Raw genomic sequence first — 144,179 nt, forward strand, 5'->3', positions numbered from 1 at the left:
AACCATAAACTTAACAGGGTGTTATGTCAGATTTTGACTGTACTATTCTTGTAAAGACAATAATAAATGACCAGAAGACACATGCAGTTAATGCTTTAAGTTTAAAAGCATTAACTGCTGTTTAAAATATTTTTTTCAACAGAATTGTACCATGTGCCTGAGATATTCCCCATAAACACTTTCTCGCCAGTCCATCTATGTGTGTGTGCTTTAAAATAAAAAATTTTGGAAAGGAAAGATAAAGGTGCAGTGGTCTCTTAATTTTTTCAGGACCTGTATATACTGTATATATATATATATATATATACTTTTGAATGTTATCTCAGGATCTTTTTGCATTGATTCAAGTGTTTATTTTGGACTGATTCAGATTAAATCAACTTACTTCGAAAATACATATTTCATATTCTTCCTCTCCATACTGAGGAGCCTAATTCTGAAGAGCTGCATACCATCTAGAGTGAATATATTTTTTTTTTCTAATTGTATGTTGTCATTAGTATGTGTGAATTGAATAATTGTTATTTTATTAGTGACAACCACTAGATGAATTGTCTTTGATGTATTGCACTTTTTACCAAATTTACTAGGTCAAATTCATTAAGAGTTTTATGATTTGTGTTTCAGTGGGTGGATTACAGCTTTTACTGTGGTGAGCACTGATCTCACACATATACATTCTTATGCACTCAGCTTTTTTACACACACACACACACACACACACACAGACGGTAGCCAGACACTCTAGACAGCATCCAATCAGAAACATGTGGTTTGCTCAGGAAGTAACAATTGTGCAATTATAATATGCTCATTACTATTCTGAAACCACTGTCTACTCAACAAGGCAGAGACACAAGCTGAGACAATACGACCACAGTTATTCATGCCTCCAGTATTCAGAATACTAAATCCTAAGATATTGAATTCTAATGACAGTCCCTTGGTGCAGAGTGTCAATATCTCCGGCCAGCTTTCGATAACGGTCATTCTACTGGGAAGAAAATCTGTGTGATATGAAAGACGGGTGCTGTGGCATTGTTATCCTTGTAATGAGTTATTGAGTCATTTACTGATCGATGTCAGCTGGTACAAAACTATAATTTGACAGGTGATTACTGGCGAGAGCCGAACAATCAAATCCCCAGGGATCAAGTAGCACAACTAATTCAATTCTTGACCGAAGAAATCAATCATAATCACTCCATTTTGACTCTTTTGATGCTTTGACGAAGAGAAGATTGGCAGACTGGTAGACATTCTCTCCCAGTCATTCTCTTTCTATGTCTCCCTTTATTTCTCTCTCTCTTCTGGAGACTGTTAATAAAGACAAGGACTTTTAATGTCTCCAGCAAAAAAACAGTTTCATCAAACACATTTCTTTCTTTTACATCTGAGTCATTTAGTCTTTTAAGCAGACACTTAACCAAAGTAGCATACTGGCACACTTTGGGGTAAGAGCCTGGTTGAAGGGTCCAAAAACACTCCATAATATAGCCAGGTGGGACTGTCCCAACCGAGGAAAGTGGATACGGTACACATTACTTAATGAACTGTAGCTATTGGCAATGGGAGCGCAAAAAGGGAAAGAAAACAAACGCATTATTTCATGAAAGTAAATGGTGTGGGGTTAGCTGGAGCTAAGGCAAGGTTTCAAAATACGATAAAAACAATCACTCTGGGACGAGACATTTTCTTCTGTCAGACCTGTAATATCTGATGACGGAGCCCTCTCCTCTCTCCAATGTTGAGGTCGATTGTATTTTGTTCCAGGCCCAAAGAGCATTTTAGTAGAAAGATTGTTTCCTCATTTCAGGCCTTGGAAGTGTGAAGAAAACCATTGGCTGAAACTGTAACACTGTGATGTTGTTGAGTAACGGTATTCAGGGAGAAACCAGAGAACTGCCTTCTATGCAGAAATATACCATTATTTAGAAGGATGGTATAAAGGGGGGGCCTTATCAATTAGTATATTTACAGGGATGGTTGAGAGGTGACATTTTTGTGGTGAACCCAACCATTTGGGAATAAACCGTGAACTGCCGTAAGCTTTCGTGTAAAAAAAGATTTTTAAAAAGTAAGGTTTTAGGTAAAACTTAAGACCAGATAAGACCAGAATTGTGTTAGCTAGTGGTTTTGGGTGGGGAGGATTGAATGGAGACTGTTTAAAGCTAGTATGAGGACAATCACAGGCCAAAGCACACACACATAGATGGACTGGCGAGAAAAGGCATATGGGGAATATCTCAGGTACTTGGTACAATTCTGTTGAAAAAAATATTTTAAACAGCAGTCAATGCTTTTAAACTTAAAGCATTAACGACATACGTCTTCTGGTCATTTATTATTGTCTTTACACGAATAGTACAGTCAAAATCTGACATATTACCCCTTTAAGTCTATGGTTTGAATTAAGCAAAACATTAGAGATAAGTTTAAGGATAGAGAAATAAAAATAAATGTCTCTTGTCCCCATGTGTGTGTGAGTTTGTGTGTGTGTGAGTTTATGGGTGTGTGATGATATTTTAGAAGCGGCACATGACTCCACCATGCTACGCATTCGATCGCGGCCTAGCCACATACTTTATCATAACACTGTGATGAGGATGAGGACAATTCTGTCAGACACAAGTAGCCTCCAGCAGTAATCCGGCTAGCAGCCACGAAGGCCTACAAACACACAGAGTGTAATCAACCTTCCATCCAACAAAAGCACCTGTGCCCTGTCACAGTAATCAACCAGTCAGTGTGTCAGCAATCAGTACAATTCTGCTTCTCTCCCAGCGTGGAGCCCAACATAAGAGAGGGTGATATAGACAGAGCAATCTGGTTCATGTTTTAACTTAATGTGCACCTTTATTCAGTTCACGTTTTATTCAGCTCAAGTTTGTGGAGCTTTGAAGTTTGGATAGCCAAACAATGTGAAACAATGTTGTTTGTGCTCTCTAGCATGAACGGTATAAGATATACTCTTAGAGAATTAATTAAAGGCTGGTTAGGCTAATTAGCATTGTCATAGTCCTAACGTTCAGGAATTTTAAGTTGGGACAGACAGCACCTGGTCTAGAAGATAGACAGCCACCAGCCAAGCCGACAGACATCATCCACCTAACAGACAGCGCCTAGCCTTGCAACACCTAACCAAGCCGACAGACATCATCCACCTAACAGACAGCGCCTAGCCTTGCACCACCTAACCAAGCTGACAGACATCATCCACCTAACAGACAGCGCCTAGCCTAACACCACCTAACCAAGCCGACAGACATCATCCACCTAACAGACAGTGCCTAGCCTAACACCACCTAACCAAGCCGACAGACATCATCCACCTAACAGACAGCGCCTAGCCTAACACCACCTAACCAAGCCGACAGACAGCACCCATCTAAATGACAGCACTCAGCCTAGCACCACCCAGCCAAGCCAATAGACATCACCCACCTAACAGACAGCTGAGTCATTAACTCCTGGAGAACACTGTCCCTGACCCAGCCCTCCACTCCTCCCTCAGGATGTCTCTTTGCCCCTGGGTGCTTTGTTACAGTTTAAGGCTGAGTTAAAGATAAACACTATAAAATGTCTTTATATAGGCACAAATACACCCACACACACACACACACACACACACACACTGCAATACCACACCATGCTCTGGTGTTAATAAACTGATTCATGGTGTAATACACACCAGCCACTTTTTATGCATCCGATTTATGTTTGCTGGTATATCAGAGAGTCAGCTGAAAGGAGCCTGCTGAGCTGGGAGATAAATTACTTTTACTCCCTCTGTAATTTACAGCGAAGGTAAGGTGAACCTGTAGTGTTAAAGCAACACCCTGCCTTTAGCACAACGCTACCTTGAATAAGAGCATTGACATAAGAGGGAAAGCATAGGTAAAGACAGGAGAACACCTAGAAACATTCCTAGAAGATTAACTAGAAGATTCACTAGAAGATTAACTAGAAGGATACTAGATTGTAGAGGTAGTCTGGTAGCTTTCTGTGTAATAGAAACAACTTATTGGTAATATCCTGAAAGACGTTCCTCCAGCTCGTGGGGACGTATTGGAAATTGTTGAGAAAAATATGACATAGCAATATATTCCTGAGGATGTATGTCTGATCTCATACGGTAAAATATGAAAGGTCATATATGTGACAATAATACTTTATTATATGTGTTTGAACTGGACTCACAGTCAAGTTGTACCATAGCTGATGTTATTGGCCCAGACAGAATGTTATTATTGTTGTGTACAAGCACTCTAAAATACAATGGACAAGGTTGTTTTACCATGATACTTTATAAGAGAATAACCATCCACACTATCTACCCCATCAGACTATTTAACTCATCACACTATCTACCCCATCAGACTATTTAACTCATCACACTATCTACCCCATCAGACTATTTAAATAATCACACTATCTACCCCATCAGACTATTTAACTCATCACACTATCTACCCCATCAGACTATTTAACTTATCACACTATCTACCCCATCAGACTATTTAACTCATCACACTATCTAACTCATCAGACTAAGTTTCAAGGTTGTCTACTCTATCATAGTATCCACCCCATCTAACTCCATCTCACTAAGCCAGAATATCCACCCCATCTAACTCCATCTCTCTACCCCATCAGAGTATCCACCCCATCTACTCCATCTTTCTGACTATCCAATCAGACTATCTTCCCTATTAACCACATATTTAACTCATCAGACTATTTAACTCATCACACTATCTACCCCATCAGACTATTTAACTCATCACACTATCTACCCCATCAGACTATTTAACTCATCACACTATCTACCCCATCAGACTATTTAACTCATCACACTATCTACCCCATCAGACTATTTAATTCATCAGACCATTTAATTTATCAGATGATCTACCCCATCAACTGCATCTACCTACCCCTACAGACCTTTTACCCCATCAGACAATCTACCCCTTCAAACTATCTACCCCATCATACTATTTAACTCATCAGACTAAGTTTCAAGGTTGTCTACCCTATCATAGTATCCACCCCATCTAACTCCATCTCACTAAGCCAGAATATCCACCCCATCTACTCCATCTTTCTGACTATCTTCCCTTTGAACCACATATTTAACTCATCAGACTTTTTAACTTATCACACTATCTACCCCATCAGACTACTTAAATAATCACACTATCTACCCCATCAGACTATTTAACTCATCATACTATCTACCCCATCAGACTATTTAATTCATCAGACCATTTAATTTATCAGATGATCTACCCCATCAACTGCATCTACCTACCCCTACAGACCTTTTACCCCATCAGACAAACTCATCAGACTATCTACCTCTTCAGACTATCTACCCTATCAGACTATTTAACTCATCACACTATCTACCCCATCAGACTATTTAACTCATCACACTATCTAGCCCATCAGACTGTTAAACACTAGAACTGTCAGGCCTTTCTAACCCCTAGTATCCGCCCGAGCCGAGGGCCGTTTGGCGAAATTAGCATACAAATCGCCCCAATTAGCATGGACATTCTCGTCCGCAGCATCACCATCCAGCCAGAGCATCAGTTCACCTACTGGGTCGTCATCACACTATATAGAAGTCTAAAAAATAATGAATCACAGATTTTTGTTTTAAATGGTTAATGATTTTGAAAAATACAAGAATGTGTTTGTATTGAAGGTCTTATCATATGGTTCTAGTGTTCTACCCAATCATTCCATTTAACTTATCAGATAATCTACCCTATATACTCCATCTACCTTTAGACAATCTACTCCATCTAACTACCCCATCATATCATCAGACTGTCTAGACCATCTGCTCCATCTAACTACCCCATCATATCATCAGACTGTTTAGACCATCTGCTCCATCTAACTACCCCATCATATCATCAGACTGTCTAGACCATCTACTCCAACTACCTAATGCAAATATTGGTATAATTGCCGTTATCTAACTTCAAACAGTATATTTTTGTACTACATGCATTTAACGACACCTATTCCGGCAGCCCAGACCCCAAAAATCTACTTTTAGGGCCACTAACTCATTATGAACAGGAGAGCCTGGTATTGGCGTTGAGAAGTGCGGTGAAGTCAGGAGTCATTTCTGTTGAAGCAGTGTGCGGTATTATTGAAACAGTGTGCGATGCTGCTGCAAGATGTTCGCCAGTGAGGCTGGATCTGTGCTTGGACTTTTAGCATCGGGTGACAGGTTTTTTTGTATTTGGCCGCATGCTTGCTCTCGAAGTCCCTCCGCAATTTGTACTGTTTAAAAACTGCAACGTTAGCTTTACATATTAAGTAAGATGCTTTATCTGCGACATCGGTAAATAATTATTTTCTGTCCATTCTTATTAAATACCCTGCTTTCATTATCAACTTTTCTTATACAGGTTCATTTTCAGATATCGATAGCCATCAATTGCGTATATGAACAAATTATAACTTACGCACGTGGATTGTGGTGCTGGTCCATAGCAACTATCACAGCAACGCAAATAGCTTGTTTCAACTTAAAAGTATTTAAAACAGACAGTATGATACTACTGTTCTTATTACTGGGAGTGCCACGGGACTTTTAATTTGAAGTCAAATAAATACGCTGGAGTAAATAAAGTAACGCAATCTGCAGAGCTCGTCAAGTATTTTTATTTTGTATTATTTTTAAAGTTTTGGATGTATCGCGGGCCAGATAGAATTACTCAACGGGCCGGATCCGGTGGGGGCCTTATCTTGCCCAGCTCTGCTTTAGATGCTAGATTGTTTTGTTGTGTCAACTTACAAGCTCGAGCTATTAATATCTGTTCACACAACAAAACAATTTTCCATACGGAAATGTAATATTTGGCAATATATGTATGTAACTTACATGTCTTATATGAGGAAATATGTTGTAAACATATATTTGGTTTGATCAACACAAATTCACATATCAACATGTCAAAATATACAATAATAATTTTTATATACACTGAACAAAATTATAAATGCAACACCTTTTTTTTTGCCCCCATTTATCATGAGCTGAACTCAAAGATCTAAGACTTTCTCTATGTTCACAAAAGGCCTATTTCTCTCCAATATTGTTCACAAATCTGTCTAAATCTGTGTTAGTCAGCACTTCTCCTTTGCCGAGATAATACATCCACTTCACAGGTGTAGCATATCAAGATGCTGATTAGACAGCATGATTATTGTACAGGCATGCCTTAGGCTGGCCACAATAAAAGGCCACTCTAAAATGTGCAGTTCCATCACACAGCACAATGCCACAGATGTCACAAGTTTTGTGAGAGCGTGCAATTGGCATGCTGACTGCAGGAATGTCCACCAGAGCTGTTGCCCGTGAAATGAATGTTAATTTCTCTAACATTAAGGCGTTTCAGAGAATTTGGCAGTACACCCAACCGGCCTCACAGCCACAGACCACGTATAACCACATCAGCCCAGGACCTCCACATCCAGCATCTTCACCTCCAAGATCATCTGTGGATCGAGTGGCCCATGATGGCAGTGGGGTTATGGTATGGGCAGGTGTTTGTTATGGACAATGAACACAGGTGCATTTTTTTGATGGCATTTTGAATGCACAGAGATACCGTGATGAGATCCTGAGGCCCATTGTTGTGCCATTCATCCATGACCATCACCTCATGTTGCAGCATGATAATGCCCGGCCCCATGTTGCAAGGATCTGTCCACAATTCCTGGAAGCTGAAAACATCCCAGTTCTTACATGGCCAGCATACTCACTGGACATGTCACCCATTTAGCATTTTTGGGATGCTCTGGATCGGCGTATACGACAGCGTGTTCCTGGTCCTGCCAATATCCCGAAACTTCACACAGCCATTGAAGAGGAGTGGATCAACATTCCACAGGCCACAATCAACAACCTGATCAACTCTATGCGAAGGAGATGTGTTGCACTGCGTGAGGCAAATGGTGGTCACACCAGATACTGACTGGTTTTCGGAACCCCCCCAGACCCCCAATACAGTGAAACTGCACATTTTAGAGTGACCTTTTATTGTGGCCAGCCTAAGGCACGCCTGTACAATAATCATGGTGTCTAATCAGCATCTTGATATGCCACACCTGTGAAGTGGATGCATTATCTCGGCAAAGGAGAAGTGCTCACTAACACAGATTTAGACAGATTTGTGAATAATATTTGAAATAGGCCTTTTGTTTATATAGACAAAGTCTTTGAGTTCAGCTCATGATAAATGGGGGCAAAACCAAAAGTGTTGCGTTTATAATTTTGTTCAGTGTATGTCATATTTAAATATGTAATTAACATGTACAATCATGTATTTTAAAATATATATTAAGTCTTTTCATGTATATCGCCATACAGCTTTGGAAAATATTAAGAGACCACTGCACCTTTTTCTTGCCTTTCCAAAAAGGTTGAAAATGAAGTTTTTGAGTGAGGAACAGAAGGGTTAAAATTAAGAGACCACTGCAAATTGAACACTTCTGTTCCTCACTCAAAACTTTAATTTTAAACTTTTTTGGAAAGGAAACAAATAAGTGCAGTGGACTCTTAATTTTTTAAGAGCTGTATATGGCCATATATTAGATTTCTGTATGGGTCAAGACGCCACCTTTCAAGGTTGCGTTTGCAGGGACTACCAGATGGAACTGGGGTGACCAAGTGGACAAGAACAGGAGTGACCAGGTGGACAAGAACAGGGGTGACCAGGTGGACAAGATCTGGAATGACCAGGTGGACAAGAACTGAGATGTCCAGGTGGAAAGGAACTGAGATGACCAGGTGTACAAGAACTGGGACAACCAGGAGGACAAAAACTGGGGTGACCAAGTGGACAAGAACAGAGGTGACTGACAGGGCTGGGGTGTGGAACCAAACGTGGACACAGAGGTAGAGAGGAGATGTCGTGCAGAGATGTTTATTGTAGGAATAAGCAGTCTCGTAGTTGGCAGGCAGGCAGAGGTCAGACAATGAATCAGAATCCCAGAGGTACAGAGGAATTGGCTGGTTCGAGGTCAGGGGCAGGCTAAGGTCATAACTGGTGGTCCACCAGGCAGAAGCACAGGTGGCAGGCAGCCTCGGGGTCAGGAACAGAAGGTAACGGGAAGGCTGAGCAGAGAACGGGTTACGGGAAACAGGTAACTCGGGAGTAAACACTGGAAACGCATGAAAAGACAATAGGATCTGGCAGTGGGCGAACAGAAAACTGTCGCATTTGAATGAATGTGACTTCCTGTGTACTGATAAACAGATGGTCTTTTGTTATCTGAACATGACAAGTAAATACCAGGTGGACAGTAACAGGGACAACCAGGTGAACCAAACCAGGTGGTCTGTGGGCAGTGACAGCAGGAATCTTCAGGCCAAGATACAGCTAGAGATACAGTTTATTAAATGTGTTTATTACTATAGAACAGTTAGCTAGCTAAGTAGTAGCTGTACCTGCCGTATTATGGAGGTAGCTAGATACATTTCGTAATTAGCTATCTGGACCCAGTATTCAGCAAGCTAATTATCTAGCTAGCTCCATCTATCTTTGTAACTGTAGACTCATATTTAAAGTGTAGACGGTTCTTGCGCCCATCCATCCATGTTGCTTACCTTTAAGTGTTTATTTTTCTAAACATGAGATAAAAAAAAAAAAATCCCTCATTTCCCTTCCACTCTGCAGAAATAATGATTTCCTTGTTTGGTATTTATTTTTCCTCTCCCTTTCTCCTTCTGCCTCACTCCTTTCTCTCTGTCTTTCCATTACATTGTGGAATCCCAGTCTAATGGGTGGTGGGGTGGGGGCATAGAAACACTCTGGTGTGGTGGCTTATTAGCACACACAGACACACACACACACACACACAGACACACAGACACACACACACGCGTTGCTGCTGCCTTATCAAACACAGAGACAGGAATTAGAAAAACAAGCTGCTGTGTTGGATTGTCTACCAGAGTGGTAAAAAACAGCAGGTGAATATTTAGTTTCTCGTGTCCTGTCAGCGTTCCTTTCCTTTGTAATGGAAAGTGGCTGAGAACCTCTGAGAGGATGAAGATGAGGAAGATGAGGATGAGGCTGGTTGTAGAAACATATTTCCTTTTCAGCTCTCTCGTCCTCGAGATGATCCTTCAGTGTCGGTCTCCGTAACTTCAAGAAACAAATGAACCCTCCCCATTGGCCACGCCTACAATAACACCCAAACATACAAAACATGTTATATTGGCCACGCCCAAAATAAAAGGTTATATTGGCCAGGTCCACAATAACAACCAAACATACAAATAAACGTATATTGGCCAGGTCTACAACAACACCCAACCATACAAAACATGTTATATTGGCCAGGTTTACAACAACACCCAACCATTCAAAACATGTTATATTGGCCACGCCCAAAATAAAAGGTTATATTGGCCAGGTCCACAATAACAACCAAACATACAAATAAACGTATATTGGCCAGGTCTACAACAACACCCAACCATACAAAACATGTTATATTGGCCAGGTCTACAACAACACCCAACCATACAAAACATGTTATATTGGCCAGGTTTACAACAACACCCAACCATACAAAACATGTTATATTGGCCAGGTTTACAACAACACCCAACCATACAAAACATGTTATATTGGCCAGGTTTACAACAACACCCAACCATACAAAACATGTTATATTGGCCAGGTCTACAACAGCACCCAACCATACAAAACGTTATATTGGCCACGCCCACGATAACACCCAACCGTACTAAACATGTTATATTGGCCACGCCCACAATAAACCCCAACCATACAAAACATGTTATATTGGCCAGGTCTACAACAACACCCAACCATACAAAACATGTTATATCGGCCAGGTTTACAACAACACCCAACCATACAAAACATGTTATATTGGCCAGGTTTACAACAACACCCAACCATACAAAACATGTTATATTGGCCAGGTTTACAACAACACCCAACCATACAAAACATGTTATATTGGCCAGGTTTACAACAACACCCAACCATACAAAACATGTTATATTGGCCAGGTTTACAACAACACCCAACCATACAAAACATGTTATATTGGCCAGGTCTACAACAGCACCCAACCATACAAAACGTTATATTGGCCACGCCCACGATAACACCCAACCGTACTAAACATGTTATATTGGCCACGCCCACAATAAACCCCAATCATACAAAACATGTTATATTGGCCTTGATGATTCTCACAGCGGTATGAGCACAGGGTCGTATGCAGGATAAAATGTGATTTATTCTTAGATGGGTGCAGTTCTTCACTATAGCCTGAGCTCTAAAATATTGATAGTTTTCTGTGAAGGGAGACTGTTTAGTCCTGAGCACTGAAGACTCTGGCCTCTCTTTTGAATACTTGGGGCTCGGATCCCAGCCTCTGGCAGGCTTTTTTCAAACACGTAGATTTTCTACTTCATACCATCTGATTAATATTGAGACACTCATCAAAAGCCAACAAAAAACATCTAAAATGTAAATTTTTCAGAATGCATTTTCTACAACAAATTAATGTCTACATACAATCCAAAACATTTGCAACTCTCAATAGAAACCATCCAAAACCAGAGGCATCTACCACCCTGACAGCATCCAGGTATGCCGGCGTAGAGTTCTAGTCCAGAAATGCGAGGTCCATTCAAACTGGACACAGTTTTCCCAATATCCAAATAGTAGAACCTCAAGAGTTGACCATTTGTTCAGTGTGCAATTGTCCACTAAACCACATAACATACAACTTAGTTACTGTGACATATCCCATGATACATTCCACCAGGGACTTCTCAACTGTCTAAAACCAACAGCGTGTGCAGAGCCCACACACTTGGCTGGAGATATTGTTTGTGGCTGCTTTAATTCCCCAGTTTAGCATGTTCCTGCTCCCTATCGGGGGCTCTGTATCATTTCCTCCCCCTTCATCACAGCCGAGGCCCAGAGGGCTTCCTCTTCGTCCCAGCCATAGAGCCCTGGGGTCTTCCTCTTCGTCCCAGCCATAGAGCCCTGGGATCTTCCTCTTCATCATAGCCGAGGCCCCAGGGGCTTCCTCTTCGTCAGTACCGAGGGCCCAAGGGTTTCCTCTTCGTCAGAACCGAGGCCCCGGGGGCTTCCTCTTCGTCAGAACCGAGGCCCCAAGGGTTTCCTCTTTGTCACAGCTGAGGCCCGGGGGGCTTCCTCTTCGTCAGTACCGAGGGCCCAAGGGTTTCCTCTTCGTCAGAACCGAGGCCCCGGGGGCTTCCTCTTCGTCAGAACCGAGGCCCCAAGGGTTTCCTCTTTGTCACAGCTGAGGCCCGGGGGGCTTCCTCTTCGTCACAGCTGAGGCACGGGGGTCTTCCTCTTCATCACAGCTGAGGCCCGGGGTCTTCCTCTTCGTCACAGCTGAGGCCCGGGGGTCTTCATCCTCGTCACAGCTGAGGCCCGGGGTGCTTCCTCTTCGTCACAGCTGAGGCCCGGGGGTCTTCCTCTTCGTCACAGCTGAGGCCCGGGGGTCTTCCTCTTCGTCACAGCTGAGGCCCGGGGGTCTTCCTCTTCGTCACAGCTGAGGCCCGGGGGGCTTCCTCTTCGTCACAGCTGAGGCCCGGGGTCTTCCTCTTCGTCACAGCTGAGGCCCGGGGGTCTTCCTCTTCGTCACAGCTGAGGCCCGGGGTGCTTCCTCTTCGTCACAGCTGAGGCCCGGGGGGCTTCCTCTTCGTCACAGCTGAGGCCCGGGGGGCTTCCTCTGCGTCAGAGCCGAGGCCTCAAGGGTTTCCTCTACATCACAACCGAGGCCCTGGGGGCTTCCTGTTCGTTAAAGCCGTAGATCCCCAGGGGCTCCCTCATCATCACAGCCGTGGCCCCGTGTTATGGTTATCACCAATGAACCATGTCTTGCCGTTGCTGTGTGATACAAATGTTTTTTGATAGAATTTCCTCCTGTACACTGATGTAGGGGGGAGATAGCTGTCTTTATATAATCCCCGATCTCTGGCGTCAAGGCAGATCTAAAGCTCCCCTGTGGCCTTTACATCTTTTGTCTGTTTCTCTGTTTCTCTGTGAACGTTGGAGAGTCCCATGCTTTTCCCACGGGACTGTGGGGGGATGTTTTTATTGGTGCTGTTAACATGGTCCAAAATGCCATTGCTTAGGGGAAGAGGTGTTATGCTGAAACCTTTAGCCCAGTCAGTTAGGACCATGCTTCCTGGGAGCTCTACTTTTCATCTGAAGACAGCATAACTACTGTGGAATTGTCTTGTTCTCGTGTCTCGCTGGCTTCATTCAGTCGTTATTGAGCTGTAGTGTCCCTCTGTTGGATTCCATGTCATAAAATAAAACTCACTAAAAAGTGTGCTTTAATATCTATCACTCTGGCCCATGATCACCTCTAAGCGCACTCTGGTAGACTCCATCTTCTTTCCCATCTCTCCTCCCTATCTATCTCTCCCCATTCTTCTCTTTCTTTCTCTCTTCCTATTTTTTTTTAATAAAGTCCACTAATCACACTGATTTCCTCTCTCTGGGCTCTCATGTATCTTCTCCTTCCTTGTATTCTTTGAATAATGTATTGTATATACCTACGACTCACTGTAATTAATTTAACATCTAAATTACAACAGTATTAACATGGGCCTTGTGTTGGCAATCTGTTCCCCACAGCACAGCAACAACAGCTTCATCACTGCGTTTGGATGGGCTGTGGAAACCCGGTAAATTGCAAGGCGCCGGTCTTGTCATCTTGATAGGTGCTGTGCTTGTTGTGCGTCTCTCTGTTCTCTGCCCTCCTACAGTGGAGATGAATAACTGCTGCGTCTCTGGGGCTGACAACAGCATTTATGAGAGGACGGAAACCAGGATGGGGAAGTAGAACGCTCACATTTCATTTGGGACTTGTTCTCTTTCTCTCTCGCTCTCTCTCACCCTAACTTTCTTTCTCTCTCTTTAGTACTGTTTATCTGTCTCTCTCTCTCCACTCTTTCTCCCCTCATCCTTTCTGTTTTTCCTCGGAGATGACACTATTTAAGGAATTGGTTGCCAATAACACCAATAAAATGCCTTAATTCTCTGCTTTTCGATCTGTATTCCCTGCTTTCGGATGTATAACCCATCCATTGCCTTTCACTACTGTACTATTTTTAATGCTATTGAAGAAAAATGAATACCCACAGTCTCCTGGCTGACATGAACAAACTCTATTTCTGTAGGTAAAACGAAATGTCCATTCCCCATTTGATATTTCAACTTGTGTTATTTTTCATGTTTGTCTGTTTGTGTGTGTGTATGTGTTTGTTTGTGTTTGTGTGTGAACAGAAGTCCTAGTACCACATGACAATGGTGAAATGTGGAAAATCTATTTTAAGCTTGGGGTTAGACAGCCATGGATAACGCTGACTTCATCAACCGGTCCATACAACGCAACACCAGAGGTATAACTACTATCTCCATCACCAGGGGTATAACTAGTATCTCCAACACCAGGTATATAACAATTATCTCCAACACCAGGGGTATAACTAGTATCTCCATCACCAGGGGTATAACTAGTATCTCCAACACAAGGTATATAACAATTATCTCCAACACCAGGTGTATAACTATTATCTCCATCACCAGGGGTATAACTAGTATCTCCAACACCAGGGGTATAACTAGTATCTCCAACACCTGGGGTATAACTAGTATCTCCAACACCAGGTGTATAACTAGAATCTCCAACACCAGGTGTATAACTAGTATCTCCAACACCAGGTGTATAACTAGTATCTCCAACAACAGGTGTATAAATATTAACTCTAACACCAGGTGTATCTTTAACAACCTTCATTAATTCCCTCATTAATTCCCTTACAAAGGCAAATTAAACAGTGTATTCTTCATGTCAAGCGTTGTAAAAATGAAGGCTACATAACAGAAAAAAGCTAGATAGCATGATTACCCTGAGCTGAGTGTTTGACTCTGGTTTTGTATCTGTTACCTGATCACGTAGTCCATCTGATCACCCAGCCCACAGGTTGTACGGTGAAATCATGAAAAATGCATCCTATCCTCTATATTCAAGTTTCAGGCAGTAAAAAGGACAGCTCAGGTGAGCCACGAGGACCCCTGCTCCCTGCATGAATGGTCTTTATGTACAAAATGCCTGTGGTGGTGACATTTATCAGACACAAAAAGACAAATGAGTTTAAATTTGTCCATAGACCCGTGCTGCCCATCTCTGGGGGATGTAATATGAAGAAGATCAGTCTCCGGATTCTGGGACTGAAACGTTCCGGGGAGGGGGGGTGCTACCTGGAAAAACATCCTTGACAATGTATTCAACATCTAGGAGAGGAGAGAGTGGAGGCAGCCACAGACATCCATCATATCTCCCTGGGTGCTAACCCACACAGGGAGGATAGTCATTCATCTCTCTCTGTCCATGATGCTGGAGTCACTTGTGATCTCCAACAGAACACAACAGAATTTATAATGATTACCTTTTTCAAGAATATTCAATTATCTCTCTCTCTCTCCCTCTCTCCCTCTCTCTCTCTCTCTATATATATATAAATATATATATACAGCTCTAACTTTTCTTAAATCAGCATCTCTACATGTATGGCAGCCATTCCATTCCAGTGTCTGTTAAATTCCAACACAGGCACACCTCATTTTACTTAATTAGGTACTGATTAGGTGATTACCTGAACCAAATCTAATTTAACGAGGAAAATTATAAAAACTACTGCTGTGGTTATTACTATCCTCTTGCAATAGGACAAGCTGGATGGCAAAAACAGTGTAGGGAGTACCTCAAAGGTAATTTGAATAAAAAATAACTAGAGTTGAAAAGTGAGGCTTTAAATTCTGGCTTTACTGGCAGAGGGATACAGTGAGTGTCAGGTTGATTCCATCTATGAAAAAGATGGCGGTTCATAAGAACAAGGTCAAGCAACAGACATTGGGGACAACAAAACTACAGACTGGCAGAGGGCGAAAATGACTCTCCACAGACCAAGAAGACCGTCAACTCATTCTAATGTCACTCAACAACCGTAGGATGACATCAAGTGACCTACAAAAAGAATGGCAAACAGCAGCTGGGAGAAGTACACAGCAAGGACTGTTCAAAACAAGCTCCTAAGAGCAGGGCTGAAGTCATGCAAAACTAGCCCTTCATCAATGAGAAGCAAAGAAGGGCCAGGCTGAAGTTTGCAAATTACCATAAGGATTGGACCGTTGAGGAATGGAGTAAGGTCATCTTCTCTGACAAGTCAAATATCCCGCTTTTCCCAACACCTGGTTGTCTAATGGTTAGACGGAGACCTGGAGAGGCCTACAAGCCACATTATCTCACAACCACTGTGAAATTTGGTGGAGGATCGGTGATAATCTGGGGATGCTTCAGCAAGGCTGGAATCGGGCAGCCTTACTGCCTCACAGCCAGGTCAACCAAGGTGTGGATGGAGGACCACCAGATCAAGACCCAGTCATGGCCAGCCCAATCTCCAGACCTGAACCCCATTAAAAACCTCTGGAATTTGATTAAGAGGAAGATGGATCGTCACAAGCCATCAAACAAAGCCGAGCTACTTAAATGTTTGTGCCAGGAGTGGCATAAAGTCACCCAACAGCAATGTGACAGACTGGTGGAAAGCATGCCAAGACGCATGAAAGCTGTGATAAAAAAAAAAAACTCTTCCTAAAAACATTAGTATTTTTCTGTTGAAAAATGAATATGAATGTGTTTTCTTTGGATTTTTTGAGGTCAGAAAACAATGCATTTTCTTGGTAATTTTGACCATTTGTTATTTTCTACAAATAAATACTCTAAATGACAATATTTTTATTTGGAATTTTGGAGTAATGTCAGTAGTTTATAGAATAAAACAAAACTGTTAATTTTACTGAAACACATACCTATGAATAGTACAACCAGATACGAATAATTTTGCAGTGGTCTCTTAATTTTTTTCAGGGCTCTATATTTGAAAAAACAGACCAATCTGATTAGGACAAAACATTACACAAAGCTGTTCAAAATGTAATAAAGTATACATATACACTTTATATATATTTATCTATCTGTATAGATGTATATAGTTTTATGATATTCAAATCTGGAAAACAATTTGAGATCACTCCAAAATAGTTTTGAGTGATTAACAGAAGCGTTACATTTGCAGTGGTCTCTTAATTTTAACCCTTCTGTTCCTCACTCAAAACCTTGCTTTTCGACTTTTTTGGAAAAGAAAGACAAAGGTGCAGTGGTCTTTTAATTTTTTCTGGAACTGTATATACAGGTGCATCCCAAAAAAACTTACAAATTGTGGAAAAGTAATTTTTTATCCATAATTCAAATCAAAAAGTGACCTACATGTGTCACTTCAAAAAGAATGAATGAATGGATTTTTTATTTCCATGAGCTGAATGACGTAATCATCTAGATTGAAACATAAAAGTCTTGAAATGCTTCACTTTATGTGTAATGAATTTAGAATACATCAAGGTGTTACTTTTGTGAACTTTTCCACAATAAGTTCTGGTGAACTATATATATATATATATATTTAGATACAATGGTCTTTTTGATATACAAACAGTTTATCACAAAATATACAATGGGGAGAACAAGTATTTCATACACTGCCGATTTTGCAGGTTTTCCTACTTACAAAGCATGTAGAAGTCAAAGCAGGGATTTTTACCCACTCCTCCATACAATAAGTCCGTATTGCCTAGCGACAGCCCCAAAACCTGAAGGATCTGGAGAAGGTTTGTATGGAGGAGTGGGTCAAAATCCCTCCTGCAGTGTGTGCAAACCTGGTCAAGATCTACAGGAAACGTATGATCTCTGCAAACAAAGGTTTCTGTACCAAATATTAAGTTCTGCTTTTCTGATGTATCGAATACTTATGTCATGCAATAAAAATCAAATTAATTACTTAAAAATCATACAATGTGATTTTCTGGATTTTTGTTTTAGATTCCGTCACTCACAGTTGAAGAGTACCTATGATAAAAATTACAGACTTCTACATGCTTTATAAGTGGGAAAACCTACAAAATCGTCAGTGTATCAAATACTTGTTTTCCCCACTGTATATATATATATATATACAAATGCTATTAATACTTTACTCCAAATATGGGTCAGGGAAATAGTTTGAGAAGAAAAGCAGAGACATTACACATGCTAATTATTCTCTTTCTCTGGCTTTGAGGAGGAGTTGGAACACAATGGCAGTGTTTATGTTAAGTGTATTTTTTAGTTGTTGCTTTAATTTCTCATCCCATTAGGTCAGTCACTTCCACAATGATTGGCACTGTTGATTACTTCTGAATAAAAAAGTTGCAGTGTGAATTATACACACCTGAAAGCTTATACACACCCTTGAAGTTGTCTTTCTTCAAATGTCACTTCCTCAGTTTCATTATATTTTGTCTGTGCCTCAGTTTCATAAAATTTGGTCCGTGCCTCAGTGTCATTACATTTTTTCAGTGCCTCAATTTCATATGCATTTGGCTCTGACTCAGCCACTAAAGGATTTTTTAAATTCCTTTGCCACTGTAGCTTTAGCTAGTCTTCGGGTCATTGTCATGGCTGTGCTTCGAGTTGTCCTACATTCAGCTTTAATGTAATGCTGCAATCATTTTTCCTTCTATCCTGACAAATGTGACAATGACAAAATAACCCCATAACAGGATGCTGCCACCACCTTGCTCCTATTCCCTATATAGAAACACCTTATTGCCAACATGAAGACACCTTGTACACTATACGGAGACACTTCATACACTATATGAAGTCACCTTATTCCTAAATAGATGCACTATATTCCACATATGGAGACATATTATTTCCTATATCGAGAAACTATATTCCCTATATGGACACAACGTATACCCATGTAGAGACACATTATTCCCTTTATGGAGACACTTTATTCCGAGTGATACAGAGTGATACATTGTTCCCTACATAGAGTCACCTAATTCTCTACATAGAGACAACTTATTCCCTATATATAGACAATTCATTCCCTATAAAGGGCACCACAGTAGACGATATAGTGTCAGACACAGTCATAAAGAGAAGATCCTCTAACTCTGCAGAATAATTTGTGGCTTAACTTCCCAGGCCGAAGCTGGAATTTAGCGTGGCTGCTGTGGAACAAACTGTTTACACAGTGTGCCGGAGCTCCCATATTTATCTTCCCCCAACATGTGCTGTGCTGTGTATCTTCCCCTGCCTGTCTGGCTGGCCTGCTTCAAGGCCCCTCTGGTATTCCCCCTCCCGGCTGATGAAAGAGATTTCTTGGGTCTTGCACTAATGAATTGCCATTATTATTATTAAATGATGTTTGTGGATTATGACCCAGTTTGAGCCTAGTGAATGGAGGTGGAACACTAGATGCACACAGTCTACCACAACTACATCTACAGATTGGAAAGAGATACTTCCCCAGGGATTTGACAGAAGAGAAGCGAGGGAGGAAGGAAGGAGAAGACGAGAAAAGAAAGGAAAATGACAGAGGAGAAAAAAGAGAAGATATGAGGAAGGAGGGGGGAAAAAGTAAAGAAGATGGAAAGAGGTGAAACCGGGACAGACGAGGGAAGAGGAGAAAATAAGAGAGAAGGAAGGAGGAGAGAGTTGGGGAACGTTCCATTCATGGCTCACTGATGCAGCCATGTGGTTTGAGGAGAAACTGCTTTTATAGTAGGTTAACTATTACATGTAAATATAATTATTACAGTCTTACAAATATAATTATTAAAGAGTCTTACAAATATAATTAGTAAGAAGTTTTATTCATATTTATCTGGAGGGAAATGCATAACTCTAATTAAACCTTCTGTTATTCTAACCCTTTATAGAACAGTATGGACGTAATGAAAAGGCAACATTCCTCAGCAATGCATTAAAAATGTCACGCTTTCTTACAGATTAACAACACTAACATAATAAAATAAAAAAAAACGTGTAGCAAATATAACATTAATCAATTTGAAACACAGTTTGAACAGGAATGCGTCAGGTACTAAAAAATGATATACCATCACAGGTGCTCTTGGACTGGAGATGTAGCTTCTCTTTACTCCCATATTAGATGTGGATATTTTTGGGAATAGATGCTTTGGATATCAAGTTATAATGTTTGACAGAATTAATTAATTATAATTGAATACGGTCCATATTTGAATGTAAATTTTTTTGGTCAATATTGTAACTGGTATTTCTCTGGACCCTATAGTGGCCAGATGTTGTAAGTTACTGTAACTGTTAGACACAGGTGTTTCAAGGCAATATAATTGCTTTGTAATTGACACCCTGATGAAAGCGTAAACCGAAACGCATTGTGTTTTTATGTGATTATCTAGCCAGCACATTAAAGGCTTTTTAACTTTGAAATCCACATGAGTGCCTGGAATTGAATTTTTCCATCAACACTACCCAGTGTACATTGTTCTTTGCTTTCTGTATAACATGAATCCAGTCATACACATTTCTGAACATTCGCATCTATTAAAAGTTGTCTCCCATCTTTCCCCACAAGGGGGCAGAAGAGTTTTGGTTGGCAGGCAGGCTTTTCCTTTCTACAGTGAAATATCCACGTCTCTGGAGGGGTCATGGAGGGGTACCAAACAGCACAGATGCCTTTTGTTTCGTTGAGATTATGTTTCATTGTGTCGACATGTGAAAATGGCCCAATTCTATACAGACTGCAAGCTCATTCATCAAACTGGCTTCCTGTGTGGGGTCTTCCAACATTCAACAAAGACAGTCACTAACGCTGTGCTGTTGGGATGTGCTGTTGTAATGCATATCACGTGTATCTGCATTTGTGTGTGTGTGTGTGTAGGTGTGTGTGTGTGTGTATGTAGGCCTCTGTAGATGTATGTGTGTGTGTAGGTGTCTGTAGACGTGTGTGTGTGTGTGTGTGTGTGTGTGTGTGTGCATCTGTGTGTTTTTGTGTGTGTGTGTATTTATATGTGTGTGTGCATGTGTGTGTGCATGTATGCGTGTGTTTGTGTGTGTATATGCATCGGTGTGTGTGCGTGTGTGTGTGTGTGTGTGTGTATGTATGCATGTGTGTGTGTGTGTGTGTGCATGTGTATGCATCTGTGTGTGTGTGTGTGTGTGTGTGTGTGTGTTACCACGGAGCACAGTGTATTGTCAAAGTATTTGAATCACTAAGTTCTGATCTCTGGACTGTTTGAAACCTTGAGAAAATGTTTGGCTTCAAGCCAGGCTGAGAGGAGAGTTATGAAGACTCCTGGCAAACAGCCACAAGGACAAAAACATTTTCTCATGCCAGCTGAGTTCATTTTAACTGCCTTAAAAAATCATAGTAAAATCAGACAATACTCTGCTTTTCACACTCGAAATAGGCTTTGAAAGCATTTGAAGGACTAAGATGTAAGGTATTGCCAAGCAAACTTGTTACGTTTATCACATTTTACCAATCCATTCATTCTCTTGTGCTTTAGTAAAGGGTGTAGCCGAACGAATACTGTTAATGGTCTCCAGGGTCTCAAATCAGTCAGGCACTCTAATCTCACTCCAATCAGTCCATTCGTGGATGTTTGAGGTCTGGAGTCAAAATTACACAACGGCAGCTAACCAGGTTTGAAGACAGATGGATAAACAACATAGTCTTTATCCACATTATCATTAGTATAACAAATTATAACTCTATCCCACATTATCAGTAGGATAACATATGATAACTATATTCCACATTATTAATAGGATAACATATTATAACTATATCCACATTATCAATAGGATAACACATTATAACCCTAATCTACTGTTATGGGTTGCTCCCCCTCCGTCCTGAGTCAGGTGGTTCGTTCCCTGTTTGTTTTTCCACCTGGAGTGCTGGGGGTGTGTTCAGTAGGTCAAGGGGCGTGGCAGAGTCTTCACTGCAAAGTCAATCTTCGCAGCTGCACCTCATCCACATGATTCACTCCAGCAATATTTAAACCCGGGCTGATCACCTCTTCGGCACCAGTTCGTTATCTACTACCCATGTGGTACTTGGCTCTCAGTTCTAGTTGTTCGCTAGTATCATCCGTGAATTCTCGTGCACCCTAGTTTGCCTTACCCTGTGTTTCTCTCCTGTTCCCGCTCAGACCTGCTGCTTCCTCTGCTGCGCCTACTAGCTTCCAGCCTCACCACCCAGCCTTCGCCTCCACCTACGAACACCATCAGTACACTCCTCTCCACCTGTTCACCTCGTGTCCAGTAACCACTCTGACTCTTCACCATCAACTCTCCTCCAGCTTCGGACCAGCCAGGAGTTTCCAAGCCCTGACCCTGCCTACAAAGCACTCTCTGAGCACCCTGTTTCTCCATTAAAACCTTTTGAACCTACCTTACGTGGTCAGTGTGATTTCTTTGCGTTCTGGGTCAGACAAACTCTAACATCTACATTATCAATAGGATAACAGATTATAACTCTATCCCACATTATCAGTAGGAAAAGTGATTATTTATAGATGTTTCTGATCAGTATCAGTAAAAAAAGCATCTCCATTTCAACACAGACCAACACGGTTCTCCGTTTCAAACACAGACCAACACGGTTCTCTGTTTCAACACAGACCAACACGGTTCTCCATTTCAACACAGACCAACACGGTTCTCCATTTCAACACAGACCAACACGGTTCTCCGTTTCAACACAGACCAACACGGTTCTCCGTTTCAAACACAGACCAACACGGTTCTCCGTTTCAACACAGACCAACACAGTTCTCCATTTCAACACAGACCAACACGGTTCTCCGTTTCAACACAGACTAACACGGTTCTCCATTTCAACACAGACCAACACGGTTCTCCATTTCAACACAGAACAACACGGTTCTCCATTTCAACACAGACCAACACGGTTCTCCATTTCAACACAGACCAACACGGTTCTCCATTTCAACACAGACCAACACGGTTCTCCATTTCAACACAGACCAACACGGTTCTCCATTTCAATTTCAGTTAGAAAGTTTAAACTTCATATTTTCTACATTAAAGATCATTTGAAATCTCAACCATGCTGTTGTCTCTACAGAGACTACAAGGTCTGTCTGGGGAGTGGAGAGGAGAGGGGAGGGGCGGGAGGAGAAGAGAGGGGAGGGAGGAGAAGGGAGGGTTTATAAGGAGAGGGAAGGGAGGAGACGGGAGGAAATTGAGGAGTATGATTCCACTGATAGATTGACCATAGCTGCTGATTCACTGGAAAAGGTCAGATCCCAGTTAGATCATCCCCAGTTTTCACTCCATCTCACTCCGTTCAGCACTTTCATTTCAAGAAGTCTGATTAAACAGGAAGTTCCAGTTTCAGTGGGAAATGGAAAGTCTGCGATCCGATCTTTGCACTTATACGAACCCCATCCCCCAACATGTCTCCTCATCTAAACCATTTACAACTGAGATATTGTCACAAAAAAACAAAAAAACTAAATCCATCAACATTAGGTTTTGTTGTGGTTATTCACACTTGACACAAAGCGAATAATACCCAAAACATTCCTGTTTAGTAGTTTATTTGGGGTTGATGGACAGCCTTTCGCACAGCGAAGATCTTCCCGTGAGGTTCTGACAGACACAGACGTTCACACCATTCTTGTTCTCACCAACAGAAGCCAGGGATGGGATGTGACATCACAGTCCAGACTACCATGGTTAATCAGTTTAATGTTTTCCTTTTTAGTCATGCCATTTTATCAGTGTGTGTGTGTGTGTGCTTGTGTGTGTTTCCATTGCATCGTCTTTTCTTTATGTTCTGTAGAATAGCTGTCTAGGAGGGCTGTAATGCTCTGACTCCATCACCAGGGGTGTTAAGGGGACAACTCTCCCCTTTACACTGAGTTCTCTTATTATTATCATATCCTGGTTTAACTCCTGTAACCCTCAGCTCCCCTGTGGCCAAAGCTCCGGCTGCATTTAATTAATATGGCCCCTTTTCCCTAGATAGTGCACAACATTATACAGGAGCACTATTATCTATTATTATTAGTGCACCTCTTTAGACCGCATTCCCTATATAGTACACTTCTTTAGACCCTATCCCCTATATAGTGCACTTCTTTGGACCCTATCCACTATATAGTGCACTTCTTTGGACCCTATCCACTATATAGTGCACTTCTTTAGATCCTATCCCTATATAGTGCACTTCTTTAGACCCTATCCCCTATATAGTGCACTTCTTTGGACCCTATCCACTATATAGTGCACTTCTTTAGACCCTATCCCCTATATAGTGCACTTCTTTGGACCCTATCCACTATATAGTGCACTTCTTTAGATCCTATCCCTATATAGTGCACTTCTTTAGACCCTATCCCCTATATAGTGCACTTCTTTAGACCCTATCCCCTATATAGTGCACTTCTTTGGACCCTATCCACTATATAGTGCACTTCTTTAGATCCTATCCCTATATAGTGCACTTCTTTAGACCCTATCCCCTATATAGTGCACTTCTTTAGACCCTATCCCCTATATAGTGCACTTCTTTAGACCCTATCCCCTATATAGTGCACTTCTTTAGACCCTATCCCCTATATAGTGCACTTCTTTAGACCCTATCCCCTATATAGTGCACTTCTTTAGACCACATTCCCTATATAGTGCACTTCTTTAGACCCTATCCCCTATATAGTGCACTTCTTTAGACCCTATCCCCTATATAGTGCACTTCTTTAGATCCTATCCCCTATATAGTGCACTTCTTTAGATCCTATCCCTATATAGTGCACTTCTTTAGACCCTATCCCCTATATAGTGCACTTCTTTAGACCCTATCCCCTATATAGTGCACTTCTTTAGACCACATTCCCTACATAGTGCACATCTTTAGACCCTATCCCCTATATAGTGCACTTCTTTAGACCACATTCTCTACATAGTGCACTTCTTTAGACCCTATCCCCTATATAGTGCACTTCTTTAAACCTTATCCCCTATATAGTGTGTTACTTTAGAGTGTGATTCCTTGTCTGACACACCCTCGGTGTGCAAACCCACTGGATCTCCTTCCTGTTGGCCTTTTCGCTGTTTATTTTGAGAAACCCAAACTTTCACATAAAGGACATTTTAAACAGGCTTGTAAAAAGTGCTTGCATGTCGGGGTTCCTCATGATATCTTACTGCTTAGCTACAGCTGGACTTCATCGTGGAGGATTTAGATGTGCTCAAACGTTAGATTAGCTTAGATGGGTTTTAGATGCAATAAAATGCTAATGTTGCGTATATGTGTTTGGCGCAGAAGAGTGTTTTTTTCACCCGCCATTCCACAGGATTGCTGCTATTAGTAGTGTTATTGTAGGGTTGAATGGCATGTCACCTTTAAGCTTCATTTGAGTTTAATACAGAACATGTGAACTACTATTAACACAACTAATACAATGACAGACAAAAGATAATTATCTATAAAATATGATTTCAAATTGGAAATAATTTCTATAATAATAAAGAGGGATTATTACTGGGATTTCTTTCAAAATCTATGGGCAGGCAGTAATATAATAATATAGTAACAAAACTATTATAATAATAATATAAATATATCTTTACTCATATAATACTGATTGAAATCTAACAATGCTAGTATAATCCTGTAAAAATACAACAGTAATAGTATAGTACTGATATAAATATTACAATACTAATATAGTACTGGTATGAATACAGCTGAGAGACAGCTAACTCTGACGGAGCCCAGACTCCCTTACACAGGAGTCAGATTACCCCTGACAGGTCATCAGGTGTAATCTGATGGTTTATCATCCATCTGGAATTCCTCTGTCAGCATGCTCAAAACATTTTGTGTGTGTGTGTGTGTGTGTATGTGACAGAGATAGTGAAAACGAGAGAACAAAAGAAAGATAAGATAGCAGAGTGGATTCTACAGTACAGAACTCGTCTGTGTTTATTTCTCTCCATTCATCAACCTGCTGGGAACAAAGTGGTACCTGTCAGATACAAAACCCTTCCTCAGCTGCCTGCAGTAATGTGGGCCTCCTCCCTCGCCGAGAAATGATACGCTGTTTCCAGTGACAGACCGTCCATATTGACTCAGTAAATACAAAAGGAGAACCTTTATGAAGCTGTGTTGCGTTTTATGCAAGTAACTGAGTGGCTCATTAGCTTGAACTGGAGTGGGGGGTTGGTGTTTGGCATCATAAATGGCCTCCTAATCCCTTTTTAGGGCCCTCGGCCTCCGGTCAGAAGGAAGTCAGTGTTTAAGCAGTGTTGGGTGGTTAGATTCGAGTTGGGGAGGACATTCCTGCTGAATATGGTAATGACTCGGTGGAATGTGAAATCTTTCATTTCTGATAAATTTCAAAGACGGGCATTCTGCCAGGAATGCTCTGGTGACCAATCTCCTTCCACCTCAGAAAATACAGTCTTCAGCGTTAAGCAAGACTCAGTCCGAGTCTGGTACCAGTTAAAGGGAAGTCCTGTCTGAACCGCTGGTCAAGAAAAAACGAGATACCCTGTCTAGATTTTACTTTGTTGTTTAACATGTTGCTGAATGTTCATTTCTATTTATTGTCATGGTTTGTGTTTCTACCTTTCCCAGATCCCATGCATAAATGTACTGCTCTGCTGCCCGGGCTCTTTGCAACTCCACCCAAAGGATTTTGGAAAGTTGAACATCTCAGTATAGTACAGTCCCAGTACAGTCCAGATTTGGACTCAGCTTGGTGCCCAGTCCAGTCTAGATTTAGACTCAGCTTGGTGCCCAGTACAGTCTAGATTTAGACTCAGCTTGGTGCCCAGTACAGTCTAGATTTAGACTCAGCTTGGTGCCCAGTACAGTCTAGATTTAGACTCAGCTTGGTGCCCAGTACAGTCTAGATTTAGACTCAGCTTGGTGCCCAGTACAGTCTAGATTTAGACTCAGCTTGGTGCCCAGTACAGTCTAGATTTAGACTCAGCTTGGTGCCCAGTACAGTCTAGATTTAGACTCAGCTTGGTGCCCAGTACAGTCTAGATTTAGACTCAGCTTGGTGCCCAGTACAGTCTAGATTTAGACTCAGCTTGGTTCCCAGTATAGTCTAGATTTGGACTCAGTGATCAGCTTGGCTGCAATGCCACCCAGGATTGTAACAGACTGTTCTGACAGAGCTAAATCACCCTATACACACAGAACGTGAAGGTCTAATATATTCAACTGCACTGTCTGTCTATCAGTCAGTCTGTATAAAAGTCAGTCAGTGAGTCAGTCAGTACGCTAGTCTGTCAGACGGACCGTCAATCAGTTAGTATTCTAGTCAGTCAGTCGGTCTGTCAATCAGTTAGTATTCTAGTCAGTCAGTCGGTCTGTCAATCAGTTAGTATTCTAGTCAGACAGTCTGTCTGTCTGTCAGTCAGTCAGTCAGTCAGTATTCTAGTCTGTCAGTCAGTCAGTCAGTATTCTAGTCTGTCAGTCAGTCAGTATTCTAGTCTGTCAGTCAGTCTGTCAGTCTGTCAGTCAGTCAGTATTCTAGTCTGTCAGTCAGTCAGTATTCTAGTCTGTCAGTCAGTCTGTCAGTATGTCAGTCAGTCAGTATTCTAGTCTGTCAGTCAGTCAGTCAGTATTCTAGTCTGTCAGTCAGTCAGTATTCTAGTCTGTCAGTCAGTCAGTCAGTATTCTAGTCAGTCTGTCAGTCAGTGAATCAGTCAGTATCCTAGTGAGTCACTAAGTCAGTCAGCCCAACATTTGTTAAACTGTTAATCAGTGAATCAATTTGAAAATCAGTCATCCAACCAGTCAGTCAGGAATCCAGTCAGCCAGCCTGTCAGCCAGTCAGTCATCCAGCCAGTCATTCAGCCAGCCAGGCATCCACCCAGTCAGCCAGTCAGTCAGGCATTCAGCCAGGCATTCAGCCAGTCAGTCAGTAACCCAGCCAGTCAGTCAATGTGTCAGGCCAGGCATCCACCCTGCCAGTAATTCAGTCTCTTTGAAGGTCCATTCCTGGAAGTTTCAGTCCTTGGTTGCCATTAGCTATCCCAGTATTTACCAGGCTCTGCTACTGGAAAAAGCGGAGGATGTCCTGATGGCATCTGTCCTTAGCCCTGACTGTCTCCAACACACCACCCGGGATATAAATACCACAGCCTCCTGGAGTCATGGACGGAGAGCCCTGACTGAGAGCCCTGACAGAAGGCACACTGAGAAGCACTGAGGGACGAACGAGGCAGTACATTTATGTCCTAAATTGTAAATGGTTTCATTGCACTGGCTGTCCTGCTCATTCAATCTGACTTTAACAAAACATCGCAGGGCCATTTACACTTAATCCAGGTTGTAAATTCCCATGAAAACAAACAGAGAACAAACACAATGAGGGTGAGGCAGAGAGTCCAGAAGTGAACAAGCAAGGCCAAAATACCAAAACGAAGGACTCAAACATCAGTCTCCAGACCTCTTTATGGTTCCAGCTTTGTTCCAACATCCACAGTAGCCATCCTCTGCTCCCCACAGACATGCAACAGAGACCTCAGCCAGGAGAAAAGAGTCCTTTAATCCCCAGCCAGGGGCCATAGTGTACTGGATTAGGGTGTGACCACCAAAGGGCCCCGGCTGGCTTTGTCATGAAGCGCTGCGGTCAGCGGAGAACAGCCGCACCTCGGTGGCGCTGCAGTGGAACCGTCGCTGGTCCACTCTGTGGCGACAGAGGACAATGGGTTCAGGGGGGCAGGGCCCAGACATTAACACCACTCCTCTGTGTCTCTGTTCATGCCGTTGGGATGAAGAAGAAGTGCTAAGCACAAAACGGGGGAAGAGCCACGCTACGGGAAGCATGCAATTATCTGATCCTCGGGGGAGGGCATGCCCTGAGACTAGGCCTGGAAGAGGACTTTGGTCTGGGCAGCACGGATTACAGGGGGCCAGCGTGGCTCCACGACTCCTCCGAATGGATGGAATATATACGCGTCGTGGAAATTGTCCAGGAATGGACTTCCAATGCTTTTATTCCACCAAGGTGACATCAGGTCCATTGTATCTTGTACACGTGTGTAGTGGCAAACTGTTCAATAGGTTATTCAATAAACATACCTCCCTTGCTGTGAGGGATTCTGACGGTGACCCCAAGTGCATTCCTCTATCCGTTATTTCACACCTTGTCGGCTCAGGGAATGCAAATAACTTAAACCTTTAGTTTAGCTGCCGATCACTCAGACCACCAGATTTGAATCCAAGGACATAACTGTGATCCAGGGTCTCAGGAATGATTGTTAAGAGTAGGCTTAATCAGTAGACACACTTAGATCCTCCTTTAGCCCTTAACTGCCAGGCGCTGTTAGCGTGTTATCATCGTGTACATGATAAGCACTGTTTAGCTCCACCTGTGGGAACTCCTCCTGCTCTGCCTCATTGAGTACTACACATGTTTTAAGGGTACAATGGTGATCTGCAGTAAACTGTATCAGTAGTCACAGTGATTTATAGTTAACTGTTTCAATAGTCACAGGGTTCTGCAGTAAACTGTTTCAATAGTCACAGTGTTCTGCAGTAAACTGTTTCAATAGTCACAGTGTTCTGCAGTAAACTGTTTCAATAGTCACAGTGTTCTGCAGTAAACTGTTTCAATAGTCACAGTGTTCTGCAGTAAACTGTTTCAATAGTCACAGTGTTCTGCAGTAAACTGTTTCAATAGTCACAGTGTTCTGCAGTAAACTGTTTCAATAGTCACAGTGTTCTGCAGTAAACTGTTTCAATAGTCACAGTGTTCTGCAGTAAACTGTTTCAATAGTCACAGTGTTCTGCAGTAAACTGTTTCAATAGTCACAGTGTTCTGCAGTGAACTGTTTCAATAGTCACAGTGTTCTGCAGTAAACTGTTTCAATAGTCACATTGTTCTGCAGTAAACTGTTTCAATAGTCACAGTGTTCTGCAGTAAACTGTTTCAATAGTCACAGTGTTCTGCAGTAAACTGTTTCAATAGTCACAGTGTTCTGCAGTGAACTGTTTCAATAGTCACAGTGTTCTGCAGTAAACTGTTTCAATAGTCACAGTGTTCTGCAGTAAACTGTTTCAATAGTCACAGTGTTCTGCAGTAAACTGTTTCAATAGTCACAGTGTTCTGCAGTAAACTGTTTCAATAGTCACAGTGTTCTGTAGTAAACTGTTATAATTGTCAGATGCTGTTCTACGCACGTGTTCCAGAGTGAACTCCATGTTGGGTCGGCTGATACATTTGAGGAGATGGAGCTGTAAATAACAGGACCATGTCCGTATTCCGCACCTGTTTTGGTTTGTTTGGCCTGAACCACAGGCCAGTTGGACTGTGCGATGCTCCAGTGAATTTCGAAACACATGTTTTCCGCTCTGTGCTGGGCGAGCTGCAGAGGCCAGGGGACAATCCATCAGGGTCCAGTGGGGACCGGTTCACTCAGCAGCACCAGTCACAGACACCAGTTAGACGCTGGGCACAACATGGGCCGCAGATGGATGTTAACATGGAAATTCTATCATCCACTTTTTTGGGGGGTTGGTTTGGATGTTACCACATTGGCGTTCAATTCTTCAATGCACTTCAGCATGTCATGCTAGATGGATCTTTATCTATAATAGAGCGCTAACAGCAGGTGAAGAACGCTGCTCCACTTCCCAGTGGATCCACCCGCCTTGTATTCTTATCCTCAGCATCCATGTTCTTCAGGCTTATAACTGTAAACAACCAAGCGACCTCTCAAGCCACGGTCCCATGACTTACAGTCAAGGCAGTTTGTGGGTGGCCGTTTACATGGATAAACAGACAAAACTGACCCAAGGGGGTGATGTTCTGGGCCAGACACAACAGACAGGGGATCAAAGTGACTCAGTGGGTCAGTAAACAGGACCGGGATGGACTCTAACAGAAATACTCTGACCGTCTGCTGATCCAACCCATCAGTGCTGCTCTACACAGAAGCTCTGACACAGACCTCCCACAGACCTCCCACAGACCTCCCGAATAGCATCTCATACCCAAAATATTCCACACAGGACTAAACCTAAAGCTAACCCCTAACCTATTACAGCATAGGGAATGGGGAGCACTGGCACGTGCTCACGATGCCAATATGTTCCAGAGGCACTGAGTATGTGTGTGTGTGTGTGTGGGTGTGTAGGTTTGTGTGTGTGTCTCTGCGTGTGTGTGTGTGTGTTTGTGTGTGTGATACGCAGAGAGGATCAATCTGATGGTGTTACAGCTGACTGTTAGAGGAATTCGTCGGGGAGCATTTCACCAGGGGATCTTGAATAATAAGATGTTTGATGGATAATGATGTACAACCAATGCAACGTACTGTAGCAAAACTAAATAATATTATTTTAAAAAACTGCAGAAAAACTCTAAATATGTTAAATACGATATGAACCCAGGTCTAGTCAGAACAGAGTACATCTGTCCCTGTACTATGTGGCTGTAGTGATGTAGTTGACAGTGAGTAACAAGATACAGTATCTCACAAAAGTGAGTACACCCCACACAACTGAGGACTCCTGCTGCTCTTCCCACACACTCTGGTGTATCTGTCACGCAGATGCAGCTATGGTTACTAGACCCAACATCACACCACACCTCCCTGGACAATGTTTTTACTAGGCCCAACATCACACACCACACCTCCCTGGACAATGTTTTTACTAGGCCCAACATCACACACCACACCTCCCTGGACAATGTTTTTACTAGGCCCAACATCACACCTCCACCTCCTTCCACTTTTTTTTCCCCTCTCTCCTTTAAACTTATTCTCACCGATTCTCCTTTGCTCCGTTTCTCTGTTCACCTCCTCTTTTTCCCGTTCTCCCCATTCTTTCCTATCCTTTTCTCCTCACTTACTTTGTCTCTCCTCTTTCCACTTTCTCTCCCTCTCTCAATCTCATTTCAATCTCCTCCTTCCTCTCATCCTGTCTCTTCGTCTTCCCCGTTCTGGGATCTGCTTGGTGCCGATTAAGGAACCAACAGCCTATAAAAAGAGAGATCAGAAAACATCTCCATGACCTAACTGAATCTCAGGGGCCTTTTCTGGTATGTTCCACGTGTCAGTATGCGCCTGTCTGGGAGGGAGGGCGTCGGATTGTTGGGCACAGCGTTGCTGTGTAATTTGGCAAAACGCTGGAAGCCACCCGTTTACCATGAGACAGTAAACAAACTGACTCAATCACTGGAGGAAAAGAAGTGTGCTGATAGATCCAGGGCGCAGGTATATACAATGAGCTGTAATTACTGTTTGGGGATGTATATATGGGACATTAGTCACCTGAAAAATCATCCTGACTGTACAATAGGTTGAGTATTGTACTGTAGCTATATCACTACTGTAGACTGAAGAGTAGACTGATTATTGTGCTGTGGTTTTATCACTACACTGTAGACTGAACAGTAGACTGATTATTGTGCTGTGGTTTTATCACTACACTGTAGACTGAACAGTAGACTGATTATTGTGCTGTGGTTTTATCACTACATTGTAGACTGAACAGTAGACTGATTATTGTACCGTGGTTGTATCACTACATTGTAGACTGAACAGTAGACTGATTATTGTGCTGTGGTTTCATCACTAGTAGACAGAACATTAGATCATCATCAGTGAATGGTCAAGAGTAAAGTTGAGTGCTTTTGGGGATTCAAACCACCCATCTCTGAGTTACTGGCTCATGGTTCCAACAGCAGTAGAGCCCCACTCACAATGCTCATTTCAGAGCTCTCTCTCTCCATAAAGCTAAATGAAATGACTTTACGAGGTGTCAGCCTAGCTGCCATAATTGAGGTGTCACAAAACCAATGTCAACCACTTTGTTATGCAGCAGGCACCACATTTAAAATCTGTCAAGATTTAATTTTGTATTTTTCTTTCTTGAGTTAAACACTCCTGCTTTTCTACTCTTCATTTTGCTCATAGCTGCTTTATGGAGGACATGTTTGTGCTTTGACTGTGGTCTGGGGTTATACCACCTAGCTAGCTACTTCAAGATGAAAGCAGCTACGGCTAAAATGAGAAGATCGTAAATGAAACTGCGGGCTAGGTGTCTGTTGACGTCAGCGACACCCTGCTACCCTGACTCTTTTACAAGCTGTCAGCCCAGCCAGAATAACAACACTGTAACAAAGCCGAGCTTCTTACAACCTGCACCATCACCCTCTCGGTTTTGGCAGCAGGCACCAGAACCTTTAGCTATATGGATCAAATCATATTAGTGGAATGTACAGCATCACCAGGCAAACATGTACGGACTAGCAGTGAAATGCTTACGAGCCTTTTTCCAACAGTAGAGTTAACAAGTGTTTCTGTAAAAGCACTTTGTGACAACTGCTGTTTCACAATACTGGTTCACTGTATTGGTTACTACACTGGTTGACTGTAATAGTTCACTGTATTGATTCACTATACTGGTTCACTGCATTGGTTACTACACTGGTTGACTGTAATAGTTCACTATACTGGTTCACTGTATTGGTTACTACACTGGTTGACTGTAATAGTTCACTGTAATGATTCACTATACTTGTTCACTGTATTGGTTACTACACTGGTTGACTGTAATAGTTCACTGTAATGATTCACTATACTGGTTCACTGCATTGGTTACTACACTGGTTGACTGTAATAGTTCACTATACTGGTTCACTGTATTGGTTACTACACTGGTTGACTGTAATAGTTTACTATAATGGTTCACTATACTGGTTCACTGTTCTAGTTCATTATACTGGTTGACTGTAATAATTCACTATAACGGTTAACTATACTGGTTCACAATTACTGATTCACTATACTGGTTCACTATACTTGTTACTATCCTGCCTCACAATACTGGTTCACTATAGTGCCTCCCTATACTGGTTACTATACAAGTTCACCATACTGCCTCAATATACTGGTTCACTGTACTTGTTACTATCCTGCCTCACAATACTGGTTCACTATAGTGCCTCCCTATACTGGTTACTATACAAGTTCACTATACTGGTTACTATACTGGTCCTTTTAATAAACTACAAGAACAGACACCCAGACAAACACAGACACACACACCCCATGTCCATCCATTCCTGGAGCAGTATTACCATACATGCGGTCTGAGAAGCATCTGTGTACCATGCCAACCAGGGCAGTCTGTGGAGTGCACCAGATCACACCGCTGGCACCAGTCCCACCGGATGTGTCCTCTCTCATCCTCCCTTCTGATGAAACAGTGGCACCGACCGTAAACCGATTATGGGCACCGCCCTTCATGGTGGTCGGCATGGCGCCCGCCAGACTCGTCCCTGTCCTTTCTGTCTCTCTCTTTTCATTTCCTCCCTCTCTCCCTTGAGTACCACGTGCGCTGACAGGCCTTGGGGCCGACCATGCACTGTGCATCCTCTCAGTCCCCGGCCAGTCTGTTGTAAGACAAGGTGTAGACTGGAGTAGAGTTTCACTAAAGTAATCACTATCTGTCCCTGGCCCCCCAGATCTCAGGTTCAGGATTACCACAGCCTCATGCAGGCTTCCCCCCCCAGATCTCAGGTTCAGGATTACCACAGCCTCATGCAGGCTTCCCCCCCCAGATCTCAGGTTCAGAATTACCACAGCCTCATGCAGGCTTCATCACCCAGATCTCCTGGTTCAGGATTACCGTCAGGGTTTAATTTGCTAACCGTGGGGTTACACCTCTCTTCCCAGGACACTGACCCGCAGCTCTGAAACTCTGTGATTGTTTTTAACATGTAGTTAGAGCTTCAGGAACTCAGGAGCTCTGGAACTCTGTGGTTGTTTTTAACATGTAGTTAGAGCTTCAGGCTCCCTGCAGTAGGCCACCATATCACAAACCATCTGCCCTGCTGACTGTTAATCCTGATTCACACATTGCTGATCCAGGATCAGGCTCCCCTGTATACATCACAATGTAATCACCACGATCTGAAAGGAGGAACGTCAGCACCCCTAAGCTGAAGCCCTTTGAGACCCAGGGCCCAGCCCACAAACACAGAGCAGATGTTTTAGGAGTATGGGGGCTTTCCTCCATACCTAGCCTGAAGCCCCAACAACTCGTTTCAGTCCCTCAACAACATCCAACTGATTAGGTCAAAGAAATATGCTGCCTGCTGAACGGCCACCTCTCATCTCACATCCAGTCTTGCTTTGACGTAGCCCCTGATGTATTCCACCACGTTAGAGGCATGTTTTCCCATTCCAGTACCTTTCCCTGTGTGGTTTCAGAGAGATGCAGTGAGCTTATTAGGCCAGCCAGTTTCCTGGGCAGGTCGGGAGGATCAATGCCCCTTCAGAGTCGGATCCTCTGCTGACCCAAGCAGACGGGGGGAGCAGGTTCCTTCGTTTCCCCACAAAGGGCTCTTTCACCAGGAGGGAGAAACTCAACTACTGACCTAAATCCCCCTCCACCCCCATTTCTCCCACACCCCCACACCCGCTCCCCTCTCCTCCCCACCACCGTCTCACAACGCCTCCTCAAACATTCTGCCTGGACAGGAAGCAGGTGGTGGGGAGGGCTGGAGCAATACGTGCATCCAGGCACGCATTTACCACACGCACACACCCACACACAACCACACACACACACACACATACAGACACAGAAAGACAGACAGTACAGACAGTCAAAAAACACTGTTGGCCAGATTGACATATTTCATTTGCTCAACACATTAAGACACTCAAGACCTTAAATGCACTACACAAAATTATTTCCTTTTTGTCTTTTACAAAGACCCACCCCCTCTCATGGAAAGGTCAAGATTGACACCATGTTCTCCGAAACTACAGTTTTAGCATTCAACTTTGAGCTACTCAACCACCATTGAACAATTGTGCAAAGTTTTGTACACATAGTTTGACATTCAAGGAAGTAGTTTGTAGCAGCGGATTCATTTTGTTTGACATGATTTACTTAGCTGAGCTGTGTTTACACTTTCACAAAAAGAAGTTGTGTGTGGAAATGACTGTTTCGCAAACAGAAAATGTTGCATTGCTCGTAGGTTCAAATTAAGATACACTTGACCCCAGTTTCATTAGGTTCCCTAGCAATCGAGAACAAATATATTTCAGGTTAGGATTGTGCTAGGGTAATACAACCCAGGATGTGTTTAGACAGGAAATAGTCTATGTAAAAGGGTTGTGGATTGATGGGTTTTTGTGTATACACTCTTTGGGGTTCACTGCTCTGGGGTCATTTAGGGGGCAAGCTGAATCATGACATGTGATCTAATCTGTACAAACCAACATGGTGCCCTGATTTCAGTTAAGTTCTCTCCATCTACAACTAATCCCCTACCGCCCCCACATACACGTACAGAACACACACACATACACACACATTTACACACACACATCTGTGAAGGCTCTAGCTCACACTTCACTCCTTCTCTGTGAAGGTTCTAGGTTTCCTTCCACTCCTCTTCAATGACGAGTATGACTTGCCCCTCTGTGAAGGCTCTAGCCTGCCTTTATGCGGAGAACAAACATGTGGGCCCTGAGTAACTGAACTACAATTAACCTTGACTTTACTCGGCCGAGTAAATCAACACGGAGCCCAGAGGCCCTTCCAGCCCTCAGCGGATGGTGGGGCCACTCCCTAACTGAACGGGGCTGATTCACTGTGTACTCCTGGCCATTCATTCAGCAAGTGTGTGTGTGTGTGTGTGTGTATGTGTGTGTTTGTGCGCACGTGCGCGTGTGTGTGTGTCTGTTTGGGTGGGGTGATGAGAGAGTCAACTGTCCTTTAGACTTGACAGATTTTAAACACCGTAAGAGCAAATGTACTTTGAGGCTATGAGAATTCCAGTGCGTATTTCTGATGAGGGAGTATACATTCTTTTCACAGATTGCTATCTTTTCCTAGAAGCAACAGAGAAAAAAGAATGCAATGTAGTTCTGTTGACAGATGGCTGATACAAGTTTAGCTTAAGGGGAAAATACTTCATGATTAGCTAGAACTAGTTTTCTATTGTGTTTGTTGAAATCGAAGATAATTTACATTACAATTTACATTTGTGTTTTTTAAACATATTTTATTATGTTCCATCAATCTAACAATAAGTTAAGCACTTAAACTGGCTGAGGTTCAAAGTTTCACAACTTTCAGAGAAAGTAAAATACTCTGAAATCTTTTCAGTCCAGAAAGAAATGCCATCACTGGTATTATGTCCTGCAATGAAAAACATTTCATGTAAAAAAAAATGACAGTATCGAACTTAATTCCTATTTAATTCTGCTGTCATTTCTGTATTCATCTCGTGTGCAAAGTTACAAAAATAGAATCTCTCGTTGGGCTCATAGTGACTGATGTCACAGCTTCATCAGTTGACAAACTGTAACCCATGTTTACAGGAGGGGTGAACAGAAGATGGATGGACAACAGTTTCATAACTAGACAACCAACGGTGAACCCTTCAGATTTTCGACCAGTTTCATCACAGGAGTAAAATTACCCTGCCGGAAGAGGACATGATTATTCTAAATAAATAAAACAAATAAAACTGATCTAACAGGAGGTTTGATTACAATTTAACCCTGCTATCTAATGGGACAGAAAGAACCGCAGCTTTTCATCAAAATGCTGATTTAAATTTCCTGCAGCCTCTGAATTTTCTTTCAAAAACAGAGTAATCAAAGGACAGTATGAAACAACTAAACAAACAGGTGTGATCTAAAACAGGTAAGAGAGAAAGCACGTTGCCAGAACAATTCATTGAACATTATGGATTATGGACCGGTTCTTGAGTTCTGACAGTATCCATACAGTGTCCCACAGTGTCCAGTGAGATTTACCTGAAACAATGACAGATGGTGATTGGCCGAGACTCAGTGTCCCCACGTCTCCTGAAGCACCACACTCTGGTTAACAGAGTTACAAATGAATGGGATTGTGTGACTGGAATGACATTCCCCACTATTCATTTGGTCTTGTTTTTTCTTTTCATACAATCAGTTACATTTAAGTGAAGCGCCTCCAGCACAACATCAACAAGGCACTGCATCGTTAAGACCCAACAGAATACGACAAAAAGAAATAAAAAGAAATTCAATCTAAAAAAATCCTATCTTAGCCTAAAGTTTAGGGTTTAGGGTTCAAGGGTCTATGAAGGAGACGGCAATGTAGCGCGTTCCGTTGGTGGTGGGCAGTCCTTCATGGAGGTGAGTCAGACGGCCTGGGTGCATGAAGCTCCACCCCTTCCTTGGAGATTCTATGGAACAGTTATATCTGTGGAACCGACAGCCTCCACCCTGTTGAGAGAGAAGTGGATAGAATAGAAAGAAAGAATGCAGCACCTAGTTAATATCTGGTTTGCCATGCTATTTTAAGGCAAACTACATCATGTTGAGCTCTAATGTAAACTACAGTATGGTGAGCTCTAATTTAAAATACAACATGGCGAGCACTAAGGTAAACTACAGCATGTTGAGCTCTAATGTAAACTCCAACACTGTGAGCTCTAATGTAAACTCCAACACGGTGAGCTCTAATGTAAACTCCAACACTGTGAGCTCTAATGTAAACTCCAACACTGTGAGCTCTAATGTAAACTCCAACACGGTGAGCTCTAATGTAAACTCCAATACGGTGAGCTCTAATGTAAACCCCCAACATGATGAGCTCAAATGTAAACTCCAAGATGCTGAGCTCAAATGTAAACAAGTGTTGGTGAGCTCTAAACTAAACTACTGTCACGCCGCTGTCCCAGGGCGTGGCAGTGCCAACCTCTCTGCCACGCTCCTCCTCACCGGCAATGGCACGAAGGCACCAAGACCCTTTCCTTGCATCGGTGTCTGGTTGTGTTGATTAGCCAGAAGTTGCCTTGTTTCTGTTCACTCCTCGTGGGTTATTTTGCTTTGTGTTTGGTTTGTAAAGCCACAGTGTATTTCCTTTTTGACTATTAGATAAACTGACTCCATTTGAATTATTGAGCCAGGTGCATCTTTGCCTCTGTTATTACACATATTACTAAAGCACAGCCAAGCTTTGTTTTTACATATATTCTGTGTCACCTGGAAGTCGATGCCTTTACTGTTGAGTGCAACATTGATGGTGAATGTAGAGGAGTCATGATGGGGCCTCAAGTATGACTGTCTTCCTGGAGTATACTTCACCACAAAGTTCATCACTGCATAGCCCTGTAGAGAACAGCCCAAATCACAGTGTGTTACTGAATAGCCCTGTAGAGAACAGCCAAAATCACAGTTCATCACTGCATAGCCATGTAGAGAACAGCCCAAATCACAGTTCATCACTGCATAGCCATGTAGAGAACAGCCCAAATCACAGTTCATCACTGCATAGCCCTGTTGAGAACAGCCCAAACCACAGTTCATCACTGCATAGCCCTGTAGAGAACAGCCCAAATCACAGTTCATCACAGCATAGCCATGTAGAGAACAGCCAAAATCCCCCCAGAAATTACACTGACAACGTAAGAATTTGTTGAAATAAGAAATATGAAACTTATCTACCATCAAGTTCAAAGATGTTTGAGCAGAACAATGAAGTATTGTACAGAGGATCTGCATGTAATTTCATATTGTGATGTTGGACATATGTGAATGCTCTAAATCATGTCCTGGCAACAATACAATGCTTGGAAGCATTTCTGGGATATTGGTTGCCAAAAATTCTACTTCATATCAGCTTCATATCAGCTTCACCTGACCTTTTTGGAAGCAATAAGCGGTCTCTTTTTAGGTGATCATCGTGTGGCAGAATTAAGCATTGAAAAGTGTCAGTTTAACCAGAAACACATCTCGGTATGGAGAAGAAAGAAACTGAAAAGGGAGGATAGGAATTTATGTAAGTAGTTTAAACTTTCAATTCAATATCTTTTTTTAGGCAGAACCTGTTGTGTGGTTACGATTGGGGCTGTTCTCTCTCTTTTGATTGGTCACTATAATATGGTATAAGCGCTGTGATAGGTGAAATCTCCCAGCTCTCAAGCACTGGGAAGTACAGGTTACATGAATACCTTGGTGTAGTAGCCTGAGAAGACTTTGAGGGTGACAGGGGATATGAACTCGCGAATGAAGTGTAGCCACTCCTTCTCATAACCGATCTGCTTCATGTGGATATCATCGGTCGGAACTGTCTCATAGCCACCGGCAATCCGTTTGTCCTGATTGGACCCGAGGCAGGAAGCAATATAAGAGGGAAGAAAGATATTTGTGAGAATGGCCGGGACTGAACTGTCAGTGTGTGTCAACCTGTTTGATTGTGTTTTGTCATTTTTATCTTATTTTATATCTTCTAATCTCTCGGGGGAGCATTAATAAATCCACCAATAAATTTGCCCAACGAATGAAACCAGGAAACATTGTTACATGGACGCAGTGTGTGTTGACCCCTGACCTCATGCTGCCCTCCTGACCAGGAGCCAAAGTGTTCCATTTCCTCTACCAGTTCATCACACGCCCTCTCAGAGAAGACAGGGAACCAGAAGACATCTGGACACGGCTAAGAGGGACACAGAGCCAAAGACAGAGAGATAAACAAAAAGACACCACCATAGAGAGAGAGATACAGTTTAGAGAGAGTACACCAACATTGGGAACCAGAAGACATCTGGACATGTCTAGAAAGAGATCAGCAACACACAGAGACCATTAAATACCTGGGACTAAACCAACATGAAAATGAACTCATCGTGAACTCCTACCTTAAAGAAGCACAGTATCCAGATCTATGTAATCTGAAAGACACAGATATGTGTAACCATAACACACACACACACACCTGTTCTAGGTAGTTCTCTGTAAAGATCTGTGTGTAGTTGGGGTGGATATATTTCTCCTTCCAATCCTGTGAGAGAGATGGAGAGACAGAGACGGGGAAAGAGAAAGAGTGAGAGAAATGACAGATAATGTGAAAGACGAACAGATTCAGACTAAGTTCAGAGTTCAAATTAAATCAAACATCCTTATCAGCCAATCAGAGTTCACCAGCATTGTTCAGCTCATTGTAAACGACTACAGAATACAGAAATATGGCTATAGCATATCATCATAAAACCAATGTAATGACAAAAGTCTCTCAGGAGATTCCATCTTGGAACATGTGCTAAGGACAAATAAAAGTACTGAGTGGTCATGAAAACTTACCACTGGATTCTCAAATATCTGCCACAGATCACTGTTATAGTGAGATGTGTTAAAGTTAGCTGTGGAAATGAGCCTCCCAAACTCATGCCGGTTTGTAATGTACATGAAGATTCCCTGAGACACAGAAAGGTTTATTAGGTCCCAGGTGACCACCAGGCCAGAAATACTCAACAGAAAGTCAGTCAAGTGCAACAGAACAATAGAAACCGTGGACACAGGCACACGTAAAACACATCACGGACTGATTCAATAAACTCATGCACAAGATCTTCAGGGAACACCCGAGACTAATATTCATAAAATCTCCAGCTGACTGCGACGTGTCGTTCTTGAACACTGTCTGTCCTTCAGGTAAGTGAAGTGAGTATTCACTGCAAAACAATGAGAACAACAAATCGCCACAACACTGGATCGTTTATGTAATGGAGAGGTTTGGGGGTGGGGGGGGGGTTGAGGAGAGGTTTGGGGGGGGGTTGAGGAGAGGTTTGTGGGGGGGGGGGGTTTGGCGGGGTCAGAGAGGACATTGCAGAGGAAGGGGTGGGGTAGGGTGGGGGGGTTATAGGGTTACAGGTTACACTAGAAAGCTTCAAAGTGACAGTTCAGGAATGACATTCCCTCAACACTGAAGCGGGGCTGGTGTTGTTGGGATGTGGAGTCGGACGGAGGGAGGCCGAACCGGACGATCTTTCAGACTAGACGTTCTGTCTTTCCCCATGACAAATGACATCGTAGCCGGGTCAATTTCGGTGGTGTTCCAATTTGGCACATCAGGTTCATATCCAATTCAAGACGTATTGCTGTAATGGTGTGGTTGTAGGGGTGAGATGTCCGAAGGGGAGTAGGACGAACAGCTAGCCTAGTCTGAGATGGTCAAAGCGTGGTTTTTGGGAGAGAAGCTGGTTGCGTGTGGAGGGGGGAGGGCCCTGGGGGAGGTATAAAGCATCATGTCTGAAGGGAACTTGCAGGTGGGCGTTGCCCCAGCCGGGATGATGTATGTCATCGTTATTCTCCTTCCTCCTCCTAAGCTTGCAGAACACGAGGGACTAATGGTGAATATGGATCTTCCATGAACGTTACAAATCAAAGACAGGTGCGACCCTGTATGTAACCTCCCTCAACCTCTACATCATGACAGGCAGAAGATCCACATCGATTCCCAAAGGGTCAGACCATGGAGACAGACATCTCTGGTGGTTTGGTGGAACTACTCAAAGAGGCACTGCCAAACTTCCTGACCCTCTCAGAGGACAGAGATACCAGTGCACATTCCTAGAGGGCTCTTTATGGCTTTTACATTTCTATCTTTAACTATCACAGAAAAAGCTAATAATTGTGGTAAAAAAATTCCAACAAACAGGTACTGATTATACCACAGTTAAAGACAGACATACAACGCCAACCCTTTGGAAACTGATATTGACACAAAGTAGAATAATTAAAGCATTTAAAAACCTTTGGGACTCTGAGCATATGGAATGTTTCCGGGTTGGGGGAGTCTTTTTCCCTGTGATTGGTCTAAAACGAAGGAAAAGCACCATGTAAAGGTTGTGACATTGTATTTGTCAGACACATCTCAGAGGAACATACATATGAGGACATAGAGGAGGGAGAGGAGATGAGCCGGCATTGGAAGAGGAACAGCAAGATTCCCTTTGAAGCTGATGTTTTGGTGGTTATTGTCTAAGGAAGCAGTGCATGCTGGGACAGAATGAAGCGAAGCAGAGCTGCGTGGGGTGACATGTGATCTGATGCCTCAGAGCAGCTGGACAGACAGTCTCCGGTCAAACAGTTTAGAGGGATGACGCAAATCAAATAAAATAAATGAAGCCAGACAGACGTTCCCACTGGTTGTACATGGTCACATGAAGTGAGGACAGGAGAACAGGAGAACAGGGTAATGGGTGGACAGGAGTGAGGAGGAGAGAGGAAATTAAAGGAAGAGAGAGACCTGAATGCACCACAGAGGATGGTGTAAAAAAAAGACTGAAACCATGCCTTCAAAACAGAGAGTCAGACAAATGACAGACAGACAAAAAGACAGACAGAAAAATTACAGACAGACCCACAGACATGGAAAGAAACTGATGGAGAGAGACATACATACAAACAGAGACTGTAGACATGGAGACAGACAACTAGACAGTAGACATGGAGACAGACAGACATGGAGACAGACAGACAGTATACATGGAGACAGACAGACATGAAGACAGACAGACAGACATGGAGACAGACAGACATGGAGACAGACAAGACAGACAGACATGTAGACACTACAAAATACTTGCCTGTCTTCCCTCCCTGGTGTCAGAGGAGTGGTACGGTATCGTAAGCATTCAGGTATATATACAGTACACAGCATGTGAACTAATATAAACTGTACAGTCTGGTGCCAGTTGATATACACAGTATATATACAGTACACAGCACGTGAACTAATATAAACTGTAAAGTCTGGTGCCAGTTGATATTGACAGTATATATACAGTACACAGCATGTGAACTAATATAAACTGTACAGTCTGGTGCCAGTTGATATAGACAGTATATATACAGTACACAGCACGTGAACTAATATAAACTGTACATTCTGGTGCCAGTTGATATAAACAGTATATATACAGTACACAGCACGTGAACTAATATAAACTGTACAGTCTGATGCCAGTTGATATAGACAGTATATACAGTACACAACATGTGAACTAATATAAACTGTACAGTCTGGAGCCAGTTGATATAGACAGTATATACAGTACACAGCATGTGAACTAATATAAACTGTACAGTCTGGTGCCAGTTGATATAGACAGTATATATATACAGTACACAGCACGTGAACTAATATAAACTGTACAGTCTGGTGCCAGTTGATATAGACAGTATATATACAGTACACAGCATGTGAACTAATATAAACTGTACAGTCTGGAGCCAGTTGATATAGACAGTATATGCAGTACACAGCATGTGAACTAATATAAACTGTACAGTCTGGTGCCAGTTGATATAGACAGTATATATACAGTACACAGCACGTGAACTAATATAAACTGTACAGTCTGGTGCCAGTTGATATAGACAGTATATATACAGTACACAGCACGTGAACTAATATAAACTGTACAGTCTGGTGCCAGTTGATATACACAGTATATATACAGTACACAGCACGTGAACTAATATAAACTGTACAGTCTGGTGCCAGTTGATATTGACAGTATATATACAGTACACAGCATGTGAACTAATATAAACTGTACAGTCTGGAGCCAGTTGATATAGACAGTATATACAGTACACAGCATGTGAACTAATATAAACTGTACAGTCTGGTGCCAGTTGATATAGACAGTATATATACAGTACACAGCACGTGAACTAATATAAACTGTACAGTCTGGTGCCAGTTGATATAGACAGTATATATACAGTACACAGCACGTGAACTAATATAAACTGTACAGTCTGGTGCCAGTTGATATAGACAGTATATATACAGTACACAGCACGTGAACTAATATAAACTGTACAGTCTGGTGCCAGTTGATGTAGACAGTATATACAGTACACAGCATGTGAACTAATATAAACTGTACAGTCTGGTGCCAGTTGATATACACAGTTGATTACTAACGAAGTCAATGGCAGTGAGCTTTAAAATGTCCACCAAATGTCCTCGTAGTTTGTTAAATAGACGATGTCCACCCTTCTAGACAGAATATCACCGCCAACTATCTAAATATTGCGCTGTCTTTCCCAGTATGCGATGTGAGCGATAACTCTGGGCTGATCTGACAAGTCTTACCAGCTCTCTGGCGTGTCTGCTCAAAGCCATGTCAGGATCCAGCTTCTCCAAAACAAAGTGGTTCCTCTCAGTCAGTTCATTCCTTAGGACCTCACCCTTTATCAAGTACACATGTGCCATGTAAGGGATGTTCCAGACTCCCCTGTGAGACGGGAGGGTTAAAAAAGGCAGAGAGACAGACAGAACCGACAGCATTGATTATAATGCTGCGCATCATTTACATACAGGTTTTGAGCATAACATTTTAATCAGCCTTTTATCCGTGAATCATTATCTGGTTTGCAAATGGAAAAGCCTGGTTTTACAGAAGACTACAATGGATAACAGGCTTGGATTAAGAGAAGACAGAGGCCTGGTTTAAGAGAAGACAGAGGCCTGGTTTAAGAGAAGACAGAGGCCTGGTTTAAGAGAAGACAGAGGCCTGGTTTAACAGAAGACAGAGGCCTGGTTTAAGAGAAGACATTGGCCTGGTTTAACAGAAGACAGAGGCCTGGTTTAAGGAATGACTGGTGAAATTATTGGCCAAGTGTCACGATACATAAAAGACATTATACATTTTATCGGTTTTGTCTGGGAGGATGATGTCTAGAGGGATGATGTCTGGGGGGGAATGATGTGATGAGATAATCCCCACTCATGAACATAATGTTGGTTTAATTTTACACATAACTGTTTACAGTTTTGACAGTAACGTAATTTGCTAAAGCTTGCTAAGGTTAAACAGATTTTTTGCTGATTGAAGTGTACAATTCTGAGAGGGAGATTTACACTCAATTACATTCATTTACACACAAGTAGTAAATCTTGTCAATTTCACTTTGTTTTTCAGGAGCATTTAAATGCTATCTTGGCGTGACTTAACATCCTGAAGTCACCACAGTTCAGGCATGGCTCGATGGTTACACCAGAGAGTTACATGGTGAGTACAATGCTGGAAAAACATGTATAGTTTGACTTTCTCTGACGTTGAGCTAATGTTCCGGATCTACACCAGAATCTAAAGGTTTTACTTTGTCGTTCATGAGACAACGAAGTAGTGTAGTGAAAACGTTGATTTTGGCGTAAATACGGACGTTGGCTCAGGGCCCAACACAGACGTCTTTTCAATGTCCAGTAATTAATCATTTTTTAGGGCCAAAACAGACTAAGTAGAAACTTAATTCCGGCCTAAATCTGGACGTTGGCTAAAAGTAAAAAAAATAAATCCAACAAAGTCCTATTTTCTATGTCCATGATTTATGTCTTTTTAGTGGCCATAAAATACATGATATTGCCTTTTTTTTTATCTGCTCCAAATCTGGATGTTGGCTCAATGTCTGAGAAAGACGTTTTTTCTTGTATTTTCTAAAGCTTTGTGTTCACTGGGTCTTGGGTAGACTCATAAACTCATAAAGGACCAAACCAAAGCTGTATTTTCTATAGCTTTGTATTCACTGGGTAGACTCATAAACGACCAAACCAAAGCTATTGAATGGAATGTTGAGTTAGATGTCTACACACAGAGATAGATAGAGAAGTGAAGGACGACCCCATGACAAGACTTACACCCGTTTGCTTTGTACAATGTCAATGTAGTCTTCAGACCGGGCGTAGTATCCGTCCAGACTCAACGCGCCCCAAAAGTTGGACCACAGCTTGCCATGCCGACTGACAAGGGGAGCAATTATTTTTCTGTAGAGAAGAGCGAGAGCGAGAAAAAACTGTAAGGAGGGAGGGATAAGGGATGGCGATCTGGACAGGGGATAATCACTCTGTCAAACATGATAACACTAAGGGTCATTTTCCAGACAGGCGGGTGGGTGTCTGTGTGGTGGGACAAACATCCAAACATCCTTAATCTCAGAACTCAACTCCCTATGTGCGCACAGAGGACCGTTGCCAAACGAGAAATGCTAAACCAGCACCTCACTGGATCCTGTTACACCAACCAGACATAATATAATGATAGCCTACGCGAAGCTGAGTTCACACAGGGCTGGAGCTGTCCAGCTACCAGGCAACGGCTCCATACAGAGAAACATGACCCACGGCCTCAAGTGTGATTTTGTATGTGGATGTGCGTGAGACACAGACACGTCTTCTGGAGATCCTGCTCAGTATATCCAAAACCACGAGTACCATAAAGACCGAAAGCTACCGTGATTTCTGAGGAAAACAACTCACGGGGAATCCATTATACATCACCAGAAATGACAGTGTCCAGCAACTATATGGACACAATTGGAACTGGGAGGGCCGAAATGAAAGGCAGAATGTTTTGGGTTCTAGGTAGATTCCGGGGCCAAAAGAAAGTTCCCATGGCCTCTTTAAATAACCAAGAAGGGCTTTGAATGCGCGGAAAGACGGAAATCAAGCGAACTACAGTGGTTATTTGGCCTTCTGTATTCTAACTGTCTTCAGCATTCTCACTGCAGTGGTGATATGGCCTTCTGTTTTCTCACTGCAGAATTCATATGGCCTTCTCTATCTCCCCAGAGACGACACAGGCAATGCCACGGCCTTGTGTGACAGTATCCAACCTGTTCTGCTCGATGAGGATCTTTAGTGTCTGTTTGTTGGTGAGCATCACATCGGCATCTATGCTGAAGTAGTGGTCACAGCCGGGGTCCTGGCGACACAGCTCCCTGCGACACAGGCACGGAGAACAGCTGTCAGTCACTAGCCACCGACACCACGTAGTCATTGAAGTTGTAATTTATGCACATTGTTCATTGAAATTCAAACAGATTGTGTCTTCAATAATTAGCATTCAGAACCACGTGATTCAAACACACACAGGCAGGCATGCACGCACACACACACACACACACACACACACACACACACACACACACACACACACACACACATACACACGCAATGCACACACGCCCACACGCACACATGGACATGCACACACCTGCACGCATACATGCACAGACACGCACACAAAAATACACACACACACACACACACACACATACATACATGCCCATATTCCTGGCCTCCCCTTGGCTCAAGTTCTCCTCAGGACCCACAACCTTGAAGCTGTTAAATATGTCTTTACTCTCCTCCCAGAACCTCTGCATGTGCCTCTCATGGTAAACCTCCTGAGGAGAGACAGCCGAGATGCAGTGAGAAAGGGGGAAGTGTGAAAGAACATTGTATTACCGTTGTGGAAAGCTAAGAGAGGGAAAGGAGCAGATAGTTGACGGATTAGGAGCTGTGTCCGGATTGGGCCGACCCGTAAGCCAGGGGTCCAGCTGGATGTACTCACGTTGTTATGGACGAAAATTTTAAGTTTATCTTTTGGGTAGTCCAGGGTCACGAGCCTGTGGAAGAACTCTGACAGGAAAGGAGTGGGCTGTTGGATGAAAACTCCGACCAGCACAGTGGGATACTCCTGTTAAGAAGAGACCTCAGTCTGTTAAACAACATGTCAAACTAATGGAAAGCGGTTTTGAATAACTCGACTAATCATGTCTTATACACACTAACAATGTGTCTTGCTTTTACCAACATCTTACGTCAGTGTTCTTGAACAGAAGAGGAGATACATGCTAAAAGTAAAATCCTGACATCTGCTATACTGTCAACCCGTAAATATTTAAACAACCGTGTTAACGTGAAATTTTGTAGGTCATCAGAAAGACAAAGCATGAATTGATAAAATAATGGATGTTATAAACAATGTACATTTGTGAATGCAAGGCCAAATTCTTGAGCAGAGGCTCTCTGAAAATATGTTTTTCATTCTACAAATCCTTTTGGATTATAACATTAAATAATTGCAAAATGCATCCAATCAAAAGTAAACCAAAATGTTGTTAGTTTGGCCCCGTCTCAGGATTTCTTTCAACACAGACATCAACTATCCAATGAGATCATCTTCTCACTTGAAATGTTTTTTAACAGCAGCCCCCAGGTTTAGCTGGCTAACTCTTTGAAAGTAATGCACACCAAATGTAGTGAATTCTGCTGGAAGGTTATTTTAAGTCCATGCTCTAATCGCTACTGATCTAGGTACAAACAACCACACCAGGGAATGTCAGGCCAAGCAGCCTCCGTGTGTTATGGAGCCATGGGTTCTTCCCTGAAGGGACAGAGGAGTTCTTTCCCATGAGCCTCCAGGCCAAGCAGCCTCCGTGTGTTATGGAGCCGTGGGTTCTTCCCTGAAGGGACAGAGGAGTTCTTTCCCATGAGCCTCCAGGCCAAGCAGCCTCCGTGTGTTATGGAGCCGTGGGTTCTTCCCTGAAGGGACAGAGGAGTTCTTTCCCATGAGCCTCCAGGCCAAGCAGCCTCCGTGTGTTATGGAGCCGTGGGTTCTTCCCTGAAGGGACAGAGGAGTTCTTTCCCATGAGCCTCCAGGCCAAGCAGCCTCCGTGTGTTATGGAGCCGTGGGTTCTTCCCTGAAGGGACAGAGGAGTTCTTTCCCATGAGCCTCCAGGCCAAGCAGCCTCCGTGTGTTATGGAGCCGTGGGTTCTTCCCTGAAGGGACAGAGGAGTTCTTTCCCATGAGCCTCCAGGCCAAGCAGCCTCCGTGTGTTATGGAGCCGTGGGTTCCTCCCTGAAGGGACAGCGGACAGAGGAGTTCTTTCCCATGAGCCTCCAGACCACACAGCCGCCCGTGTCCTCCTCTTGACCAGGCTAAAGACTGGTCGGCCGCGGATGACAAAAGACCCGTTTGAAAGCATCTAATTTGTGGCTTACAACGACTGTTGAGTTGCAAAACTTCCAAGGACCGAAGGGGCCCCAGTGAAAAGGAGGGATGCTGCAGAGTTACAGAAAGAGGGACAGGACGTCCGCCGTCACAGAGAGAGAGGGGCCTTCAGACGTTAGAAGGATGGCTACAATGACATGTCTGTGTGCTGCTAGCACCTCATTACTCTCCCAAAACCACAGTGCACATAGCAACAGGACGAGACTGGGCTGAGAGGTATATGCCCTGGGCTTACCCCCCCTGTCCCACACAGCCAAGCCTCTCCTTCCAGCTCTCCCCACCGCCTCCTAGTCCTCATTTGCCCAGGACACAGCGGGCCCAGTGTTGTGAGACCACCACACTCTTTTCAGAGGAATAGAAGTTGGACCTCATGGAACCCCAAAGTCCATTAGGTCTGAAGTTCCTCCACCAACCTCCACCAGAAACACAAGGAAATGTTATTCTGACTCAAAAACCAGACATAGCCCAGTTAGTCTGACTCTAAACCCAGACATAGTCCAGTTTATCTGACTTTAAACCCAGACATAGTTAAGTTAGTCTGACTCTAAACCCAGACATAGTTAAGTTAGTCTGACTCTAAACGCAGATATAGTTAAGTTAGTCTGACTCTAAACCTAGACATATTCAAGTTAGTCTGACTCAAAACCCAGACATAATCAAGTTAGTCTGACTCAAAACCCAGACATAGTCAAGTTAGTCTGACTCAAAACCCAGACATAGTCAAGTTAGTCTGACTCAAAACCCAGACATAGTCAAGTTAGTCTGACTCAAAACCCAGACATAGTCAAATGAGTCTGACTTTAAACCCAGCCATTGTAAAGTTAGCTTTAAACCCAGACACAGTCAAGTTAGTCTGACTCTAAACCCAGACAGAGTCAAGTTAGTCTGACTCTAAACCCAGACACATTTTACTTATGACCCTGTCTCATCACAGAGGGCGAGTCCTTAGACCAGGCATCCACGCCAAGCCATTCTGCTCCTGGCTGAGGGGATCCTTAGGTCATTGCCCAATGCAATGGCGAGCCACAGCTGCAAAGTTAAGGCACCAACCTAGACTGTAGACAGCCTGGGTACCAAAGACCAGCTTAGACCGCTGAGCCTCCTTAATTCTCACTAACCCCTCTAAACCCAGGCATAGAGTCCAGTTATTCTGACTCTCAGTAACAGTATGTTCATCTGGGACACCAGGTGAGTGCAACGAACAACCAGATATAATAAAACAGATGTGTTCTTCACTCAGACATAGCCCTGGGCTGTAATCCTGCCTCTGAATAACACAGAAGTGTGAAATGCCTCCAATGGCTCAGCCTGCCCCATTCCCTGGTCATTATCAGGCAGATGAGAGACAGGCTTTCCAAGGATATGACCGTTCCTCATATTCAGCAGAGGTCCTGTAGAGAAAGGCATCATTGAAAACGTCTTCTAGAAATACTTCCAAAGAACTCTTGAAGCCGGCTAGGTTGGAGTGTATTGAGTCCAGACACTGAAATACATCTATCTAGGCAATGTATGGTTTTCCTACAGTTAGGTCTCCGCATGGGAATATAACCGCTCTAGAGACTTAAGGTCTTACTGAGAATTCGTAGGGTGAGTGGGCTTCAGATCTGGGAGTGCTTCATCATGTGGGAAAAAGTGAAGGAGCACCAGAGACAGTCAGCCAGAGAGACAGTCAGCCTGACAGACAGACAGACCGACCCTTCCTGAAGTAATTCAGCTTCCAGCCACTTCTGTGACCATACATCCCTGTTTCCTGGTTACTGCTGAGACTCACACAGGTGGATATGAGTCCAGCTGAGGAGGCTGGTCAGCAGTGACACCCCTTAGAGTGAAGTTCAGTGAAAACCCAAATGTAATTTCCTGCAGCTCACGGTTTCCACTGGCCAGAGTGGCTCTGAGGTCCTCTTGCTCTTTAATGAGGGTGTGCAGGGAGACGGGGCAGAAATCACCTGCTGGTGTTGGACTAGCAGGGCGACAGAGCAATGGATCTATGGCTTATATCATCAGCCTACAAAAACACTGACCTGGATTCCAAACACTATCGCTCTCTCTTTCTCTCTCTCTTTCTGCTCCTCTGTCTCTTTCTCTCTCTCTTTCTCTCTCCTTGGCTGTGATGGATGGGTGACACAGACTGCAGGCCAGATGTCTCCAAAGAGGGTGGTATAGCAATTCCAAACAAAACCAACAACTTACAGGAAACACTGAACAGCAGAGGACCAGAGGAGCACAACTGTGGCATTGGATGTTAGGAGAAAGAGGAGACAAAGAGGAGTGAAGGAGAAGAGGAAAAGGTTTTGTGTGGTTCACTCACTTTGAGCTGAGACAAATCCACCATGTTGTGGTTGCAGACGCCACAGCCTCTCTCGTAGTTCCAGGCATTGGGAATGTAGTTTCCCAGATAGTTTAGATAAATCTGCAACATCAAGGGAACAAATTGCGATGTCATTAATAATTTCATGTAAGAACAAAGAGACCACACGGAAACCAGAATGATTTCATATAAATGCTTTCCCGCTGGGGGTTCTAGTGATTTACAGTGGGCTGGAATGGTGGTTCTGTTGTATCTTGGAGATCTACAGTGGGCTGGAATGGTGGTTCTGTTGTGTTCTAGTGATTTACAGTGGGCTGGAATGGTGGTTCTGTTGTATTCTAGAGATTTACAGTGGGCTGGAATGGTGGTTCTGTTGTGTTCTAGTGATTTACAGCGGGCTGGAATGGTGGTTCTGTTGTGTTCTAGTGATTTACAGCGGGCTGGAATGGTGGTTATGTTGTATCTTGGAGTTCTTCAGTGGGCTGAAATGGTAGTTCTGTTGTATTCTAGTGATTTACAGTGGGCTGGAATGGTGGTTCTGTTGTGTTCTAGTGATTTACAGTGGGCTGGATTGGTGGTTCTGTTGTGTTCTAGTGATTTACAGTGGGCTGGAATGGTGGTTCTGTTGTGTTCTAGTGATTTACAGCGGGCTGGAATGGTGGTTCTGTTGTGTTCTAGTGATTTACAGTGGGCTGGAATGGTGGTTCTGTTGTGTTCTAGTGATTTACAGTGGGCTGGAATGGTGGTTCTGTTGTGTTCTAGTGATTTACAGTGGGCTGGAAGGGTGGTTCTGTTGTGTTCTAGTGATTTACAGTGGGCTGGAATGGTGGTTCTGTTGTGTTCTAGTGATTTACAGTGGGCTGGAATGGTGGTTCTGTCCCTTACCCTAACCTTAACCTAAACTAACCCTAACCTCAATTATGGCTAAACTTTACCTAGATGTAAATCCTTAACCCTAAACTTAACCAACAACCCCTGGACCTTAAAGAAACCCCAATTCTAACTCTAAAATGAATTGTAACCAGTTAGACCTAAAACACACACACACAGTTAAGCTCCCACAGTTCCTGTTTGCTGCCAGGGAGTGTGTGCTGAAGTTAAAATGATTCCAGCCTGCTTGCCCGCGTGTGTGTCCATGTTCATGATAAATTGCAGCCAGGGAATCTTCCCTCCATCTCGACATCATCCACCATACTGCAGATGTCCCTCATTCGTGGCTTAAACAGACAATATTCCCAGATTATCCCGACAGATAGTTCACCGTCTGTGAGACAGGTTGTCACAGCTGAGCTGTGGAAGAGGTCAAGGGGTGGAACAGACTTGTGTTTCGCTTCCACATCCCACATCTCCTCCCTCATCGACAAGCCTTCAGCCTCCTAGTCACTCTGTCACGGCCTCACAGCGTTTTGAATGGGATTTCAGGTTTACAGGCTAATAAAACGGCTGATCCTTGGAGGCTCCAGGCAGTGCCAGATAGAGGCTGCAGGGTTTGGAAGTCTGCCCGAGCTAGGATACATGTGCTCAGGCCTTAATGAGCTCCGACTTTGGCCTGTCTGGACCAGGAAGATTCCTGACTGGCTGTAGGGCTTCGGCCAATAGAAGACAATGTCAAGGAGGCCATTTGGAACTCGTGTCCTAAGCCAAGGCATCATAGGGAAGATCTTGCATGTTGGTCGTTGCCGGGGAGACAGACCTTTTACATTTCAGTCCTTTAACAGATGTTCTTATTCAGAAAGACCTACCCGGAGTCACTGCATATGTTTTGTACTGGCCCATTTTTCAATTATTTGAATTATTGGACCCACAATTATTGAACCCACCACCCTGCATGTAAGTGGAAAGCTCTACCAACCGAGCCACACACACCAACGGACTGGAGAGTGACTCAGCACGGCTCGAGGTGGGTTTGATGACACACTGTGTACTATTGGAGATGGATGACAGGGAGCTGGGGAGATTGGATGAAATGTCATGAGAGATACTATGACTTCTGACCTTGGGGGACTAGTATGGATGGAGGGAGAGGTGTACAGGTAGGCAGAGGAAGAGGAGGGAGAAGAGGAAGAATGTGATAAAATGAGACAATGATAGAGGTATGGAGGGAGGTAGGGAGGTACGGAGGGAGGTAGAGAAGGAGGGAGGTATGGAGGAAGTGAGGGAGGTATGGAGGTAGAGAGTGATGTATGGTGGGAGGAAGGGAGGGCAGAATGGAAGGAGATATGGAGGGAGGTAGGGAGGGAGGTACGGAGGGAGGTACGGAGGGAGGTAGAGAAGGAGGGAGGTATGGAGGAAGTGAGGGAGGTATGGAGGTAGAGAGTGATGTATGGTGGGAGGAAGGGAGGGCAGAATGGAAGGAGATATGGAGGGAGGTAGGGAGGGAGATATGGAGGGAGGTAGGGAGGGAGAAATGGAGGGAGGTATGGAGGTAGGTAGGGAGGGAGGTATGGAGGGAGGTATGGAGGGAGGTATGGAGAGGGGTAGGGAGGTATGGAGGGAGGTTTGGAGGGAGGTAGGGAGGGAGGTATGGAGGGAGGTAGGGAAGGAGGTATGGAGGTTTGGAGGGAGGTAGGGAGGGAGGTATGGAGGGAGGTAGGGAGGGAGGTATGGAGGTTTGGAGGGAGGTATGGAGGGAGGTAAGGAGGGAGGTAAGGAGGGAGGTATGGAGGGAGGTAAGGAGGGAGGTAGGGAGGGAGGTAAGGAGGGAGGTAAGGAGGGAGGTAGGGAGGGAGGTATGGAGAGGGGTAGGGAGGGAGGTATGGAGGTTTGGAGGGAGGTATGGAGGGAGGTAAGGAGGGAGGTAAGGAGGGAGGTAGGGAGGGAGGTAAGGAGGGAGGTAAGGAGGGAGGTAGGGAGGGAGGTATGGAGAGGGGTAGGGAGGGAGGTATGGAGGCAGGAGGGTGTTCCACAAAGCACCAGCTGTCCGCTAAACAGTTGGAAAGTGGCTAATTATTCCCAGCTAGAAGGAATAATAAAATATTAAAAACACTAAATGTCATTAGATCCTTCAGGACGGAACAAAATATAGTCGAGATAGAAAACTGTTGGAAAAGCCATTTCTTCTTACACAGTGTTGTTTTTCATGCATGTGTGCATGCAGCTTGGGAATAGCTATGCCAAATAAACATGTTTCTCCTGATCCAATGTTGTAAGGATGTACTGTATGTATACACAATACAAATATGTTCATAGGATGCTGTGTACTTCACAAACTTCAATGAGGCAATTATGACTGTATATTGCTTTCAATCTTACTGAGACGTTAATCTCATTAGTTTTTCCTGATTGCTAACAAGTATGGATCAATACTAAAGTGACATTAACAAAACTCTTAACACAGTCAGCAACACAGAAGTGTATGTGAACCAAACTGTGAATAATTTTTCATTGCTTTCACACAAAATGCATTCAACGAACACATTCGCATACACTTCTGGCCCCCTAGACAGTAGACACACCTCCCCACCCCCAAATACTTTTCTGGCTATTCAATGAAGACCCTGGGAGAGAATGCTACACCCCCCCCCCCCCCCCCCCCCCCCGACATAGCCAGCTGGTTACCCGTTCAAACACACCCCTCCTATGTGGAGTTCTGCAGAATTTTAACCTTGAGGCATTTAGTACAGCATTATTTTTTCACAGTATAAGCTTATTACAGTTTTTTCCTGATTGCTTACAAGCAACTAACAATACAGAAGTTACAGTAACAAAACTCTTAACGCAGTCAGCAAAACTGAAGTGTATGCGAACCGGTATCAATATATCCAGGAAAGATGTCTGTTCAATAACCAAACAGGGTATTTACACATTTACACATAATGTAAAGTACTGTAAAACTATGGATTTACAGTTTTTTTAGAGAGTTATGGAGATGGAAACCAGTCAAACTGCACATAAATTCATCTTTGTGGATGAAGCTGGATTCAACCTGGCAAAAACACCCCGCAGGGGAAGAAATGTGATTGGACAGAGAGCCATGGATGTCCCAGGCCAGAGAGGAGCTAACATCACAATGTGTGCAGCACTGTCCAATGATGGTTTACTGTTACACAAACCATTCATTGGCCTCTACAATACACAGAGGCTAGTGAATATACTATACTTGTTGATGTTTGTTTGTTTTTGTTGCAGCCCTGGAATTAGGGTAAATTATTTTTAGTTTGAACTTGTTATTTTTCAATACAAAACATTTTGAAAAAAAGAAAGGATATTCTTTCAAACTGATGCGTTTGTGACTCATTCTTGTTCCATAAACTTTAGTCAGTGTGTTATGAGTGACAGTGTGTGTTTCTGAGTGACAATTATGTCCAGTGTTATGGTTGAACAAGCTTATTTTGAGACATGGATGAAGTGTTTTGATGGTTTTAGTGAGTTTTGGAGGTGAGATTAACTGTTGCAAAGATGCATGTTAGAAACACAGACTGTGTGAAGAGTTTTGTTATTGTGGTTTCAGTATTGACTGATGCTTGTCAGCAATCGAGAAAAACTGTAAATGTAAACAAAACGCCTCTCTACTTAGAAAAGTAGTCCTGAGCATAGAAGCCTGGAAGGGCAGAGATAATATATCCCAAAAAACAACACACAGAAATCATTGATTTGGGAGGTAAACTCTATGAGAAACTTGATCCAAAGTGTATTTCAAATTGAATCAGGGCCACTTAAATATTGTCATCCAAAATAGAGCTTGTTTGGCAAACAGCTCTGAATCTAGGGGAGTAGGCCCCCTAGACACCCCTCCCCACCCTCCAAAGCCTTTTCTGGCTATTCCATGAAGGCGCTGGGAGGGAATGTTAACCCCCCCCCCCACATAACCAGCTGGTTTCCCACTCAACCACACAAATTTAGAAGAACCCCTCCTACAAGGAGTTCTGTAGAAATCTAGCCTCGAGGCATTTAGTACAGCATTGCCATATTTTTTTAAAACTGCTTTCAACAGAGTCATTTATTATTTTATTTATGAATTTGCGGCCTGGCCTTCTGGGCTACTCAGTAGGCCTGCATCTGGTAATACTCCATCAGCCAATGAAACAATATGAACACTGGCATCATTTAAAAAGGTGATATACCTCATTAAGGCTGTGGTTTTCTCACAAAACAGAAATGGCAACTGCTTGTGGGACTGACCTGGCCCGAGGATATGGTTCTGGCATGGCCAGGAGATATGGTTCTGGCATGGCCAGGAGACAAGGTTCTGGCATGGCCAGGAGACATGGTTCTGGCATGGCCAGGAGATATGGTTCTGGCATGGCCAGGAGACATGGTTCTGGCATGGCCAGGAGACATGGTTCTGGCATGGCCAGGAGACATGGTTCTGGCATGGCCAGGAGATATGGTTCTGGCATGGCCAGGAGACATGGTTCTGGCATGGGCAGGAGATATGGTTCTGGCATGGCCAGAAGGTTGGTTCTTGTCACTTCGGTGGAGGAGTACAGCTGGTGTAATGACGCCTTACTCACTTTGGTGTTTGCGTTGCCATGGATGACCACAGGAAGCGTGTCGAACACCGTGTTCCTGACACGGACTCTCTCCGTTCCAAACTTCAGGAGTACCTCGTCTGCAGCAAGAGAGAGTTGGAGGACATTAACCTCAAGGTCTAATCTAACCCAAACCTCTTTTTATCTTGTGTGACAGGGCCTTATCAAACCCTAACCCAAACCGCTCTTTATCCTGTGGTAATGAACTCAGTCTGGGCTCTGGCTGCTGTTTGGGCGCTTTGGAAAAATACACTAAACAATTGAAAAGCTGTCTATGAAATGTAATCTCTCTGGGAGGAAGGTTGTGAGAAAAAAAATGTATATTCAGATTGGTACAATTCCAAAATCTCTAAATACAGAGGTTTTGAGATTAGTTTAAAAGACTGACTTGAGAAATGGAAACCTGAGAATGTACCGTAATAAAGGGCTTTCTCTCTGTGTAGACTCACCAATCGCTCCATTCAAATTCTGGAAAATGTGACACTTGTGGTCCAAACTCATGTTTAGACTCTCCTGAAAAACATGCAGAAGACAGAAGAGCCAAAAAATTTAAAGATTTATTTTCAGAAAATGCAACTGTCCATGAAGGTTTACCAGACAGTTTATTTTTTTATCTGTTTGTTTGTTTTCCTGGGTTGTGATGTGCTTTCAGCCATTTTATGAGGACATGGCTTTAGGATAACTGCTCTGGTAAGACAGCCCGTTACCATGGTGTCATGTCTGTATACTGAAGCCTATTCCTGACGGCACTTTGACTAACTACGAGGAGGTACATTTCCACACAGTCACATAACACACTGCAAATGGGTTGCACGCCACCACCAAGTTGGTCACAAATGAATGACTGTTTGTTCTAAGTTAAACTACAGGGGCCACTAAACATAATGACATGGGCTTGGTTGTCATTAGCTAGCAAAGGAGGTAAATAACAGCAAACTAGCTAAAGTTACACTGCTTCTAAAATCATTCTGGCAATATAACAATTATAACAAGTCTTTATCAGCATCTAATGAGGGTGCATCGAGTAGAATGCTCAGTTAAAATGTCCTATACAATGTGCTACCCACAAACACATTATAAAGGTATAGCTAAAAAAAATAAAATCCCTTTATTGTCCTTCCCCTCAAGACCCTCAAGCGGGGTTCAGGCATATTAGACAAATAGTATTTGATTCAAAATGTACAGCACACGGAGGATTATATTTTACTGTATAATCTAAGTGGAAGCTGAACCCCCAAACTGTCATCGCTAACGCAACTATCTGACTGAACCCCACAGGACTATATATAATCACCATCTACAGGACTATATATAATCACCATCTACAGGACTATATATAATCACCATCTACAGGACTATATATAATCACCATCTACAGGACTATATATAATCCCCATCTACAGGACTATATATAATCACCATCTACAGGACTATATATAATCACCATCTACAGGACAATATATAATCACCATCTACAGGACTATATATAATCCCCATCTACAGGACTATATATAATCACCATCTACAGGACTATATATAATCACCATCTACAGGACTATATATAATCACCATCTACAGGACTATATATAATCACCATCTACAGGACTATATACAATCACCATTGACAGGACTATGCATAATCACCATCGACAGGACTATATATAATCACCATCTACAGGACTATATATAATCACCATCTACAGGACTATATACAATCACCATTGACAGGACTATGCATAATCACCATCGACAGGACTATATATAATCACCATCTACAGGACTATATACAATCACCATTGACAGGACTATACATAATCACCATCTACAGGACTATATATATAATCACCATCTACAGGACTATATATAATCACCATCTACAGGACTATATATAGTTACCATCTACAGGACTATATATATAATCACCATCTACAGGACTATATATATAATCACCATCTACAGGACTATATATAATCACCATCTACAGGACTATATATATAATCACCATCTACAGGATTATATATAATCACCATCTACAGGACTATATATAATCACCATCTACAGGACTATATATAATCACCATCTACAGGACTATATATAATCACCATCTACAGGACTATATATACTCACCATCTACAGGACTATATATAATCACCATCTACAGGACTATATATAATCACCATCTACAGGACTATATATACTCACCATCTACAGGACTATATATAATCACCATCTACAGGACTATATATAATCACCATCTACAGGACTATATATAGTTACCATCTAAAGCGGGTTCAGGTATGTATCTATATTTCTAAAATCCAGAGGAATTAACCGGAGCAATGCATTTCTGCTCCTGGTCCCTGCTCTAACCTCTGGGCTGTATGTACCTATACCATTCCTCTGTACTCACCCTTTGCTGAGGATCCAGGTATATTTTGGTGTAGAACAGCTGATCATCGTCATTGTCATGAAGGTTCCACTGCTCTACAATCTGGTTTACAAACGGGGCGTAGCCGATGACGCCTGAGGGGTGAAACCAGATTGAGTTAAAACCAGACTAGGTTACAGATTAGGTCAACACTTTGGGTCTTTTCAGGGTCTAGTGTGTAATACTGTGATGGTGTACGTATCCATGGTAACATGGAAAAACCAAGACGGTGACTCTGACTCTGGCCTTGGTTCAAACAGCTTCTCAAGGCGAGACTTCTGGCCACAGTCACGGTTAAACAAGTTGAGACCACAGATAAAGGAACAGGGAAGGAACACCGGGTTCCGCTTTAGCTTTAATGATTTCCTACATTAATTGAATGCTTCATGTGGAGTGAGGTATTTGTGTATGAGTGGGAAGACAGCTGTGTTCTTGGATATGACGCCTCAGTCATATCCAAAAAAGTGTTAGTCTTTTTCTGTCCTGGACTTTACAGAGATCGACGCACCGCGGTCAATAAGAGCTAGATTTGTCTAAGATGCAGATCAGCCATCTGAACACGAGCCTCATCATCACTGTGACCTGGACTGGGTGATTGAAGTCTGTGGCCACAGCAGGACATCCCATGACTAGAAAGCATTTGTAGAAGCAGCAAGACACGTCTGAAACGTTTTCTGTATTAAAACTGTAGCACTAAGCGGAGGAAGGAGCATGATTTTCCCTTTCTCTCGTTGACTGGCAAGTCGCATGTAAGTGGAAACAATTAGTCAAATCAATTTAGCCTGACAATTTAGTCTGGCATATTCTTTTATTTTTATTTCAAATGCCGCACAAACCACAGTCATGGTACAAAGAACTCTTACTGTGCTTTGATTGATGACCAAACAGCAAGTGTTGAAGAGTTTCAAAAAAGGGGGTCAAACTGACGATTTGAAGCCCATGTCTGGACTTGCCATGCAGGCCTTAGAACAGTAAAGTACATACAGAACTTAGTACACTGTAGTACATACCGGCTACGCAGGGAGATTCTTATATAACCAATACTCCCTCAGGTCCTCGTCTTCAGTTTTCTCTGTCATTCTCAGGCGTTTTGACCACAGCTGTAGATTGCAGGGTTGGGTATGTTGTTGGTCACAGTCCGTTTTTGGGTCCCGTCATTAAATTTACCTCAGACCCAGTAAACACACTGCCGAAGGATGTGTTACACACACAATGGAATGACAGGCAGGGGAAACGCTGCTTGGTGTCGAAGAAAACTCTGTAAAAATCACATACTGCAAAGATATGTGCAGAGTGATGCCATACAAAGTCTGGTCCAATCAGGACATATCTTTAGCAATATAATAAACTATAGCATTTCATGTTGGAGAACTTTAAATATCTTAATTAATAATTCACATAGGCACATAAACTAGTCCAACATGGATACAGGGAATTGTGTGCCATAAAACCATTGAAAAATACATTTAGTCGTTAGCGACAGCTTTGTATACTGCATAATACACAAAGCAACACGCCTCAGAGAGCATCGTTCTCCTGCATGTCTTTATGTACGTAGTGTTTATTACAGGGTTACGTCCATCTATCCTCAACATAGCATTTACGGAAATCACCATCCCCAGAAATGCCTGTGTGTGGGCCTTCGGCTTTGGGCCTCAACGGCTTTGGCTTGGGAAGTTACCATGCTGTCCGTTTGATATGGCCGTGAACACATATTAGAGGAAGAATCAGGATAACCGGATACATGTAACATTCCCACAGTCTTCAGTTTGGCTTATTGCAATGCAGAAGTGAGTGACCTTATTGTGACCAGTAGGGTATCCTATGGATTTCATTTTTCATCACAATACTGTTGTGAAAGTTAATTTGTGGGACTCATGTCCAACTGGGCATTCTATTCTACTTCAACAGAATCCGCAAAGGAAGCTGATGAAGATTTGGTCTAAAGTGTCTTTCTTAGGCCTGAAAAAAAGATACCACCTCTGAAGAAGGCAGATAATCAGTAGCTAAGCCATTTGTTGTCACCCAAATTTTTTTATCCAGATAACATTAGCATTAGAGGTTATTTTTGACTGAATTTGTCAACTAATGAGAACGATGCCACATGTCAAAGTAATTTTAATGCTATGATGATGATGGCAAAGTTTATTACTAAATACTGCAAAGCAGCAAATAGCCCGTTTAAAGTAATTAGCCCCATTCAACTTCTGGTTGTCAATATAACTATATTCCATAATATGGCAACGAATGATGGCATCCATGGCAACGACATGGCCGAGTGACGGAGGAGCAATCCATGAATACACACGTTCACCTAACATTGTGTCAACGTTTTAATACGGGTGGTCCTGGCTGGAACCGGACACCTAATCCACCTTCGAGCATCTGTGCAGCACAGAACCACCTTGTCACAAGTAAACACTGGAGAACCGAGTCATGAAATTGAAAAGAGCACAGCGAATGTGATCATCTCACTAAAAGAAGCTACATAGCGGACTGGAATATTAAATTGGCATCCTCACGGCGACAGGCATGACCAGTGTTACCTGGGGCAACACGCGACATGCTGCAGGCTACGAGCTGTGCTTTGTGTTCTGTTTCCAACCTTCCCCGTGCCCTGAGGGGGCAGCAGCCAGAAGCACTGGGACACAGATGGAAGCAGGTCAGGACATATGGTTTTAATCTCGGCAGCTCTGTTAAATCCCTCCTCTTGAACAACTTGTCCTAGCAGTGACATCACATTGGCACTCACACACACTCACACGCCGTGTTTCCAAGACTTTTCAGGAAACCTTTTCATTCCCAAAATGTATCTCGCCATTCTCTGAACCCTGATAAGGAATGCAAGCAAGGACGTGTGAACACACCCACTGCTCCCCACTGCTCCCCTCTCCTCCCCTCTCAGATCCACGCCAAACTCGCCCCCCCTCCTGTCATGTGCACCAACATGTTGAGGTGGTGCATGCGCTCGGTGATGGCCCTGCCAGGCCCTGTTAGTGTGGGCCTGAGTCACGTGGTCCAGTAGCCTGGCTTTAGGGATAAACGCAACCTGCAATTGGATGCAGAGTGTAGACCGCAAAGGGACCAAGACAAAAACACGTGTCGCCTTAATGACAGCGAGGAACCGTCGGGAAGACAGCTGACAGGCAGAGAGGCTCTTGGAAACACACAGTGAAAGGCTTTGGGTATCCCACAGCAGATTGGGCTGACAAGAGACCGCAGAAATACAACTGTAATCAACCGTTGTGAGCAAAATAGCAAGCGGGGTGACGCAATAAACACCAATCAGCATATAGCCCAGTGCGTTGAACCACCTGGTGAGCCAGTCTGCTTCGGGACGAGTGTATGAAGTGGGTTTTGAGAGAGTATTTAATAAACATGTGTAGGTTTTTTCACCAAGGTTATAGTAATAACTAAACTACAATTCCCATGATGCCCCCTGTTCTGAAGGCACCTCCTGAGTTGAGGAAGCGCTTGCCACTGCGGACCGCCGGGTATTTGTCCTGTAGGCGTTTGTCGGGCCAGATCAGCCCCTCTGCTGAGAACAGGACCTTGTGATTGGCCTCCTGGAACTTTCTGAGGATCTCGTCTGGCCCGCCCGCAAAAATGAGATCATAACTAGAGACAAAGAGAGAGGGAGAGAGAGAGAAAGAACGTAAGAATAAAAGATTTGCAGAGAACGAGTTAGCTGGAGAAAGAGAGTGAGGGGGACAAAATGTATAAAATACTGTACAGAACATCTCACTACATAATATGATTTGTAATACACCTCAAAGTGTAATAGAAAACTCACAGAACATCCCATAATGTGTTCATTTATATAGCTTGAGCTATGGGGAGGCAAAGTTAAATGTGGTCATGGTCCTATTTCATAATAATAAGTTTAACAGAAACTGTTCTGAACCTCTGGTTGCAGGTTGCGTTGCACTACTTGAACAGTTTTGGTACATTCAACAACCAAAAATGTAACATCCTGGTACATACATAAGAGACATTTCCAATAGACACAAAAGACATGGGACAATATCGCCCAAGTCACTGGGCCCTAGAACTGCTTTGGCTTGACAGACAAGGTAAAGGTTAACAGTGGAAATGTTTTGTGCTGTAGCACACACACACAGATACGCACACACACACACACACACACACAAAGACACCCACGCACACACACAAAGACACACACACAGACACACACACACGCAAACACAGACAAACACACACACACCGAAACATAAGCCTTTATATATTCGGTCATTCCTTGTCTGAACCTGGGCTGGCAGACCTGCTGCTTCTTGTCTTATAGTTTTCCAGAGATGATAAATCCCAGGCCCCAGTGAAATCCCACTGACAAGACGCCACTGGCATCACCAGAAGCTCTGTCCATACAAGACACTGGACCTCTGGACTTACATTTAGTGCCTTCTTGTGCTAGCTTGGGCCACCTACAGTAGCCTACTTATCTGAACTGCTGTAAAACTGCTGAAAACATCTAGCATGCAAATGTTTTACATCGACCAGGGTCACAGGAGAAGACACTTATTTGGTAACCGGTGTCTTCACTGGGGGGGAGCGGTTTCTCCTCTGCCAGGCAATCATCAATTAGTGTCAGTGCTAAAGCCTCCACTGTTCATTTCAGCAGCAGCTGTGAGCAACATTCTTGTCAGACGGCGGAACTGACAGCCAAAAATTAAGACAGTGCTGCCGAGTTGTTGTGCAGGAGGAAAAGGCAGGGATCCTCATTTTGCATTTCTGGTTTTCTTGTCAAAGAGTGTGTAGGCTTAAATTGGAGCTCATTGTGTTGATGTGCGCACTGTAATTTAAGGAACAGCACAGATGTTTTAGTAATGGATCATAGTTGAACATTATTATTTGAAAGTGAAACTCCAAGCTCTCCTTTACTCAAGGCAACATCCTTCTAGTCATTCTGGCAGAACATACGTTGTAGAAACTAACACCAGTAATAGCTATGTTCTAGTTTTTCATTCTGCGTTTGCAGCAACTTCATATAACAGTACACTCTATGGAATGCCACCTAAACACATCTAGGTAACCTTTCAGAAAACCTAACACTAACGGAAACACATATAGGTAAACTTTCAGATAGCCTAATTCTAACAGAACAAATCTACATAACCTTTCAGATAGCCAAACACTAACTGAACATTGCTAGGTAAACTTTCAGATAGCCTAATGCTAACTGAACAAATCTAGGTAGCCTTTCAGGTAGCCTAATGCTAACTGAACATAACTAGGTAGCTTTTCAGGTAGCCTAATCCTAACTGAACATATCTAGGTAGCCTTTCAGGTAGCCTAACACTAACGGAAACACATATAGGTAAACTTTCAGATAGCCTAATTCTAACAGAACAAATCTACATAACCTTTCAGATAGCCAAACACTAACTGAACATTGCTAGGTAAACTTTCAGATAGCCTAATGCTAACTGAACAAATCTAGGTAGCCTTTCAGGTAGCCTAATGCTAACTGAACATAACTAGGTAGCTTTTCAGGTAACCTAATCCTAACTGAACATATCTAGGTAGCCTTTCAGGTAGCCTAATGCTAACTGAACATAACTAGGTAGCCTTTCAGGTAGCCTAATGCTAACTGAACATAACTAGGTAGCTTTTCAGGTAGCCTAATCCTAACTGAACATATCTAGGTAGCCTTTCAGGTAGCCTAATGCTAACTGAACATAACTAGGTAGCCTTTCAGGTAGCCTAATCCTAACTGAACATATCTAGGTAGCCTTTCAGGTAGCCTAATGCTAACTGAACATATCTAGGTAGCCTTTCAGGTAGCCTAATGCTAACTGAACATATCTAGGTAGCCTTTCAGGTAGCCTAATGCTAACTGAACATATTTAGATGTACAATGAGTTCTGTGTTTACTTTAGTAACATACTATTAACATTCTCTCTCGTATGCATGTACTTTATTAAAGTGACACTGTTGGTATGTCTCGTTGGTGGGTGGTTACTATACTTATTCTGAACCACTAAAGTAAACTGAACTCTGTGAACTCCTTCATTGGCTGGGTACCCCATAACTACGCTACCCACCTCAGTAATTATGAGCAGTCTACAAGCAGCTTCGCACAGTTCCTTAATATGGACCTTCTATGAATGAATAGAAAGTATAGTCAACAAAAACACCTCCCTTTCTGTCTCCCCTTTCTCTCTCTTTTCCTGCCCCCCCCTTCTCCCCCTCTCCCTCTCTCCCTCTCTACCGCTTTCTGTTTTGCAGCAGGTAGTTCGAACCAACACTCAGCGTCTGCTTTCAAAACATTTATTAGTTGCTGTAATTATGAAAATGAGCGTTCATTTTGATTTCAATAACTATGCGCAGGTGAAGGGAGGTGTTTTTGTCTTTACATTACTCTATCATTATGAATGGACATCCTGAAATCTCCCTCTGAGTAAGTGTTTTAGATGAGAGGCCATTTCTTACATCTAATTAAACTAAATCGACCAAAACACAAACCGTTTGGGCAGAAGATAACAATAGCTATGTAAACTTTAATAACAAATGTCTCTTTTACTCGCCGGCATTCTGTGTCATGAAATGTCCCATGAAGTTATTAAGTTGTTAAAGGCATCTGCCCTTAGCAAGAATTTATTACCCATATTAGAAACCTTAAAGAGATGCTTTGTTCCCAGTTAATGAGGTCTCAGCTCATAACAACAGTGGGACAGCAACCCGGCAGCCTTAACCCTGCCCAGACCAGAACGTGGGGGTAACTTGATCTTGAAACTGCTAAATGACTGTCCTTTGCTAAATACATAACTAAATATATAAGGAAAGGACTGTTTGTATAAACGCCGGAGGTGCAAGACTTCTGGGTCTAATATGGAGAAACGTGAAGCTTTAACTTATTCGTGACATTATTGGGCAGATGCAACCAGAGAACGTCTTTGAGGAAAATCGGGTAGTAAAAGATACATTGGCAAACTAGGGATGTAGTCGCCATTCACCTAAACCTCACTCTCTGTGTGGGCAGATGCCCCGAGAGAAATTCACTTTATAAATGCATTAATACCCCTTTTGAGTGAGGTAACTGCCGTTAAAATTGCAGCAATCTTTTTATAATGCTTCCACAAACTGTTCTTCTGACCAATCAAATCAGATCTTTTCACACGATATCTTTACTATTTGGGTTTCGAAACTTAAAACAGCCTATTTAAGGTTGTTTCCTGTCTCTCTATGTTTGTAAGGAAGGTCCATTCAATTCGATAAACATAAACATTTGTTATATATTATTATGCTTACTTGTCCAAATGACTCCATGTCATCCAACTGGGTCATCCTACCAGCCTGAGGTCATCCCAAAAGGTCATGCCACTAGGTCATCCTACCAGGTCATCCCAAAAGGTCATCCCACCAGTTCATCCTACCAGCCTAAAGTCATCCCAACAGGTCATCCCACCAGTTCATCCTACCAGCCTAAATTCATCCCAACAGGTCATCCTACCAGGTCATCCCACCAGGTCATCCTACCAGCCTGAAGTCATCCCACCAGGTCATCCAACTAGCCTGCGGTCATCCCACCAGGTCATCCTACCAGCCTGAAGTCATCCCACCAGGTCATCCTACCAGCCTGAGGTCATCCCACCAGGTCATCCTACCAGCCTGAGGTCATCCCACCAGGCCATCCCACCAGCCTGAGGTCATCCCACCAGGTCATCAAACCAGGTCATCCCAACAGGTCATCCTACCAGCCTGAAGTCATCGCACCAGCTCATCCTACCTGGTTATACTAAGAGCATCAGGTCATCCTACCAGGTCAGCCTACAAGCCCCAAGTCATCCCACAAGCTCATCCTACCAGATTATACTACCAGCAACATGTCATCCCACCATGTCATCCTACCAGGTCATCCTACCAGCACCTTGTCATCTCACCAGGTCATCCTACCAGCACCTTGTCATCTCACCAGGTCATCCTACCAGCTCCTTGTCATCTCACCAGGTCAGCCTACAAGCCCCAAGTCATCCCACCAGCTCATCCCACCAGGTTATACTACCAGCACCATGTCATCCCAATAGGTCATCCTACTACCCGGGTTATCCTACAAGCCCCGGGTCATCCTATAAGCCCCCAATCATTTACCAGCCCCAGACCCCCATCCATCCTACCTGACCCCATGTCATCTTACTCATCTTACCAGATAATCAACCAGGTCCTCCCACCAGGATCTATAACAAGGTAATCTCTCCAGCCCCAGGTCCTCCCACCAGGATCTATAACAAGGTAATCTCTCCAGCCCCAGGTCCTCCCACCAGGATCTATAACAAGGTAATCTCTCCAGCCCCAGGTCATCCTACCTGTCGACAGACAGCACCACCAGGTCCTCTTGGTCCGCCAGTCCCTCCATGGCCTGCTTCAGCAGTCTCACCTTCTGCCCTCCCCCGATGGAGCGTCCAACGTCACCCCCCCTCCACTCCTCCCCCATGCCCAGCACCTGCAGCAGTCAGTGGGCACAACGGGTTCAGGGGTTGAAAGCCAGGGGTCAGCTTCAGTGTCACAAACTACTCACCTCACTGCCAGAACAGTGAGCACTGGTATAGAAGTTCTTGCAGTAACTGTCTGAATAATAATGTAACTTTAACTTCAACGTACATTGTTTAGCATATGCATTAAAGTACATACTTCCAGGACACAATGCGTTGGACTTCAACTTGCAAGACGAAACATGTATCTCACCTTGATAGTGTAGTTGAAGTAGTTGGCTGACTGCATGAAGCGGAGAAAACCGTCAGTCTCCTGAGTTGCGACGGTTAGGACAAGCAACTTCTCTGTAAAGACAGGAAAATAAACCTTTAGCCAGATTACGAGATTCGGAGTATAACCTGGAAACATGTATTAGATTCTGCCTTTCAATGTTTAGGCACGTCGATTGCCCAACTGCTGGGCAGGATTTGGTTGTTACCATAGAGAATTGTTTAGATAAGAAAAAACAAGAAACCATTCAACCAAAATATATATGTTATTTTATCCCTATAAAGTGGTGGGTATCCTGTTTCTACCCACTGTGATCCACACCACAGCACAGACACACTGTGTCAACTCACTGATGACCGTCTGGGCTCTACGAGTTGTCTCCATGGACATGACAGCAACGCCGCTTCATGAATTTGCATATAAAATCATATTTACATAAGAGTGTAATTTGGAAATGAAAAATAGACACGTTTCGTTCTTGCGGTGAATGGAGGGGAATTAACTCCACAAGCTGAAGTTTGAATGTTGGACTGTGAACAGAATCCTGCAGTTAAAGAAATCCTCCGTTAACCTCCTGGTAAAACACTCCCGAAACTGGCAGAGGAAAGAAGATAGCAATGGAGTAAAGGAGGGAGCAAGAGAGGGAGAAAATGTACCTAAAGGAGAGCGGAGATCTCGCCAGGCCCATTACCTAAAACATGAGGCCACTGAAAGATTAACCCCGATGTTTAAAGCAATGTACTTTTTCACATGTTTGAGCATCTTATCTGTGTCTTGTTTGGTCTGCACACTGTGTTTTCTCATTGAACCTAAACTGCATGTGTTAACATGTGCATGTATATAACGTGTACATTAAAGCATACATCAACAGTGTTGTTGCATGCTCCTAGGGGTTTAAATGCAGTGCAATGTGTTTTGATAAAGTCAGGCTCGGTCAATAAAAGCAACAGGATGAAATAGTCCATTATGCATAGTTCACAATCACTTGCTACATCCTACCATCTGAATCTCCCCTGTTAGTTTAATAACTGTAGTGTTAGCTTAACAGGCTAATAAGCACAGGAAATTCCAGACGGACCAAACTGCAGCCAAAAATCCAAACTAATAGAGACCTTTTGGGTCTCGCAGCCACGCTCCATAGGGATTGAATATGCATGGATTTCCTCGGCTGATTTCTCAGAACTCAACACTGTATTCTCTGAAATAAATCAATTTCTCCCAGCTCAATCACACCTCTGTCCCAGCACGAGGATCACTGATGTTCACCCCCCCCCCATTTCCTGTCTCAGTTACTCAGTCATTTTCTCACCCTGGTCGGTTGTGGTCTAGCCTGCAGTGTGACATCATTCAGATGGCTATTCCAGATCTGCTCTCCAACACAAACAGGTCGATTACAGAATCGCCAAACAGGACCCTCCCTCCTAAACGATCTGAAGTCCCGGGTACTGTTTTTTTTTTTATATATACACAGTACTGTGTATATATAGCATGTGTGCACATATATATATATATAGCTCTGGAAAAAATTAAGCGACCACCACAAAATGTGTTTCTCTGGTTGTACGATTCACAGGTATGTGTTGGAGTAAAATGAACAGTTTTGTTTTATTCTATAAACTACTGACAACATTACTCCCAAATTCCAAATGAAAATATTATCATTTAGAGTATTTATTTGTAGACAATAACAACTGGTCAAAATGCCTCTCATTGATGAAGGGCTTTTTTCTAGCTTTGCACGACTTCAGCCCTTCCCCTAGGAGCCGGTTTCGAACCGTCCTCGCCGTGCACTTCTCCCCAGCTGCTGCTGCCATTCTTTTTGTAGGTCACTTGATGTCATCCTACGGCTGTTGAGTGACATTCAAAATAGTTGATGGTCATCTCGGTCAGTGGACAATCGTTTTTCGCCCTCTGCCAGTCTGTAGATTTGTTGTCCCCTTGTTCTTATGAACCACCGTCTTCGAAGCAACCTGGCGCTCACTGTATCCCTCTTTTCTTTCCACTCTTTTTTTTTCTTAGAGGTACTACATAAACTGTTTTTGCCATCCAGCTTGTCCTATTGCAAGAGGATAGTGATGACCACAGCTGTGGTTTTAATACTTTTCCTTGTAAAATTAGATTTGGTTCAGGTAATCTGTACCTCATTAAGTAAATTGAGGTGTGCCTGTGTTGGAATTTAACAGACACTCTTAATTTTTTCCAGAGCTGTGTGGGTGTGTATATATATATATATATATATATATATATATATATATATATATATATATATATATATATATATATATATATATAAATAAATATAATATAAATATATATATATATATATATATATATATATATATATATATATATATTTATTTATATATATTTGCAATCTAACTGATATAACTGATTGTGGCAGTAGTGTTAAGGCTCTTGTCCAACCTGACTGTAGTTACTATGTATTTTTACATGACAGCCAACTAAGTGAGGAGGCTGAAATATAAAAATGTATATTTTAGTCTGACTCACAAAACAGTCTCACTAGTTAACCTGTGAGAGCATTACTGGAGACTGTTGTGAGGATCTTCACTACAAATCATTTGGATCCCTGTAAATGAAAATGCTAACATTCACTAGTGAGTGAAAACAACCAGACAAATTTAACTACACATGAAATAATTCTACAAGTTGTATATCCAAGCAAAATGTGGCTAATACATAAAGGTTGACCGAGGGCAACAGAAATAAAGTATTCTAAGTAAAACCATTAAGTTTTTCAGGAGAACCAGCTTGGTTGCAGAGCTGTCCAGATAACCAGTCAGCTAACCAGGCAATTGGACAGCAATCAGGCCAGATGGACAGTTAGTCAGACAGACAGCTATCCAGTCGCTCGGACAGCTAGTTGGTCAGAAGGAAAGCTAGCCAGAGAAACGAGAGGGGGTGATACGCTGTCTGGAACGGTGCTTGGCTGCTCAGTCAGCACACATTCTGGATAGGGAAATAAGGGGGGGGTGAGTGAGGGAGGGGGGGTGAGTGAGGGAGGGGGGGAGAAGAGAGGGAGAGTGGGATTTCTCTCGTATCTGGTAAAGTCATTAGCAATCAGTGTGACAGAACAGCTGTGTTGGCTGTAACAGGAGAGCCCTTACATGGCCATTCTTCTGAACTTTATAACAGAGGTGAAGCCTGGGCCATGTCGGGCCCTTATTGTCTATCCCCATTTACGAGCGCCGCTTCTGCCCTTCAGCGACAAAACCATCAATCACACTCTGGGTATTTTAACTGTTTCAGACCCGCTGTAGGGGCGAGCTAGGAACATGTCCTGTCACCTGTAGCCAGTCCATCTGTACCGACCCCTGACCGTCTCTGATGCAGTCGTCATGACGTCAACCGCTGCCAACCGGTGTCGCTACCAGACATTAGTCAAACGTTTGCCCTAATCAGTAAAATGTCCACCAGATCCGCAGAGGACTAAACTATGAATTGAGTGAGAGAGATGAGAACAAGCTTGGTCCATGCCAATGAAGAAGGTTGAATACAAATATCATTGAAATTACAGAGAGAAAGAGGGAGGGGGGGGTTAGTGAGAGACAGACATATTTTCTTCCTTTTCGCCCTCTAGTCAGAAGAGCAGGAATACAGGCAGAGAGGAGGCACTTTGTCTTCATTCATTCTCTACCCCTTCTTCAGGGATCCAGAGTTTCACTAGAGAAAGGGAAGGTGATGTCATCATATCTTTCTCCTAAAGAAATCCCTGGACATTCCAACCCACTCATGCAATGGTCTGGTGGGGGCGTGTGTTTGTGTGTGTGTCTGTGTGGGGGTATGGCATCCTGTTCCCTTTAAACGCTGCTCTTTAAAACCTCATTACCTACTGTACATAGTTCCCTCCTTTAGCTTCTTTGTGTCTAGAAAGCTAGCCAACTTTAGCCAGGCTGCTTGGTTGCTTGTAGGCTGTTGTGACATCAGCTAGCCCAGATGTACCTTTAGGAACAGAGAACCTTACTCCCTGAAGTTAAGGTATACAGCTCCGGAAAAAAGTAAGAGACCGCTGCACCTTTTTCTTTCCTTTCCAAAAAAGTCAGAAGGGAATGTTTAGTGTTAGGAACAGAAGAGGTTAAAATTAAGAGACCAATGCAAAGGTGGTTAGCTTTTTCCAGCGATATATATATATATATATATATATATATATATATATATAGAGATATATATATATATATATATATATATATATATATATATATATATATATATATATATATAGAGAGAGAGAGGTATATATATATATATATATATATATATATATATATATATATATATATATATATATATATATATATAGAGAGAGAGAGAGAGAGAGAGAGAGAGAGAGAGAGAGAGAGAGATATATATATATATATATATATATATATATATATATATATATATATATATAGAGAGAGAGAGAGATATATATATATATATAGAGAGAGAGAGAGATATATATATATAGAGAGAGGTATATATATATATATATATATATATATAGAGAGAGAGATATATATATATATATATATATATATATATATATATATATATATATATATATATATATATATATATATAGAGAGAGAGAGAGAGAGAGAGAGAGAGAGAGAGAGAGAGAGATATATATATATATATATATATATATATATATATATATATATATATATAGAGAGAGAGAGAGAGATATATATATATATAGAGAGAGAGAGAGAGAGATATATATATAGAGAGAGGTATATATATATATATATATATATATATATAGAGAGAGAGAGAGAGAGAGACAGAGAGGTATATAGGTATAGAGTATTTGTTTTAAGTATTAATCGAGTTGAATAATCGCTTAGCAAACGAGAGACTTTGTCAAAAATAGCAGCATTCAAATGTAATTACAACATACAACAGAAGGTTTCTGCTGAGCACACTCTGACACTCTTGAGCACGCACCAGAAATCAATGTGACCTAGGCTTGACTTTCCCGTGTCCTCTGCTGACCTCTAACCCACACCCTAGCACCCAGCCATAAGTCAACCTCCCACCATAGTCAGGGTAAGACTTCAGTAAACACAGAAACCACATCTATTCGTCCACATTACTGTTTGATTTCCTACATCACTGGGGTGAGTCACAGACTTCTGGCTAGGCCTTCTATCCTCGGCCGAGACTGTCACAGAGTGATGGTTGCATTGACCAGATTCCCAGCCATTTAAGTAAACACACAGCAGCCACCCGGTCAACCAGACAGCCACCCAGTCGGCCAGCAAGTCAGTTAGTCAACCAGTCAGCAAGTCAGTCAGAAAGCAACCCAGCCAGTCAGACAGCAACTCAACCAGTCAGACAGCAACCCAGCCAGTCAGACAGCCAGCCTCATACAGACAGTTCACAGATGTCATCTAGCTAAGCGGGCCAACCTCCACAGACAGAGTGGGGGTGAATGGAGGAAAAGTAGTGGGGGGGCAGTGGATCCAAGATGGGAGGGTAGAGGACAGTGGACAGGGCTGGCTGAACACCAGGATAAACACTAGCGGGACCCTGTTATAGACTGGATGTTTCACTCAGCAGAATGGCAGCAAAGACAGACAGCTAGCACCTCTATGTTCGAGAGACTGGACCTTCCAGTAACTTCTGGGAATCTCTTATTTTTGCCATGGTTTTCTGAGCTGTACCATGACTCTTGCCTGTGGAAAGTGGTGAAAGATGAGTTCCTGAGCAAACTAGTAATAATTAAGGCAGTGGTTAAAGATCAGGATTTACTCTGAGGTTAAAGATCAGGATTTACTCTGAAGTTAAAGATACAGAAAATTCTGTGTATGAGTGGACATGACTCAGTGTACTGTACCATGTACTGTATTTATTATCTACAGGAACCAAGTACCATGTATTGTATTTATTATCTACAGAAATTAGGTACCGTGTACTGTATTTATTATCTACATGAACCAAGTACCATGTATTGTATTTATTATCTACAGGAACCAGGTACCATGTACTGTATTTATTATCTACAGGAACCAGGTACCATGTACTATATTTATTATCTACAGGAACCAGGTACCATGTACTATATTTATTATCTACAGGAACCAGGTACCATGTACTATATTTATTATCTACAGGAACCAGGTACCATGTACTATATTTATTATCTACAGGAACCAGGTACCATGTACTATATTTATTATCTACAGGAACCAGGTACCATGTACTATATTTATTATCTACAGGAACCAGGTACCATGTAGTGTTTTTATTATATACGGGCAGCGGGTTCCATGTAGTGTATTTATTATCTACAGAAACCAGGTTCCATGTAGTGTATTTATTATATACGGGCAGCGGGTTCCATGTAGTGTATTTATTATATATGGGCAGCGGGTTCCATGTAGTGTTTTAATATATACGGGCAGCGGGTTCCATGTAGTGTATTTATTATATACGGGCAGCGGGTTCCATGTAGTGTATTTATTATATATGGGCAGCGGGTTCCATGTAGTGTTTTAATATATACGGGCAGCGGGTTCCATGTAGTGTATTTATTATATATGGGCAGCGGGTTCCATGTAGTGTTTTAATATATACGGGCAGCGGGTTCCATGTAGTGTATTTATTATATATGGGCAGCGGGTTCCATGTAGTGTATTTATTATATATGGGCAGCGGGTTCCATGTAGTGTTTTATTATATACGGGCAGCGGGTTCCATGTAGTGTTTTAATATATACGGGCAGCGGGTTCCATGTAGTGTATTTATTATATACGGGCAGCGGGTTCCATGTAGTGTTTTTATTATCGGTATAAATATAAATTGTATCATATGTATAATTGTGAATTGGACATTGTGAGATCGAGAGAATAATTTTCACTTGGGAGAGGACAAGAGGGAGAAACATGGAAAGAGGCACAGGGAGAGGGAATAAGGAGGACATGGAAAGAGGGAGAGACATGGAAAGAGGCACAGGGAGAGGGAATAAGGAGGGACAGACAGAGGGAGAGACATGGAAAGAGGCACAGGGAGAGGGAATAAGGAGGGACAGACAGAGGGAGAGACATGGAAAGAGGCACAGGGAGAGGGAATAAGGAGAGACAGAGGGAGGGAGATGAAGAGAAAGAGATAACAGCTTTTGAATTAAGCAATTTAGTAGTATAAGTTTCTAGTCTACACTGAGCAGATTGTGTCTGACAGGTCGATAAGGAGCAAGCCCACAGAAGGAGAGGAATGCTGCCCCTCTGCCCTGCTCCACATCCTCAATGACACCTGCTCCACTTCATAGTGCACTGCATTTAATCCAAGTCCAAAAGGGTCAAAAGTAGTTTTCCGCATTAAAGGATTTGGGTGCAGTTTGGAACGTATCGCTGTAACCGCAGCTCTGAGAATGGGCTCCCAGGCTGAATGTTTACTGTTGCATAGAGGCCACGACGTCTAGGTAAACTTTTACTGTCCGACAAGCTTTGAGTTACTGGCTGGGCTTCTGCTAAATAAACACTGTTACTGTTATAAAAGGTTGTCTGTCTCTGACTCTAAATCCGTCTCTGCTTTGGCTTCCTAAACTGGATTTGGGAATCAGAATGATTTAAGTGTATTTTTAGATAACAGCAGGAAATCTGGTACTAGCCAGGTAAAATGGCCTGGTCCCCCAGCTGACTGACCAAGATGACACACAATTCACTTTGTGAAAAAAAAGAAATGCAATTGGGGCAATCGGATTAAGAGTCTGTTGTAGTTCAAAGCAAAATGTATGGGTGACAATTTTATTGAGAAAGCTGTTGCAGATGGTTGTATTACATTGGATAAGACGTTTTCTAAATTTCTTGCCAGTGGTCTGGGCATTTTACTGGACAGGCCTGACTGAGTCCCTGGATAAACAGCAGCAGGACACTTTTACAGAGCTATTGGCACACAGACGTACAGTGGCGTAGACAGGAAGCTGTGCTGGACCTTCGAGATACTTCTGTGATTCCCTGCTTTTGTACCTTCAAAGCTGGAAACCTTCGGTAGACGAAGGTGGTGAATGATTAGTTCTTGAGTCTGTCGGTCAGTTTATCTATCAGTCTTCCTGTCTGCATGATTCAGGACAAACAGGAAACATATTCAACCAACAAGACAGAAAGGCGTGAAAAAGGAGAGAAAAATAGAAAGAAGGGATGGATGGGGGAAAAAGAAGAGCTGCAGGGAGAGAAGAAAGACGTGACATATTTGGACATTTCTTAGTATAGGAAAATTACGTCAGAAATGTCAAAGTGGACATTTTATACTTGTTTTTTAACTGAAATACAGCTCCACAGGAACGTACCACTCCAACGGGAGGATCACATGACGACACCAGTGGACCCACAGCTGGCATTCACATACAGACATAAATACATTCAAGCCATTGATTCAGTTGATATGCTGCTGGAAATCTAAACATTGTTGAGGCTGCTCTTTCATCACCAATCCATTGTGTTCTTGTTCAATTCGGCACTATTTAATCACGAGTTTAAAATAATCACATATATGCCCTCTTTTGTACATATTGCCACTGGTTGAGATTTTCAAGGTTTTCTGGTCTTGGTGAACATACACCGCCTCAACACAAACCTGACAAACCCCACACACGCACACGCGCTCACTCGTTCTTTCGCTCTCTCTCCCCACACCCCCCATTCTCTCTTTCATCTCTCTCAGACTGAACCACTGCCCACCCTAGTATTACACCAGAGAAAAAAGCCACATCGCTTAAAATTGGAAGAATTTTAATGTAGCCACAAGCAGCAGTTGGCGCCCCATTTATAGTTATGGTACCTGTGATCCAGTGGAAGTGCAGACATTCCTGTTCACCTAACAATCACCCATTCAGACAAACCCATCCCAAATTGCAGCCTGTTTCTGTCAGAGAGCCTTAAAGGTCTTCGTCAAAAGTGGTGCCATATATAGAGAATCTGGTGCCATTCACATGTCTGTAAAACACAAACATACTGGGTGACGCTCCATGAGTCAAAGCCGTTACTTTCAGAGACGTTACCTTCTAGGTAAGGCTGGATGAGTTAAAACAGTGAGTCTTTATCTAATATGTAAGGCTTTAGAAGTCAATGCAGTTAGTCTTTATCTAATAGGTGGCTTTATGAGTCAAAGCAGTGAGTCAATGTCAACTAGGTGGATTTATGAGTCAATGCCGTGAGTGAGTCTTTACCAGGTAAGGCTTTAGAAGTCAATGCAGTGAGTCTTTATCTACTACGTAAGGCTTTAGGAGTCAATGCAGTGAGTCATTATCTACTAGGTGGCTTTATGAGTCAAAGCAGTGAGTCAATGTCAACTAGGTGGATTTATGAGTCAATGCCGTGAGTGAGTCTTTACCAGGTAAGGCTTTAGAAGTCAATGCAGTGAGTCTTTATCTACTACGTAAGGCTTTAGGAGTCAATGCAGTGAGTCATTATCTACTAGGTGGCTTCATGAGTCAAAGCAATGAGTCTATGTATACTAGGTGGCTTTATGAGTCAATGCCGTGAGTCTTTACCAGGTAAGGCTTTAGGAGTCAATGCAGTGAGTCTTTATCTACTACGTAAGGCTTTAGGAGTCAATGCAGTTAGTCTTTATCTACTAGGTGGCTTCATGAGTCAAAGCAATGAGTCTATGTATACTAGGTGGCTTTATGAGTCAATGCCGTGAGTCTTTACCAGGTAAGGTTTTAGGAGTCAATGCAGTGAGTCTTTATCTACTACGTAAGGCTTTAGGAGTCAATGCAGTGAGTCATTATCTACTAGGTGGCTTTATGAGTCAAAGCAGTGAGTCTATGTCAACTAGGTGGCTTTATGAGTCAATGCCGTGAGTTTTTACCAGGTAAGGCTTTAGGAGTCAATGCAGTGAGTCTTTATCTACTAGGTAATGCTTTAGGAGTCAATGCAGTGAGTCATAATCTACTAGGTGGCTTTATGAGTCAAAGCAGTGAGTCTATGTCAACTAGGTGGCTTTATGAGTCAATGCCGTGAGTTTTTACCAGGTAAGGCTTTAGGAGTCAATGCAGTGAGTCTTTATCTACTAGGTAATGCTTTATGAGTCAATGCAGTGAGTCTTTATCTACTAGGTAATGCTTTATGAGTCAATGCAGTGAGTGAGTCTTTACTAGGTAAGGCTTTAGGAGTCAATGCAGTGAGTCTATATCTACTAGGTAAGGCTTTATGAGTCAATGCAGTGAGTCTTTATCTACTAGGTAAGGCTTCATATACACACTCACAGCCTCAAGGAGGGCTGGGCTTGATCGGAATACACCGATCACAGGAAATGCATACTGGGAGTTTGTTAGTCAGATATTATTTCAGCTGCATATCAACTGGAGCTCTTTCTTATGGGCCAGGACAGCTTCCTTCCACAATGGCTGAAACAGAGCCATACCCTAATGCTCAGGACCATGTAGCTTGTCCATCAACCAGCGGGCCGGGCAGAAGACCACAGATGGGGACTTCACATCCCTGTCCAACCCACAAAGAACTAAACCTTACCAACGTTGTATGACATCATCAGGCAGCATCTGCCCAAGCAATAACTCTTGAGTCGCTCTCCCTGCAGCCAAATCGGAGACCCGGACCAAACCGGTCCCTTATTTATTTTTCCCGGAGCGGAATAACAATTACGAGGTGGAAAAAGAGAAAGGGCGTCCATTAAATGACTCGATGTCATTCGGTATTCCTATCAGGGAGAACAACGACAATTAAGACTAAGCGCATTAAGCTAATAGAATTACCTTGTTGTGGCCAGGCAAACAGAACCAACTCAAAGGTTCTGATGGGTCACGGATCTGGCAGACGCCTTTCACACCAGCCATTATTCTGTGAACCTGCTACGACCATTTTTGAAGAACATCTAAAAGCAGGGACAACCCGTCACAAATTTATTTTCGGTCTGTCCATCAGTTTCTCAACCTTAGTCTACGATTGGCCATGAGTAGCGGAGCACATCAGGTCTCTTTCTAAAGATGGTGTCACCTCAGTCACTGACAGTCACAATAAACCAAGTCAGTAAACAATTTGTGATAGGTAACTATTCTGTCCGGTTATATAAACTTTGGGCGATTATGGACAAATATGGACAGCCACTCTCCTGTGTAATAGCATGAGTAGAATTGTTTGACTTTTTTCATAAAGTTGCTCAATATTTTCTCTGCCCTATGGGAACATTTGTATAACATTTGCATATGTTTTCTCCCAGCCATCAAGAAGGTGGACAATAAAATATTTGGTTGGGAGGTGGAAGGGCCTCAGCTAAATCTCCCTAATTAGCTAAGGAGGGCCTTGACTGAAAGACAATTGCATCATAACTGAATCTTTGTGATTTCATTGGAGAACATCGCTTAAAATGTCTACTCAAAGCAACCCGATCACCACAAATTGATAGCATTTATTTCCTCCATTATCAACGATCGTATCAGCCTACACTGACCATATTCTGGACCAGAGACTCTGTGACAGCCCAGTGGCAACTAGCGTCTTTGGTCTAAACATCAGGGTACCACAAATAATGGGACAGTAGCTTAATGGACTATTTGCTCTATGATATGTTCTAAACTTGTCTAAGCTATGTAAATTACTATCTGAAATAAGACAAATGCATCCATCTTTTCACTGTCTTCTTGTTAATTGGGCTAGCAACCAAGAGGTCACAGGTTTGTATCCGAGGGAAAACTGTTGTTGTGCCCTTGAGCCAAGCACATAGTCCTAATTTCTCTGGGTATGAAGAGGAAGAGAGTTTGCTAAATGACGTAAATATAAATCCTCTGTGAATCCAACTTACTGAAGAAGTGTGTGGTGTGCCAGCCAGATGAAATAAATCTGTAACTACAGTAATGACCATTAATACCGGAGCCTAACAGCAACGCCCTTTCATCATCTTCCATCACTCAAAAACTGAGACTGGAAATGTCTTCGGGGGACTAAAGGGACAAGCGCTCTGAAGAGGGGAGGACACAGTCGTCCAAATGGAAATCGTGAAGTAGTGAAGAAGTACTGCACTTTATTGGCAGACATTGTCCCATTTGGGATGAAAGCTAAGTGAGATTCAAACTTTGAAAAGAAGCAATGAAGAGGGAGAATTTCTCTACGGTGAACAGTGGAAACTGCGCTGCCAACCTGACACGTATAATGTCGGGCTAGCTTTAGTCCTTATTGGTTGCAGGGTCATGGGAATACCCTGTCTGCTACTGCAGCAATCACATCAGATCTGATGGTTGACGGAGAAATGCCACAAACACCACTAACAACAACAGTGAATATGGGGAGAGCCAAGCATATATGTTTAGAGAGAGGGAGCGCTCGAATCAAGGCTGCGGTGACACCTGACAAAGTGCCAAGGAGAACAATTACAGGCTTGGTCTGCCAGCTAGGTTTGTCAGCAGAAGGTTGGTTGTGCAGTCCGGTTGTCAACCAACAGCCCGTGCATTGGAGGACGGAGGTGGACTCGTGGTGGAGTTTCCTTTCGATCTCCGTGTGAACGTCTTCAGAGAACAGCTCCTATACAAAGATGTGACAAATGTAACAAATGTGCCGCTTAACGGAACGTGCACTTATTTTTTAAGAGAAGTTTAATGGGTGAAATACATTTGTAACTCATGCATTTCTTTGAAGACATATTGTTGGTGCTCTCTGTAGTGAACGACCCTGGTCAAAGGCACTGGACTATGTAGGAAGTGGAGTGTAATGTGTAACTAAGGGCAGCCTTCCTGTGTAGCTGCATGAGGAGAAACAGAACATGGGATGACAGCTGCTGAACCCTGAACAAAACCCCAATCCTCATCTCCTACTGTCATCCGGTTTGAGATGCTTCAACCTCCAACACTTATCCAGGTTTACAACCTTCATTGCCTGCTGTCATCCATTCAGACATTCCAACCCCCATCCGCTATTCTCATCCAGTCGGAGATTCTCCAACCCTCATCCATTATCATTAAACACAAACGTTATTACAAACCAACCATCTCTGGCACCAAACCGTTGGTTTTTCAGAGTAAAGATGTAAGACAGCACCCTGGTCCTCTGGGCTTCCTCGCCACTTCCATTTAGGGGCCTAGATGTAGACCAATGGGCAGAGACTTTCAGGGCTCCTACTTGACAGGGTTCTTGTGCATTAGTGTTATGGAAATTTTGAACTAAGGTGCATTTGAGAAATGTCTGTCTTTCTATTGGCTGGTATGTAAATCTTTACTTTGATTGTGACACACATGTCTGTATAATATCAGAGGATTATTAGGTATTTCTGCCTAGAAGAAGGATGTATTCTTTGTCGTCCTATACATGTATGAATGAGTTACTAGTTAAAGATGCCGAGAGGGGTCTGGTGTTTGAATAGGAGACATCCTTGACTGGCACGGGTGGATTAGAGGGGTACTCGTAAATCTGTATAACCCTTTAGTGTCTCTGTTGACTATCCAGACATTGTGTCTCCTCAGGAGTTGAGAAGGATAAGGTGGGGGGACAGCCCGCCCTTTGGGTAAACTCTTATGTGACAAGACCGATGGCAGCATCTTACCACACCCCTTTTTCTATGCGATATATACGGTTGAATGAGCTATATTGAGTCAGAGACTCCTCAGACGATTATGTGTGTGTAAGCGGTTGACGTGTCTCTCATATGTGCATAATAGTTAATAAAACTTTTCGAATGTACAAAGAGAACTTTGTCTCTGTGTTTCTTACTCCGAGTGTCGATATATGGAATTTCCATCACAATTAGCTATATCATTGAAATGCCTACCATCCGTTGCATGTTGGTCCTAATTGAACTGACTTGCTCTGATACAGATGAGCAGGTTCTCAAAGAAGATTCTAGAAGCCATCCGTTGCTAAGGTGTCTACGTTTTCTATGGTTCAGTTAAACACTAAAACAGTAATTAAACTTAAACAGCTACAATACCACCTATTATGGTCGGGTGTATGCATGTCTGTGGTCACATAGTCTTGTCTGTGGTTGAATTCAACCTGCATAGTCTTGTCTGTGGTTGAATTCAACCTGCAGAATCTTGTCTGTGTTTGAATTCAACCTGCAGAATCTTGTCTGTGTTTGAATTCAACCTGCATAGTCTTGTCTGTGGTTGAATTCAACCTGCATAGTCTTGTCTGTGGTTGAATTCAACCTGTATTATCTTGTCTGTTTGAATTCAACCTGTTTTATCTTGTCTGTGGTTGAATTCAACCTGTATTATCTTGTCTGTTTGAATTCAATCTGTTTTATCTTGTCTGTTTGAATTCAACCTGTATTATCTTGTCTGTTTGAATTCAACCTGTATTATCTTGTCTGTGGTTGAATTCAACCTGTTTTATCTTGTCTGTTTGAATTCAACCTGCATAAACTTCTCTTCCTTTCCTCCTCATATTCTCATCCTCCTTGATCTCTCTTCCCTCTCCTCATCTCCCTCTCCTCCTCCCTCCCTTTGTTCCACTCCTCTTTCTCCTCTACTGCTCCCGCTTACTTTTTTCTCCTTTCTCACTTTCCTCCTCCTCCCTACCTACATTCTCTATGGTCTCTACAGGTCATCATCCTGGTCATCCTGTGTATAATCCCACATGCAGCCCTTGCTCCACCACAACCCAGCGATGTCGAAGGGGAAGGGTTGTGATATTGGCAGTGAAGGCCTCTATCTACGTCCCCTGGGTCTCGTGAACTCGAGGACACTAGCTGTTTCTGTAGATTTCCAGGCATTGCAGAGACACTAGACAGCAACTGGTTTCAAACTGGTTGCAGACACATGAAAACGATGCAGAGAGGTTCATCGGACGCTGGTGAAGTAGATCAAGGTCCTCATCATCACTAAATGTATTTAAGGGTATTCTTGCATGCTAAATCAAAACTAACACACTTGTCCCAAAGTCTTAAATCCTACAAGATAATACAGCACAAAATGTTGCCAAAAAAATAAAAAAAAGGTAGGACCCCAGGAAGAAATCTAGAGAGGAGCCAGGCTCTGGGGTGGCCAGTCCCCAACCGCGTATTGTCAGGTGTACTGTTGGCACTAGAACACACCCAAACACACAGCAGTCATGACAATGTACTACCAACACACATGGCTGTAGTTAAGGCTTCTGTTTTACAGGCCTACAAAGCTGCATTTAACTGAAATAATTCCAGAGAAATTGACAGAGCAATTTAGTGACACTTTCAGGTTTACTGAGGGGGGGGGGGGGTTGTGTTGTATATAGGGTCTAAATACCGGTTCTGTAGAACAGTTCTGTTATCCTTGGCTAGAATAATAAAGTACCGGGCTAATCCTCAGGCCTTCCCCTAGTAAAGCCAAGCTCCATGGGTGAGACATGGGGGGCATTGCTAGCATATTTGTGTAAGCATGTAACTGTCCCATAGTTTTCCAGTAATTGAGCTAAGAACAACTAGACACTTCTTTCAAACTGCACGCCAAGACATAAAGTGTGGCATCTGACTAAATAAAAACCCACCATTTAAAAATGAATATTGGCAAAGAAACGTAATGATTACATTTATAATACAGTAACTATATGTTTTTGAAAGTGGTAGAAATGAGGGAGAAATACACATTATGACGTCATATGGGTTCCCTTCATACACATTCTGATGTCATAAGGGATCACTTCATACATTTTATAATGTCATATGGGATCTCTTCATACACATTATGATGTCATAAGGGATCACTTCATACATTTTATAATGTCATATGGGATCTCTTCATACACATTATGATGTCATAAGGGATCACTTCATACATTTTATAATGTCATATGGGATCTCTTCATACACATTATGGTGTCAAATGGGATCATTTCAAATACTTTATGGTGTCATTATGGGATGTGTAATTTTTTTGCTGTGTATATATTTTTCTTCTTAATTCTCATTACTTAGTTATAGTGTGCTATGCCACCATTCATAAGCTTATTACATTCATATGTATCTATAATATTCAATTATTCGTCCAAATTGCTCCTAGTAAGATGTTTTATGTATATTACTGCCATACTTGCCATATCTACAATGTTCAATAATACTACCCAGATTGCTGCTTGTTTACAGTACTCTTTTTTTTTAACTGCTGCAAGTATACAGTGTTATGTCTTATATATCTTCTTCTTAACTCTCACTACGTAGTTGTTGGGTGCCATGTCAGAAGAATTTCATTGTACAGGATGACGCTGTGTTGTTCGGTGCATTTGACAAATAAACCTTGAAACCTAGAAACATATGGGATAACTTCACCATTATTAGATGGGTCCTCACCATGACAATAGACAAAAGGATTTGCATAAAGACAACCAAATGCACAACACTAAAAAGCATTTTTTTAAATCAAAGGATTTTCTGGAATAAAACCAAAATTCATCTCTATGACAATAAGGTGCTGTATGAATGGATGGTTTAAAATCCCCTCCAAAGTAATCTCCTGTCTAATTCCCAGCTCAGCGCTTTTATCCTTGCATGGGAAAGGTGCCCAAACAGGGGTTCTAGTCATTTTTATGTATTGGCCAAGATGAAATGTAATACATGGTTTAGTTTTATTTAAACGGTGAACTTTAGATAACATGGTCCACCACTAACTATAAATAAGAAATTTGGTGAAATAAATATGGTTTTATATTACTTTTCTCAGTGTGCTCGACCTACATGCCTTCTCAACGGGAGTCACAGATGGACAACTGAGATGACGTGTCCCAACCCAGAAAATGGTCGACACTTTTTGGTCAAACTTCAAAAGTTAAAGTGAGCTGAAACTTTGACATCACTGGAAAATGTTTCCAATTAGACGAAAGACAATCAGCACGGACAATGAAGCGGCATATCTGCTGTCATTTGGCATCAGACTCCTGTTTTCCAGTGAACTGTCACGGCCCCTCCCAAACCAGGGGGGGGAGTTCCGGCCACGCAGGAGGACTCCTGGGGACGCCGCAGGGTGAAACGATTATGTAGGAGTGTTGGGGAAACCGGTGACGGGTTGGATGGCATCGCCATGGTTGTGGGTTCAATACCCATGTGGGACCAGTACAAAAGAAAAGTATTAAAACAAATGCCCTATACTGTACGTCGCTCTGCATAAGAGACATAAATTATAATGGTGACATAAATTATAATGTGACTAGTGTGGTAGGTTGATATTGCCCCGGCTCCTGTGCCATCAGTTTCCAGACCTCCACAGAAGGTTGTGGTGGACCCAGAGAAAACTACAGTTGAATGAGCACCATTCATAGCACAGCCATATAACAAGGACCCCAAGGTCTGTGAAAACATATACAGACTGTTTGTTTGTTTATCAAAGATTATACAGAAGGGCTGTTATTGGCCTGATAAGGTCTGTGTTATAATGTTTTAATTGTTTTATGATTATTCTCTGGATTCCACATAAGTTGATAAACTGCAAAAAACTTCAAATGAAAGCTCTGTGCGTCACCCACACAGTCCACCAGTCAATACCGCTAAGACGTGATGAACCGCTGATGTTTTGTTTTCTCTTTCATAGAAAGTAAAATAACGTTATCATGTAATTTCGACATCATCACGTAGCACTTGGCGAACACTCGGCTTCCTTTTCCCACCGGCATTGGCAGAAAGAGCCTGCGATTCTTCACGTAACTTCGTCATGTTGTCGCAATTACAGTTCTGAAGGGTCAACTGGATCAGCAGGATGAACAGCGATTTCGATTGAATACCACAAAAACGCGAACAAATTATGTAATAGCCTATTTTGTAAAATAGCCCACTAAAGTGCATTCAATTAATTATGAATTATTATGAATTTGACAAATATAATTTGAGTATTTGACAAAAGTAGCCAAAATCTGCCATTTTCATGTAAAACGTGTTGGCTACATTGGACCAGAACAGTTTTATAATTGTAGCTTTAACCGCTTACCTGCTGGAATTGGCTGTTGATTGCTGTCGGATGACTGGACATTAGAAATAATCTGTGCCCAGGATAAACAAATTAAAAAAAACAACTTGAGATACTCCATGTCTGTGGCGTGTTGGTGAGGGCAGACAGTTCCTTGTTAAGGAGCAGGGGTTGGGCGACTCACTGGACCGTTGCTTTCCTCCGCGCTGGGCTTCTCTGAGCTACTGGTCAGGACCCCCGCTTCGGGGTCGGCGATTTACGGACTCTCCTCTCGCGATAATGAAATAATAAAAAAAGATTCAGCCCCACTACCGCCTGAGTTTGCGAGAGAGAGGGAGAGTAGCTTGTTGAGTTAGTCGCGTGAGGGACAACTGGAATAAATACTGTAATTTAGAGAAAGAACAGCGCGTTAAAGGCGGGGTTCCTTAATTGCAGCTGTAGCCACTTGGTACTTTTTTCCAGTAGTGTTGCATGATGGCTGAATGAGGGTGAGAGGTTGAGAGATAATGGAGTCAGGAACTCAACACTTGCCAGGTGGTGATGACGCTCGGTGCGAACGTGTGATTGAACAGTACAGTTGTTTGACAACCCCCCTAACGCACTAATGTAAGAACCCCACCCCGGCTCCCTCTCACACATCCCCCTCTCTAAATTGGATTGAAATACACCAGGGGTTTCGTTAACAAGACTTTCTTTATCTCTCATCGGTACCTACAGAAATGCCACTTATTTTCAGACTCAAATTGCTTAGGGGAATAAAATAAACTCTTACAAACGACTAAAGTGGAATTAAGTGTGTTTCTCAAACTTTTCCGAAATATACAAATTAGTTTTTTAAATGTAAACTGAATGTAAACAGCGTTCCTGTTCCCTCTTCAGGCAAAAGAGCCGTCTAGGATAAGCTACTTTAATGGAACAAGCCGTATTAACACACACATTTTGATGAACATAGTCTAATGTGCGTTTTGTCAGCTCCTGCACTTTATCCCAAGACACTGAAGTCAAGCGCTGGTAGTCTCGGCCAGTCTTTAAGACTAATATACCTCTGCCCGCTTTTGGCCAACATAAAAATCGACCAAACCACACATTTTTGTGCACAGCCCCTGAAAAGTTTTTTGTTTACCTATTTGGAGGCATGGACATTCCAACCGCATTTCTTTATAAAGGTAACCAACAAATAACGCACACGCACTTTCAAAAACGTGCAAGCAATTAAAATAAATAGAATTGCAATTTCCTAATGCAGAAAGGCCACTACACCCCTACATTCACCCTCACATAAAATGGCTCAAGTCTGATTAAGATGCACCAAAACAGCTACAAATTATTAGAAAATCGTTGTGTAACTTGAATATTGGACTGGTTTGAGCTTAAAGATATGGGCGTGTAGAGATTGAAAGATGCTCATTTCAGTCTCTAAGAACACCAGGGTAATATCAATGGATCTATAGGCCTCTCTTGCAACAATCAATGTAAAAGTTCATGAGAAAACTGTCAGAAAGAGACAAACCAGGCCTACAGGAGGTCAGCAATATCTGCTCTTCAAAATGAATATCAAACCATCTGCCAGACAACGCCAGGGTGAAGATCAAAACTACTGGAACAATGTGCTCTGGACAGATGCCAAAAGTGGTGTTTTTTGGCCATTATGCCAGACATCATTGTTTGGTGAAAACAAAACATTGCGTTTGAACGGAAGAACCTTGTAACAACTGTGAATCATGGATGCGGTGGCATTATGGTTTGGGGCTGCTTTTATGCTACAGGGTCTGGCAAACCTAACATGTCAACCATGAATTCCATATTGTACCAGGAAATTCTTGAGAATGTGAGGCCACTGACCATTCCTCCCCCCAGATTGTCCCTGTCCATCTGGTCATGCTTCTGACCTAGATTGTTTTACAGACTCTGGACACAGTCCATATGCATTAATTAATTACTACAATATGTACTTAAAATGTTCAACCAGCAAAGCTAGAAGTGGACTGGTCACCCCTCAGAGCCTGGTTCCTCTCTAGGGTTCTTCCCAAGTATCGGCCCCTATTTGTTTTTTTTTTCCTAGGCACTGTGCACCAACACTGTTGTTGTTTGCTCCTTGGGGTCTTCTGGCTGGGTGTTTTGTGAAAGCACTGTGACTACTGCTGATGCAAAAAGGGCTTTATATATACAATTGACTTATGGAGGCCATCTGTCAGAAATCTGAATGTTACGCACTCCTCTTAGAGGAGACTATAACACACCACCACACAGGGGCGCTCTGCAAGGGGGGTGAGGTGGTGGGGTCATGGGTGTGAATGAGGACAGACTACTGGAGTACTGATTATACCAAATTTATGTCTAACCCCAAATATGGTAGTGAGGGAAAAAGAGCTGAGCGGCCCAAAACAAAGAAATCATATGTCAAAGAACCCCTACTTAGCGAAAATACAGGGGATGGACCCCCAAGTCTTACCTATGGGGATATGTATGCCCCAGGGTCTCTTGCCTAAACATTCCCAGTGTGCTGTCCCCTCTTCTCTGGGACAAAAAAGCAAACAGGGAATAACAAACAAAACTGACAATGAATAAGACAAATCATGTATGTTAAGAGGACAGAGTAATACAACACAGCAGACTTCACAATGACAGAATACAGACATACATACCCACAGGAAACAGCACAAATAGAGCTCCCTTCAAACAAAAAGGGCTAAAAAACCAGTCTATGGGTGCGTGTCTAAACGTCATAGGTTTCCTAATGTGTATATGGTGCAAGTATCTAAAAAGTCTTCTGTGTTGGAAGTGTTGTACAATGTAATATGTCAGAAGCATATGTCAACAACTGTTCCATAACAAGTCTTCTGTGTTGGAAGTGTTGTACAATGTAATATGTCAGAAGCGTATGTCAACAACTGTTCCATAACAAGTCTTCTGTGTTGGAAGTGTTGTACAATGTAATATGTCAGAAGCGTATGTCAACAACTATTCCATAACAAGTCTTCTGTGTTGGAAGTGTTGTACAATGTAATATGTCAGAAGCGTATGTCAACAACTATTCCATAACAAGTCTTCTGTAATGGAAGTGTTGTACAATGTAATATGTCAGAAGCGTATGTCAACAACTATTCCATAACAAGTCTTCTGTAATGGAAGTGTTGTACAATGTAATATGTCAGAAGCGTATGTCAACAACTATTCCATAACAAGTCTTCTGTAATGGAATTGTTGTACAATGTAATATGTCAGAAGCGTATGTCAACAACTATTCCATAACAGGTCTTCTGTAATGGAAGTGTTGTACAATGTAATATGTCAGAAACTTATATGTCAACAACTATTCCATGAATCTGAGTGAGAGAAATACCTCTCTCCCTCCTTTTCTTGTCTTTTGTTTTGTGCCTCCTTACAGAAGAAAAGCAGTTGGCATTTAAACAGTTGTGGGAAGGATGTGATTGGCTGATGAGAAGTGGAGACAGGTGGGAACAATAAGGGGGAGGGGCCACTGATGAGTTGGGACTGCTGCACGGGATTGGCTGCTCTGAACACCACCTGATGGAACACAAACTAATAAACACATACACCTATCATAACAAGGCTGGGGAACGTAACACAGCACATACACCCATCATAACAAGGCTGGGGAACGTAACACAGCACATACACCCATCATAACCAGGCTGGGGAACATAACACAGCACATACACCCATCATAACAAGGCTGGGGAACGTAACACAGCACACACACCCATCATAACAAGGCTGGGGAACGTAACACAGCACACACACCCATCATAACAAGGCTGGGGAACGTAACACAGCACACACCCATCATAACAAGGCTGGGGAACTTAACACAGCACATACACACATCTTAACAAGACTGGGGAACGTAACACAGCATACACACCCACCATAACAAGGCTGGGGAATGTAGCACAGCATATACATCCATCATAACAAGGCTGGGGAACGTAACACAGCACATACACCCATCATAACAAGGCTGGGGAACTTAACACAGCACATACACACATCTTAACAAGACTGGGGAACGTAACACAGCAAATACACCCACCATAACAAGGCTGGGGAATGTAGCACAGCATATACATCCATCATAACAAGGCTGGGGAACGTAACACAGCACATGCACCCATCTTAACAAGGCTGGTGAACGTTACACAGCATATACACCCATCATAACAAGGCAGGGGAACGTAACACAGCACATACACCCATCATAACAAGGCTGGGGAACGTAACACAGCACATACACCCATCATAACAAGGCATGGGAACGTAACACAGCACATACACCCATCATAACAAGGCTGGTGAACGTTACACAGCATATACACCCATCATAACAAGGCAGGGGAATGTAACACAGCACATACACCCATTATAACAAGGCAGGGGAACGTAACACAGCACATACACCCATCATAACAAGGCTGGGGAACGTAACACAGCACATACACCCATCATAACAAGGCATGGGAACGTAACCCAGCACATACACCCATCATAACAAGGCATGGGAACGTAACACAGCACATACACCCATCATAACAAGGCTGGTGAACGTTACACAGCATATACACCCATCATAACAAGTGTTACGCATGCAGGTACCCTGTATGTGCGTTTGTGTTTTTCCCCTCCTGCCGTTTCCCCAGGTGTCCTTTATGTTCCTGATTGTGCTCGTTGGTGTTTCCCACCTGGCAGTCATGAGTGCATCACCTGACTGCTGAGGTGGACCAATCAGTGGACACTTGTTCTAATTGCACCACCTGTTCCTTTTATCCTTTACCCAATCACATCACAAATCCCTGGTTTAAAAACCCAGTCAGTTGGTTCTCCCAGAGAGACTCTTTTGCTTTCCCCCACATGGACATAGACACTCTTATGTATTGCTGTGGTGTTTAATTTGCTGTTTAGTCCTTCTTCAACCTGTGTGTTTTGTTTGTCTCTGTGTCCCTGGGATTTTATTATTTTTTCATCAAGTCACCCTTGGGCATACACAATCAGTAGGAAAACCTTGTCCAAAAACACTAGTTAGAACTGAGTGGACCACCCACTGTATTTTTGTATTGGTCAGTAGTCAGCTAAGTGGTTCTTGAGGCTGGCAAGTTCAGTTTAGGGGTGTTTGGACTGTATTATTTCATTTCTTGGGTCCAGCTCAGCCCCTCTTCCCTACCCCCTTTACATTGTGTTTATAATAAATATTTTATGTTTGATGGTAGCTTTGGTTGTCTGTCATTTGTTCTCACTGTGCCTTTACACTACACTAATTTACATTAGTTTTATGTTACGGGTCTCTGTACCATCCACCCTAGACTGCTAAAGCCACAGGGTTCGTAACACAAGGCTGGGGAAAGTAACACAGCACATACTTTCAGTATAACAAGGCTGGGGAACATAACATGGCTCACACCTCCAGCGTAACAAGGCTGTGGAATGTAACACAGCACATACCTCCAGTGTAATAAGGCTGGGGAATGTAACACAGCACATACCTCCAGTGTAATAAGGCTGGGGAATGTAACACAGCACATACCTCCAGTGTAATAAGGCTGGGGAATGTAACACAGCACATACCTCCAGTGTAATAAGGCTGGGGAACGCTACACGGCACTTACCTCCAGGGTAATAAGGCTGGGGAATGTAACACAGCACTTACCTCCGGTGTAACAAACCTGTGGAATGTAACACGGAAGCTTGACAATAGCACAATGGCTAAAATCTTTTCTGTTGCAAGATCCAACACAAGGCACAACAGAATGGCAAAAAAAAAAGTATTGCAGTGTCAAAGACACAGTTACATGAAGCTGTTTCAGCCAAAGGTTGCAACACCAGCTATTGAACCTAGGAGCGTTTTATGAAAATGCATTTCTGTCGATGAATACAGGAAATATAATCTTTCAGGGTCAGTAATTAAATTAGGTCACCTTTATCACTCTTCACATGACCAAATTCGGTTCTGTAATACAAGCAAATTTTTCCCACACATTCCCTCTCCTCGATTATAAGTGATTTAATAAATGAGCCAGAGAGAATGGATGAGAGAGCAGGGCATGGAAGAAAACCTGTCCAGCATCCTGCTGACTTCCACAGAAGAGGAAAGGTTTTTGGATCAGAATGGATAGAGCTTACGTCAGCTTTGGCTTTTCAAAATGTAGCATGATTAACCAAGCCAGTTTAAGTTAGATGCTGTCCATGACCCACAGAACAGAACTATTCATGAAGGTATTTGGTCCTAAACCTGCTCAGGGTGCTGGACCTGGAAGAAGACAAATCCATTATGATTTATGTGGAACTCGTAATAAAGGTCAACAGTCATTCCAATATGATCGCAACATGTCTTAATAGACCAGATGCAAACTATCTGGCTTGCATCTTCTGCAGTGTGTAAGAGACACCAGAAAGACATTTCCTCACCAAACAGGCACATTAATTCACTGGTGGAGCTTTTATCTTCTTCAGTGGAACTCCCACTGGTGCCGCCGTGTGTTCTGTCCGTCCCAGTTGGGTTGTTTTTGGCCTGGCCTCAGGATCGGAAGAGAAAGCCAGATGCAGAATACAGTTTGGATGAAGCTTGCGTGCCACATGTCTTCTCTCTTTTTAGGCCCGTTCCATGTAATAATGTCTCCCCAGGCCATAGCCTGTCTGAATATCATAAAGTTGAATGGCAGTTCTGAGTGTCAGGGGTTTGAGGGTTTCCTTTGTCAATGACATCATCTGTGTACTGCTGTGGAAGGTGGCCAGGACAGAGGTGTGGAGCCAGGGAAGCGCTTTATGACTGAAATGATTTAGCCACCAAAGTGCCTGGTAAAAACCTGAGAACACACAGCGAAGTGCCTTGAAATCCATGCATAGTCAGACAAGGACCATGCATGCAACACTGTCTTTTCTAATTCTGCTGGAGCTGTTTGGGTCTACAATAAAGGCCGACCAATAATGGATTTTGGACCAAAATGGGGAGGCAAATATGATTATATTTTACTTTTAAATGAAGATTTCTCAACTCTTTACATATTTAAATATTTGATATATTTTCTTAATATATCAATGTCCCTATAAATCATCATCAGAAGTATATTTACACATATCTATAATTATACGTGGCCTATTTGTGCTGCCATATGTTCTCTATTCAAACTTAAAGCTGAGGCCTCAATCTCAAAGGGAGGTGTTTCCTGAGGTCAACCATCCACAGGTTGGTCTGTTTTAAGTTCCACATTGTTTTGACTGCATCAGCACTCAATCATTAACCCATCATTAGGGATTAAAAAACAACCAGGACAGGTGAGAAAACACCTCTGTAAATCAAAGATGGTGGGAAAATTGACAATCCCAAATGTTCCATCTTACTAGAGAAACACTATATTACAGTTAGACTATTTCTGGGCCAGAATTGATCAAATCTTCCTGGAATTGTTCCCTTGGTGAGAGGTGTCCAACTGCAGAGGACACACTTCTGCTTTGCTTTGCCCTTTGCTATAAACTGTGCAGCTATTGGTCTGGAGACTTTGAGATCCTCTTGGATGTCCATAAGACTCTGCTTGACCCAAATCTCCTAATATTTGTCTTGGGAGTTTCAGAGGCAGATCAACCAAGGCCTAATCTCATTTTTGTGTTACAAAATGGTGTACAGTTAACAGAAGTAATAGAATCTCTGGTTGGGTTCAATTTTGTAGAGACAAAGGATTTAAAGTATTGTTGTAGAGACCAAGGGTTTAACGTCTTTCACAGATCTCTGTTGAAGTTCAATCTGTGGGTTTTGGTTAATTCTAATGAGTTGGAATCTGAGGGTTGGGTTGGTTGGTTGATTTGTTGTCATTGCTGATGGATACTCCAGTCGATATTAGAGACATTTCACATTCAAAAAAATAACAGATGCTCGACCTAAAACACAATGCCAGACATTCCCTTCAAAGTCAGAATTAAAGAAATTGAACCAAAAGTTTATGAGCAGTCTCACAATAACAATTTAATATAAACTGAATTCAACAGAAAATATTTAGGAAAATAGTTCTCCTTTGATGGGAATTTAATAATATTACTGATGGCTCCTTCATTTTCCATTTCATATATTTTCATTGCAGAGTCATTGGAAAGGTTGTGGACCTTTTGAAAATGAGAAAATATTGCCACTTTCATTCACTGAAATATCCCAAACCCAAAATATCTGCCGTCTCAATGGCGCCAAGTGAAATGACAAGACAAGGTCTGCCCTCCATTCTCCGGCAGTAGCACTGACACACCTAGTCTTCCCTGGGGCTCTGTGCTAGCTCTATATTTGACACAGTGCCTCCAGTAATACATAATTCCTGTGGTAATGGAGGCATTTGGTTTTTCAATTACAATGGTGACTCATCTGTCCTAGACATTTGTTTTCTTCAGACCTCTGGGACTTGGCCATAATTACCTCATGGCCTCCTGAAAAAACTTTTTTATAAAAAATGCGAAAAAGACAAGTTGCTTTGATCATTTTGCTGTTAGTTTAATTACAAGTTCAGATCAATGGAAAACCAGAACACTCCTTTTGTCTGTTTGACTTCTTGTCATCGCTAAGCAACCACTGCGGACGTGGGTCTCCTTTACAAGGCCACAAACCACCGTTAGACCAGCGAGGGTTGAGACATACGGGGAGGAAAGACAAATGAGGAGAGAAGAGGGGCAGGGAGAGGAGAGGGAGGAGAGCAGGGAGGAGAGCAGGGAGGAAAGCAGGGAGGAGAGCAAGGAGGACAGGGGAGAAATTGATAAGGAAAAGAGGGCGTGTCGCCTAGGCTGATGACCAATCATGCCTTGCCATAATTATTCAATTCATTCAATTCAGAACAGAATGACCCATCAAATGCTAGGCCAAAACATGACTTCCCATCTAATGCTTGGCCAAAATATGACTACCCATTTAATGCTAGGCCAAAACATGACTACCCATCTAATGCAAGGCCTAAATATGACTACCCATCTAATGCTAGGCCTAAATATGACTACCCATCTAATGCTAGGCCAAAACATGACTACCCATCTAATGCTAGGCCAAAACATGACTACCCATCTAATGCTAGGCCAAAATATGACTACCCTTTTAATGCTAGGCCAAAATATGACTACCCATCTAATGCTAGGCCTAAATATGACTACCCATCTAATGCTAGGCCAAAACATGACTACCCATCTATTGCTAGGCCAAAACATGACTACCCATCTAATGCAAGGCCTAAATATGACTACCCATCTAATGCTAGGCCAAAATATGACTACCCTTTTAATGCTAGGCCAAAATATGACTACCCATCTAATGCTAGGCCTAAATATGACTACCCATCTAATGCTAGGCCAAAACATGACTACCCATCTATTGCTAGGCCAAAACATGACTACCCATCTAATGCAAGGCCTAAATATGACTACCCATCTAATGCTAGGCCAAAACATGACTACCCATCTAATGCTAGGCCAAAACATGACTACCCATCTAATGCTAGGCCAAAACATGACTACCCATCTAATGCTAGGCCAAAATATGACTACCCTTTTAATGCTTGGCCAAAATATGACTACCCATCTAATGCTAAGCCTAAATATGACTACCCATCTAATGCTAGGCCAAAACATGACTACCCATCTATTGCTAGGCAAAAACATGACTACCCATCTAATGCTAGGCTTAAACAGAACTATCAGTCTAAAGCTAGGCCTGAACAGTACAATCTATCTGTAGCTAGACCTGAACAGTACCATCTATCTAAAGCTAGGCATGACGGTAGAGAATCTTACGTTGTTAAACCATTCACAGTCTGGGATTACCATTTCCATGAACATAGAGGTTTGGTGGGGTGACAGGTGGAAATTTACTGGATAGTTTGGAAGACAGATGACCATAGTATAAATAGGATTTTTACTGGACAGTTAGAGATGACCATAGATTGTATAGGAGTTTCCCTCAACCCTTAAAATTGCACAGGATGAGCTTCAGGGTAGCCTTTCATTAGCAACACACAGGATGTCGTCATTAGGAGGCCAGTGTCGTTCTGATGCTAACATCATCAGGGAGGCCAGTCTAAAATCGGAGCCTCATAAAACGCAGCTATTTTTACCTGGACTGGGATGGTCACCATTCTCTTTCATCCTTCGTCCCTCCTTCTCATCCATCGTCCCTCCCTCTCATCCATCGTCCCTCCCTCTCATCCATCGTCCCTCCCTCTCTAGCTGGGAGGAATGTGCCGCATTGGAAATATGGTAACTCTGGTCACCCACCGTTTGGTGCTTTACACTGGATATTCGCCTGAGGAGGTGCTTCCAGTCGACAGTGCTTTGCTTTGCTCCAAAAGCTGGGCCGCTTTTCTGGAATAGATAGGGATTCACTTCACGATGGAAAAAGATGTATACTTGCTTATCTGCACTTTAACATGTTCCTCTAAACTGAAATATTATGCTGGGGCTTCATTTTTTATCATGGTATAAGTACTTGATTTGTTGTGATTTATAATGACTTGCTTCGTTATGCTGTTTTAATTAAGCAAACAAAGCAACTCTCTGCAGCCTTGTCAGAGAGTCAAAATGACTGGTCATCGCCCATTGATGTCCACCTCACATTTAAATTAATTAGAGCAGTACCACTCTAAGTGCTATTTCCTTGTTAAAATTGAAACAAGACCAAAATTCTACAGAATTCGCTGTACATTAATGTGGACAATTAATGGAATTTGCAGTCCAAAGATAGAGTTGTCAAATGAGAGGAAGAAAAATCTACATCAAACAGCTCTCATAAAGTTTCATACACTGTGATCCTGGAGTTTAAAGCTACTGTTGCCAGTCGACTGCAAATGGGTTTCTAAAACACTAAGGATTTATTCCCTGTATAGTTTTTTAATTTAGACCATGGCGCATTTGGGACACGTACTAAGTACTGAAGGCTGGCTGGCTATTACACCCTTTGTTCTGTAGCAGAATGTGTCCTCCCAGTCCCCGACTGTTTAATCATGGTGTTTTCTCAAGCTGCGTTTGTACAGATGTCGGTGGGCCTGAGGTATTTGTTTAAAGCCGATTTAACATACAGATACAAATACAGTCCTGCTATTCTTCTGCGTCCATGGGAATGGCAACATCTAACCTCTCCATCTGAGATGTTACAGGAACTCTGCTTTTGGCACTTGAGCTAAACACACACAGGCAACGTTTGATTACTCAGAACTTCTACATTGGAGAAAATGAAGAATGGCCTCAATGTAAATAATGAGTTCATCCCAAATGATGCTCTTCCCTGACTTGGAGCCACATTGGCCCTGGTCTAAAGTAGTGCAGTATTTAAGGGATAGGCTGCCATTTGGGACACATGCATGGTTTTGGTTTTAAAAGAAAGATTTTCCCTAAATGTGCACCAAGTTAACATATGGAATTATTTCACGATGGAATCAACACAGCTCATTTAGCATTTTGATTGGTTGTCTTAATGCCTGTGTTGGTATCCCAAGAAAATGACTGAAAAGTGCTTGAAATCCCAGTAAATGTGGCCCTTGCTGCTATCAAACAGGAACATACACAGTGGGTATAGAAATTCACCACCCCCTTTCGAAATGTTCACCTTTTGTTGCTTTACAGGCAAAAATGAAAACACATACCTGTTACAACATTGTTACAACACTGTTACAACACCAGGTACCTCACCCCCGTGGAATTTAGTGTTGAGAATGCCTGTCCACATATTGTAAAACAGCAATTGTCAACCTATTGTCTGTGAAAAATCCATTGTTTGTTTCTTGCATTCGTATAATGACCTACTGACCTGACAACTTTCAGGTCACTGCTGACTCTAAATGCATCCTGGGTCATCTAAAGAGCCAAACCCTGAACCTGAACTGAACTCTAATAAAGTTAATGGGCTTATAGACCCTTGATCACCACTGATTATAAAGCAACATAAGGATATAGTTGCTTTACATAAAAATACATTATAATAAATTATAATCATATTTCCACAACCATCTAAACTCTGCAAAGACTGTCCAAGTGATTGTCCAACTCAATGTTCCAGTGTGAATCAATGTCCCTGTGTGAATGAATGTTCCTGTCTGAATCAATGTTCCCGTGTGAATAAATGTTCCTGTCTGAATCAATGTTCCTGTCTGACTCAATGTCCCTGTGTGAATGAATGTTCCTATCTAAATCAATGTCCCTGCGTGAATCAATGTCCATGTATGAATCAATGTCTCTGTGTGAATGAATGTTCCTATCTGAATCAATGTCCCTGCGTGAATCAATGTCCCTGTCTGAATCAATGTCTTTGTGTGAATGAATGTTCCTATCTGAATCAATGTCTCTTTGTGAATCAGCGTTCCTGAGTGAGAATGGGATATTCCAGTTAAATACTGTAAGTCACATGACGCCTTTGTGCAAATGCTATGTAGGAGCTTTGCCAAAACAAATTAAAACAAACTCTCACACGACAAACTATAAACTGTAAGTCTGTATCCTCCCAGTCTGTGAAGTCTCAGTTAAATAAGGAATTACAGTGTGTGAATGCAATGTGGGAGTGTTGAACAGAACAGCTTCCCTGCCAGAAACCAGCTGCATCCTCCCAACTCTTTCAGAATGCTACCTTTTTCATTTGGGTGAAGTTCAAATGGCACCATATTCCCTACCAAGAGCAGTAGTTCTGGACAAGACGAATGGTGTACAAAGGATTCCATTTGGGATTCAATAAGTAAGCAGAAGAACTCTAAATGACCCAAAAGCAGATATGGACTTTCAGGGATGGGCAAAGCAATGTGGGTGATCTGGTTAAAAATGACTTGGCAAATTAAGCCCAGGCCTGCTGAAGCCTTCTCCACTTCTTACTTACAGATCCTCTCATGCTCAGATTGGATGGAGAGCGTTGGTGAATTGTAACCTTCAGGTCACCCCACGTATTTTCAAGGGTTCAATTCAGGGCTTCGGCTGGGCCGTTCAAGGACATTCCTAGACTTGTCCTAAATCCACTCCAGCGGGTTCTTGGATGTGTACTTTGAATTGCTGTCATCCTGAAATATTTATCTGTGCTCCCTGGATCAGGTTTTCATAAATGACTCTGTAATTTGGTCTGTTCATCCTTCCCTTTGTCTTGACCAGGTTCCCAGTCCCTTCTGCTGATGGCGAATTTGATCAACATTTGGGAATCTAGTCAAACACACAATTATTGCTGCCTTTCAAATGCAAATATTAATGAATAATTTTACTAAGCAAGCTTTCAAATTCAGTGCCCTTAAACTAAGTTTGTTGGGTGAATATTTACACAACAACATTCCTTGGCCATCTTAGCAACATTCCTTGGCCATCTGAACTAACAGAATAAATCTGAAGAGGTGCTCGTTTGCGGAATTAACAGTTTGGGCAGTCTGCAGATGACTATAGATCAACAACTATATATCCACTTACGGCTTTAATGAGAGCTTGAATAAATCCAATGTTTTGGTGTAGTGTTATATTAAAACAGGTGACACATCCTCACTGGTAATAAGTCCTCAACAAAGAAGAGGGATTATACAGACTATGAGAGTTTCAATGTCAAAAAGTAACATAAGCCATTTGTGTCACGTACAGACAATAAACAGGTGTGGAAAACGACATGCATCCTTTACTGTGTTGTTTTGGCACAAGTGACATGAGAATACCCTCCTGCCTCAAACGATGACGTTCAAGAAATCCTACGTTTGAAGCAACCCATCAGCCAGACACATAGAAAATATGACACTAACTTTAGCTACTCTGCATTGATGGGGGCCCAGGAAGACATTGGGAAGGGCAGGAAGGCTTGCAGATCTCTTGGTGGTCAGACTGTTTGACAAGAGGCCATGAGGTTCCAGAATTCTGAGCGGACCAGGTTAGAGTTCTATAATGTTGTCCCTGAGCAGTTCTCTGATTGCATTGGATAACGGTATTTAAGGAGCCTGTGTTTATAAATGATTTCCTCTAGACTGCTGTAATGTACCGCTTCTAAACATTCTGCAGGATAGGTTCTAATCCGATCTGCAACTCTTTCTGACAAAACTGGCATCTGTCTATTTCCACTGTCTCTGTCAATAATGCGTACATTGCCCGTTGTTTGGTTTTATTCTTGTTAGCTTAGAATAGGTATATTTTGGTCTTATTTTCTTTGGGGATGGGGAGGGACAGTTTGGACAGTTTGCCCACACCAGCCCCCCACACACAGCAAATAACCTGACAACATAGTTATGTCCCACAGTGGGCCAGTAAAGAATGAATACAGAGTTCACCAGGGAGATGCCAGGGTTCAATCCTATCTCCACCTGTCTACCTGTGCTACTCTGAATTAAAGCAAGGTAGGAAACAGGTAAGGAGGGTGAGTGGTGGGTGTCCACGAGTCAGTTGCAGAGAGGGATGAAGGTGGTGGAGATCCGAGGAAAAGCTGACAAAATGTTCTGGAGTTAGAGGGAGAAGCTTGCATGCACAGGAAAAGAAGGTAGCGAGGAGGGAGAGAGAAGATGTCATTTCAACATTTTGTCTTCCCTTAATTTATGCTCAGCTGTCTGTAGACCTTTCCTGTGAGTCATTTAGCCACGGAGCAAGAAGGACGGCCGAGTCTGCCTGGAGGAAAGAGGACAGGCATGATCATAGGACGCGGAGGAGGACAGGGTCAGAAAGGCAGAAAGAAAAGTGAGGACTCAAAGGTGAAGGCTGGAAGAAATTAACCAAAGGCAAACACTGAGCGGACATCGAGTTACATGAGGGGGAGCCATCTCTAGGAAACAATCTCATTAAGATGTCAAGCTCATTGAGGAAGACTGCAAATTCAGCTGGTGGACGTGAATATAGCAAGAATGTTACATTTGACAGCATGGAATCCAAAGAGGACAAAGACATTTTTGCCAAAGAGAGAAAGTATCCGCTTTGCAGAAATTGTTGCCCTGTGCCTCCGGCACGACGAACAGACACACTTGGACTTGTGGCAAAACACAATGAAAGGGAGAAAGCAGCAGCGTTTCCTTGGGGAATTTATTACACTGTCAATCCAACAAACATCATGCAACTAAAGGACATGATAGGCAAAGACTTGCTCAGCCTTACAAACAACAAAATAACTGTTCACCACATACAAGAGTTCAATTTGGGTTGTGGGCCAGCCAAGAACCACCGCAGAGTTCAGTCAGGCTATGGGCCAGCCCAGAACCACCACAGAGTTCAGTCCAGCTATGGGCCAGCCCAGAACCACCACAGAGTTCAGTCCAGCTATGGGCCAGCCAAGAACCACCACAGAGTTCAGTCCGGCTATGGGCTAGACAAGAACCACCACAGAGTTCAGTCCGGCTATGGGACAGCCAAGAACCACCACAGAGTTCAGTCCGGCTATGGGCCAGCCAAGAACCACCACAGAGTTCAGTCCGGGCTATGGGCTAGACAAGAACCACCACAGAGTTCAGTCTGGCTATGGGCTAGCCAAGAACCATCACAGAGTTCAGTCCGGCTATGGGCCAGCCAAGAACCACCACAGAGTTCAGTCCGGCTATGGGCCAGCCAAGAACCACCACAGAGTTCAGCACTGCTCCTTTCTCTGTGCCAACCCAACTGTTTCCTTTGAATGATTAGCATTAGCCCCTGCTTAGGCAGCAGCTAGTCCTGGCCTCAACACAGAAACACTGCATGGCTTGGGATAATGATGATGATATATACTTGGGCAGCTTTTGAAAGACCCTGTCAAAAGCTTTTCATTCCCTAGGCAATAGAAAACCATTTAGAAGGCGTCCATGGTTGAAATAGTCCTCTGAAGGCCGCTGTCGAATGAGAGCTAGCTGGCTATGGTTGGTTACACCCAACAGACCGCTCATTATGAAACAGAGAAAGGGAAATCTAACTTAGAGTTCAATTACCATTAAGACAATTTCCAAGTGACCATGCATGAGTCCAATATCTGTCTGACTCCTCTCTCTTTATAATTAAAAGCTAGTTTCTGTGACCCAGAATGTAGCATGTCCCTAGTTTATTTGCATTCTGTACCAACCTGTGGTCCATTAGGGATTTTTTTAACAGTTGGACTATTGTGTCCAACAGCTTTTTGAAGAGAGGGAATTATTGCCTATTGTACTTTGTAATCAGCATAAAAATTAAATGCACACATTCTTAAAGAGTTACAGACTTGACTAATGAACCATATAAGAACCAGTATTCAACCCTGTGGAACTCCCTTGTGGACGACAAGAACTGTCGATTTAATTCCATAAGCTACAATATCCTGTGTTCCGCCACTAAGGTAATTATGAAACCAGAGGCAAGAGTCCTTGGGCACACCCCAGTGAAGACCACTTTTTCAATAAGATTGAGTGATCTACTGTATGGAACGCCTTTGACAGGTCGAGAAACAGAGCAGCGCAGCCTAAGTTCTCATTTAAGGCTTTGACAATATAATTTCCAACCCGTGTAGTTGCTGTGATGTCACTGCCAACATACAACCACCACGCGTTTAAATACGTTGCCTGTTTTCCGTGAGGTCATTGTTAAAGCACGCTCGGTTCACTGGTCGATGGGTTCCTCTGCAAAATGGTGTGACTAAGAGTTTCTCACCGCATGGCGGACTCTGTCTTCCCTACGCAGCTCCGTAAGGTCAAAAACTGCTCCTCATTGGGTGTAGGGTCTCACTTAAAACTCCCACTCTCCTCCGTTCTCCAGAAGACACACAATCCACGCCTATAGTATTTCCGCAACTCCGGTTCTGTAGGATTCCATTAAAATGACCTCTCAGGATTCCAGCTGGCAGTCGGACAATGGGGAAGGGTGACAAAGCTGAGTTATGGCGTTTATTGGAACAGAACTTTAAAGCCAGGGTGCGATATTTCCAACCGCTACGTTGTGTGCTGTTGACATCAGTGTAATTGAGGTTTCAGTAAATTCTTCGTGCCCTTTAATTCAAGAAGATGGGTCCATTGACTGATTAAAACCACACGTTAAGTCATCATCGGGAAGAAGAAGTCTCCGTTTATTATTACTCACTGATCCAGTTTCACAGTAGGAGTCAACATGCACAAAACATGACCTATTTGGAGGAAAATATATTTGAAAACATTTTCACATTTATTAATAGCTGAGAGAACAATGCCTCTATACATTCAGTGTATGTACTGCAGAACAGCAGACAATGGCTAGCTAACCTCAGTGTGTCAGGGCATGCCTCACTCAACCTGAGTGAATGATACCAACATCCAGTACTATCAATGTGCACATGTTATGTGTACGTATAACGTGATGATGAAAGAGACACATATTGGTAGCTGTGTCCATAGGATCTTATTGGACTGGCAAATTTCAATTTCTCCTCAAGTGGACAGATACTGCCCTCTGGTGAGGAGGCCCAGTACTACAACATAATGGCCACTGAACGTTTTTCACCAACACGATACCTATCGAAACTCAACATTAGTGCATTTTGTATAATGTAAACTTCCCCACTTTTTGAATTGCAAGATCATTGAACATGTCTAAATAAGGTACAACAATATTAGGCTACATTAACAAATAAATACATCTATAAATACATCAATAAAACAATCTATAAAGTCTAAAAACAGAACATAAAAAAGCAATCTCTAGCAAAACCACATTAGCATATAATGCAGATGAATGTATTGTTGACAAAAGAAGGTGTAACATCTGATTTTACAAAAATAGAACATGTTTATGTTTTTGGTAGATGGCTTATTTTGCCATAAATAGCATCACTTCTCCTGCATAACCTCTTGTTTATCTTCCACATTTTGGTTTGGATAAAGATAATGTCCATTCTATTTTTATAAATCTGTGGTAAAGGGATGAAACTACTAAACCCTTTCATGAGACTAAGGATTTTAAGCAATACAACCACAAAGTACACTCTGTATAAACACCCATACACATAAAGTACACACACACACTTTACCTGGCATGCCTTATTTAGCTGCAATGTGTACCAACCAGACAAACTCTAACTAGTGCTGGCAGCTATGATAGAAATATATTTCCACTATTTCCATGGCAGATATACCTATATACAGTGCAGTCCATAGGTATTTGTATGGTGACTCAGGTGTTTTTGTTTTGAGTCAGCACTCTAAGACATTGGATTTGAAGGACTAAGAGGTTAAAGTGCAAACTGTTAGCTTTCATTTAAGGTCATTTAAATCCATAAATTGTGAACCATGTAGGAATTACAAGCCTTTTTATACATTTGTACCTAATTCTAAATAAAGTCATTATATTTAGAAATTGGTTGCAAATTCTTTGCAGTCGATGACTACTGGAAGTCTTGCAGAAATCACCAGTCATCACTTATCTTCCCTGTAAATGCTCTTCCAGAGCTTTATCTTTGCTGTCCATGCTCTACCAGGGCGTTATCTTCCCTGACCATGCTCTTCCAGGGCTTTATTTTCCCTGTTCATGCTCTTCCAGGGCTTTATTTTCCCTGTTCATGCTCTTCCAGGGCTTTATTTTCCCTGTTCATGCTCTTCCAGGGCTTTATCTTCCCTGTCCATGCTCTTTCAGTCCCTGGTAGTTTCTTCTTGCTGTCAGTCCTGTCTTCAGCAAGTTAAACAAATTTGGGATTTACGTGTATTGATCCACTTGAGCATTTGAGTACCTTTTTGGACTCTTTAGTGTCATTGTTCTGCTGTCAGTGAAGACAGGTGAGTCAGTTACAGTTGAATTGTCAGTGAAGACAAGTGAGCCAGTTACAGTTCAATTGTCAGTGAAGACAAGTGAGCCAGATACAGTTGAATTGTCAGTGAAGACAGGTGAGCCAGTTACAGTTGAATTGTCAGTGAAGACAAGTGAGCCAATTACAGTTGAATTGTCAGTGAAGACAGGTGAGCCAGTTACAGTTGAATTGTCAGTGAAGACAAGTGAGCCAGATACAGTTGAATTCTCAGTGAAGACAAGTGAGCCAGTTACAGTTGAATTCTCAGTGAAGACAAGTGAGCCAGTTACAGTTGAATTGACAGTGAAGACAGGTGAGCCAGTTACAGTTGAATTGTCAGTGAAGACAGGTGAGCCAGTTACAGTTGAATTGTCAGTGAAGACAGGTGAGCCAGTTACAGTTGAATTGTCAGTGAAGACAGGTGAGCCAGTTACAGTTGAATTGTCAGTGAATTTCATTGACATTTCATTGGTCTACATGCTGTCAGACACCAACAACCAACTCCAAATGGAGTCAAGACATCCACAGTTCTCTTTTGCAATAATTATGCAAACAGGCACATGTGTGGCTGTCTGTACATTGACACAAAGACCAGGAATGCAGAACCAAATCAACAAAACCTGTGGGATTGTCCAAATGCTTATAGACTGCACTGTATCTGTCTTGTATTTAGTGTAATTTAATGTTTCTTTGTCTAATCCTTGTTTATTGTGTTTATTTTTTTATTTTTTCTACTGTATTCATGTAGTTCTGTGTATTTTCTGTCCTTTGGCCAGGTTGTCAGGGAAAATAGGATTTGGCCTCACAGAAGTCGTTCACAAAAACAGAAAACAGAAACCAAAGGGACCTATCGAATTTGTTTAGATGAAATGTTTAGATGAAATGTTTAAATGTTTAACTAAACGTTTATGCAACAAAACTCTTGTTTTTTTGTGAATAAATGCAGCCACTGTTCCCTGCCAGAGAGTTCCAACAGGATGACATGGTCTGTCTGACTGACTGCCTGACCAGCTAGCAGCAGCAGCAGAGAACTCATAACAACTTTAGTCCCCCTTTTCAAAGAACATGAAATCCTGAAAGAAAAACACATGAAATGGCTGTTAGATCAACTGAGAACGATGTTCACTGCAACAAATTACCACAATATCACGCGCATGGTAACAAATACCATGGAATAGCCTCGCATACAGCAGAGCATTGCAAGGTTGGGGTCAATTCTGAAATTTTGACATTTTATTCAATTCAAACAATGATTTAATGTAATTAAACCTAATTTTACTTTTTGACATGATTCTCATTCTTGTCACATGTTAATCCGAAGAACATAATTTAAAATATAACTGTATTATAATTGAAAGATGTTGGATTGGATTCTTTCAAACAGCAGTTTCATGTAGAGCATTCTGGAATTTTTCCCCCTGATACTAAGACAATCCACAACATAATCTTAGAATGTGTTCACACCCCTGATATGTTTTAGGAGATGCTACCCTAGATGTAAACGTATTCCATCTGGTACTGGAACCTGTCATTAAATTCACATCCATACGGTGATGGAATTAATACATTTGTTAATATGGTGTTCTTTTAATTCCAAACCTATTACATTTCAAGAGCAATTGACAACTCAGTTCACAATTGGCCCCACCCTATAACACTTGACAGCATGGGATAGCAAACAACAACATCTTGTGGAATATAATATAATACTTTCAAATACATTATAACGAGGGCATTTTGAGCCCTCAATGTTGATTGGTTGAAAGCTGTGGTGTCAGACTGTATGTAATGGGTATAGCAAATATCACTGTTTTTATTAGGTAGGTAACCAGATAATAACAGCAATAAAGCACATCTGGGCATCATGTTATATTGGCTATAAAACATGAAGCCCAGATCTTCAAAACCCCCTCATGCCTTATTTATAAAATATAGAAATAACAGACCAGCAAGCCATATAAACGCACAGAATGTACTAAAACGGCTGACTTACAATGAGGAAACAGGCTCCAATCATAACCGCCTTCATCTTCACATCCAGATCCATGGGGAACTGGATCCCAAAGTTATCTGCGTCCGTGAAGGCCTCGCGGAGGAGGCCGGTCCATTGCTTGCTGATCTTCCCTATCTTGTCAACTTCATCCATAGTCACAATCTGGAGACAACAACAGAGGCATGGATCCACCTTAACTATTTTAAGGTGCCTCGACCCAGTCAGGATCAGAGATCAGAGCCTTCACTTTCTCAAAATGTTGTTGCATTAGAGACTTGCCATTACACTCTAATTTGAGCTCATATGGACCTTGTGTCTTTTGATCATCCTTGAGATGCGTCTTAAACTTGACCAGGGTTCTCCTGTGGAGACACAACGTCCCCCCCCAGGATGGACAACAACGGTCTCATCCTAACCCTGCACCACAGACACACAACGTCCCCCTCCAGGATGGATAACAACGGTCTCATCCTAACCCTGCACCACAGACACACAACGACCCCTCCAGGATGGATAATAACGGTCTCATCCTAACCCTGCACCACAGACACACAACGTCCCCCTCCAGGATGGACGACAACGGTCTCATCCTAACCCTGCACCACAGACACACAACGTCCCCCTCCAGGATAGACAACAACGGTCTCATCCTAACCCTGCACCACAGACACACAACGTCCCCTCCAGGATGGATAATAACGGTCTCATCCTAACCCTGCACCACAGACACACAACGACCCCCTCCAGGATGGATAACAACGGTCTCATCCTAACCCTGCACCACAGACACACAACGTCCCCCTCCAGGATGGACGACAACGGTCTCATCCTAACCCTGCACCACAGACACACAACGACCCCCTCCAGGATGGACAGAATTGTCCACCCAGAACTACCTTTGTGAGTGTTTCCTCTATCAAAGAAAAATAGAGGATCCTTAATAACCAGAAATGGAACCAGGCAAGCCCAGTTCAGCCGGCCCGCAATTAAATGTGATAACTGTGGTTACCACCCGCACTGGATTCGAACCGGGGTCTCTTGAGTGTCATTAACTGCTACACTCACTAGGCTTACTAGTATCAAACTTACTATTTCATGGCGCGTAAGCGTTTGTTTTTCTTTCTTTCGTGAATGACACTGATAGAATAACTATCAATATAGGTGACGATTACAGATTTTTCGTCATGTGAAAAGAGGACAGAAAAGACAACACGTATGTGTACTCCGAAAATCCACCACATATAGTCCCAATATAAACAGTTTTATCTTTGGCTGTAGCCAGCGAAGTCTTTGTCTATGCTGACCCAAAAATAATGCACGGATGCATCCAGCGAAAATCCACCTAACCCTTTTATTTTTGGCTTACTAAAATATAGCTACTGAAGATTAGAGGCAGCAAAGTTTTTATCTATACAGAACAAATCCTCATGCACAATTTGCTTTGACTGTAACAAGATTAGAATGCGGACCTATTAGTTATTTGTGTGTGTGTATGTGAGTGTGTGTGTGTGTGTTGGACTCATATCTACCTCAAAGTCAACGTCTGGCAGGCAGCTCCAACCACAGAAAGGTCCATGCAGTCTCAGAACTTGTTCTCTGTGTTCGTTCTCGATGATGAATTTGGGGGAGAAGGGATGCCACTGTTGGATCACAAAACCCACTGTGTTCCCTGGGGGGGCCTGTACCTCAAGCTGAGGAGGATGGAAGCAGGGGCGGGGGTCCAGGGGCCATAATACATTAGGGTTAAATTAAAGTTAGGTATGAATTACCTCTCCTCACTCAGATTGTAAAACCTGTGTGTGCGTGTGTGTGTGTGTGTGTGAGAGAGAGAGGTGTTTGTGTGTATGCGTCTTTGCTTACCTCTTGCAGGCAGCAGGGGAAGAAGCAGGACATGCACTTGAGAGGTCGTGTAACAGTGATGACTTCCTGTCCGAAGTTATCCAGGACCCTTATTGTGAAGGAGCGGACCGGGCCACAGCATTGTCTGCTGAGACAGTCGTTCTCCTCGACAGCGTAGAAGACGTTCTGGCCCACTGCGTTAAGCACCTCGTACTTGTTGTTGCTCTCAAAGCCGGCGAGAGCTGGACAAGGGATGAAAAACAGACACGCTAGTAAACACTCATGGAAACAAACGCGCACACACACATTACAAGCACAAAATGCAGAAACACACGTTACACACACAGACACATCGGACACATTGACCTCATGATCACCGTAATTTTTTTGTACATACCTTCAATAAACTCAACTTTCTGTTTGATGAGTAGCTGATCAACCTGAGTCATTGAGAAGACAACGATTCAAACAATTTCAGACTATGTTCAATGAGTCCAAAATAACCAGAATCGCCATCAGAGTCCAGAAATATGTTCAGTTAACTGACCTGCGTCAAGTATTCCAGTCCCGGAGGACATCCGGGGAGGCCAGGGTTCGGGACCTGGTACATGTTCATCTTAATAAAACTAAGTCTTGCCGGTAATCAACTGTAAATAAATGCGCCCATGTATTGGCTAAAAAAACGGAGACCAGGACGTTCTGGCGCCACCTGCATGAATGACAGAATTACAATTTAGCACTTTAGTGTGTTCGGTCTTGTGTCAGTATCATATGCTTATTACTTCCAAGAGACCTACACTAAATAACGTACTCGGTGCTTTCAGAGTGAATGTCAATAGATTGTAGTAAGTAGGGCTTGACATTGGCACCCGCCCATCCGCCAAATACAGGTGGAATTCGCCTCTGGGTGTTGGCATGGTAAAACATGATTCTTCTCGGGAAAATAGCCGTACTGTCAATGAGATTTGGCAACATTGCATGCAGGACCACGTCGGTCCTGACTTCGCCGAGATGAGTAACGACAGAAATACAAGTGGATCTTAGTTTTCTTTTACACCCAAACGTAATAACCTCAAACTACAACCAAGCCGCATACATTTTTATTTATTTTTTACTTTTCAGGTGACTTCTGGTATAGCCTACAATTACAGATGTATTAAAAGAGAGATCGCGAGACAAATGAAGATGACTGGTATAAAGATAATAAGATTAGGGTGTGTACTGTCACCAAAAACATTGGGCTATATATGCAGTACACAGTAAAAATAATGCAATTAACATATTTAAGTCACTAAGAATATAAATATATGAAGACTTTGGATCAGCGACAGAAGCAGAGCCTAGTACAGATGACGGAGTTCGAGAGAGTGGGAGATGGATGGAGGATGGAGGAAAAATGACATGACAAGGCTGTAATATATACAGCTCTGTTTCGTTTAATGCAAGTCTATATTAACAAGAATACCGGCTGCTATATAGCTGATGAGTGATTTCATATTTCCTTTTAAATAACATGCTAATAGGTCGATGTTAAGAATAAATATATTGCTTATATATTTTGGTTGATATTGGGGAGGACATTGCAGCGTGCATTAGCTGCTCATGTGGACATGGACAACTGGGAAGATTTAACACAAGGCAGATTTAATAGTTGTATTTTTCAAGTGTGAAGCCACATATTATATAAAGTATTTCGGTAGAGTGCAAGGGGGTACCAACTTTGACTAATTTTGAACCAGGAAAACCCCTGTGTGTGTGTATATATGTGTATATATATGAGCACTACCCACATACAGTGTTTGATTCTGGTCCATTTGTGTTAGGCCTATTGCCTTGCACGCCAGTGACCACCCGTGTGAACTGGCTACGATGTAGCACTGATAAACACATAAAACATAATATCCCAACAACAAAATGGTGGCTAGAGAAAATGCTGAGTGGCTAGTAACTTTGGAAAACCACTAGCCACAACGGCTGGTGAGCCAAAAAGTTATTGTCAAGCGCTGGTAGTAAGATATTGTTAATAGTAGCATAATAGGCTGTGCGTTTCGGCAGAACACCATGAACCTGACAATTCAAATTTAACAACGGGCTTAGTGAAAACGCATTAACTGACAGGTCGGCAAGCAAACAACAAATAGCAATCCTCTGCCTAAGCCATTCAGGCCAAATGCCAATGATTTACACGTTAAAGATCTCGACAAAAGCGAGTTAATACTGGAATCCAGTAAATCACTCAAGACTATGACCTGCAGGTCCCAATTACTTGCAAGGAATATTTTAACATTTTTAAATTAAATTTTAGTTGTAGTTCGATAAGGTAAACACGTATAGTCGAGGAGGAGGCTTTGTTCATTCATAACAGACGAGTCTAACAAATAATGCCAAGGAATAATGCAATATACGTAAATAACAAATGTTTAATCTAAAGACTCACCTATATATTTTTATATATATATATATATTTCTCCAATATTTGTATGTATATATATATATATATATATATATTCCCTTAAAATATAACAGTCCACTTCGAGAGCCCTAAATAAAACGTATAATCCCATTGGACGACGTAGATGTGTTTCCCACCCGTATCAGCCAATGTTAAGCCACGGCTATGAAAACCAGGAAGTATTTTGTGTCGCGCGTTCTGGAAATTACGGCGCATGCTCGTCTACGACGACATGTTAAAACTCTAGGCTAAGATGGTTTTATGGCTTTACCATTATTGGCCTAATCTATTAAGGTTTATTATCCTATCGACATACCATTATTATTATTATTATTTTTAGTAGTAGTGGCTCTAGCGGAAGTAATAGTGTTATTCATCATGAGTAAATAAATGGAGGGTACTTGGCATTTAACATACATTGAATAGAATTATTAATATTTAAAACTGCAGAATTCTGAAAAGTTATCTGCCCTCAGGGCTTAATATCATTTTATTACACTCCTATTTAGTTTGGTGAAAAAGCCTATCTATGCCAGAAGTGCTCACTGGGTTTCCTTGATGTCCACCACAGTGCGGAGATGGCACCAGACCCAGGCTTTTGGGGCTCGAGCCCTGGTCAGAGTGTTTGGTCATGTTAATACTGCAGGGATAGAGGGAATGATACACGCAAAACGAGAGCTGACGGTTTCCCGGAGTGTTTTGACTGGCTGTTGACATTCCTGATGCCTTGTGCATGGTTCCAAAGGCATATGTAAACCCGGTCATGAAATGAATTCAAATAAAACATGTTTTTGGAGTTACAACTTATATCTTTGACCAAACAGCGCTGTTTCATTGGTGAGACAAAAGCGTTTGCAACCTACCTTTTAAGGTACTTGACAGCCCATATTAAACTCACATCCTAAAACCGACAGACGGGAAATTGAACAGGAGTGCCAAAGTTGCCAGACAGCTAGAAGGTCATTTTTCTGTCTACTCCATCCATTTTACAGGCAGTGACCTGGTAGGCTTCAGCTGAGTGATCAAGGTGTAGCATGACATCCCTACCACTGGAAGGCAGTGTTGAGCTGTGAAACAGCCAGGCGTCTAACAAGGGACCAAACCTGGGAGTCTGAGCAGGTATGCGCTCATATGACATGTTTCACTATATGCTGGGTATTGGATACTCTAATGGCCTTTAGATGACCTATGTCAGGGAAAGCTTGTGGCTATTATTTAATTGGCTAATGACTATGGTGATTATACAGTCTGGCTGCCTGGGCTTAAATTGGGGACAATTGCCTTTCTAAGCTTTTTTATTTCAGTGCAAGGGAGGTATAACAACGAATGAATACAAAATAAACATGTCAAATGAGCAATTAAGCTATTTTGCAGTTAGTGGAACGGATGATGGACAGTTAAACATTAGATTTGTATGTTCTCAGCTATTCAGTCCACTGAACACGGAGTGGAATATTGTGAACATCAAGGCCACTGGGACTGTGTTGTCAGGCTGAGAACAGATAAAACTGACCTTCTTCATCTGTCAGATCAAACACATTGATGTAATAACTTAGAAAGAGTGGCATTCTGAGACAACATCTGAATAAACAGACAGCACCATGAGGAGTCTTTGAAACACACACACATGCATGCACACACCCACAGACTAGTGCACGTACGCACACTGACACACACACACACACACACACACACAGACAGGCAGAACCATGAGGGGTCTTTGAAACTCTACTCACATTGTTTTTCTGACTCCATGATCCTAGCTGCTCCTCCCCTTGGGGGAAAAAGGAGTGTGTGTGAATGCGAGTTTAGCTGTGTGTGTGTGTGTAGCTGGTTGTGTTGGGATTTGTGTGTCTAGTTAGTTGTGTGAGTGTGTGTGTGTTGCTGGTTGTGTTTGGATTTGTGTGTCTAGTTAGTTGTGTGTGTGTGTCAGTGTGTGTGTGCAGGTGGTTGTGTGTCTGCCTGATTATGTGTGCATTTGTGTGAAGTTGGTTGTGTCTGTGTGTGAGTGTGTGTGTCTAAAGGTGGTTCTGTGTGTCTGTCTGGTTTTGTGTGGGTGTGTATGCGTGTGTAGCTGGTTGTGAGTGTATCTGCCTGGTTTTGTGTGTGTGTGTGTGTGTGTGTGCGCCTGGTTGTGTGTGTGTGTGTGTGTGTGTGAGAACATGAAGGGGGTGCTCTGTCCTCCTGTGAGTAATCAGTCGTACCCCCCTAACAAGGGCCTTGTCATAGGGTCCCATAATGAGAGGTACAGGAGATGAATGTTAAAACACCTCCATTAAGATTGTTGCTCTTTTCTGCTCTCATCTCACACCCCTGTTTGGTAAACATTAGTCTATATTATATTATTAAACCATGTTATATTAGTCTACATTGCATTATTAATCCATGATATATTATTCTACATTACATTATTACACCATGTTATATTAGCCTACATTACATTATTACACCATGTTATATTAGTCTACATTACCTTGTTACACAATGTTACATTAATCTACATTACATTATTACACCTTGATATATTAGTCTACATGAGCATATGCTACAGCTCCTCCTGTGTTTCTAAATACACATTTAATAATATTTTATCAAAACATTTTTTAAATTTTTCAGTTGTATTTTTCATTCTCTCTCAGTGTCATACCTCCTCTGACCAGAAATTCTACAGAACATTTACAGAACATGTTGTCTCTACATTAGCTCTACATTGGGTTCCCAGTGTTGACGGCTCTCCATTGGTTACCGGTGAATTTCAGAGTAGATTTCAAAATTGTACTTATTACTCTTAAGTTACTACATGGTCTGGTACCTGGTTACATTAGTGACATGCTCAAACCATACTGCACTGTTAGACCAACAGATCAGCTGTAAAAGGACTTCTGGCTGTCCCAGAGTCTAGACTGAACACTAAAGGGAACCGGGCCCTTGGTATACGGGCCCCTGGACTCTGGAACAGCCTACCACAGAATGACATGCTACGTCCGTGCATTCTTTTAAATCTTACCTAAAAACCCATTTTTATAACATGGCTTTTACAAATATTTTATTATTGTCATTGTTTATTCTTGGTACTTCTTTTACTTAAAAAAACAAACTATTAAATTATTATTATTATTATTATTATATACAGATCTACAGAACCTCTACAGAACATCTACAGTACATATACAGAACATCTACCATTCTGAGCTGTGATTTTGCTCTCTCTCCTTCTCTCTCTCTCGTTCCTTCTCTCCTTCTCTCTCTCCTCTCCACCCCTCTCCTATTCTCTCTCTCCTTCTCCTTCTCTTTCTCCTTCTCTCTCTCCTCTCTCTCCTCTTTCAGTCTCTACACCTTTTCGTCTTCTTCCAATCTCTCCTCTCCTATTTCCTTCCCTCTCTCACTTCAATCTGTCTTTAATTCTCCTTCCTCACTCTCCATCTCTCCCTCCATCCTTCCCTTGCTCCCTCTATCTCATTCCTTCTCTCCTACCCTCTCTCCTTTTCCTGATCTCTCCTCCTGTCTTCTTCTGCCTCTCTCCTCTCCCTGTCTCCTCTGACATGCTCTTTGTTGGCTGTTGCGTTTCTCTGCGTGGTTTATCTGAGCAGAGACACTGTGCCTCTCGCTGGCTCCGGGCCGCCGTTTCCACGGCAACTTTATAATTGTTTTGGATGCGATCCAGACTCCACTGGAGACCCAGAGCGTTATTGATGTCAGAAGAAACATGTATAAGACGAGGAGATGTGGATATCGCCATATGGTAGGTTCCAGGCTCATCCAGGCTGCATGCAAAGCCATTTAACCACTTTCAATGAGACGTTTCATTATATTGGCTGAATGGATCTACACATGTGACTTGGGATGATGATATTTCATAATTTTCATCCTTTCGGTCTGTATGCAGAGGGGATAATGAGGGGGGGGGCTCTCAATAGGGGCCAGGGGGTTGCTGCTGCCTGTACATTATGCTGTCCTATTCATGTCATTAAGTCATTGTCACAGTATGTTGTACTGGCTGTTGGATGACGGGCCTACTGACACACTCTGTCTCTCTCACACACTCACACACACAGTCACACACACACACACGCTGAAGGCCTCATGTGGTCAGAAGAAACGAATGATCAGCTACAGGACTGTTTGGAAATTCCTGACTGGAATATGTTCAGAGATGATTGCAACAGCACTGTTACCTCACCAGTGATTGGCTTCATTAATTAGTACATGGATGACTCCCACAGTGACCACACATACGTCCCCCAGCTACCAGACAGAAAGGCTAAAATCCTCACTAGCCCACCCAGTGAACAGGACAAAAAAAAGTATATACACTGATAAGAAATACTGCTTTGACTGTCGACTAACCAGCAAAGAGTCCAAGCTTGAATGCAGAACCCAGATCCAAACTAACCGCAGTCGCCCTGAAGCATTTTTGGTGTGGCATGGCTTGTAAACACATACTACAAAAGGAAACCTAGCCACAATCTGCCTAGTCCCAAGTTGTCTAGATGACCCAAAATGCGTCTATAACGCAAGCAACACTAAGCCATAGATGAGAGCAGCTGCTGCTCAAAACAACTGGGATCTTGCTGTGTGTAGCTGATGTCAGTAAAACCAGCAGATCGTTTGACATTCGCAGATGATAGATGATACACCCGGGTGTGTTGTCAGGGCAACTGTAGGTCAGCTGGCAAGTTTAGACGGACATCGTCATACTCTCTCTGACCCAAGCGTTAATGTCAACAGGTTTCAATTCGATCAATGTGGTGTTGGTGATGAAGACATCTGAGAACACCTATTCCACTCGATTGCACTCCACAATACTGTCTTCAGTCTGGAAAAGAGGAATACTTAAGTGACAATGGTTATTTGAGTACAGCTCAGCAGTCATCACCATAATAACCTCTGAAATCATTACTGAGCTCAGGACCGTACTGAACACCTCGCCCTGCAGCTAAACCCTGGACCTCCTGACATTCCTGAGAATAAAAACCTCTCCTCTTCAACTGGACCCTGGACTTCATGATGTGGCTGTGACTGAACACCTCCCCCTTCAGCTGGACCCTGGACTTCATGATGTGGCTGTGACTGAACACCTCCCCCCTTCAGCTGGACCCTGGACTTCATGATGTGGCTGTGATTGAACACCTCCCCCCTTCAGCTGGACCCTGGACTTCATGATGTGGCTGTGACTGAACACCTCCCCCCTTCAGCTGGACCCTGGACTTCATGATGTGCCTGTGACTGAACACCTCCCCCTTCAACTGGGTTCTGATGTTACAACCTCAGGTAGATTTCAGCACTTTCGCCTCAGTCTCTGCCCCAGTCTCCTCCCCAGTCTCCTCCCCAGTCTCCGCCCCAATCTCCACCCCAGTCTCCGCCCCAATCTCCGCCCCAGTCTCCGCCCCAGTCTCTGCCCCATGGCAACCTTCAACATCATCACGTTTCCTAATGACACAGTGGTGGTATGGCTGATAGCTGATGACAATCAGACAACATAATGTCAGTAACGGATTAACCATCATGTGGCGGAAACATATTTGGCATATGGCCTCAGGTCCTTGACAAGTACTGCTGTGCTATAGAGAGAATTTTGACTGGCTGCTTCAGCGCCAGGTATGGCAATGGAATCACCAGTGACCTGCAAAGCATTGCAAAGGACCCTGAGCACTGCTTAGTACAACACAGGGGGCAAACCTTCAATTCACACAGGGCCCCTTATTGCCTGTAAAAGAGCTACCTGTTGATGAGGATGACGGTCATACACTTTCCAGCGCCAGGCAGAGAAGAACTCCTCGATGGGATTTAAGAATGGAGAGTATAGAGGGAGGTTGAGTGCCGTGAAGAATGGGTGGTCTGTAAACCAGTTGCGGACCAAAGCAGCCCTATGGAAACTAACATTGTCCCATATGATGACATATCGGGTATGCTCTGGTCTCTGAACAGTGAGCATGTCATGTAAGGTGTCCAGGAATGCAATAATGTGTGCAGTGTTGTATGGGCCTATGGTTGCATGATGGTGAACAACACCATTTAGGCTTATAGCTGCACACATGGTTATGTTACCACCACGTTGTCCTGGGACATTGATGATGGCACGGTGTCCAATAATGTTCCTGCCACGTCTCCTGGTTTTACTGAGGTTAAAACCGGCCTCATCTACAAAAAGTAGCTCATGTCCCATGGCATCTGCTTCTAGTTCCATCACTCTCTGGACAAGACAAAACAAATGCAACACATCAGGCCCATGCACAGCACTACAGTATGCACTTCCAAATTCAGAACCAATGACACTATAGCTTACCTGCACATAGTCACATCGCAGTTGCTTTACACATTCTGTGTTTCTCTCGAAAGGAACTCTGTAAATTTGCTTTATTCTCATTCTGTGGCGCGCAAGTACACGACTTAGTGCAGAAATGCTTATACTGTGTATATTTTGAAAGATGGTGTCATTATCAATCATGCGCTGCTGTATTTTGCGCAGTCTTATTGCATTATTGGCAATCACCATGTTCACTATATGGGTCTCTTGCTCTGGAGTGAACATTCTTCCTCTGCCCCCAACATCTGGACGTCTAGCAATTCTGTAAAGTAACAATTTCAGTATTTTTGCATGTATGGTACTGTTGTGTTTCTCATTAGAGTATGGCAGTGCTACAAAGTACTTACCGATTCTCATTTCGAAATGTCCTAATGATGCTTGCCACAGTGTAGCGGCTCAAATTAGGCTGAACCCTTTGGCCAGCTTCCTTCAGGGTCATCCCATGGTTGATGACATGGTCCACTATTGTAGCTCTGATGTCATCCGTTATTCTATTTCTTCCTCTTCTTACCCTTCCTCTTTCCCCTCCTCGTCCTCTTCTTGCTCCTCCTTGTCCTCTTCCTCTAACTTCCTCTAACCCTCTCGCTTCTTCTACTCCACGTCCTCTTCCTCCAACTTCTTCACCTCCATGTCCGCTCCCTCGGCCTCCTCTGCCTCCTCTGATTCTCACTCTTCTCACTCTTACTGCTCCTTCCATTGTACTCCACACAGACAGCTTACCTGTGGCTTATTTATAGTGCTTAGGCTGATTGCAAAGTGAACTAATTATCTATTAACAGTTTTCACATGTGAAAATGTGCCAGACAGTTGGCAAAATGGTGTTAATGATAGTCATACATGTGTATAATTTTGCTAGGAGTGTGTTGGAAATTTGGTGATTGAGTGTAAGCAGTGAGTTGTGTTTAAAGTTCTGCAAAAAGAGTGTTGTGCAGTGAATTGTGCCTACAATTTTGCAAAATGTGTGTTACAAAATTGCAAACTGAGTGCAAAGCAGTGTTTGTGCTTTTAGTTTTGCAAACTCAGTGAGTGGTTTTGCTATACGTATTAATAGTTTTAGAAATTGTGCTACAAGAATCACGATTAGCGCTTAAGTATTCAGAAAAAACTGTAATCGACAGTGTCAAGGGCCCAAAAGGTTCTCAAAGATTCAAGCCATCCTAGCCATCCTCTGCTGCCACACAATAGGCAGGAGTCTAAACCTAAATGAATATGGGATGTGACTGATGATAGGATTTTGGTAGTGGATTTAATGATATGATTTTGATAGTGGATGTCATTAATGATATGATTTTGATAGTGGATGTCATTAATGATAGGATTTTGGTAGTGGATGTCATTAATGATATGATTTTGGTAGTGGATGTCATTAATTATAGGATTTTGATAGTGGATGTCATTAATGATATGATTTTGGTAGTGGATTTCATTAATGATATGATTTTGGTAGTGGATGTCATTAATGATAGGATTTTGGTAGTGGATGTCATTAATGATATGATTTTGGTAGTGGATGTCATTAATTATAGGATGTTGGTAGTCAATGTCATTAATGATATGATTTTGGTAGTGGATGTCATTAATGATATGATTTTGGTAGTGGATGTCATTAATGATATGATTTTGGTAGTGGATGTCATTAATGATATGATTTTGGTAGTGGATGTAATTAATGATAGGATTTTGGTAATGGATGTCATTAGTTACATTATGTTGGTAGTGGATGTCATTAATGATAGGATGTTGGTAGTGGATGTCATAAATGATGGTATTTTGGTAGTGGACGTCATAATTATGTTATTTTGGTAGTGGATGTTATAATTATATTTTTTTGGTAGTGGATGTCATTAATGATAGGATGTTGGTAGTCAATGTCATTAATGATATGATTTTGGTAGTGGATGTCATTAATGATATGATTTTGGTAGTGGATGTAATTAATGATAGGATTTTGGTAGTGGATGTTATAATTATATTATTTTGGTAGTGTATGTCATTAATGATAGGATGTTGGTAGTGGATGTCATAAATGATGGTATTTTGGTAGTGGATGTCATAATTATGTTATTTTGGTAGTGGATGTTATAATTATATTTTTTTGGTAGTGGATGTCATTAAAGATTTTGGTAGTGGATGTCATTGAAGATACTTTCTTAGTGGAATTTATCAATGATAGTATTTTGGTGGTAAAAGATACTAATGATAGTATTTTTGTTTGTGAAGTTATTGATGGTGAGTGTGTGAGGTAATTATGTTAATCACAGCAGATACAGTGCTGGAATATGTCATATATATTTTTAGGTTGTTCATTACTAAAAACGCCACTCCCTCCAACTCCTCTTCCTTCACCTCATCCTCTTCCTGTTTCTCCATCTTTTCAGCCCCTGGGTAATTTATGAAGTGTAAGAATATGTCGTCTCGTTGAGAAATAAGTGAGGCTGGTGTGAAACTCTTGGACAGTGCAGTGTCCAACAAATCTTTCATTAACACTACGCACTTTTCTACTCAGCTGTGGGAGTGGGAGTTTGTGTGAGTGGGTGTTTATGAGTGTGTGTGTGTGTGTGCCTGTGAAATGTCAAAGCCTCGTTGTATAGTCAAGACCCAACAGTTCAAATGGTGAGAAAGTGGTGAGAAAGTGGTGAGAAAGTGGTGAGAAAACTTAAACACATGAAATGAGAGTAGTTTGGGTGTCCTGAATATCAACTTCCCAGGTTTAACTGAGAGGGCAAATGCAGTCTGTGAAGACAGACGTTGACAACCTGTGTAACCGAACCTCACTGAGACAATGACTGCCTGTGTTACAGTTCTGCCAGAACCCTGTGTGCTCATGACGGATTCTGTTACCCAGGATGTAACATCTCTTCCTATCTCTTCTAGGGAACAACACTGTTCTGGACTGGTCTCAGACTGCAGGGGAACACGGTTATGCACTGACATCAGACTGCGAGGAACACAGTTCTGGACTGGTCTCAGACTGTGTGGAACACGGTTATGGACTGACCTCAGACTGCGAGGAACACGGTTCTGGACTGGTCTCAGACTGCAGGGAAACACTGTTCTAGACTGGTCTCAGACTGCGAGGAACACTGTTCTGAACTGGTCTCAAACTGCGAGGAAGACTGTTCTGGACTGACCTCAGACTGCAAGGAACACTGTTCTGGACTGACCTCAGACTGCAAGGAACACTGTTCTGGACTGACATCTGACTGCCAGGAAACACTGTTCTGGACTGGTCTCAGCCTGCGGGCAACAGGGTTCTGGACTGGTCTCAGACTTCAGGGAACACGGTTATGGACTGGTCTCAGACTGCGAGGAACACTGTTCTGGACTGGTCTCAGACTGCGAGGAACACTGTTCTGGACTGGTCTCAGACTGCAGGGGAACACGGTTATGCACTGACATCAGACTGCGAGGAACACAGTTCTGGACTGGTCTCAGACTGTGTGGAACACGGTTATGGACTGACCTCAGACTGCGAGGAACACGGTTCTGGACTGGTCTCAGACTGCAGGGAAACACTGTTCTAGACTGGTCTCAGAATGCGAGGAACACTGTTCTGAACTGGTCTCAAACTGCGAGGAAGACTGTTCTGGACTGACCTCAGACTGCAAGGAACACTGTTCTGGACTGACATCTGACTGCCAGGAAACACTGTTCTGGACTGGTCTCAGACTGCGAGGAACACTGTTCTGGACTGGTCTCAGACTGCAGGGGAACACGGTTATGCACTGACATCAGACTGCGAGGAACACAGTTCTGGACTGGTCTCAGACTGTGTGGAACACGGTTATGGACTGACCTCAGACTGCGAGGAACACGGTTCTGGACTGGTCTCAGACTGCAGGGAAACACTGTTCTAGACTGGTCTCAGAATGCGAGGAACACTGTTCTGAACTGGTCTCAAACTGCGAGGAAGACTGTTCTGGACTGACCTCAGACTGCAAGGAACACTGTTCTGGACTGACATCTGACTGCCAGGAAACACTGTTCTGGACTGGTCTCAGCCTGCGGGCAACAGGGTTCTGGACTGGTCTCAGACTTCAGGGAACACGGTTATGGACTGGTCTCAGACTGCGAGGAACACTGTTCTGGACTGGTCTCAGACTGCGAGGAACACTGTTCTGGACTGGTCTCAGACTGCGAGGAACACTGTTCTGGACTGGTCTCAGACTGCGAGGAACACGGTTCTGGACTGGTCTCAGACTGCGAGGAACACGGTTCTGGACTGGTCTCAGACTGCAGGGAAACACTGTTCTGGACAGTTCTGACCACTCTACATGCCACATACAGTATCAGAATGCTTCTGTTGCTGAGGACATTCACACCTTTAATGTTACGGTGAGGTTACAGATTCTACCATAAAAGTAACATCCATCCCTGTGGAACCTTAAAAACCCATGATCCCTTCCAAATGTTTTACGCCCTGAGAATGGAGAGTGTGTTGTTTAAATGGTTGCCTTCATACAAACATGTCTTCTGCTAGACATCAGCTTGTCAATCCGGTAAGTGAGGTCATTCTCATTCACAGAGCCATAACGAATGGCTGGTTCTGGAAGAGGGCTGCCCCGTCCAACTCTACATGGAGCAGACCTTTGCTGTCAAGCTGCTTAAATATCACCCCCTCATGTTACGCCTGAACGGCCCCAGTTATCAGCGCACGCTTGCGATACTTCAGGTGTCTTGGCTGTGTTCACAAGCCGGCAGAACACACACTTCAGATCGCAGGCCGACGTAAAAGTGGAGGGCGAGGCAGCTGGCAAGGAATCGCTCTGTGTCAGTGGTCATGGGAAGCCTCGCTGTGTGGAGAAAGAGGGGCTGTCTAACCTTTAAGCGTCTTCAGACAGAGAGACCTTTGGAAATATTTGAAGTCCTCCATGAATGTAAATGTGATTTGTGTGCTCAGATAATGTATTTAAAATGGTTCTTGCCTGTGATCAGGTGAAGGACAGACTTCTACAGGGCAAAGTGTCTTTCCACGTTAAGAGCACAGATGGCTGTTGATACAGATAATGTGCAAGGACATCAGAATGATGTTCATTTGGAATGGATGGAACAATATCTACTCTAACTTTATTTTAGCAAAGTTACCCATTAAGACCAATCCTGCAATTTGATGACAATTACACAACAATTATTTAACATTTGCACAACATTGGCTGTTTCATTAAAAGTAAGTACAATTGTGCTCAAAAGTTTGTACCCTTGCAGAATTGGTAATAGATTTACCACTTGTAAATAAAACGTGAGTGAACAGGCAAAACACATCTTATATTTGTTATGGGATTCACATTTAGGTCATAACAGAATGGCACAATAATAAAACAAAACATGGGAACGAAGAAAATAATGATCTGACCCCTGTTCAAAAGTCTGCATACCCCTAGTGTATTGCCCGCTTTAGCATCAATGATAGCGTGCAGTCTTATATAATGGTTGTCTATGAAGCTCCGAATTCTTGCAGGTGGTATAGCTGCCCATTCGTCTTGGCAAAATGTCTCCAGGTCATGCACAGTCTTTGGTCGTCTTCCATGAACCACACGTTTGATATCTCCCCAGAGCGGCTCAATGATATTAAGGTCAGGAGACTGTGATGGCCACTCCAGACCCTTGACATTTTTCTGCTGTAACCAGTGAGCCACCACCATGCTTCACAGTGGGGATGGTATTCTGTTCACTACAGGCCTTGTTGACCCCTCTCCAAACATAGCGCTTATGGTTGTGATTCCAAATTACAGTGTGCCAGAAGCTGTGAGGCATGTCAAGGTGTTTTTTGTGGCATTGATGCAGTAAAGGCTTTTTTCTGGCAACTCGACCATGCAGCTCATTTTTTACTAAAGTGTCGTCGTATTGTGCTCCTTGAAACAACCACCCCATCTTTTTCCAGAGCAGCCTGTATTTCTCCTGAGGTTACCTGCGGGTTTTTCTTTGTATCCTGAATTTTTTTTCTGGCAGTTGTGGCTGAACTTCTTGGTTTAACTGTCCTTGGCTTGGTATCGAGATCCCCACATTTTCCACTTCTTAATAAGTAATTGAACAGTACTGACTGGCATTTGCAAGGATTTGGTTTTCTTTTAATATTTTTTTCCGTCTTTATAAAGTTCCTTGTTCCTTGTTACACAGGTCTTTTGACACTGCATCCATGTGAGAACTAAACTCATTGACTATTTATTCACAGACACTAATTGCAATTTATTGAGAAATGCACCTTTAATTTCCAATTTCACCTGTGTGTGTCACCTTGTGTCTCTGTAACAAGGCCAAACATTCAAGGGTATGTAAACTTTTGATCCGGGGCATTTGGGTGATTTCTGTTATCATAATGATTTAAAAAGGAGCCAAACAACTGTGTGATAATAAATGGCTTCATATGATCACTATCCATAAAAATAAAATACTTTTTTTTTGCTTGATCAGTCATATTTTCTAAATCAGTGCCAAAATCTCACAATTTCTGCCAAGGTATGCAAACTTATAAGCACAACTGTATGCATCATTATTTAAATGTGAGCTGCATTTTTGAAGAGAGCATTTCTTCCAGAAATGTATATCCATGATTATTTTCATTGTTTGGTACCTCACAGGTTCAGCTGTAACCCAGATATCAGATGAAGAGGATCAGTTCAGCAGTAACCCAGATATCAGATGAAGAGGATCAGTTCGGCTATGACCCAGATATCAGATGAAGAGGATCAGTTCAGCAGTAACCCAGATATCAGATGAAGAGGATCAGTTCGGCTATGACCCAGATATCAGATGAAGAGGATCAGTTCAGCAGTAACCCAGATATCAGATGAAGAGGATCAGTTCAGCAGTAACCCAGATATCAGATGAAGAGGATCAGTTCGGCTATGACCCAGATATCAGATGAAGAGGATCAGTTCAGCAGTAACCCAGATATCAGATGAAGAGGATCAGTTCAGCAGTAACCCAGATATCAGATGAAGAGGATCAGTTCGGCTATAACCCAGATATCAGATGAAGAGGATCCGTTCAGCAGTAACCCAGATATCAGATGAAGAGGATCCATTCAGCAGTAACCCAGATATCAGATGAAGAGGATCAGTTCGGCTGTAACCCAGATATCAGATGAAGAGGATCAGTTCAGCAGTAACCCAGATATCAGATGAAGAGGATCAGTTCAGCAGTAACCCAGATATCAGATGAAGAGGATCAGTTCAGCAGTAACCCAGATATCAGATGAAGAGGATCAGTTCAGCAGTAACCCAGATATCAGATGAAGGGGATCCGTTCAGCAGTAACCCAGATATCAGATGAAGAGGATCAGTTCAGCAGTAACCAAACTTTCAGATGAAGAGGATCAGTTCAGCAGTAACCACACTTTCAGATGAAGACAATCTCTGAAAACAACCTCATGAAAGTGTATCCTCTAATTAGTTAATAATTAATGCTAAGATCAACTCATGTTTTTGTTTTGTTTTCTTCAAAGGACACATGCAAAAACCCAAGTATATCGTGAATAAATCAGCCATATTTGTGCCCAGATAGATAGGGGCTAGCAGTGTATCATTCACACACGTAGATGTTTCCTGAATTAATTAATAAATGTCACCTTACAGGGTTCTATATTAAATCAAAGTTGATTAACGAATGAAATTCCCTTGGGCAAACAGAGAACAGGAACCCTTGGGAATCTGATTATAGAACCATATAAATGTTTTGAACATTCTGATAGAAGCAATGTATTAAAACCCTTTTGGGATTTTGTCTAACAGTGTGCACTGTATTCTGACAAACAAGAGCAGTTCAAAAATGATATCAGGAAAACATGGATGAGGCAGAACATTACTTGGGAAAGAGATCAAAATCCCTTTTTTCCTTTATGAATATCTTCCAACGACAGGAGAAGAAACAGCAGCAAGACACACCCTTACACCTCGGCAGGGAGATGTGTGAGTGTGTGTGTGTGTGTGTGTGTGTGTGTTTGTTACCAAACATCAGGAGCTCCCTGTCAGAGCGACGGGCCCAGCCGGTTACCCACTGTCAACCACAGCTAGAAAGGATTTAAGAATCTGGGGTTAGAAGTTCAGCTTCACTGGCTTCTTCCTCCGCCCCAGACGGAGATGAGATGGAGGGATGAACGCTGTCACCATTGCAGGGCCATAATGATTTATATCCTCCCGTACAGCCTCTAGTCTGAAGCCACCTCTTCCTCTCTCTGTCTCCTCCCTTCCTCATCCATCTTCTCCTCTTTTTCCTTTTCTTTTTTCTCCTCTCTCCTCCTCCTCTCCTACCCTCCTATCACCCTTCTCCTAATATCACCCCTCTCTCTCCCTCTCCCACTCCTCATCTCCTTCTTCCCCAACTTGTCAGTTTTTTATGACACCCATCATAATTAGCCTGCACATTCATGGCCTGCGAGCAGCTTTATGAAGGCTATCTGCTATATCACTCATTAGCCGTTAGCTGCACTTAGGTTTTTATGAAATGCACAGATGAAACCAATGTTTTTGTGTTCAGGCTCCAAATTGGATTTTCGTTATACACTGAAAAGTTGTCCCTTTCCTTCATAGATAAGGTTGCATCATGCCTTGCTGCACAGAAGTAGTATCTGTGTGTATTCTGCTGTGTGTCTGTGTGCATGTGTGTATTTGTGTGTGTGTGTGTGAATTTTTTGTGTGTGTTTGTAAGTGTGTAAGTGTGTGTGTGACATACTGAACAGTGCTTGAGTTATGGCCTAGGGTGTAAAATAATCTAATGACGCTGGTCTCAAAAATGCCTTGACCTCATCAAATGCTGGTGGACAAGGATCCCTCTCATCTGCTTCTCTCTGTCTCTCTCCTTCTATCATCCTGTCTCTCCTTCTATCATCCTGTCTCTCCTTCTATCTTCCTGTCTCTCCTTCTATCTCCCTGTCTCTCCTTCTATCTTCCTGTCTCTCCTTCTATCTTCCTGTCTCTCCTTCTATCTCCCTGTCTCTCCTTCTATCTTCCTGTCTCTCCTTCTATCTTCCTGTCTCTCCTTCTATCTTCCTGTCTCTCCTTCTATCTCCCTGTCTCTCCTTCTACCTTCCTGTCTCTCCTTCTATCTTCCTGTCTCTCCTTCTATCTCCCTGTCTCTCCTTCTATCTCCCTGTCTCTCCTTCTATCTCCCTGTCTCTCCTTCTATCTTCCTGTCTCTCCTTCTATCTCCCTGTCTCTCCTTCTATCTCCCTGTCTCTCCTTCTATCTTCCTGTCTCTCCTTCTATCTCCCTGTCTCTCCTTCTTTCTCCCTGACTCTCCTTCCGTGTGTAGTGATGGAGAGTTAGAGAGCTGCTCCGTTCCGTGCCATCTGTAGACCGGGCTTCATCCGCAAACACTGGGGATCACAAAGGTGTTATTTTTCAAAGCCGGCCCTGTCCACCTCCTGCAGAGGGCATGGGGCTGCAGTTCAAGGGAAGGTGGGAAACTTCTGAGGCCCCAGGCCCCCCCCCACTCCTCAGGGCAGGCTTTGAGCGGGTCATAACTGCAGCCTGTATAACATGGGTTTACTGATGGGGCTGGTCACAGTTGATGAAGCCTTTAAAGAAGCCCCCCTTTCATGGTTCTGTTAACATTCTGGAGCGATGGGGCTAAGGGCTATGTCTGGCCCAGACCCAGACACGGCGCCCATATAGTGCCTTACTTCTGACCAGAGACGTGTAGACCCTTGTTAAACGGCTGTAGGGGATGATTGTGAGAGATGACTGTAAAGGCTATCTTTGAGGGATGACTTTAAGGTTTGAATGTAGAGGACCACTGAAGAGGATGATGTGGAGGATAGCTGTAAGGGATGATTGTGAGAGATGACTGTAAAGGCTATCTTTGAGGGATGACTTTAAGGCTTGAATGTAGAGGACCACTGAAGAGGATGATGTAGAGGATAGCTGTAAGGGATGATTGTGAGAGATGACTGTAAAGGCTATCTTTGAGGGATGACTTTAAGGTTTGAATGTAGAGGACCACTGAAGAGGATGATGTAGAGGATAGCTGTAAGGGATAATTGTGGAGTATGAATTTGGGTAAAGCTCTGTAAGAGATGGTGAAACAGAAGACTGCCAAAGTGCAGTTTATAGAAGTGTGGCTAGAGGGGGCTGTGACTCCAGGTTTCAGCGACGTACTGAGGCATGTATGTACATAACAAACGTTCCCCTCCCTCCTTATCGGCCCAAAAAAGAAATCTCATCTCCATTTTAGTTTGGGGCCTCCACATTGGAGAACTGCTCCAACACATGAATCCTGTCTTCTGTTAGCCTAGCACTCTGTTGTGTTACTGCATGTCTGTGTTAGCCTAGCACTCTGTTGTGTTATGTCTCTGTTAGCCTAGCGCTGTGTTGTGTTATGCTAGACAGGGTCGGGAGACAAGACCAGTAATACACATTGAACAAAACACAACTCACAATATACTGAAACATACAGATGTTATAATACATGTTTAATTTTCCATCTACATTGTAGTCCGAGTTTTTGGCCTTTGGTGTAGCAGAACCGAATGGGAATGTTGAAGACGTGCTGAAACTATGTTGGGAACAACATGAAGATGTATGATCTCCAGAAACTCAACTCTCCCTACTTCTCCTCTAAAATCTTCTTCTCTGACCTCCTCTCTTCTGTTCTCCGGTCCCCTCTCTCTCTCTCTCTCTCTCTCTCTCTCTTTCTCTCCTCTCTTCTCTCCCTTCTTTCTTCTCTTCTCTCTCACTGTCTTTCTCATCTTCTCTCCCTCCTCTCTTTCCTCTCAGCTTTCTTTCTTCTGCTGTCTTTCTCCAGACGTCCCTACAGATGCGGTATCCCGCCGACACGCCATAAAACTTGATTGTGAAAAACACTGTCATGCTGAGAATGATAAAAGAAAAGACAGAAAGGGAGAAAATATGGCTGTTCACAGTGGAGCTTTATACGATTATGGAATGATTATAAAGGTACAGGAGAATATAGAATATAAACGTATGTGAAAGTATAAAAAAAAAATATATATATATATATATATATATATATATATATTACAAATATTAGTTTTATTTTTCTAGCAAAAAGGTTTATGATTTATATTTTCATTTTGGTTTAAAAAGAAACATCCACTGTCAAAATGATATAATATATTGGGTATTTGTTTTACATTTGTAGCAAGATATTGTACAAAATAAATATAATAAAATTTCATGTGAATACGTCATTTATATTTTAATGTACATTAGCTACTAACTGCCCAAAAATGTGGGTTTAGTATTGAAACACTTATAGAACAATACATGATTTTATTAAATTCAGTTATTAAATTCCTTTAACATAGTTGTTTTGGTTCAGCGCTTAGGTAATCATATAATACATAAAATTACATTTAAAAAATCATGGTTTTATGATGGAGGATTAGAAAGTCAGGACATATTACAATACCTAAATGGATATTGAAATAAAATGTGATGATATGTATTTTTACTGAATATGTATATTCACTTTAGTGAATAAAATGATCTAAAAGGAATAACATCAATGTAGGTAATATAAATATATATATATATATATATATATATATATATATATATATATATATATATATATTTACTGACATAATTTATTGAGTAAAATGAGGGAAGAATAAATAAACAATCAATAGTGATATTTCTGTTTAAATTATAGATTAATAGTCAATTGAATTGGATTCTGGAAATGTACCATTACATATCTTGGCAAACATCATATTTTTTCTTTATTATTATCTTGTTTTGTTTTCATTTCTGACAGTCATATTTCTAAATGTCAAATTATATAACAGCAAAACAATCTAGGTACAGTTCTCCTAATAAAATGAAGTTGCTATAAACCTCACAGTGAATAGTTTTATAATAACAAATAAAATAAATTGGACAATGTCATTTGAAGAACTACAATTATTCTACAGACAACACAATGACAACAGCCATTCCCAAAAACAAAGACAAAATAACACAGATATATATGTTTAAAGTGGCATTCATGCCATTCAAATAGATAAGACAAACTACTCCAGCAGGGAGCCTGAGGTTATTAGGATGGATACATTAGACATTACTGTCCTCCTGGAAGCCGCCTGATCAGGACCTTTTACACGTCTGTGGAGGAAAAGGGTCAAATCAGAAGGAAGCCTTAATAAACTGCTAACTTTCTGAATAAACTGTTCATCCACAAAGCACCATGTTGTGAATATCCAGCATAATCAACAAATTAATAAAACACTATTTGCTAGCCACATTTCCCATAGAACATCCATTTGTCTGTGCATAGGAACATATAAAAATATAAAAACACCAAAAACATTTTTTTTTATATTTCCCAATATGGAATAATAAAACATTGACAATAATTATAAAATAATAATAATATATCATTAGACAATTTAGAACAGTAAAACAATGATTGTCAAACATACTGGATGTCATGCAATGAGCATTGAGACAGATCCTATACAGTTGTGCTGAAACTCAAGTCAATTTAATAAACCCGAAAGAGAAGAGGGCATGTGGTCTATGCTGTCCAATGAATGCGCAATGACTATAGACAGCCTATTTAATACAAACCCCTAAGACGCCTTGTTACTGTTATAAAATAGTGAAGGTAAAGGTAATTGGAAGTATACTGTTTCATAGCATTATAGCTTCTAGTCATTCAGCATTTAAGGTTTTGGAGCAGCATATACAGTGTAGCCACAGTTTGAGAGCTCAGCTAAAAGAAATCAATAAGTAGGGCAGGGCATTGCAATGCCAGGGTTGTGAACACACTGAAACATAGCTATGTCACTAGGTAGTAGGGCTGAAACATAGCTATGTGAATTGGTTAGTAGTATTGAAATATAGCCTTATGACTTTTTATTATCACTGAAACATAGCCATGTGACTAGGTATTAAGACTGAAACATAGCTGTGTAACAGTAGTAAGCCTGAAACATAGCTGTGTGACCAGGTATGAAGGCTGAAACATAGCTGTGTGACCAGGTAGTAAGCCTGAAACATATCCATGTGACTAGATATTATGACTGAAACATAGCTATGTGACAAGGTAGTAAGGCTGAAACATAGCTGTGTCATCAGGTTGTAAGGCTGAAACATAACTGTGTCATTAGTTGGTAAGGCTGAAACATAACTGTGTCACTAGGTGGTAAGGCTGAAACATAGCTGTGTTACTAGGTAGTAAGGCTGAAACATAGCTGTGTCACTAGTTAGTACGGCTGAAACATAACTGTGTCACTAGATAGTAAGGCTGAAACATAGCTGTGTCACTAGTTAGTAAGGCTGAAACATAGCTGTGTCATCAGGTTGTAAGGCTGAAACATAACTGTGTCACTAGTTGGTAAGGCTGAAACATAGCTGTGTCACTAGTTAGTACGGCTGAAACATAACTGTGTCACTAGATAGTAAGGCTGAAACATAGCTGTGTCACTAGTTAGTAAGGCTGAAACATAGCTGTGTCATAGTTAGTAAGGCTGAAAAGTAGCTGTGTCACTAGTTAGTAAGGCTGAAACATAGCTGTGTCACTAGATAGTAAGGCTGAAACAAAGATGTGTCACTAGATAGTAAGGCTGAAACATAGCTATGTCACTATTTAGTAAGGCTGAAACATAACTGTATCACTAGTTAGTAAGGCTGAAACATAGCTGTGTCACTAGATAGTAAGGCTGAAACAAAGATGTGTCACTAGATAGTAAGGCTGAAACATAGCTATGTCACTAGTTAGTAAGGCTGAATAGCTGTGTCACTAGATAGTAAGGCTGAAATGAAGATGTGTCACTAGATAGTAAGGCTGAAACATAGCTGTGTCACTATTTAGTAAGGCTGAAACATAACTGTATCACTAGTTAGTAAGGCTGAAACATAGATGTGTCACTATATAGTAAGGCTGAAACATAGCTGTGGCTCTGTGTGAGTCTATGAACTGTGAGTGGATGACAGGTACAGTGCAACTCCAACCTGGCGTGTCAGTGTCTGTTGAAGCAGCGGGTATTGTGGTCAGAGCCCCCCCTCAGGGCGGTGGACGTGAGCAAGTACATGTTCACATAACACTGCATAATGTGGGCAAGGAAAGCGAGAGAGAGAGAATGGAGAGGGAAATGTACTGAGAGAAAACAATAATTATGGCGGAGAGGGGGATAAATAAAGAGGTAGGGAGAAAGAGAGACGGGCTACAGAGATAAAAGAGAGAAAAAGTGAGAGGAGGTAGACAGAGAAGAAACGAGGCAAAAAGAGAGACAGAGGGAGAGGTACAATGGTCCTCTGTGCTGTTCCACACTGAAGAGTCTCTCCACACAGTTGGACTGACAGGGGTCAGTGACGGGCAGTTCCCGGCTGGGCTCTTCAGAACTAGTCTGCTCCTAAACATTCTGACACAGAAACACACCGACACAGAGATAAAGGGAGAGAAAGAAAGACAGAGGGAGACAGGAAAGAGAGTGGCAACGTATTTTTCCATTCTGGCACCCAGTACAAAAGACTTCATATGCTGTAGTAGCTCCCTCAGACTGACAGTTGAGTTCTGCATTGTGATGATGATCATCATTGAAATTAAGATGAAGATAAGGATCATCAGCAAGTGTTAACATGTTTGATTGCATGCTCTTAGAGCCAACAGATCTTTAGCATAATGTATCTTACTGTACTGCGGTCATTTTTAACTTACCTATAGTTATACATTTCCAGTAATGCCAGGCTCTTGTTAAACTAAGATTCAGCATATTAGTCTATAATGGTTGACCAATTAATTAGTCATGTAGCAAAAGCTCTTACACAGAGCAACAGTGGAGCAACAGAGGAGCAACAGTGGAGCAACAGTGGAACAACCACATACCAAAGTCAAACGTTAGTTCTTCATCAGCAAAGTGGGTGCTAGTAGAGACATTTATTTATTTATTTTTCCCTGTTTTTCAACCTGTTTTATGGCATCCAATCTGAGATTAATTAAGCCCTTGCTTAAACGCAGGAACTCTCGGTGGACTCAAGACAGTCAATGATGAGGCGGGTGTCTGATGCAAATGCGATACCGTGTGTATTGTAACCACACTGTTCACTCAACCAGGAAGTCCAACCAGAATCCTTAAGCGCCGGAAATAATGCACAGTTGGCCCTCTACCTTGATTGGGTGCCTCCATAACAGGCGTCCAGTCCAACACGAAGAGTTGGTAAAGCACGACAAGGCGGTCATATTCTGTTACTGATGCCCCGAATCCGGCCAGTCCTGGCCAACTGAACCAGTCCTGGCCAACTGAACCTGTCCTGGCCAACTGAACCAGTCCTGGCCAACTGAACAACTCCTGGCCAACTGAACCAGTCCTGGCCAACTGAACCATCCTCCACAGGATCTCTGAGAGGAATTTATACATTTTGTTTTCTTGGCAATGAGGAAATGAGACCAACATGTTTTATTGAATATAACTCTAGGTGTGGTTGGCTTTCAGACCTTGTAGAAGCTGTCACCGAGGTGTCAGAACAGACAAGGGCTTTGAACATTTTAAGCGGATCCACCATCCCATTACTCTGCGATATCGATCTGCAAGCCACTGCTAATCAATCACGGAATCAGTCTTGATCACGCCACAGTTCAGCACGTGTCAGAGGACAGAAATCTGACCGGGTCCTGCTGGGGCCTGGTTCTGGCTTGACACAGACATCCATCTGACTGCTGTTATTTCAGAGGCTGACTCCCAAATCCCATCCTATCCCCTCTGCGGAGAACGACTGGGACCCAGTCAGAAGTAGCCCGCTGTATTGGGAACAGGATGCAATTTGTGACACAGTGTTAATCCTGTTCACTTGGCCTCGCCACAGACCTGGGCCAGACGCAGCCTGTTGGAAAGGTTTCATCAGGATGATGGATGTGATTGTCAGAAATGCCGAGGTCAATACGCAACACAGCGGCATTAAAAAGAGAACTTACTTATTTCCAAAGCGCCCCTCCCTCCCTCCTGAGTATCATAATCCTCTCTGCAACCTGACCTTGTCTCATTATGTAATAACACTGGCAGAGAAGGACAACTGCTGAGTCCTTTGTGTGTGTCTGTGTCAGTGTGTGTGTGGGTGTGTGTGTGTGACAGCAGATGTGTTCAGAGTACAGTAGTCAGGGCAGCCTACTTGGCGTCAATCTTGAAATCAGGTCACGGATCAGAGCCGTTTACTTTTATAATATTATAGAAGGGCCTGACAAACTCATGATGAGGTTATGGAAGAGACAAGGATAATGTCAGACTGATTATGTCTAATGATGTTATGGAAGAGACAGGGATAATGCCAAGTTGATGATGTTAAGGAAAATACAGGGATAATGCCAGGTTGATGATGTTATGGAAGAAACAGGGATAATGCCAGGTTGATGATGTTATGGAAGAGACAGGGATAATGCCAGGTTGATGATGTTATGGAAGAGACAGGGATAATGCCAGGTTGATGATGTTAAGGAAAATACAGGGATAATGCCAAACTGATTATGTTATGGAAAAGACAGGAATAATGCCAGGTTGATGATGTTATGGAAAAGACAGAGATAATGCCAGGTTGATGATCTTATGGAAGAGACAGGGATAATGCTAGGTTGGAAGAGACAGGGATAATGCCAGACTGATTATGTTATGGAAGAGACAGGGATAATGCCAGGTTGATTATGTTATGGAAGAGACAGGGATAATGCTAAGTTGATTATGTTATGGAAGAGACAGGGATAATGCCAGACTGATTATGTTGTGGAAGAGACAGAGATAATGCCAGGTTGTTGATGTTATGGAAGAGACAGGGATAATGCCAGGTTGATGATGTTATGGAAGAGACAGGGATAATGCCAGGTTGATGATGTTATGGAAAAGACAGGGATAATGCCAGGTTGATGATCTTATGGAAGAGACAGCGATAATGCTAGGTTGGAAGAGACAGGGATAATGCCAGACTGATTATGTTATAGAAGAGACAGGGATAATGCCAGGTTGTTGATGTTATGGAAGAGACAGGGATAATGCCAGGTTGATGATGTTATAGAAAAGACAGGGATAATGCCAGACTGATTATGTTATAGAAGAGACAGGGATAATGCCAGGTTGTTGATGTTATGGAAGAGACAGGGATAATGCCAGGTTGATGATGTTATGGAAAAGACAGGGATAATGCCAGACTGATTATGTTATAGAAGAGACAGGGATAATGCCAGGTTGTTGATGTTATGGAAGAGACAGGGATAATGCCAGGTTGTTGATGTTATGGAAGAGACAGGGATATTGCCAGACTGATTATGTTATGGAGGAAACGGGATACTGCCAGACTGATGATGCTGTGGGACAGATACTGTCAGAACCAACAATCCTTTCTAGGTACAGGCCTAGAAATAGGGAGGTTTGAGCAAAGAACCACAGGTCCTTTTCAGTCTAGCATGATAATAATATTATCTCCATAGAAAGAAAACATAGGTGTGGATCACACACATAAACAAACAGACACACATAAAAACCTGATTTCACAAGCAGCAGCGATGAAGGAAACATATCAGACGGTTCTTCCAGGGCAACAGTTTCACACTAGGCTGCTATGTTAAGACCCTGATCCATTACTTCATATCTTCATATCCCATCAAGAGAGAGGTGGTGATGCTGAAATGTTATTTTCTTTAATGATTCCATCTGTTCAAATCAGTGACATTAGGGAACAAACACATGCAACAACAATGACACACATACACACTGACACACACACAAACACACATTAAGCAACAATATTGCAATTATATTTCCATTATATTACAATTAGCCATAAGGCGTTAAGTGCCCTTGATTCAGGCACTGTAGTACGGCGTGACTTGGTCAACATGCCCTGTTTTAATGAGGCTATCTGCTACTTAGTTCCAGTTGGTGATTGAAGAAATTACATGGAGAGTTCAAACCGGCTAACTGGAATAAGCCTTCCCTGAAGCTGCTGTCAGGGTGTTCTAGAACACTAGGTACGGGCCTTCCCTGAAGCTGCTGTCAGGGTGTTCTAGAACACTAGGAACGGGCCTTCCCTGAAGCTGCTGTCAGGGTGTTCTAGAACACTAGGAACGGGCCTTCCCTGAAGCTGCTGTCAGGGTGTTCTAGAACACTAGGAACGGGCCTTCCTCAAAACTGCGGTCAGGGTTTTCTAGAACACTAGGAACAGGCCTTCCTCAAAACTGCTCTCAGGGTGTTCTAGAACACTAGGAACAGGCCTTCCTCAAAGCTGCTCTCAGGGTGTTCTAGAACACTAGAAATTGGCCTTCCTCAAAGCTGCTGTCAGGGTGTTCTAGAACATTTCTGTTTTTAATGTAGCTCTGAACTAGCTCATGATTCACCTAATAAAGTGTGAAAATACACTCTTGATTAGGTGTGTAAGCTTTGGATTTTTTTTTTTATTATTGTTGATCCCAGAGAAGAACTTTGAGAACTTCTGTCCTGGAACAGCAGGACAAGCCTTTCTGCAAAGCTGTCAACACAGTGTTCTTGAAAAACATAATTAGTTTTGCCAGAATGGTATTTCTTCCATGAGAAATTGTTAAGAAATAAAAATTAATCATGGTACCATCAAGTAAGATTACCATTGCATTATAACGTCAGTTTTCTATTTATGTAAACATGTAAATTATTAAAATGACATTATAACCATAATGCTATGGATGTATGGATTAATTCACTGAAATGAAATACCTTCTAGAGGCTTGGGCCCTGTGAGCGCAATCAAGTGAAAAGTTGAAGTGTTTTTTTCCAGAGTGTAAAGACTATGATCTAGACTGTCTGGTTAAGCAAGCAGCTTGATATGAACCACAACGCCATCAGATATGCTTCAAAAGACACATATCTGCACATTCACATGCAACAAATCTGGGCCTTAAATATGAGCTAAAAAATTCGGAAGATAGTATGAAATAAAAATAAATCCCTGTTGTCTTGACCTTTTATTGTTAACGGATGTCAAATAAAAAAAAAATAATAATAAGCTCCACCCTCTTTCATTCAAACTGACCAGCAAATCTTTGCTTACCTTCTGAAATTAAAGTGAAGATGCTAACACACATGCAAGTTGTCAGGGCCTTGTCAGGACCTTCCTGAAGTTTTCACATAACGGAGTTTTGAAAAATGACATACTTTTTGAATTATTTTAAAACAAAAAATCTGACCCCACTGTAATACATATTGAGAGAGACATTCGGTAGAACTGTCGCCCATTTGAACATTCAAAAATGTGTATCAGACGCACATCGTCTTGTTTATTTAATATACCAATAGGGGTGTAAAAACACTCCTCAATGCAAGGCCAGTTCCCTAACTGCAGTCTTCACCCGAGGGAGGGAACAGAACGCCAGTGGGGCCTGGCGCCGTGCCTCCCTGTAAGACCAGCGGAAGGAGAAACACCCTGAGTCTCCGAAAGCGACTTTAATTACCCCTAATGTTAATCACTACTGTTCACAACTAAAGTCAAGCTGTGGAATCCCTTGATGGAAAAGGTTATAATTGCCGTGACGACAGCAATGAATATTTTCCCCCTTCTTAATCACCAGTGACTTAATATTTAAATATACCATTTGCAGGGTTTTGAAGCATCTTAATACGGCCCATACATTTTTTATACCTAACATTTGGAATGGCAGGGGACCCAGACCAACACCTTTTAAAGTCTGACTGGTAACTGTCTCTGCAGAGCCAGAAAAGAATGTCAGCCATGGTTTATTCATGAGGCTGTGCTGACAGAAACCGGCAACGACAACCAACCTGTATTGTTTGACAGGAAACTTTAATTGTGCTTTCCTCAGAGGAACAATCAGGAACATACATATCCAAGCTCTGGCATTGGGCAGTCAGGTACAAGTCTCAAGTCTGACATCAGGCTGCTAAAACAGGCTGCTGAACAAGACCTTCAGGTGATCCTTCAATCAAAACATATTGGCCTGCTGCTTAGCTCTTCTTGATTTCTAATAACTTTTGATTGAAGTCCTTAACACACTTCTGAAACCGTATGTACAGTCTGTGGAGAAAGGGGAGATGATAGGATGAAATGTTATTTTATTGGAACCTTACACGGAGAATAAAGTGAATTTCCTGCTCTCCTCGCTCCTCTTCTCCCTTTCCTCTCTTCACCTCCCCCCTGCAAATTCTTTTTTCTCGTTTTCACTTCCATTTCCTCTCCTCACTCCTCCTTCATCTCCTCACTCCTCCTTCCTCTCCTCTCTCTTCCTTCCTCTCTCCTCTTTCCTCTCCTCTCATTCCATATCTATCTTCTCTCACCGATCTCTCCCTGTTTCTTCCCTTCATCCCCTCTCTATCCTCACTATCTCTTCCTCTCTCTCCATGTTTCTCTTCTCTTCCCCAACCCTCTATCTGCTCCCCTCTCCTCCTTCTCTGCTAGCTTCCCTCTTCCCCTCTTCTCTCTCGCCATCCCAGTGGTCATTAAGGATTTCATGGCGCTGCCTTCAGAGAAACCAGGTGGTAACTCACGGTAAGCCCAGTATTCTGGCCTTCAGCCAATGGTTGCTTCCTATCATGGCCACCTCAATCACTGTCTGCTCTAATTGGTTAAATCACCCGCTGGTCCCGGCCCCCAGCTGATTAAAGGAAAGCCTGACTAACTAACTAAGCCAGCAGAGGAAGGCAGGAAACTGAATGTCTGCAGAGCCAGCAGAGGACGGGAATGTCTGCTACTGTGTTGCCTTTATAATAAGTTGGAACTTCGAATAATAAAAATGCTACTTGTAAACAGGGACCATGGAGTTATGTGTGCTCACAGGCTTTGCTTTTGGTTAGAACGCAGATTGGTCATAGGAAAACAAGCCACAAGGACTAGCTATCATGCTAGCAAACAAATTGTAGTGCTGAAAAATTAGATTATAGTTTTTTTTTTAAGTATAATATTGTTGCCATTACCAATTACCAACAATTATTGGGGTAATTTTGTCAGTAGGTGTACGTCAACATGAAGGACAGGGTGTCAGGGATGAGCATAATTCTGTTGAATATTTAAGAATGTTCTAGATGTTATGAACAATGCTTACATTGGAGAGGAAATACGACAAGATGTCTTCTGACTAGTATGGGAACATTAACTGTTAGATCTGTATCATCTTCACACTCTTTATAAACATGATTCTGATGTATATCTCCTTTAATGTTTATGGTTTTAGAAAGGATGGTAGGAAGAGGATAAGAGGATAAAGTAAGATGATGAAGAGGACGAAGACGAAGAGAAGGACCAACTTACAGTAATCAGAGTAAGTGAGGTTCAGAGTTTTGGTGCTTCTGTTCAATCAGACACCTGCTATTAAGTTGAAAATACCCCTTTCCCTGTAGGAGCCCGGACAGACTGGCTCTACTCTGCCTTTTAAAACATTCTATCTCCTCTGCTCTTCCAGCCTGTTTTCTCCTCTCAACCCCCCACCTCACCCCTCACACTCATCCAGCCTTCGACCCCCCCCCCCCCACCCCACACACACACACACACACACACACACTCATCCACCCATTATCTCACATTTCAGCCAGTCCAAGGTGATGTCTTGAAACCGTCCCATTCTTCTGACCCTGGTTCCCTGGATGATGGATGGGTCAGTATATCAGTGACTGACTGGGGCTGAGAGGGAGGGGGCTTTCTGAGGAGGACGGGAGAGGGAGGAAGAGAAGGAGGAGAGGGTGAGTTACAGCCACTACGTCCTCTCCTCCTGCTCTCGTTCTCCCTCTCTTGCGGTAAAAAGGAGAAACAGGAAAGGATCTCTTTATTGTCGACCCAGGAGGGGAGAAAGTGGGACACTTCTTTCCCACTGAATCGCTCCTCTCGCCTGCACGGGCCCTGTGAGCCCCCCACTCCTCAACCACCTCCCACCATTGATGACCCCATGCTGCTGGTGGGACCAAGAGGATGCCCCCTGCAGAGAATCTTACTCAGAGAGGTGTCATGCCGGCCGCCCCGTTCCGTGGTGCCCGATAAACACTATGTACGGCCACAGGAAGCTTCCCCTCTCTTACGCCCATCTCAGCTTTTTAAAGTGCCCCACATTCAGCCGTGCTGCAAAACGGTGGTCCATTGTGAGGCTCCCATAATGGACACGTCAGCATTAGATGACTGACGATGTGTCCCATACCCCCAACAGGCCCAGACCCCAGAGAAGAGAGGAAAGGATAGGGAGGAAAGAAGAGGAGAGAAAAAAGAAAGGAAAGGTGAAGAGAGGAAAGAATAGGGGAGGAAAGAAGAGTAGAAGAGAGGAAGGAAGAGGAAATGGAGAAGAGAGGAGAAAATAGGAAAGTTCCAGATGGGAAATCCGTAGTACTTGTTTCCTAATATGAAGTCATCAGGTCCCTCACTCTTTGGGTACTGATATTAACGTCTGTTTTGTATGTAATTTATTCAATCAACAAAAATATTCTGTATTAAATATTAAGTAGGTATTTTCTGCTGTCAATTTACACAAAATGGCCATAATGACAAAGAAAAAACAATATTTAAGGAAGATTTAAACTGGAATATTCCATGTTCATAAGGAATCCAGATATTTTGAAGGTTTGGAACCAGCATGGTACCACTTATCACCTGGCTAATATCATCCCTATGGTGAAGCGTGGTGGTGGGAGCATCATGCTATGAGGATGCTTTTCAGCGTCAAAAACTGGGAGACAGGTCAGGATTGAGGCAAAGATGAACTGAGGAATATACAGAGATGTCCTTGAAAAAAACAAGGTCCAGAGTGCAAAGGAACTCAGACTGGCTTGAAGATCAATCTTTCAGCACAACATGTGACCCCAAACACACAGCCAAGACAATGTTTGAATGGGTTCAGGACAACTCTTTGCATGTCAGTTTCCAGGCCAAAGCCCAGAATTGATACCCAGATAACATCTGTGGGAAGACCTGAAGACTGCAGTTCACCGACACTCCCCATCCAATCTGACCAAGCTTGAGAGGATCTAAAAGGAAGAATGGGACAAACTAACCAAATCCGTTGTACAAAGCCGGCAGAGGCAAACCCTAGAAGACTTGTTGCTGGAATCAGTTTCAAAAGTACTTCTAGAAAGTACTGAATAAAGGTTCTGAATACTAATTTACAAAAAAAATAAAAAAAGGTTTTGTCATTAAAATAAACCTTGAATCTATTTGAAAACCTGTGGTTTGTGGCCTCGATTTGTCCAGTAGTCTGAGGCACTGCCTCTGGTGGCCATGTCAGGGCCAGACCTGCCTTGTACTGCTGTAGCATGGGTTCCAATCCAGACAGTTTTATTAATGGAAAACTCTTTATTCTTTTACCAGTTTCACAAATGTATCAAGGCTATAGGAAAAGGGTCAGTAACTGGACAAGAGAGGCTGAAGTGCTAAATAATAATTTATTCAGTTTATTCTGTCACATGAAATATCCTTATTTGCCTTCACTGATGATGGAATCAGAGGAATTTGAAATAAATAAAGATTTGCCTTAAAAAAAATAAAAAATAAAAACATTATGGTGTTTTATAAGAACACAAAGCAATGAGAACTCATAACCGTCACTGTGGCACTTTTTGGTGCCTGAAACAACACTGAACTTATCCCATATATAAATATTGTGGTAGCTTGGCTTCCACAACATCTATAACAACCGTGTGGAAACAGCATGGTTAAAGGCTTCTCTCCGATGTTACTGAAAACATCTAGTTGCTTTGAAACATGAAGATCCTGTGTATATAAGCTCAGATATGTTTTTCCAAGTTCATCTGTGTTCAAAAAGAAAATTCATAACTTTGTGGTCAGAGTTCACCCCTGTGTTCTAAAACATCTTCTGTGAAAAACAACATAACATAACACAGCCATTTTTTTTTTCTTTCCAAATCGCACATGTCACTGATTGAGTTGCAAACCGTCTCCAAAGGTTCCAAGAGTCTGGGAAGCTTCGGGGGGGGTCGCTTCCACTTCACTCTCTCCTCTCTCTCTTTCCATTTCTCTTCTTCTCTTCTCTCCGTCTTTCCATCTCTCTTCTTCTCTTCTCCCACCCCCCCCCCACACACATTTAACCTCTGGGCTGAATTCATCATCCATTGTGGGGCTTCTGCCATGGAATAGCTGGCCAGGCAGACAGACAGACTGATCAGAGACTCACACAAACACACACACACACACATACACTCTCTTAAACAAACACACACTAATACACAGCTTCCCAGAGCCACTATATCACAGGGAATGAATGAGTGACCCCACGGTGACCCTGCCAGGGAGGGAAACACATGTTCTGCTGGTCCGGGCCCAATGGACACCTGCAGAGAGGAGGGGAGGGGTGACTCCAGCAGGAAAGGATGAAGTATTACGGAGGATGAGAAGTAAGAGGTGGAGGAGAAGGAGAGCTGCAGAAGGAGAGCCGGGTTCCATGTCTCTCGGAGTCTTTATGTGGATTTGTCATTAGCTGGGGGTTGCCCTGACACTCGCTGAAATGCTGCGGTCCATTCCTCTGATATGGCTGGCGTTGTTCTTGTGTTGCTAAGCAGCGAGAGGTTAATTGATATTTGTTATGGTTGTTGTTGTGTTGCTAGGCGATAAAAGGTTAATTGATGTGTGTGGTAAAGGAGGTGAAATGTGTTTGCTCTGAGATGGAAAAGATCTGGCATGGAGGAGGGCAAGAGGTGGGGAACTATGCAGGGACGTGGATGCATAAAATGATGGTTGGAGGGAGGTGGAGGCATAAATAGATGGTTGGGGAGAGGTGCATAAGGTTTGAGGGAGGTGCAGGCATGGAGAGATGGTAGGAGGAAGGTGGAGGCATAGGGGGATATTTGAAGGGAGGTGGAGGCATAGGGGGATGGTTGGAGGGAAGTGGAGGCATAGGGGGATATTTGGAGGGAGGTGTAGGCATAGGGGGATATTTGGAGGGAGGTGGAGGCATAGGGGGATGGTTGGAGGGAAGTGGAGGCATAGGGGGATATTTGGAGGGAGGTGTAGGCATAGGGGGATATTTGGAGGGAGGTGGAGGCATAGGGGGTTATTTGAAGGGAGGTGGAGGCATAGGGGGATATTTGGAGGGAGGTGGAGGCATAGGGGGTTATTTGAAGGGAGGTGGAGGCATAGGGGGATATTTGGAGGCAGGTGGAGACAGGGGGATATTTGGAGGGAGGTGGAGGCATAGGGGGTTATTTGAAGGGAGGTGGAGGCATAGGGGGATATTTGGAGGGGGTGGAGGCATAGGGTGATGGTTGGAGGGGGTGGAGGCATAGGGTGATGGTTGGAGGGAGGTGGAGGCGTGAAGGGATGTTTGGAGGGAGGTGGAGGCATAGGGGGATATTTGGAGGGAGGTGGAGGCATAGGGGGTTATTTGGAGGGAGGTGGAGGCATAGGGTGATATTTGGAGGGAGGTGGAGGCATGAAGGGATGTTTGGAGGGAGTCATAGTGATGTATCACACCAAGCACTAGCCAGTTGTATTGATGGTGTTGTTATGAAGAGACGTCTATTTCCAACAATACGTTGGTTATTATAGAACCCGTTCTAACATAGCTGTAATACTGTAATTATAGAAATATTTCTAACTGAACATTATTACTGTTATTATCTAAGCAATTCTACCAAAACAGTATTATTGTTATCATTGAACCAGTTCTAACATAACAATATTACTGTTATTATAGACAATATTATTGTTATTTTAGAACCAGTTCTAACAGAACAATTTTACTGTTGCTATATAAGTACTTCTACAACCACAGTATAATTGTTTTTATAAAACCCGTTCTAACATAGCTGTAATACTGTAATTATAGAACCAGTTCTAACAGAACAATATTACTGTTGCTATATAAGTACTTCTACAACAACAGTATAATTGTTTTTTATAGAACCCATTCTAACAGAGCTGTAATACTGTAATTATAGAAATGTTTCTAACTGAACAGTATTACTGTTATTATCTAAGCACTTCTACCAAAACAGTATTATTGTTATTATAGAACCAGTTCTAACATAACAATATTACTGTTATTATAGACATTATTATTGTTATTATAGAACCAGTTCTAACAGAACAATATTACTGTTGCTATATAAGTACTTCTACAGCAACAGTTTTAAGATTATTACAGAACCAGTTCTAACACAACAGTACTTCTTTTATTAAGACACAGATTTTTTCTAGCCTTGGGTGCCTTCCAAGTGTCCAAAAAGAGAACATAGTATTATAAAATACTAATATAAATAATCACACAAAATACACATATTTACATAATAATAGAAAAATCTGTTTATATAGATAATAATGTACAAAAACACAAATTACATTTTTAACTGATATAATATATAAAAACTGTTTTTATAAAATGATGTATAAATTAATAGACATAATAATCATCAATATATACATAATGCTACACAATGCATGTTAATATACAAAATAATAACAATAATTATAAAATACACAACGCATATTAACATACACAATAATACGAATAATTATACAATATAAAATGCATGTTAACAATACACAATAATAACAATAATAATACAATATGTGTATATATACCTAGTTTTACGCAATACATTTTAGAATACTGAATATTCATAATACTGCACAGTACATTATAATATTAAGCATTTTACACAATACTACAGAATACATGATACTATAAATAATACCACACAATGAATGTTAATATACCTGGTTG

At 42.4% G+C, this 144,179-nt stretch overlaps 2 protein-coding genes across 5 annotated transcripts; both read right to left on the reverse strand.

The window, feature by feature from the left end:
• Nucleotides 1-37,251: 37,251 nt before the first annotated feature.
• plod2 (procollagen-lysine, 2-oxoglutarate 5-dioxygenase 2) lies at nt 37,252-86,817 on the reverse strand. 2 transcript variants are annotated; one of them, XM_029116327.2, is made up of 20 exons: nt 86,381-86,817; nt 68,518-68,609; nt 68,139-68,275; nt 63,269-63,432; nt 59,797-59,909; nt 57,836-57,899; nt 57,369-57,466; nt 51,916-52,017; nt 48,165-48,290; nt 47,876-47,997; nt 47,428-47,532; nt 46,454-46,579; nt 44,909-45,050; nt 42,553-42,615; nt 41,101-41,214; nt 40,736-40,801; nt 40,352-40,456; nt 39,972-40,118; nt 39,004-39,129; nt 37,252-38,241 (listed from the first exon to the last, which is right to left on the reverse strand). In XM_029116327.2, exons 1-20 carry the CDS (start codon nt 86,478-86,480, stop codon nt 38,086-38,088), a joined length of 2,268 nt encoding a protein of 755 aa, XP_028972160.2. In that variant the 5' UTR covers nt 86,481-86,817; the 3' UTR covers nt 37,252-38,085. The 2 variants fall into 2 exon arrangements, with proteins under 2 accessions (XP_028972160.2, XP_028972161.2); XM_029116328.2 differs by lacking the exon at nt 42,553-42,615.
• A 16,474-nt stretch (nt 86,818-103,291) lies between these two features.
• Nucleotides 103,292-111,389, reverse strand: si:ch73-206p6.1 (phospholipid scramblase 1). Of its 3 annotated transcripts, none has more exons than XM_010864175.4 (7): nt 111,275-111,389; nt 109,385-109,546; nt 109,235-109,277; nt 108,859-109,079; nt 108,528-108,689; nt 106,999-107,160; nt 103,292-106,078 (listed from the first exon to the last, which is right to left on the reverse strand). In XM_010864175.4, exons 2-7 carry the CDS (start codon nt 109,451-109,453, stop codon nt 106,049-106,051), a joined length of 687 nt encoding a protein of 228 aa, XP_010862477.1. In that variant the 5' UTR covers nt 109,454-109,546; nt 111,275-111,389; the 3' UTR covers nt 103,292-106,048. The 3 variants fall into 3 exon arrangements, with proteins under 3 accessions (XP_010862477.1, XP_019897201.1, XP_019897200.1); XM_020041642.3 differs by lacking the exon at nt 111,275-111,389 and adding an exon at nt 109,649-110,252; XM_020041641.3 differs by lacking the exon at nt 111,275-111,389 and having other exon boundaries at nt 109,385-110,252.
• Between the last annotated feature and the right edge of the window lie 32,790 nt (nt 111,390-144,179).

Source organism: Esox lucius, chromosome 21 (genome assembly GCF_011004845.1).
Source record: "Esox lucius isolate fEsoLuc1 chromosome 21, fEsoLuc1.pri, whole genome shotgun sequence".
In the NCBI taxonomy this organism is placed as follows: domain Eukaryota; kingdom Metazoa; phylum Chordata; class Actinopteri; order Esociformes; family Esocidae; genus Esox; species Esox lucius.

Coding starts and splice junctions, on each gene's coding strand:
- plod2 (XM_029116327.2), bottom strand. CDS start 86,480: ATGGAGTATCTCAAGTTGTTTTTTTTAATTTGTTTATCCTGGGCACAG. Junction 39,130..39,971: donor TCTCAGGCTACTACACCAAG/GTATTCATGTAA, acceptor TGTTCTCTACAG/GGCTATGCAGTGATGAACTT. Junction 38,242..39,003: donor GTAAAGGCATCGACTTCCAG/GTGACACAGAAT, acceptor CTCTCTCAACAG/GGTGGAGGCTGTCGGTTCCA.
- si:ch73-206p6.1 (XM_010864175.4), bottom strand. CDS start 109,453: ATGAACATGTACCAGGTCCCGAACCCTGGCCTCCCCGGATGTCCTCCG. Junction 108,690..108,858: donor TCCCCTGCTGCCTGCAAGAG/GTAAGCAAAGAC, acceptor CATCCTCCTCAG/CTTGAGGTACAGGCCCCCCC. Junction 106,079..106,998: donor TTGGAGCCTGTTTCCTCATT/GTAAGTCAGCCG, acceptor TTTTTCTTTCAG/GATTTCATGTTCTTTGAAAA.